The 138027-nt window shown below is 45.3% G+C and overlaps 11 protein-coding genes and 1 pseudogene across 17 annotated transcripts; 6 read left to right on the forward strand and 6 right to left on the reverse strand.

The window, feature by feature from the left end:
* The first annotated feature begins 18661 nt into the window (after positions 1 to 18661).
* Positions 18662 to 33219, forward strand: LOC122740505 (phospholipid transfer protein). 5 transcript variants are annotated; one of them, XM_043982777.1, is made up of 16 exons: positions 18662 to 18844; positions 20953 to 21064; positions 21290 to 21389; positions 23928 to 24056; positions 24466 to 24621; positions 25537 to 25600; positions 25777 to 25840; positions 29383 to 29474; positions 29586 to 29762; positions 30053 to 30112; positions 31563 to 31727; positions 31820 to 31887; positions 31970 to 32012; positions 32133 to 32196; positions 32758 to 32834; positions 32918 to 33219. In XM_043982777.1, exons 2-16 carry the CDS (start codon positions 20965 to 20967, stop codon positions 33044 to 33046), a joined length of 1488 nt encoding a protein of 495 aa, XP_043838712.1. In that variant the 5' UTR covers positions 18662 to 18844; positions 20953 to 20964; the 3' UTR covers positions 33047 to 33219. The 5 variants fall into 5 exon arrangements, with proteins under 5 accessions (XP_043838712.1, XP_043838710.1, XP_043838709.1 ...); XM_043982775.1 differs by lacking the exon at positions 18662 to 18844 and adding an exon at positions 19116 to 19279; XM_043982774.1 differs by lacking the exon at positions 18662 to 18844 and adding an exon at positions 19395 to 19485.
* Position 33220: 1 nt separating this feature from the next.
* Positions 33221 to 39210, reverse strand: CTSA (cathepsin A). 2 transcript variants are annotated; one of them, XM_043982781.1, is made up of 15 exons: positions 39065 to 39210; positions 38736 to 38908; positions 38450 to 38561; positions 38175 to 38225; positions 37955 to 38041; positions 37702 to 37857; positions 37328 to 37419; positions 36302 to 36386; positions 35917 to 36008; positions 35739 to 35817; positions 35131 to 35270; positions 34754 to 34829; positions 34385 to 34474; positions 34110 to 34211; positions 33221 to 33764 (listed from the first exon to the last, which is right to left on the reverse strand). In XM_043982781.1, the coding sequence occupies exons 2-15, from the start codon at positions 38906 to 38908 to the stop codon at positions 33681 to 33683; spliced, it is 1419 nt and encodes a 472-aa protein (XP_043838716.1). In that variant the 5' UTR covers positions 39065 to 39210; the 3' UTR covers positions 33221 to 33680. The 2 variants fall into 2 exon arrangements, with proteins under 2 accessions (XP_043838716.1, XP_043838714.1); XM_043982779.1 differs by having other exon boundaries at positions 35131 to 35273.
* A 195-nt stretch (positions 39211 to 39405) lies between these two features.
* On the forward strand, positions 39406 to 44459 carry NEURL2 (neuralized E3 ubiquitin protein ligase 2). The gene is made up of 3 exons (XM_043982783.1): positions 39406 to 40230; positions 42040 to 42145; positions 44274 to 44459. The coding sequence occupies exons 1-3, from the start codon at positions 39501 to 39503 to the stop codon at positions 44371 to 44373; spliced, it is 936 nt and encodes a 311-aa protein (XP_043838718.1). The 5' UTR covers positions 39406 to 39500; the 3' UTR covers positions 44374 to 44459.
* A 581-nt stretch (positions 44460 to 45040) lies between these two features.
* ZSWIM1 (zinc finger SWIM-type containing 1) lies at positions 45041 to 47750 on the reverse strand. The gene is made up of 2 exons (XM_043982782.1): positions 47647 to 47750; positions 45041 to 47294 (listed from the first exon to the last, which is right to left on the reverse strand). Exon 2 carries the CDS (start codon positions 47211 to 47213, stop codon positions 45831 to 45833), a length of 1383 nt encoding a protein of 460 aa, XP_043838717.1. The 5' UTR covers positions 47214 to 47294; positions 47647 to 47750; the 3' UTR covers positions 45041 to 45830.
* Positions 47751 to 55938: 8188 nt separating this feature from the next.
* Positions 55939 to 56896, forward strand: LOC122738966 (annotated as a pseudogene).
* Positions 56897 to 63181: 6285 nt separating this feature from the next.
* On the reverse strand, positions 63182 to 73424 carry ZSWIM3 (zinc finger SWIM-type containing 3). Its single transcript, XM_043985751.1, has 2 exons — positions 73004 to 73424; positions 63182 to 65665 (listed from the first exon to the last, which is right to left on the reverse strand). The coding sequence occupies exons 1-2, from the start codon at positions 73156 to 73158 to the stop codon at positions 63664 to 63666; spliced, it is 2157 nt and encodes a 718-aa protein (XP_043841686.1). The 5' UTR covers positions 73159 to 73424; the 3' UTR covers positions 63182 to 63663.
* Positions 73425 to 73655: 231 nt separating this feature from the next.
* On the forward strand, positions 73656 to 80016 carry ACOT8 (acyl-CoA thioesterase 8). The gene is made up of 6 exons (XM_043987730.1): positions 73656 to 73886; positions 75083 to 75219; positions 76654 to 76879; positions 78041 to 78189; positions 78563 to 78757; positions 79780 to 80016. Exons 1-6 carry the CDS (start codon positions 73777 to 73779, stop codon positions 79896 to 79898), a joined length of 936 nt encoding a protein of 311 aa, XP_043843665.1. The 5' UTR covers positions 73656 to 73776; the 3' UTR covers positions 79899 to 80016.
* SNX21 (sorting nexin family member 21) lies at positions 79985 to 86206 on the reverse strand. Of its 2 annotated transcripts, none has more exons than XM_043987729.1 (4): positions 85822 to 86206; positions 84586 to 84883; positions 84001 to 84158; positions 79985 to 81176 (listed from the first exon to the last, which is right to left on the reverse strand). In XM_043987729.1, the coding sequence occupies exons 2-4, from the start codon at positions 84875 to 84877 to the stop codon at positions 80502 to 80504; spliced, it is 1125 nt and encodes a 374-aa protein (XP_043843664.1). In that variant the 5' UTR covers positions 84878 to 84883; positions 85822 to 86206; the 3' UTR covers positions 79985 to 80501. The 2 variants fall into 2 exon arrangements, with proteins under 2 accessions (XP_043843664.1, XP_043843663.1); XM_043987728.1 differs by having other exon boundaries at positions 85654 to 85918.
* Positions 86207 to 106569: 20363 nt separating this feature from the next.
* TNNC2 (troponin C2, fast skeletal type) lies at positions 106570 to 111848 on the forward strand. The gene is made up of 6 exons (XM_043985605.1): positions 106570 to 106677; positions 109959 to 110010; positions 110139 to 110282; positions 110367 to 110481; positions 110743 to 110879; positions 111580 to 111848. The coding sequence occupies exons 1-6, from the start codon at positions 106675 to 106677 to the stop codon at positions 111609 to 111611; spliced, it is 483 nt and encodes a 160-aa protein (XP_043841540.1). The 5' UTR covers positions 106570 to 106674; the 3' UTR covers positions 111612 to 111848.
* An 816-nt stretch (positions 111849 to 112664) lies between these two features.
* Positions 112665 to 114452, forward strand: LOC122737997 (regulator of G-protein signaling 9-binding protein-like). The gene is made up of 2 exons (XM_043980037.1): positions 112665 to 112951; positions 113325 to 114452. Exons 1-2 carry the CDS (start codon positions 112753 to 112755, stop codon positions 113810 to 113812), a joined length of 687 nt encoding a protein of 228 aa, XP_043835972.1. The 5' UTR covers positions 112665 to 112752; the 3' UTR covers positions 113813 to 114452.
* A 34-nt stretch (positions 114453 to 114486) lies between these two features.
* On the reverse strand, positions 114487 to 117292 carry UBE2C (ubiquitin conjugating enzyme E2 C). The gene is made up of 6 exons (XM_043980039.1): positions 117130 to 117292; positions 116882 to 116909; positions 116223 to 116309; positions 115678 to 115882; positions 115356 to 115415; positions 114487 to 114618 (listed from the first exon to the last, which is right to left on the reverse strand). Exons 1-6 carry the CDS (start codon positions 117231 to 117233, stop codon positions 114560 to 114562), a joined length of 543 nt encoding a protein of 180 aa, XP_043835974.1. The 5' UTR covers positions 117234 to 117292; the 3' UTR covers positions 114487 to 114559.
* A 3050-nt stretch (positions 117293 to 120342) lies between these two features.
* DNTTIP1 (deoxynucleotidyltransferase terminal interacting protein 1) lies at positions 120343 to 137125 on the reverse strand. Its single transcript, XM_043988815.1, has 13 exons — positions 136905 to 137125; positions 136665 to 136735; positions 135290 to 135386; positions 131670 to 131768; positions 129598 to 129666; positions 129243 to 129299; positions 128303 to 128361; positions 127224 to 127269; positions 125563 to 125621; positions 125358 to 125418; positions 123787 to 123858; positions 120890 to 120945; positions 120343 to 120761 (listed from the first exon to the last, which is right to left on the reverse strand). Exons 1-13 carry the CDS (start codon positions 137007 to 137009, stop codon positions 120623 to 120625), a joined length of 990 nt encoding a protein of 329 aa, XP_043844750.1. The 5' UTR covers positions 137010 to 137125; the 3' UTR covers positions 120343 to 120622.
* Between the last annotated feature and the right edge of the window lie 902 nt (positions 137126 to 138027).

Here is a 138027-nt window from a genome sequence, read left to right on the forward strand (position 1 = left end):
AACTAGGTGGCACAGTGGATAAAGCACTGGTGCTGGATTCAGGAGGATCTGAGTTCAAATCCGACCTCAGACACTTGATACTTAGTAGCTGGGTGACCCTGGACAAGTCATTGCCCTGCAAAAAAAAAATGCGATAAGGAACTTACAGATCATGAAATACAATAAAATTACTGATACATAGTTCAAAGAGTACAACTTTCACAGTTAAAAATATATATATAAAACTGCACCTCACACTGCCTCCCCTCCACAGCCACTTTGGTAGCCTGCCACACTAGGTCAGGGAAAGCATTCCCTCTGTCAATGGAAGCTCAGATAAAACTTCAATTTACCAGGCTGCACTTACTATACTTTAGCCACCTAGGAAGCCAAAGACCTGGTAAGTCCCTCTAAGGGACCTGCTGAGTCTACATGTTGGAATCACTGCCCAGGATGTAGGGCAGTGGGAGAGGTAGCAAAAGAGGAAGGAAAAAGGAGAACAAGTGGGCTGGGGCAAAAGGGAAAGGAGGAGAAGAAGACAGCTTTGGCCTTGATGTGGATTCAATCTTATTAACTAGTGCTGGGGCACTGCTCTTTTTCAGTGATTGCCCCCAAACCATACAATCATTAGCAGAGCAAAATAAACAAAGCTCCTACCATACCCTGTATCTGGGATAGACTCCCTCCTCATTTCTTCCTCTTAGAATCCCTACTTTTGCCTCAAAACAGAGCCCACATATGAGGCCTTTACTCTAGCCTGCTCCTCCACACCAGAAGTTAGTGGCCTCTCCTTTTAGAAACTACTTTGTGTTACTTTGTATATATTTTGTTTGCTCCATCAGATATGTTTATCCCTCCAACCTCTAAGTCCTTAAACTAGGAATTGTATAACTCTTGTCTTTGTTATCCCTACTACCCAGCACAGTGTCTTCTTGCATATTTTTGTTGTTCATTCTTTTCAATCATGTCTAACTCTTCATGACTCCATTTGGGGTTTTCTTGGCAAAGATACTGGAGTGGTTTGCCATTTCCTTCTCCAGCTCATTTTTACAGATGAGGAAATGGAGGCAAACAAGGTCAGGTGACTTGCCCAGGGTCACACAGCTAGTAAGTATCTATGGCCAGATTTTAAGTCTTTTTTTGGGGGGGGGAGGGGGGAGGTAATTGGGGTTGAGTGATTTGCCCAGCTAGTAAGTGTCACACAGTAAGTGTCAAGTGTCTGAGGCCAGATTTTAACTCAGGTCCTCCTGAATCCAGAGCCAATGCTCTATCCACTGTGCCACCTAGCTGCCCCCAGATTTTAAGGCTTGAAAATAAGTCTTGCTGACTGCAGGTCCAGCACCCTATCCACTAAGGCACCTAGTTGCTCATATATGTCTTATACATAGTACGTACTTAATAGATGTTGAATTAAATTTGCTACAGCTCCTTGGAAGACTATTGACATTAAAAATATGGGACAGATGGAAAAGACCAAAATATTTATAGCTATTCTTTCTGTGATAGCAAAGAAATGCAAACAAAATAGGTACCTAAATTTGAGAATAGCCAATCACATTGTGGTATACTCATATAATTAAATACTATTGTTCCAAAAGAAATGACAAGCATGACAGATTTAGAGAAATTTAGGAAGAAAAATCTGAATGGATGCAGAGTAAAGTGAACAGCACCAGAAAGACAATTTGCACAATCCACAATTACATGAAAGAAAACAACTTTGAAAGTTTGAGGAACTCTGATCAAAACAGTGACCAGTCTCAGTCATAATATCCAAAGACTGATGATGAAACATGCCTCCCATTACTTGGCAGGTAGGTAATGGACTAGAGCTATAGAATAAGAATTTTCATGCATGGCTAATGCATCCATTTGTTTCATTAGGTGGTAATGATACAAGGGACATGTATTTGAATAAGGTTTGGAGATGAGTTCATGGGTAGTAATAGACATGAAAAGAAATGCACAGAAAAGTTGTGCATAGACTTGTGAAAAAATTCAGAGAAGAGAACAAAAAGTTCAGAAGAGAAAAAAATAGGGTGATTTGGTTACTACCTCAACAATATTCACATTTAGGGGCAGCTAGGTGGCGCAGTGCATAGAGCACCGGCACTGGATTCAGGAGGACCTGAGTTCAAATCCGGCCTCAGACGCTTAACACTTACTAGCTGTGTGACCCTGGGCAAGTCACTTGACCCCAATTACCTCACCAAAAAAAAAAAAAAACCAAAAAAAAAATTCACTTTTAACATATACGTTTTCCAGAAACAAACTACACAAAAGAAGTTCTGAGTTTCACATAAAATCTTTTCTGTCGTTTGTATATTGCAATGTTTGTGTTTAAGTTTGAATGACCTTCAATTTCAATTCTTCAGGGACTCTAGTATCCCATGACTCACAGGAATACAACTTCACTAGAAGAATTTTGTTATTGAAAAGATGGGAATGTTATTTCAAGGAGAAGCTTGGGGTCTTGAACAAATTGCATAATGTCACAAAGGCAATCTAGCCTCCTCTTTCCCCACCTTCCTCTAGTTCTGCACCCTGATCATTATCAATTAGCTTTGTCAAAGATATCTGTAATAAAGGAGAAACTTTCTGGGTTATCTATCCAATTGCGCATGATATTCTGGATAGAGTATGAGCAGGCTTGTAACATACAGTATTACAAATGAAGAACTTTACAGGAAAAGCAATATAAAGAATCATCGTCAATGTATGACCAAACCCTTTGTCTAAATCAGATATTTTGGCAAGCTATTCTATGAACTTATATCACCTTCCATGGTCTCTTAATGTTTTTATCAGATGATACTCAACACAAATCTTCCACCATGCTTCTCTGTAAGATTTTAGAAATAATAATAGCTATCATTTATACAGCATTATAAGATTTACCAGTGCTTTGCATATGTTAATTCATTTGATCTTCATAAACCTAATGAAGTAGATATCACCATTTTCTAGATGAGGAAACTGAGGGGAAAAGAGGTGATTTGCCCAGGTTCACATATGGGGTAACTATCTGAGGCAGGATTGGACTCCAACTCCAATACTCTATCTATTGAACCTCCTAGCTACCTCAAATGGTTTTATATTCTAAGCCAGTAATGTCCCTGATTGGAGTATCAAGAACTTCAAAAGATTCCTAATCAAGGTAGTTTCTGGGCTCCTTTAGTCTTTCATCATGGCAGATTATTTACATCCATTCAACTTTCTTAGGAAATTTTATAATCTCTATTGTGTTTAGTGCCTGTTCCTTTTTCTGTTTACCTCTTTTTTTTTCTTTTTGATCAATAGCTTGTTTTAAGCAGGGCAGGTTGATCTCAGATGTGTGCCATCTCATTTTATTCTTATTCCAAATAGAATATAAACTCCTTGAAAACAGTACTTGTTTCTTTTGTCTGTGTGTATTGGTATCTCTTTAAATTTTTTTTATTTTATAAGTCACTGTAGAGTTTATTTTTTAATGTCATAAACATTTTTATGTATAGTTTTGGGTTCCAACTTTTTATCCCTCCTTCCCTCCCTCCCCTCTCCCTCCCCAAGGCATCAAGCAATCATATAGGGGTAATGCATGTAAGATTATGTAAAACATTATGTATTGGTATCTCTTGAGCCTAGAATGGTTCCTGGCACATAGTAAGCACTTAATAAATACTTGTTAAGTCTGTGCTCTTTCTGTACACAGCTGTTTCAGAATGACTCAGTCAGCAGGCCTTTGTTTTCTGTTGAAATATCAATTGGGGGGTTTGTGGCGTTATTTGGTACTTATTGAGTCTGGAGTTTCCCAGCTCTTTTTTCCAAAAAAAATATTCATGATATGTGGGCATAAGGCTTCAGTATGGTCTATGAACCATATTTTTTCCCATCTCTATGCCCACTTTTACAATGAAGCCAGCAAATATCAAAGAATATGTTTGTCACATGGGTTGCTCAGCATATGAGCAGATAAAATCCTTGCCTGCATGGTTCAGCATTTGGGTCCTATGGGGACAACAAACCCTGCCTGTTTCTAGTTTTTGTGGTAGGTAGCTCAATCCTGAAAGGACTTGGTTCTGAGACTGGGTTGCTATCTTCCTTTGAACCACCAGATGGCATCATGTAACTCAGTTACTTCCACTGGGAGGTGGAGAAATTCTGATCCTTTACCAACCCCCAGCATCCTGGCAAACAAGGGGACTCAACTATGCAAGTTTGCTACTAGGCCTTTGACTATCTTTTCTTCTTTGTTTCCTTTGCTGAGTAAGCGACCAAACATCAGCCTTGAGATAGGCATATACAGATTTAAAGTTGACCTTGAAAGCCCTATTGGTCCCAAAAACTTTTTAGAGGGACAAGTAGCACTTGGCTACCCAGGACTGAGCAATAAGATGCCTTCTACAAGATGTCCAGGGCTCTACAAACTACCCTATCTCAGTATGTTCCTTCCCTAGGAGGCAAGTATGGGTAGCCCACTGGACCTCCAGATTTTCCTTTCATCAGCTCTCTCTTTGCCATCATCCCTCAGCAACTTCTCCTTTGAAACTCATTCAAATAAAATTTGCCAACCAGTCTAGATCCTAGTGGCTATCGTACAGTGGCCCCCAGGTGACTTCCACCTTTTGCCAAGGAGTTCTAGATCTGGCTTGCCTGTCTTCCTTTCCCACTGAGTCTTGGCCCTTACACTAAAGGCTACTGTAGATAATATTCCCTTGTCAAGTCTTGAAATAAATCAAAGCCATGAGTTGAGAAATAAAGCAACTTTAATTGAGGTAACAGGATATCAAACCTGCCACCCTGGGGATGTCCAGTGGATTCCCCCAATCCAAGACTCATTCAAAAGCTTCTTATACCTTTAGGAGGAGAGGGGGAGAAGGTAGAATGAAGTAGCAAGGCCTAGTCATGAGACCCCAGTGGCCCTTGGCAATCTGGCCAAGGAAAACTACTTCATTCTGTATGTTTTGCCCTTCAAGACATGAATCTCAGTGGAAGGGGACAGGGACACTAGAAGCTCAGATCAAGCCTGCAGTTTACAAGGTTGAATGGGGGGCGGGGGGGGGGGGGGCGGAGCAGACGACTTAGGGTGTGTTGCAGCACAACCTAATCAAGAATAAACATATTTTTTTAAATCATAAAATTATTTTGTTTTCCAGTTACATTTAAAGATAGTTTTCAACATTTGTTTTTCACAACATTTTGAGTTCCAAATTTTTCTCCCTGCTTCCCTTCCTTCCTCCCTCTCCAAGACAGAAAGCAATCTGATACAGATAATAGATGTATAATCACATTAAACATATTTCTGCATTAGTTATGTTGTGAAAGAAGAATCAGAACAAAAGGGAAAAACCCCCCAAAAAGAAGGGAAAAAAAGAAAAAAGTAGAAACAGTATGGTTCAATCTGCATTCAGATCCTTCAGTTCTTTTTTTCTGAATGTGGAAAGCATTTTCCATCAAGAGTCCTTTGGAATTGTCTTAGATCATTGTATTGCTGAGAAGAGCTAAGTTTATCACAGTTGATCATCACCCAATGTTAAGAGTAAATATCTTAGGGACAGCTAGATGGCGCAGTGGATAGAGCACGGCCCTGGAGTCAGGAGTACCAGAGTTCAAATCTGGCCTCAGACACTTAACACTTACTAGCTGTGTGGCTCTGGGCAAGTCACTTAACCCCAATTGCCTCACTAAAAAAAAAAAAAAAAAGAGTAAATATCTTAGAGGGGCAGCTAGGTGTCACAGTGGATAAAGCACCAGCCCTGGATTCGGGAGGACCTGAGTTCAAATCCAGCCTTAGACACTTGACATTTACTAGCTGTGTGACCTTGGTCAAGTCACTTAACCCTCATTGCCCTACAAAAACAAAACAAAACAAAGAGTAAATATCTTAAGAACAGGAAAGTAGAGACATTACTGAAATTCTGACATTGCTAGGATAATTAAGGGAGTGGGAGTACATATTACATTTGGTATTAACAATTTTCTGTCATTCTATTAACAATTATATTAACATTTTGGCCACCCCCAATCACCTTAATCTCCCAATTTTTCAGTCTCCTTAACTCCCATAATTTACTCTTTCACTTCACCTCAACCACACATAAGGATAGTCACACACCCTGGTTCTCATAATTTCCCACAAGTATTCTACTTCCTAAATCAAAAACTATCCCACAAGTATTCTACTTCCTAAATCAAAAACTATCTGACCATAACCTCTTATCTCTTCCTGTACCTCACTCTATCCTTCACCTACTCTTCACCCTTCTTTTTATCCTAATCTCCAACCCTTCCACTCCTCAGTTCTTTCTCATACCATTTATCTTTGATCTTCACATTCCTTTCTTTCTTTTTTTTTTTTTTTTGGTGGGGCAATGGGGGTTAAGTGACTTGCCCAGGGTCACATAGCTAGTAAGTGTCAAGCGTCTGAGGCCGGATTTGAATTTAGGTACTTCTGAATCCAGGGCCAGTGCTTTAACCACTGGGCCACCTAGCTGCCCCCCACATTCCTTTCTTTCTTTCTTTTTTTTTTTTTTTGCAGGGCAATGGGGGTTAAGTGACTTGCCCAGGGTCACACAGCTAGTAAGTGTCAAGTGTCTGAGGCCGGATTTGAACTCAGGAACTCCTGAATCCAGGGCCGGTGCTTTATCCACTGCACCACCTAGCCGCCCCACCCCACATTCCTTTCTAATCTCTATTTTACAATTAGCCAATTTAACTCTATTCTTGGATCCTTTACCCCTTGTCTTATTGCCACTCATCCCTTGGCAAACCTCAGCCCTGGATTGCTTCCAGCATCCACCTCCCCTTCCTCTTCAGAGTTAAGCGATGCTGAAAGGAGCTGCAGGAAGCCACACAACCACTCCGACTAAATACATTATAGATTCACATTATCTAACGTCAACTGGGTCCTCACTGCAGCAAGGCCATTCTTTCATTCCACCCTAATTGATTTCCTATCTCACTCCCCACAGAAACTATTCCAAAGCCTCTCTTTTCTCTTCAGACCTCCTATACTTCACCCTCCCTCTCCCCTCTCTCAGCTGAAAAAAAAAAATGAGGCCATTCAACATGAATTCACCCTTTTCCCTTTCTCTTCATCTGAAAACCCTTTGACATCATCTCCCACTCTCTCTTCCTTTCCCTCAGCCTCCCTAACAAAGAGGGCCCTTCTCTTTGCCAACCCCTCTAAATATGCCCTTGATACTGACAAATACAGTTGATTATGAATTGATCAAAGATAACCTTGTCTCCATTCTCAGGAACATGAATTGCCTGGGGCTGACCAGACATTTTTCACTCCCACCCTCTGATTATTTTCTAAATCTCCCACCTGCAGCTTCACCATTCCTTATGCCTTACTACCCTATACAAACCCTGTTCCCAGCCCCCACCTTGGATACCCTAGCACTTGCTGTGTGGCACCCCAGCTGCAACTCACTTGCCCCGATTAAAGACCTCAATTTTGCTATATTAGCTGTTTTCTCTTGAATTCAGGTTGACAATACTATTCCTTCTTATCCTCTCTACCAAATTGCTAACTCAATCATCCCCGCTCAATGTAATCTATCAGCTGGTTCCTTCCTGCCTTCAAATATGCTCATCTCCATTCTTAAAAACCTTCTCTTGACCTTACCATCCCTTCAAACTATTGTCTTATATTGCTTCTCCACTTCTCAGAAGAACAACAAGAACAAGAAGAACAAGAACAACAACAACAAAAAGAACAAGAAGGACAAGAAGAGTAACAAGGAGAACCAGAACAGGAACAAGATAATGGTCTGTGTTTGTTGCTTTCTCTTCCTCTCTTCTCATTCATTTCTCAACCCCTTGCAGTCTGGCTTCTGGCCTCATTACTCAACTGAAACTTCTCCCCAGAGTTATCAATGACCTCTTAATTGCCAAATCCAATAGTCATGGATCAGTGTACTTCCTTGCCAACCTGTCTGCTGCATATGAAACTGATAACCACCTTAACCTTCAGAGTACTCTTTCTCCTGCCCCTCGTCCCCCCCCCCATATTATTGTCTCTTGGTTCTCCTCTTACCTGGCTAACCACTCCTCATCATCCATATCCTGCCCCCTAACTGTGAGTATTCTCCATGTCTCTGTCTTGATTCCTCTTTTCACTCTATATTCTCTCTCTTAATGAAATCATCAGATCCCATGGGTTTAATTATGTCTTTCAGTCTGACTCACATAGATAGATATGTTATGGGGGAAATTGGTGGGAATGTTGGGGTCCTCTTTAAAGAATTACACCCTCTAGGCCACAAATCCAATTAGAATAAAATAATATTTTATTTAGGTGCTAGAGAAAGGAAACTAAGAGAAAAGTCCACAAACTTTTCTTATGGGGAGATAGCATGGCACAGAGATGTGGTTCTCTGAGATACCTATCTCCTTGATCAGGAGAAAAGCAAATACTTTTTTAAAAATTATAAAAGTATTTTATTATTTTCCAGTTACATGTAGAGATAGTTTTCAACATTTGTTTTTATAAGATTTCTAGTTTCAAATTTTTCTCCCTCCCTCCCTTCCCAATCCCCCTCCCCAAAACAGCACGTAATCTGATATAGGTTATATATGTACAATAACATTAAACATATTTCTGCATTAGTCATGTTATAAGAGAAGAATCAGAGCAAAAAGGAAAAACCTCCAAAAAGAAAAACAACAGCACCCAAAACAAAAGAAATAGTATGTTTCAATCTGTAGCCATATTCCACAGTTCTTTTGTTTTTCCTGGATTTGGAGAGCATTTTCCATCATGAGTCCTTTGGAACTATCTTGTATTGCTGAGAAGAATCAAGTCTATCACAGTTGATCAACACATAATGATGATGATACTGTGTACAATGTTCTCCTGGTTCTGCTCATCTCATTCATCAGTTCATGCAAGTCCTTCCAGGTTTCCCTGAAATCCACCTGCTCATCGTTTCTTACAGCACAATAGAATTCCATTACGTTCATATACCACAATTTGTTCAGACCATCCCCCACTGGTAGTGGCTGAGGGAAGTTGGGTGAGAGGAGGCTCCTATCTCAGTTCCGCTGGCACCACAAAGGCAGCAGTCACGCCTAATGGGCTTATCTCTCTTGCTTCAAGGTGTGTATTCTCAAGGAGAAGACCCACATCAGCTGGCCAGTTTACCTAACCCCATAACAGAAGAGAGATGATAGAGATACATACATACACACACACACACACACACACACACACACACACACACACACACATATATATATATATATACACATATATATGTGTATGTATCCAGTCTCAGTGTTTCCTTTGAGCTTGTCTCGCATCACCATTTGCCTATTAGATGTTTCTTTGTATATTTTTTAATTACATGTAAAAATTTTCAACATTTTAAAAATTTTGAGTTCTAAATTCCCTCCTTTATGCCTTCCTTCCCTCCGCCTTCCTGATACAGCAAGCAATTTAATATGTTATACATGTGTAGTCATGTTAGTCATGTTGTAAAAGAAAGTACAGGGGGAAAAAAGAAAGTAAATTTTTTTAAGCGTGCTTCAATTTACATTCAGACTCCATCAGTTCTTTCTCTGGAGGTGGATAACATTTTCTATCTTGAGTCCTTCAGTATTGCCTTAGATCACAGAATAGCTAAGAAAAACTGAGAATAGCTACTCATTCACAGTCGATCATTGTACAATATCACTGTTACTATGTACAATGTTTTCCTGGTTCTGTTCTCTTCACTTTGCATCGGTTTGTATCTTTCCAGGTTTTTCTGAAAGCATCCTACTCATCATTTCTTATAGCACAATAGTATTCTATAACAATCATATACCACAACTTACTCAACCTTTCCCCAATTGATGAGCTGCCCTTCAATTCTAATTCTTTGCCACCACAAAAAATATGTTTATACACATAAATATGTTTATACATATGGTCCTTTTAGGTCCTCTCCCCCACCCCCAACTTTTTAAAATCTCTTTGGGATGCAGACCTGTAGTGCTATTGTTGGGTCAAAGGGTATATACAGTTTTATAGTCTTTTGGTCATAGTTCCAAATTGCCCTGCAGAATGGTTGGATCAGGTGCCAACTCTACCACCTCCTCCATACTCCTGCCAAATTGGTTTTCCTTAAGCTCATAGCTGATGATGTCGTTCCTCTACTCAACTAACCTCAGTAGCTCACTATAGGGGGCAGCTAGATGATGCAGTGGATAGAGCACCGGCCCTGGAGTCAGAAGTACCTGAGTTCAAATCCGGCCTCAGACACTTAACACTTACTAGCTGTGTGACCCTGGGCAAGTCACTTAACCCCAATTGCCTCACTAAAAAAAAAAAAAAAAAGAAAAGAAAAAAAAAAGTAGCTCACTATCAACTATAGGATAAAATATTTCTCCTCTGTTTACCTTTTAAAACCTCTCACAAAGCAATGCCAATCAATCTTTTCAGCTTCACTGTATTTTACCCTCACTCTTCAATTCAGCCAAACTGTCCTTCTCTCTGTTTCTCATACATAATACTCCATCTACCACCTCCATGCCTTTGCACTGCCTATCCCCCAAGACTGTTACTCCCTCTTCACTTCTGCCTCATAAAATACCTCTCTTCCTTGAAGACACAATTTAAGTATCACCTTCCACATGAAATCTTTCTAGCTCCCCCTAAGTGTTAGTGGCCTCCCATCCTAATCACTCTGTATTTAATTTTGTAAATGCTTTGTATTTATTTTTATTTATTTTCTTTATATTTATTCTGTATACATTTATATATATATTATATGTAATGCTGCTAAGTGGCAAAGTGGAGACAGCACTGGGCCTGGAGTTAGAGAGATTTGATTTCAAATCCAGCCTCAGACACTTACTAGCTGTGTGACCTGGGCAAGTCCCTTAATTTCTGTCTGCCTCTGTTTCTTCATCTGTAATATGAGGACAATTATGGCACCTAGCTCCCAGGGTTGTTATGAGGATCAGATGAGATAGTATTTGTAAAGCACTTTACAAACATTAAAGTGGCATATAATTTCTAGATATTGTTATCTATTGATCTGAAGAGCTTACTATTTCTATATTCCTCTAAGGGTTCCTGGATCCATGCTTGTGGATGGGATAGAATCCTGGAGGGTGGGGGGACTGGCCCCTGAAGGCAAGACTCACTCTATTCTCTTTCTTTCTTTCTTTCTTTCTTTCTTTCTTTCTTTCTTTCTTTCTTTCTTTCTTTCTTTCTTTCTTTCTTTCTTTCTTTCTTTCTTTCTTTCTCTCTTTCTTTCTCTCTTTCTTCCTCTCTTTCTTTCTCTCTTTCTTTCTCTCTTTCTCTCTCTCTTCCTCTCTCTCTTCCTCTCTCTCTTTCTCTCTCTCTTTCTCTCTTTCTTTCTCTCTTTCTTTCTCTCTTTCTTCCTTCCTTCCTTCCTTCCTTCCTTCCTTCCTTCCTTCCTTCCTTCCTTCCTTCCTTCCTTCCTTCCTTCCTTCCTTCCTTCCTTCCTTCCTTCCTCTCTCCCTCTCTCCCTCCCTTTCTCTATCATCTATCTATCTTTGCAGGGCAATGAGGGTTAAGTGACTTGCCCAGGGTCACACAGATAGTAAGTGTCAAGTGTCTGAGGCCGGATTTGAGCTCTGGTACTCCTGAATCCAGGGCCAGTGCTTTATCCACTGTGCCACATAGCTGCCCCCTATTCACTTACTCTTTACACTCCACCCAAAGCACTCCAGGGAAAAGCACTTAAAGCTTAGATTTAGTTCATGTCTAAGGTTTCACCAAAAGAAGACACTCAATGTATAATCTATAATCTATAATCTATAATAACGCATTGTAACGATTGGAATGATGCCACCTGCTGGAGAACTACTGTAGGAAAGCTCCACCATAAGGAGAAGGCGCCTGAAGGCAAGCCATGTGACTTTTCTTTGGCATCCAGAAGTGACGGTTGCTTGTGAGAGGAAGAAGGGGCAAGGCTGGCTCTCTTGCTCTCTTTCGTCAGAACTCTGGTGGAGAGTGGAGCTAGAAAGGCGCTCTCCCTTTAATAGATAGATGAATCTAGGCCTTTCTCTCTCCACCAAATTCTTATTCTCCTTAATAAATGCTTAAAAGTCCAAACGCCTGCTAAAGCTTATAATTTATTGGCAACCACTCATTAGATATTTTAGACAGACTAGCTATTTTAGAATTTTAGGCCTTACAGCATGATACATAATGTATAGAACTGCTATTTATTCTCTAGACAGAAGAAATACAGGATGAAAAAGACTCACAAGTGTGCAATTAGTATTTTTTAAAAAAACACAAAACAAACAAACCTTAAACAACTGCAGTGACATAATTACTGTTATCCTCTTCCAGGAAGCTGATACTTAAAATATCAAAACATGAAGCATTTTTAAGGACTTTTGAATTCTCATTTCACCTTAACTTGAGGCTCTCCATTGTTCACACAGTTCCTTCCAGGTCTATGTCTTCTATTTTATTTATTTTTTATTTTAAACAATTGAATTAAATTTAAATTTAAAAATTTTTTCCACTTAAATGTAAAGATATTTTTTTGAGTTCCAAAATCTTCTCCCACCCTTCCTTCTCTCCTCCCCTCCCAAAGCCTGCAAGCAATCTGATACAGGTTATACATTATAATCATGTTATACATATTTCCACATTAGTCATGTTGTAAGAAAAATCAGAACAAAAGGGGAAAAAAATACAAGAGAGAATAAACAGCAATGCTGGCCCATGTCTTCCAGCAAACTGTCCAGGGCTTAGACTCATTCCCCTGCCAGGAATCATCTTCTAGAAGTGCTAGAGTAACTTTGCCAGGGACTGCTCCCCATGTACATATTGGATCAACATAGGACCCAAGAGTACCCACCCTCTCAGATCCACAAATTTGCCAAGGCTGGAAATATCCATCCCACAATTAAAGTTTAGTCACTAAAGCTCATGACAGAAACAAAACAGAAGAAACAGGAAAGGCTTTGAGACATAGTCTCAAGCTCACATAAGCCAGTACATGTGCTGGCTCTTGCATGCAAGTGATTTGCTCTTTCTGCTGGAATGGGGGAAAGGGTGCCTGTCCCTCCCTAACCCCTTAAAGGGAAACCAGGGAGAAGGCTGCTTGCTACAAATATTCTGGAGACAAAAAGGAGGTGAGAGGAGTCAGAAGCTGTCTTCCTTTTTAAAGTCTGCTGAGTAGGTAGCTCATCCTGGTTCAAAGGCCAATCACCTTGACATAGATACACCTTGTTGCCATCACAAGGGCAAAGGATCAATGAAGGGATTCCTTCATGATCCCAATGCACCTATGGTTCCCTCAATGTTGAGGTAAATGTGCCAGAAACAACCAGAGCAATTCAGTACTCCCTCCATGGAATGTCTTCTGCAGGTCATGCACATATACGGGTGTGCTCTGGAAAAATGTATGTGTGTATATGTATGTATATATGTGCATGTGTATTCATGTGCATTATGTATGTGTATACACGCCTATAACATCATTATGTTTAACCTACATTATTAACATTTTCTCAATCATTTTCTTAAGGCTAGACAGTCAGAAAAACAATAAATTAAGCCTTAATGTGTAGCATTTACTGATTTCTGAGATATAAATGCTCATACTGAAAATTTTGGCTCATGAGCCAGTTTGAGCTGGATCCAACATACCGCTCACATTATATACATATATACTAATACATAATATATGATATATCCTATATCATGTGATATTTCATATTGATATTTCATATATGATATTCTATTATGTGTAATATTATATATGCTATATAACAAATATGACACAACAATATATTATGGTGTATTTTTATATAATATGTTCTAATGTATGTTTTTTTAATATGATATGCAATATATGTAATTGCTTTCTTCATTTTGGCCTTATTTATATAGTTGAATATTTGTGTTTGTTAATAGGTTTTAAGAGAATAAAAATAACATTTTTTAGATTTATTTATTTAGAATTTTCCCCAAGTTACATGTAAAAACCAAATTTTTTTCACATTGATTTTTTAAAACTTTTGTTCCAAATTTTCTTCCTCTCTCCCTCCCCACCCCACCCTAAGAAATCAAGCAATTCAATATAAGTTATACATGTGCAGTCATGCAAAACATCTCCACATTAGGCAGGTTGTGAAAGACCCTATATGCCTTCCAAGGTCCCTTCTAGTTCTGCATCCTATATTCCTTGGGGGGGGGGGGGCAGGCAGTTGGGGTTAAGTAACTTGCCCAGCTAGTTACACAGCTAGTAAGGGTCTGAGGCCAGATTTGAACTCAGGTTCTCTTGATTCCAGGGCTGCTATGCATCCTATATTTTAAGATCCTTCCAGCTCCTCCTAATTTTATGAACAGGAGACCTGGGGGTGGGGCTTTTCTCTGCTATCTAACTACTACTATTTTTTCTCTGCTCTATGACCTTGAGCAAGTTCCCTTTCTGAGATTCAGCTTCCTCCTCTCTAAAATTAGATGATCTCAGGTACCTTCTACCTCTAAACCCTATGATCCTAATGGGCAGCTAACTGGAGGGCCCTCCCAGTGGCTCCCATCCACACCTCCCCTCAGATCTCTCTCCCAGATAAAGCACACTGCTGAAGAAATTAGAGATGTTCCCGTTTCCTGGAATTCTCTACATATAATAAGGGGTTAGGGGTGGATGAATCAGACAAAGGAGCCTGAAGCTTTGAAATCCCCTAGTTGCCTTCTCGGAATGAAAAGCTCCGAAGTCCCAGGGGTCTTGGCTAGGAGATGAGATTAAGATAAAAAAATGATGACTAGTCTAAGTGTCTCTGAGGCACCCTGCCCAGGACAAGACAGCTGTGAGTTGGATATCTGGTATCTTAAGATTCAGGTCTCAATCACAGGCTGCTCTGAAAGCCCAAAACACACACCCCATTGATAATATGTGACCTTTTTTCTCCTGATATAGAATAGCCAGTATATGATTTATTCCCTAACCCCTTTATTCCTGCTTCTTTTTGCCCACTGTCCCAATTACCTCCCTCATAATCTGTCTTCAGAGTCCCCTAGCTCTGAAGAACACTGTCAAGCTGGTAGCCATCAGGCTTTTTGTGAAGAATGAGATAGTGGGAAGAAGGAAGCATGTACCACCCAACAGAGAGCCTCCCAGCTGGAGGACACTCAGTCCAATAAGCTTCCTCTAGCTCCTCCCCCCCCAAGTTGTTGTTGAAAACTGCCTATGATTTCCCTGAGGAGCAATTAGGAATAATACCAATTTTGGGGAATTACATCTGGAAGTTGATAAAGACAGTGACTTGGTTGTAGAAAATGGAGAAGTGTCATGCATTTTTGTTATTTAGTCCTAGTCTGGGATAGAGATTCTTCTTGTGAAAGAGGCATAAAGGATCTAAAGCAGGCATCTTGCTCATGAGATGGAAGGGCCCAGAGCCAAGGTACCTGTTGGTCCTGATTTGGGGGCACCAGTTCTTTCCAAAAGTACACAGGTAGGATGTGAATTGAACCCAAAGGAGAGGCAGTGGGGACCATGACATCTGATGTTCTTCCAAATCTGATATTCCATGACACTGAAAATGTCCAAGAAATCTTGTTGTTCGGTTGTTTCAGTCACATTTAACTCTTTTGACCCAATTTGGGGTTTTCTTGGCAGAACCATTGGAGTGGTTTGTTATTTCCTTCTACAGATCATTTTACAGATGAGGAAACTGGGACAAACATGGCAAGTAACTTGTTTGGGGTCACACAGCTAGTAAGTATCTGAGGCCAGATTTGAACTAACATCTTCTTGACTGACCCTTGAGCCACTGAGCCATCTAGCTATCCTCAAGAAGTCTATTTCTTCACAAACAGCCTGATACCTACCAGCTTGACAGTGTTCTTCAGAGCTAGAGTACTCTGAAGACAGATTATGAGGGAGGTAATTGATCTTTCTACTCTGGTAAGGATAAATTATACCTGAGATCTTTTTGATTTCTTCATCTGTAAAAGGTAGTAATTAAACTAGGTAACCTCTAAGGTTCCTTCTGTCTCGAAATATATGACCTTGAGATCAAAGTAAATTAATCTATACAGAAGGGAACAGAAAAGGTCAGCTTTCAGTGGGGCAGCTGAGACAGGATGGGAAGAGAAGTATTCCAGACTCCCAGCTACCAGGTCTTTAAAGTCTGACCCTTAAATCCAAGGTTTTGATAGATTCATGACAATAAAAATGTCTAATTGAACCATTCTGTCCCCATTGAGGCAGCTAGGTTGCTCAGTGGATACAGTGTTGGCCCTGGAGTCAGGAAGACGCGAGTTTAAATCAGGCCTCAGATGCTTACTAGCTGTGCAAGCCTGGGCAAGTCATTTAATCCTGTTTGCCTCAGTTTCCTCATCTGTAAAATGAGCTGGAGAAGGAAATGGTAAATCACTCTGGTATCTTTGCCAAGAAAACCCCAAACAGGGTCACAAAGAGTCAGACATGACTGAAAAACAAACTGTCCCCAAGCAGAGCCTGTATGGGGATGTGGACAGGATTCCTGGTTTGAGTAGGGGTTGAACTAAATGACCTTTGAGGTCATTCCCAACTCTAAGATGCTATGATTCATTAGCTTTTCCTAAGCCAAAAAAAACCCTTACAAATCTGGAAGGGATGGGGGGGAGGGGAACAGGGACAGAGAAGTTTACAGGAATAGGAGAGAGACAAAAGCTGCAATGGAAATTAGGACTTATTAAACAGCAAGGAGGAATTAGGTTATTGTAAAGCAATGAAGACCCTGCAGTAAAGACAGAGGCTATAGAAGGGTTCAAATAGTAAAAGAGGTCAGAGGGCTGAAAGAGCTTACTTTCTTTGTTTATGAGGAATTACTCAATCCTAAAAGATTAGGAATAGAAAGAATGCATGGCTGATAGCCAGTTCCAGATCTCCTGGAGAAATATGGACAGGGACAGAGCAAAACAAACCGGGAGCTCCTCCGTGTTTTGAGGAGTCCCGGGCCTCCAGGTTACTAGGGCCCTCACTTTGTAGGAGCCATCCATGGAAGCCGTTGTCTAGGACCAGCGTCCTTTTCCAATCATGAGATGTGTGCACATATCCTCACATATACACTTAGGAACAGACTGACCCAATGAATCCTCTGTCCCAATGAGAATAATATTTACTAGCTCCGTACTTGGCACTATGAGAGACAAAGATAAGACATGATTCTGCTGCTCAAAGAGCCTTCATGTGTCCCTGGGAAGAATAACACACTTGGAATCTTAGAATGTTAGTCCCAGAAAGTCACAATTACAATAATCTGGTCCAACCTCCTTTTATGAATCAGTTCAATAATAATATCAAGCAGTCCATGCTAAAGATGGAATGAGCAATCTGGAGAGATCAACGAGGCTCGAGTAGAAGGCAAAGTGCTGGAGCTAGGGGGCACTCCGGAGATTTTTCTAGTCCAATTCCGTCATTTTAAAGATGAGGAAATAGATGTCAGGGGCAGTTTCATGGATTTTCAAAGGGAGTAAAAAGGGAAAACAAAAACCCACAAAATTTAAAAATAAACAAGTTATTTTTACCAGACCAAAGCATAAGGACAGATCAAAATGCAATTTAATTCAGATCTTTGCACACGACCCAGACCATGAAACAATTGTCCTTTCTCCTTTCCTAACTCTACAAACTTTACCCTGGAGAGGCAGCAGCCCCACTATTTTCCCACTGTGGTTCTCTGAATTCTTGGAGCAGGCTGATGGAAATACTTGGCCTGTTTGTAGGCAGATTGAATCAAGGTCTATACTCCTGGGAGTTTCTCCCCCCTTTACTCAGGTCTCCCCCTGCTCATCCTCACACACCCAAACCCTAACAAAGTCACATGCAACAGCTCACATGCTTCAGCAAGCTGAGATCAGTGACCAGGGTTTCAGTTTCAAGGAAGGGAAGCTGGATAAGTGTGTGCATGAATGCAAATGTAAAGAAGGGAGAGTCATTGGGAAAGATACTGATGATGCAGCTTCCCCAAGCAAAGCTTGAGTCCTTCAATAGTAGACAGATGGGGAATACCCAAGGGAGTGGGGGAAGGGGACCAGCTCCAAGAATCTAGGAGCCAGCCAACACCCCCTGTGGAGATAGAAGAGGGGTGGGGGGAGATGGGGTAAAAAGGTGCCCGAATGGCCCTTGAGCTGAGGATGGCAGCTGAATTAGCAGCCCTCTATATAAGATCAAATCATCAAAAGGAAACAATGATTCTGAGCCTATCTGTTATTCCATGGGGCAAATTGATGGGAATTGTGGGAGATGGGAGGCAGGTGGGCAGGTTGCTGCCTGAGCCTGGACATTTTCCAGCATCTGATAAAGGAGGGAATGTTTCTAGGAGAACAAGCTTTCCTGAGGATGGGAAAATAGAGACTTGTGGTATTTGGGTTGGAGGTAGAGGGGAACCTGAGCTAACAGATACCTAACGGATTCAGGTTAGTGAAAGGCCAGAGGAAAGTGGTGGAAAGAGTAGTGGATTTGAATTCAAAGGACCTGGATTTGAACCCCAGCTTTGATGCTTACTGCTTGTGTGATTGTTAGGCATATCATGTCACCTCTCTGACCCTCAGTTTCCTCTTCTGTTAAATGTGTGTGTGTGTGTGTGTGTGTGTGTGTTGGATGCTTTCTAAAGTCTCCCTTCCTATGTCAAATCCTACAATAATTCTGTTATGATCATAACTAGGATGGGTCCCCAAGGCAAAGTTCTACATGGGCTGGAAGTCTCCTTGCAAAGCTTAAAAGGAACAACTGAGTGGGAGTGTCACGCTGCACCTGAGGTAGGTAGATGAGAAGAGAATGATGAGAGAGGAAGCGTCGGAAGCTAAAGGAACTGGGTAAAGCCTAAAGTAGTGGAAAATAGTACTGGACTGGAACTCAGACGACCTCCCTTGGAGTCCCAGGTCTGCCATCTACTAGCTCTGTCATAGAGGGTAAGTCACTTGGCTTCTCTGGGTCAATTTCTTCATCTGTAAAATGGGGACAATGACTCCCTGAGAGATAGATACCTCACAGGATAGGATATCCGAAGGAGGAAATGAATATGTATCTCCTTGGACGAGCTTGCCCCATCCCTTGGTCTCTAACGGCATCCAGCCTGCCTGGGCCTGATCAGTCACAGACTGCCTAGCCCTCCCCCCACCATTCCTCCACATTAGCCCGCCCCAATCCCTCCCTACTCGGGAGGGGAGGAGAGGGGCGGGCGTGAGTGTGTGTGTGGTTGGGTGTGTGTGGGGGGAGAACGGGTTGCGGCTAGCGCACTATAAAGGCAGCAGTACTCGAAGTAGCCCTTACAGACCTCTCCCCAGATCAAGGCATTGCAGGCAGGACGTGACTGCAGCTGACCCCAGCCCCCTTGGCTCTGCCGCGTGAGTTTCAGCGAATATCCCCCCCCCATCATCGCTCCCTGCCTCCTGCGCCCCACCCCCACCCCGACCTCCAGCATCGCTACCCCAGGCCAGAAAGCTAGACCTCACAGAGAACTTGGACTGGGGGAGGAATTGAAGAGACTCTGGGGATGCGCAGAAAGAGGCTGAAGACGCTGTGGGGAGGGCGTTGGGCAGAGGATCAGAAGGTCTGTGCTGGGGCTAGGACTGGGGCTGGGGGAGCCCAGGCTGTCAGACAAGCTCAGATACTATCTCAAGCTGTCCTTCCAGCAACTTCTGGGCACCCCCTCCTCTCCTCCCCAACTCCCCGCGGGTCTGGGCTGAGGGGCAAGGCATTGTTGGTCAAGCAAGGGAAGGCCCTTCGCCCTTTAACTCCCAGACTGAATGGGGCAAGAAAAGAACTTGGTGAAAAGAATCCTGGACTGTCGGAGCTGGGAAACCTGGGTTCTGGCACAGGTTCTTTCTTGAATTTGCAGTTAGACATTGGGCAAGTCCTTTTCACTGTCTGAAAAATAAAATAAAGGGGATTGGACTAGATGAACTCAAAGGGTCCTTTCATTTTTTTTTTTTAAGTGAGTCAGTTGGGGTTAAGTGACTTGCCCAGGGTCACACAGCTAGTAAAAGTGAAGCCGGATTTGAACTCAGGTACTCCTGAATCCAGGGCCGGTGCTCTATCCACTGTGCCACCTAGCTGCCCCTGGATCCTTTCATTTTTAACATCCTATATTCTAAAGTTCCTACCAGAACTGGCATTCTATTTTTTGTGTTCTAAGGTTCTTTCCAGTTCTAACATGAAACGTTCTAAGGTCCCTTCTAACTCCGTCATATTATATTCTAAAGTTCTTTTTAATTCGGACATTCCATGATCCTTCCAGCTCTAACATTCTATTTATATATAATAAGGTTCCTCCCATTTCTAACTTTTATTTTTTGTGTTCTAAGGTTCTGTTCGTCTGTGACATTCTCTTTTCTAAAGGTCCCTACCTCTTCTAACATTCCACTTTCTTCCACAACTGTCATTCTAAGATTCTCTAGGCTTAAGGGATGGGAGAAGGCACAGAGGGGATTCCATCTGGCCAAGGAGCTCAGCTCTTTAAGTCTCACTCTTTACTGGGCTGCCCCCTTCCCTGAGTAGTGCCCTGGATACCACAGACTGTCCCCAGGAATGTGTTTGCTCCTGTTACCATGGAGTGAGGCTGAGTTGCAGGCCTTCTGTTGCCAGGAGGCTAGAGGGGTGGGGGATGGGGTCAGTCACCCCACTAGTCTTAGCCTGTCATGTGGCTGCTGCACAAGAAGCTTTGACCCCCATTATTCTCCTCCCCCAAATCCTATGGGTAGTGGAATGTGAAGCTGGAAGAGGAGGTCCCATAACAGGTCTCTGTACTGTAAGACTAACATCCCCAGGAAAGGCCTGACTCTCAAGGATGGGGAGGAAGTTGGAGGCCCCTTCCACTTGTTTCCCTGTCCAGATTCTCTCAGGTATCTGGCTACTGCTGGAGCTGCACCTTAGTCCTGAGGCCTAAGTTGCCTTCTCCAGCAGGGGCAGATCCTGTCCCCCACTCCAGATGGGTACAGGGAGCCCCGAAGCCCAGGGGAGGAATTGCACCTAAGGCCTGCATGTGAGAAAATGACTCTTGTGCCCATCTCTCCCTCAGGTCAGCCCAGCCATGACTCCCCTCTGGGCCCTTTTCCTAGCACTTATAGCAGTTGCTCATGCTGAGACTCCGGGATGCAAGATTCGGGTCACATCCAAAGCCCTGGAGCTGGGTAAGGTTCTGAGACAAGGAGCCAGCCTTTCTTTGGCCCCTGGGGCTTGGGGAAATTGGGAAATGAGAGACCTCCTATTCAGGAGGGAACCCTGGGGCCACTTTTCCTTATCTTCCAACAAAAAAAGCCTGTGCTTTGTGATGGTGGGAGGTTGAACTTGGGGGAGGAGAGGAGGGAGAATGCTGGTGGGAACAGTTACCACTTCTAAGGGTCTCACTGCCTCAGTAAAGCAAGAAGGACTGAAGTTCTTGGAGCAGGAGCTAGAAACCATTACCATCCCAGACCTTCGGGGCAGCGAGGGCCCATTCTCTTACAACATCTCTGAGTGAGTGGGGCCTGGGACGAGGGGGTGGGGTTGAAGTAAAAAAGCTTGGTGGGGGAGAGAATGGGACTGTGCTATGTCTGAGTTATGTCTGAAGTTATTCAAGTCAGAATTTCTTTACTTGAACACAGCACATCAGCACACAGGTATAGAGCTGAAAAGGAACCCAAAGGCTCATTAGTCCAAATCTCTCATATAATAGACAAGGGACTTGAGCCCCAGGGAGGTTACTGTGTCACAGTGTTTCCCAACTTTGGCAGCCCATCTGTGCCAGAAGCCTAGTGAACCAGTGTTTGCAGATTTATAAGCTTGTGAGATTTAGAGCAGGAAGGGACTTTGGAGATCACATCAATCCACAAGCATTTCAGTGCCTCCTGTGTGACAGGCATCGTGCTAGGCAGCATGGTAGTCCTGGGAAGACCCCTCACTCTAGTGGGAAGGGCGAACTGTGGACTCACATGAGTAGATGCAAAAAAAAAATATGCAAAGTAAATACAAGGTAATTTGGTCAGGAGGCATTAGCAGTTGGGGGTGAGAGATCCTACACCCAAGTCGCTCCATCTCCCATTTCATTGCCTCTGTACTGACTGTCCATCTCCCTGGAATGCTCTCAGTCCTAATCTCCCCCTCTTAGAATCTCTGGGTCCCTTTGAGACCCAGCCCAAGTGGCACCAACTGCAGTAAGCGTTTTATAGCTTACTAATGCCATCCCCTCAAAGATTTCCTTTCTGCAACTCTGTACGTGCCAATTTACATACTGCTCACTTACCCATTTACAAACATTATTTTGAGAAGAGATCCAGAGGTTTCACTAGACTGCCAAAGAGGTCTGTGACCTAAAAAAGGTAAAAACCCCTGATCAAGTCCAGTCAATCAATAAGCATTATTAAGTACCAACTGTGTGGCAGGCACTGTGCTAAGGGCTTGGGATACAAAAAGAAGCAAAAACCGGTCCCTGCCATCAAGATACATAACTAAATGGAAGAGACCACATGCAAAATAATTAACACTGGAATCTAGAGGGGTTGGGAAAGTTTTAGTTGGGACTTAAAGGAAGCCAGGGAAGGCAATAGGCTGAGTTAAGAAGGGAGCTCATTTCAGGCATGGGAAACAGCCAGGAAAAAATGAACAGAGCAGAGAGATGGAATCCAGCCCCCAGAGAGAGAATGTGACTTATCCAAGGTCATACAGCTAATTAGTAGCAGAACTGGGAGTCTATTCCAAGCCTTCTGACTCCTAGTCCGGTAAAGTTTTCACCTCACAGCACTGCCTATAACAGAATCCTACGTATTAGGGATCCTGGGCATACTTCCTCATCTCAGATGCTGGTTTCATCTTTGAGTCTACCTCCTACTTCCTCCAGGGGCTAGGTCAGGAAGAGGTTCTGAGGTCAAGTCCTGGAGGGCATAGAAAGGGTTTGGGCTTATAAGTTTGAGTCTCATTTCTGTCACTAACTCCATGGACAAACTTGGACACATCAGCATGCAAGATGATTGGTTAAAGGAGCTGAGGATGCTTTTTTTTTTTTTTTTTGTAAAAGATGAGAAGACTTAGGGAGAGTAGTGATTTCTGTCTTCAGATCTTTGAGGTCTGCTCTTATAGGAAAGAATGACTAGACTTTTTCTGCTTGATTCCAGAAGGCAGAGCAAGAAATGAATAGGGGGAAGGTGCAGAGAGACTAGTTTCTTCTAGATGAAACACTTTCCATCTGTCTAAATGAGGAATGGGTTGCTTTAGAAGATAGTGTTTCCCCATAAATGGAGTTTATCAAATGAGATAGTATATGTGAAATGCTTTGTATAAGTTAAAGTACAATATAAATGTTAGCTGTTATTATTACTATTATTAATTAATACTATTACTTGTTCAAGCGGAGACTAGATAATCACTTATCAGGAAAGTTGTAGAAGAGATTCCTTTAAAGGAGTTGGTTGGACTAGATGATTTCTAAGTTCCTTTCTAGTTCAGAGATTCTATGCCTCAGTTTCTTTCCCTGTAACACAAAGTGGTTAAGGTCCATTCCAACTCTGACATCATATGTGTGGCACTGGGGACCTTCCCTGGGAGGTCTAGACCATTTATTGTCTTTTTTCTTAGATTGGGTTTAATGGGTGGTGAGGTGGCCCTGCTTTCATAATGCTTATAGGAACAGGGAAAAGAGAGGAATCTAAAGTTGTTTTGTCAATTGGTCATGTCCTACTCTTCAAGCCACCACTTTGGGGTTTTCATAGTAAAGATATTGGAGTGTTCTGCCATTTCCTTCTCCAGCTCATTTTACAGCTGAGGAAACTGAGACAAATGGGGTTAAGTGACTTGTGCATGGTCACACAGCTAGTAAATGTCTGAGGCCAAATTTGAATTCAGGTTCTCCTGACTTCAGGGCTGGCACTCTATCCACTGAGCCACCTGGCTTCCTCCATCCAAAGTTCCTAGGGGCTATTCCAGCTATCCTGTTTTTTTCCTGAGGAAAATTAGCTCTGAATGGGGATCTAAGGCTAGAGCATCCCAGATCTGAGCCTCCCATGCTCTCTGTCCCTCTAGGGTGAAGGTGACCAAACTGCAGTTGGTACAATCAGAACTGTACTTCCAGCCAGCCCATGATCTCATCTTGTACATCAGCAATGCCTCCATCAGCCTTCGTTTCCGGAGACAGCTGCTCTATTGGTTCCTGTGAGTGCAGGGGCGAGGGCAAGGACAAGGATGGGGTGGGGTGGTGAGGGGGAAAGGATTGGATGGGGAAAGGACAGGGGAGGTAGAGGGGTTGGGTTTATTTGTCTGAGTCCATTCTTTGTATCCCAACTCTTAGAGGCAGCCAGATGGTACAGTAGATAAAGCTCTGTCTGGAGTCAGGGAGAACTGAGTTCAAATGCTGCTTTAGACACTTGCTAGCTGTGTGTCCCTGGGCAAGTCACTTCACCTCTGTTTGCCCTAGTTTCCTCAACTGTATAATGAAAATGATAAAAGCACCTGCCTCCCAGGGTTGTTATGAGGACTAAATGAGAAACTATTTGTAAAGGACCAGGTGCATAGTAGGTCTTCCATATTTGCTTATTTCCTTCTGATTTTCATCTGTTGGCAGTTACGATGGGGGCTTTGTTGATGCTTCGGCTGAAGGTGTGTCCATCCACACAGCTCTGCAGTTAGCCAGAGACCCTGGTGGGCGCATTAAAGTTTCCAATGTCTCCTGTGGAGCTTCTGTCTCCAAGATGCAAGCTGCCTTTGGGGGGACCTTCAAGTGAGGCTTCTGCTCGACTCCAGAGCCCCATTCCTTCTCTCACTGTCCACACGGACTTTCATTCCCCATCCTGAGTGGGAGGTGGGGACTCCTGGATTGGGGAGAGCCATCCCTCACCCCACAGGATAGTTAGTTGTCCCAGGTGCTGGATTTGAAGGATCTTTATTCAGCTTACAGCCAATTGTGGTTCAGGGACAGAGTGGATGGAGAAAAGGGTGGTTGGTGCTAGACTATAATAAACAGTCGCTGAGTGTTTACTATGTTCCTGGCCCCATCTTAGATAATGAAAGAGAATGGATGAGACATGTTCTCTGTTCCCATGGAGTTTACTGTCTAATGGGGTTGGGGCAGGGACGAGACACGTACACAGTTATTCCAGGTAGAATACGTTGAGGATGTGAGGTATCACAGGGGTACAGAAAAGGGAGAGATTATGTCTACCTGGTGGGTAGGGACCAAGGAAGGCTTCATGGACCAGTTGACATTGGAATTGGACCTTGAAGGTAGGACTGACAGGTGGAAGAGATGGGAGATAGGGAACAGTGTAGCAGAGGGGTAGGGTTGGGCCTGTTTGGGGAGAGACAAGGATGGGGAGGTAGAGATCTGGGCCAGGTTGGGGAGGGCCTTGAGTGCCAGGCTGCCCTTCTTTTCTCTCTTCACATTTATTTTTCACTGTTCCCAGATTCCACTGGTATACAGATGTTGAGGGTGAGAGGGAAAGGGTGAAATGTGTCTTGAACCCTACCTTCTCCCTGATGCCCATCAGGTTTGGCCCTGCCTGAGGATCTGGTTTGGTACCAAACTCTATCCCTTCCCATACTCCCCTAGCCAATTCCCTCCATGCCTGAAAGGGATAAGGGCATGGTGGGATGTGATTTACAGAGCTGTTCCCCTATACTCTCCCTCTTCCTGCAGGAAGGTCTATGAATTCCTCTCTACTTTCATCATCTCAGGCATGCGTTTCCTTCTCAACCAACAGGTGATGCTGGGGTCAAGGGCAGAGTCTGGGAGGGACCAGTGGGCAGGGAATAACAAGGGCTTGGGAACATGAAGGATCACTGGCATAGGCGGGAATATGGAGACGGGTGAAGATTGGGGAGTGGGGATGATGCCCAGAGAGGAATCTAATGCTAATGCTCATATTTTGATCCTCAGATCTGTCCTGTGCTGCACCATGCAGGGCTGGTCCTGCTCAATTCCCTTCTGGACACAGTCCCTGGTGAGTCTTGGAAATGGGAAAAAGTTGGGATATATCTGATTTTGTCTTCTCCTGTCCCCTCTCCAACCCACTCTGAGCAGGTGTGTTAGGGATGAGAAGCGCAAAGGGTTGGGAGTTTCTGTCCTGAAGTTTAGCAAGCACATAATTATCTCTAAGACTCCCCAAGATGAGGAAGTATGGCAGAGTGGGATGAGCATTTGAGGCAAGTAGGGAATTATGGGTGCAGAATATTATATATAGTGGTGCTCTGTCTCTGCTTAACAGGCTTTCTGTAACAAGTGGGTCTGAATATATGTGTGTTTGTGTGTACATTTATATATAAGGAAATGACTTCTGTAAAAGTCAAAGATCTGTTTGTGAGAGACAGACAGAGAAGGAAAGGAAGGAATGGGGAGAGATAGAGAGTGAACACACTAGACTTGGAATCAAGAGACTTGGCTTGACTATTTGCTTATTTGTTGACCCTGGGCAAATCATTTCTTATGGAGCAGCTAGGTGGTGCAGTGGATAGAACACTGGGCTCAGAATCAGGAAGACTCAACCTAGCTGCGTGACCCTGGGCAAATCACTTAACCTTGTTTGCCTCTGTTTCTTCATCTGTCAAATGAGCTGGAGAGAGAAATGGCAAACCACTCCAGTATCTTTGCCAAGAAAATCCCAAATAGGATCAGAAGAATAGGACTCAACTGAACAATAAACCTGGTGGTATACCAGGCAATAAGAATACAAAAACAAAATTGCAGTCGTCTCTGCCCTCAAGAAAATTATGTTTTATTGGTAGAGACAACAGGTCACCACATAAGTACATATAAAATATGTTGTTGTTTGTCCTTTGTTCTTGAAGAGGACCATGACATCAGAATGATGTCATGACTTGCAGTGATTTGGATTTAAGCGAGGCAGGGCTGTGCAAGGTCACCAACCTCGTTCTCTCCTCTAGAGCCATCTGGATCCAGTGGCAAGATACACATCATATCATATCATATCATATCATATCATATCATATCATATCATATCATATCATATCATATCATATCTCATATATACTACCTATCTATTTATTTATATATCTAGAAAATGTATACCAAATAAGCATTAGATAATTTGCAAGGTTCAAGTCCTGACTACAGCCAGTACTTACTAGATTTATTACCTTGAGCAAGTCATTTTTCCTTATTTAAGCCTCATTTTTCCTTATATATAAAGTGGAAGTAGTGATACTTACCGTTATCAACAAGATAGTTGTGCTGAGAATGCTGTTGTAAACTCTAGAAATGTATAACAATTATTTTTTGTTTGTTGTTATTCAGTCATTTTCAGTCATGTCTGACTCTTCCTGACTCTGTTTGGGGTTTTCTTGGAAGAGATACTAGAGTGTTTTGCCATTTCCTTCTCCAGTTAATTTTACAGATGAGGAAACTGAGGCAAACGGTGAAGTGACTTGCTCAGGGTCACACAGCTAAGTGTATGAAGCTGGATTTGAACTCAGGAAAATGCATCTTCCTGACTCCAGGCCCAGCGCTCTGTGCACTATGGAGCCATCTAGCTGCCCTAGTTACAATTATTATTAGCACCTTATCTCAGTGAGCTGGTGAGGGGGCAGGGCTTCTTTGCTTTCGGTTTCTGTGAAGTGCTCTGCCCTCCATAAACACACATTTTATTGGCATTTTTGGGGAAAAGGGCACAAAATTTCAAGGCACAGGGCCTCACTTCCAGTTTGTCTCTGCCTTGGGTATAGCCATGCCGCCCAAGGGGCAGCAGTGAGATCTCACCCAGCTTATGCTGGGTCCCACCGGGCAAAGGCCCTGGGAATGAGGTCCTGGTGCCCTTCCCTCCCTCTCCTCCCCCCCCTCATCCCCAGCTCCCCTCCAGCAGGCCTCCAGTACACCTGTTTTTTTGTCTCCCTGGGGGGATGTGACAAATGACTTTCAGGTGACCCTTTAGAGGTTACAAAGCACTGTACATAATGTCACAGCAACCTTGAGGATAGGTAGTATTATAGCAAGTCACAGTCAGAGCTGACACATAGCCCTCCAGGATCTCAGAATGCTATACATTTTTTCATAGACTTCCATCTGGAAGGGAAACTTGGAGGTTATTTAGTCCGGTCTCCCCACTTGACAGAGGAGGAACCGGGGCCAGAGAGGTTAAGTTGCTTGGCTCAGGTTCCAAATTTACTCAGATAGTAAATGTGAACCAGGATTGAAGCAAGGCCCCCAGATTCTAAGCCCAGCACTGTGCACATCCCACCACACTGCCTCTACTCCTTACCTCACTTGAACCTCACAACAACCCTGTGAGGTAGGTCCTATTATTATATAGTCCCCATTTTATAAATAGAGTAACTGAGGCTCAGAGAATTTCGATGACTTTCCCACACTCACTGAGAAGAGATTTGAACCTAGCTCTTCCTGACCTGCATCCCTGGTTACCCCCAGTGTGTGGTACTGTCCCTTTTTTTGTTGTTGTTGGGTTTTTTTTGGGGGGGGGTTGTGGTTTTTTTGGCCAGGCAGTGAGGGTTAAGTGACTTGTCCAGGGTCACACAGCTAGTGTCAAGTGTCTGAGGTCAAATTTGAACTTATGTCTTCCTGAGTCCAGGGCTGGTGCTTTATCCACTGCACCACCTAGCTGCCCCCTGTGCTGTCCCTTGTTATGTGGGAAGAAGAAGACATGGTACCTATCAACAGAGAGCTTGAGTCAGGATGGTGAGAAGAAATAAGCTGGGATGACAGTCAGAAGACCCAGGTTGAAGGCCTGCTTCTGCTCCTCCCTGATCTGGACAATGTTGGAGGGGTCCTTCAATGCCTCTGTTGCTCAATTTCCTTCCTCTAAAATAAGTAGCACCCTTAAACTTGCAGTGTTTGTGCTGGAATGTTTGTAAATTGTAAAGTGTTATGGAAATAGGAGTTGGTAAATAAGGGAATTGTGGGTCTTCTTTATAGAATAGCAGCTCATGCTGAACAGAACACGTTCCACAGTTACAGTACACTTTACAAAGGATCTTGGCATTTAGAGCTGGAGGGGACTCCCACCTTTTTATCCCAGTACCACCATTTTACAGATTAGGAAATAAGCCCATGGGTAGCTAGGTGATGATAGAACTTGGGAGTCAGAAAGACCTGAGTTCAAATCCAGCTTCACACATTTACTAGCTGTGTGACCCTGGGCAAGTCACTTAACCCTGTTTGCCTCAGTTTCTTCTTCTATAACATGAGCAGAAGAAAATGGCAAACTACTCCAGCGTCTTCCAAGAAAATTCTAAATGGGGTCACAAAGGGTCAGATGTTACTGAAAACAACTGAACAACGAGAAGTTAGTGCAGGTGTCATCCCCTAGTTTTACAAAAATGACTACCCAGGGTCACATAGCCAGTTAGTGGCATCGATGAGATTAGAACTCAGGTCTTAGGTAAATGAGGTCACAGTTCTGGCTACTGCATAGCCCTGCCTCCCAGGAAGCATAATTCTATGTAGGCTGCCTCATTACAAGTCATTGAGTTGGTTGGTGGTTGAAGTAAGTGATAGACAAACCTTTCCCTATAGTGCGCAGTGCAGTGGACCAGCACGTCGGCATTGACTACTCCCTCCTGAGTGATCCAGTGACCTCAGCCAGCAATCTGGACATGGACTTCCGGGTGAGCACCCAGCTTGGGGCCTGGGAGTGGGGCTGCCCCTTGTCCCCGTCCAGATGTTCCCATACCCAGATGTTCCTGAGATGCTCAGCCCTTCCCGTTGCTACCCCTCAGGGAGCCTTCTTCCCTCTGATGGAGGCCAACACCAGCTTCCCCAACCGGGCTGTGGAGCCTCAGCTGCAGGAGGAGGAGAGAATGGTCTACATGGCCTTCTCCGAGTTCTTCTTTGACTCTGCTATGGACAGTTATTTTCGGGCTGGCGTGCTTCGGTTGGAGCTTGTTGGGGACAAGGTGAGATGATGTGGCAGGGGTGGGGTTGGGGAAGGTGGTGCTACTTGACCCACTGATAGGTTGGGGCCAGCTTGGTGGTGGGAGGACACAGTGTGAAGGAATGACTCCAGGTGAAAGAATCTTTCTTCCTTGTGAAGTGGTGAGCTCCCTGTCACTGGAAGTGTCCAAAAGTAAGGATGATGCCTGAGAAAATTCAGAAGCAGAGGACTGTCCTGACTAACTTCTCAAGACTAACCGACAAGTTCTTCCTTCCCCGCTCCCCATCTCTTTTTTTCTTTTTCTTGACTCAGGTGCCTAAAGACCTGGACATGGTACTGAGGGCCACTTTCTTTGGGAGCATCATCCTGTTGGTGAGAGGGATGGGAAGATGGGATTGGTTATGGATGAGGAGGGAGGATTCACTCAGAAAAGGGAGGGGACATACCATGCTTCTGGGTAAGAGTCTAAGTATACACTCCAACCCTGTGGAGTATGTGCTCCAGCTGAGGAGCTTAAGAGTGGTCCCTGAGCCCCATCTTGGGATGGAATTAAGAGCCCAGAATTTGGAGTGAGAAGAGCAGAGTCTGATTTAATGTGTGTCTTTAGACAAGTCATTTCACTTCTCTGGCCCCAGTTTCTTTATCTACAAAATAAGAGGGCAGGATTAGATGATCTGTGAGCTCCCTTTCTACTCCAGAGCATAAGTATGCTTGTTCTTACCCACAGAACAGTGGGCTTTTCATGTGGGTACTTCCTCTGCCAGGGCAGATTGCAACCCCTCTTTAACTTGGCAAATGCTCTTCAAGAATTGCTGGGGCTGGGGCAGCTCGGTGGCGCAGTGGATAAAGCACCGGCCCTGGATTCAGGAGTACCTGGGTTCAAATCCAGCCTCAGACACTTGATACTTACTAGCTGTGTGACCATGGGCAAGTCACTTAACCCTCATTGCCCAGCGCAAAAAAAAAAAAAAAATGCTGGGGCCAAAAAACACTGGCACCCTGGTGATAAACCTCTCTGAAGTTAGCTAGTTTGGTCTTTGGAAAATACACACAATCTATCACTGGGCCATACGAGAAGCTTCTTTCTCTTGAGAGGACCTGACCCATAGAACCAAAGGTTACATCTACACTAGGTGCCTCCACAACCTTCCCTTTTCACTCTCTTAACTCTTCGATCTGGCTTTAGACCTCGTCATTCTGCTGAAACTGCTTGATCCATAGTGACTGATGTCCTCTTAATCACTGAATCTCTTTTTGTTACTCTTGATCTTCCTGAAACTTTGAACGCTATTGATCACCCTCTTCTCCTGGGTACACTGTCCTTTCTAGGTTTCTGCGACACTGCTCTCTCCTCTTTCTCCCATCCCAGCCCTTAGCAAGGTGTCTGGCCCTTAGTGTGCATGATAAACGCTTGTTGACCACCAGGCCTTGACAGTGATGATGCATCTCAGCTGGATAGCAAACAGCAGACACTGAATTCGGCCTTGATGATTGGTTTTCCTCCCAATGCTGTCCCCACCTTTTCCATGGCCTTCCCCAGGGGCTGCCATCCAAACAATTCTTTTTTACCATTTCAGAGACTACAACAAATCCACAGACTCTAGAGCTGTAAGGGACCTTAGTAATCATTTAGCTCCGTCATTTTACAAATGGGAAAATGCAGACAAGAAACTTGGTGTCTTGTCTGAGGTCTCAAAGGTAGTGGCGATGGCCAGAATTTGAACCCAGGGTGTCTGACTCCAGATGACTATGCTTCTTTCCGTTGTGCTGTGATGTCCTGCCTACTGCACCTAGGCTTAACTTGTCTCTCCTTTCTTTGAAGAGTCCAGCAGTGATAGATGCACCCCTAAAGCTGGAGCTGCAGGTCCTTGCACCCCCTCGATGCACCATTAAGCCTTCAGGCACCACCATCTCTGTGACGGCTGGCCTCATCATTGCCCTGGCGCCACCCGACCAGCCGCAAGTGCAGCTGTCCAGCATGACTATGGTTCGATGCCGAGAGGGCCAGGGGAGGGTTGCTGAGGTGAGAGATGGGAGGTGTTCTGGTCACAAACATCACTGCCCCCTCCTTTCCTTTAGGATGCTCGGCTCAGTGCAAAAATGTCTCTGCGTGGAAAGGCGCTTCAGGCACAGATGGATTTACGCAGGTAATGGAAGAGAGATTGGGTGGCTGAGAGGAAGTGTGGGTGCCCAGCACAAGCCCCAGCATTTTCTTCTGTTTTGCCACAGGTTTCGTATCTATTCAAATCAGTCTGCCCTGGAGTCTCTGGCAGTGAGTAATGGGAAGTGGGATGGGACAGAGAAAGTATTTGGGAAAAGAGAAGCCACTGAGGGAGGGGAGACCAGCAAGCCTACCAGAAACCTGCCCCTCATTTCTCCCTCCCCCCCCCAGTTGATTCCACTGCAGGCACCACTGAAGACACTGTTGCAGATTGCAGTGATGCCCCTTATCAACGGTAAGGGGCCATCCCTCTCATGGCAGAGGACAGGATGAGGGAGTGGAGCAGAGTTGGGGAGGAGTCACAGGCTAAGCAAGTCACAGAATCAGAACCTGAACAGTTAGGAGGAAATGTAGAAGTGATGTAGGCCAACCCATACCCAAATAGCAATGTCCTTTACAACATCAACAAGTGATCATCTGAACTGTGACTGAAGGCTAGTGAGGGAGGAACTCACTAAATGAGGAACTTCCTCATTTTACAGAAGTCCCAGAGAAGGAAGGTAAGCACTTCAAGATCATAGAAGCCAAGAAATGGCTGACTCCCTCCTTCCTAGACCCGCTTTCACTGTCTCCATATCATCCTTATACTCTTAGGAGCTGAAAGCAGGCATTCCTCCTCAGTTTCCCTGACCATTGGACATCTAACCTTTACCTCCTGGGGCTGCAGTCCATCCCATCAGAGAACAGCCCAGGCATGGGCCTGAACCTGCATCTCTGCCTCCCTCTAAGGACCACCGGTTGGTCCTTGTTGTGCTTTTAAGACAAGAGTCTGTTCTCTCACTTTCCTTTCCTGCAGATCGAACCAAGCATGGGGTACAGATACCACTCCCAGAGGGAATCGACTTTGTCAAAGAGGTGGTGACCAACCAGGCAGTGAGTGAGGGGAATACAGAGTGCCGGGGAAGAAGGGAGCTTTGTGGGCATCTTCTCAAGTTCTCTCTTCCCATGAACTCTAGGGATTCCTGACCATTGGGGCTGATCTCCACTTCACCAAGGGGCTTCGAGAGGTGATTGAAAAGAACCGGCCAGCTGGTGACTATGGGCCCACTTCCTCTCCAACTCAGTCTGTTGTCCCTACCTCCTGAACAGGTTTCTGGAAGGCTGTCATTCATTCATTCATTCATTCATTCAAGCAAGTCCAGTCTTTCATACATGGAAGTTCAACCTCCCTTTTTTCTCTCTCTCAAACTGTACCAGATCCAATCTCCACCCTTTCAATAAAGCCCTCCGTATCCCCAAACAGGACCCAAAGACACTAGTTGGGCTGTGGACCATTTATTACCATAATCACAGTCAAGCCCTGTACTTCTTTCCCCTCTCCACCCACTCCAGTTCCCATAGAGGTGACATGTGCATAGTCCTGAGCTCAACATTGCATAGGGAACAGTGCATGGTGAGTGGGGGCATGCAGGGGGTACCCTAGTACCCCACCCCCAGAAAGGTCTACTCTAAGGAATAAACCAGTGTCAACTCACTCCCTCAAATAACTTGCATTAATCCCCCTACTCAAATCCCTGATTAATTCCACATGGGAAATTTGGGTACAATTTGAATCCCCACCCCTGCAGGCCTTGGCCTGATACTGGCCATCCAAGGGATTCTCTTTGGCCAGCCGGAGAGACTTCAGCCAAGCAGGTCCAGGCCTCATCCCCAGGCAGGAAGCAGGGGCTGCTGGCTCATTGGCTCTCCTCTGTCCCTCACTGCAGGGCATGATGGGACTTAGTAGGGCTCCTTGTTCAAGAACCTCGTGAACATGGTTAAAGCTGCCAGGGGCTTGTCGGTGGGTACCATGTGGCCAGCTCCCTAGAAGACAAAGGGCTAAGATGTAGGAAACGTTTGCTCTCCAAACCTTAAAGTGCTTTTCTCACACTGATCTTAGGAGATACAAGTATCCCATCTTAGAGAGAACTGGGGTGACCTGTTCAGTGTCCCCAGCCAGCTATGGTCAGACTGATCCCTGCTGCCTCCACTCCAAACCCTCTAACCTACCATCACTCAAGCTCTCAGTTCTCACAAATGAACTTTGGGGTGCCTCCATCTACAACCAGATGTTAATTTCTCCCCTGCATATCATTACCCAGGAGATCTCTGACCCCACACTCTCCCCCTCCCTCTCCTTTCTCATCCCACTCCCACCTCTCAAGGTACCTTGATAGTGAGGAAGGCCATGTTGGCGAACTCCTTCACAAAGCCAGCAATTTGCTCCCCGTTCCCGTCAGACACAAGCCATGGCCGCCGCTGTACCTCGACCTGCCTCCAGCCCCACCCCAGAAAGGATGTGGTCAGTAAACGCCAAGGCCCACCCTGGAAGTCTTCTGCCCAAGAACCAAAGCAGCCAACCAAACTGAAGGCAACTGCCGTCCAGCTTTCTGCCTGGCTGCCTGCAGCTCACCCCAACCTCCCTATTTGCCCAACCTCCCTACCTTCTGGTTCAAGGAATCCACAAACCACTCATCTCCCATGAAGTTACAAGCCATGTCCACATCCCCGTTGTACACCAGGATGCGATATTTCTGTAGGAGAATGGAGGGGAATGCCAAGTTAGAACTCAAGTCAGATCCTGAGCTTCACAAGCCAAACACTCCCCTTGAAGGACCCCTAAACAGAAGGTGCAAAGGAGGAGGAAACTGAGGGGGCCTGAGACCCTAGCTGAGGTCTTTGAAGTGCCACTAGCATGTGAGGTGGCCTTGAAAGAGGAATTTCCCCTTCCTGAGCCTCAATTTGCTCTGGTGCTAACAGACAGGACATAGGATGTCAGGATACTGGCGCAGCTAACGTCTGCCCCCACTCACCTGGGCACTGAGCAGTTTCAGGTATTGCTCAATCATGGTCTGATAGAGGCGCTGATAGTTACTGTTCACCACAAAGCTGGCAGAGAGGAAAGGGACCCGGACAAGAAAAGAAACATGGTCAGTAAAGCAGAGCTCCAGACCCGTGTTCTTCTAGTCCCAGCTCTACTCCTAATACTGTGGGATGCTGGGGAGGCCGGCTGTCCTGCGGCTCAGCTTTCAGAGAATGGATGAGGAGAGAGCTGGAGCAGATGGCATCACTGTACTTCCTCCTGCTCTCAGTCCGCTCTTCTAAGGTGCCTTGGCTTGCACACTCAATGACCTCCCCACCCACTCCCCCCAGATCTCAGTGACGTTAGCCCCCAGCCCTGGCCTCTCACTTGCACATGTCCCAGCGTGGCACAGACTCGGGGATGTGTAGGGCCTTGCGAACATAGTGGCTGTTTAGATAAGTGGAGGGCGCTGTGGTATTGGTACAGGGTGGATCCAGCCGCACGCCTGCTGCAGTTCTCAACAGTGCCTGCTAAGAGAAGAAAGCTCCTGCCTCCTGCCCTGCTGCAGCCTTCCTGCTGGGGGGGGGGGGGGAGAACCCACATGGGTAGCTAATGGGATCGACAGCACAGGGCGCAACAGAGGAGAGATGGGATACAGACACCCTTGGCTTTAGTACCAAGAAACGAGCATCTGCAGTCAAAAAACTCCACTTCCAGTCTGGCTGTGCTGCCTCTATGATTCTGAGCAAATCACTTTCCCCCTATGGGAAATCTTCTGTGAAATAGGTGGGCTGGGCTAGATAGTCTGGAAGGTCATTCAGTTATAAATCTTACCATGTTCTCTGGGCTCAAGAAAGGGATAAGATCATTCTCTTGGTCCCCGGGAGAAGGGTAGAGACCAAGCCATTTGACCCGCTATGAGATCTCTAGCGTTAAGAAGCAGAGACAATACTTTCGTGGCTGAGCTCTAGTTGAAGACTCTTCCTCAAACTCACCTGGTGCCACATCCGCTTCATTGGCAGCCGGGTGAAGAGGTTCCCCATATCCTGTATCACCAACATATTCTTCTCATGCCTGTGGGCAAGACAGTGACTGTGAGTCCTGGGGTGGGGGTGGCACAGGGCCAAATCTCTGAAGAGAGAGATCCCAGGCCTTCCCCAAGTAGGCATGTACCTGGTGTGGCCAGGAACTCCACCAGCACAGGGAGCATAGAGGTTGTAGATGTTGAGCCCCGAATTGCTTACGATACGAGACACCTCCAACAGCTACAAGAAAGCATATGTGTGTACACTGGCCGGGTTGGGTGGGTGGAGACCTGAGAAGGGCAGAGGGACTGGGGGAAGGAAATGGGTGTCTTGACACTGAAGGGAGAGTTGGTAAACATGCATGTGGATACCTCTGGTCTCAAGAGCCTCAAGAGGGGCAACAGAAACTATAAGGAGGTCTGGCAGACAAACCAATGTGGAGACCCCTATGGAAGCCCAGGAGGCTTAGCCTGAGAACACTGGGGACTGGGAAGATGAGGATGGAGAGGACAAGGAAAGAGAGGGAAGCTCACATTTGAGGTACAGATTGGGTCCTGGTTGTCATGGAAATTGCACCTCCCCTGGGAGCAGCAGTGAGTCTGAAGGGCGGACCATAGCCTGAACAAGATTACAGTGGGTGACCCAAAAGGCAGATATGAGAAGAACTCCTTCCCTCACTTAGGACCTGGACTGAAGCACACTGGCTAGCTGTCATTCCCCCTCAACATTCACATCCCAGGGAAGTCCTGCTCTGATGAACACCAGAGGCAGTTTTGAAGAGAAAAACTTGTCATGAAGGAAGCCTATCATCTACATTTTTTTGGTCTTTTCCAGTGCCTGGCATGATGCTGAGTATTCAGTACTCAATTAAGAAATATTTTAGGGGCATCTAGGTGGCGCAGTGGATAGAGCACTGGCCCTGGATTCAGGAGGACCTGAGTTCAAATCCGGACTCAGACACTTATCACTTACTAGCTGTGTGACCCTGGGCAAGTCACAACCCCAATTGCCTCACCAAAAAAAAAAAAAAAGAAAGAAAGAAAGAAAAAGAAATATTTTAACCTGGCAGTGTTGGCCACTGCCCACCCTTTCCCTTAATCAGTTTTTAAAATCCAGCAGGCAACAGCTCAATTCAATTCAGCAGACATTACTGCCATAGGGTTTACTACTTCATATGTGTGATTTTGTAAAAACCACTTTACTTAGTTTCCTTTTCTGTAAAGTGAAGGTGCTGGATATGAGGATCTCTAAGTTCCTTCTCAGTTCTAAATCCTAACATCTAATGGGCAAGGTCCTGTGCTCAGAGCCAGGGATGCAAGAAGGAAACAAATCCCAGTTCCTGACCTCGAGGAATTTACACTCTAGTGGGGTGGTGACCCCCATCCCTTCTTCAGTCCCAGATTGAGCTCAGAGCCAAAGGCCAGACCCATATCAATTAACTATACCTTCAGCATCTTGGCCAACTAAGATCCTTCCCCACCCAGTCCTATGATTTATTTATTACTCCACAGCCCTCATTCCTTTATAAGATTCTCAGCTGCCCTACCCTTCCCTCTCACCTGTTGCCCAACAGCCCATGGTAATAGGCAAAGTAGACCAAAGAGTTATCATTCTGTTCATAGCAAGAGAGTCCGTTGCCCACAGCCAGGCCCTGTGACACACATACACATAGAGAGAATTCAGTTTTCATTCGGCTTTTCCAGAGCTTGAGGGTAAGAAGGGTGTTCCCCACCTCCTCCTAAGACTTCTCCCACCAAAGCCAAGGCAAACCCAAGAATGTGGAAACAACACAAAGCTTTGGCTCCCTGAGTTTCAGAGAACAGAGGGATGACAAAGGACTATGGCCTAACTAAGAGCAGAGCCAAATGCTCTGTCACTTCTCCTTCCCTACTCCCAAACTCCCCAATTTCCAGGCTTTTCTCCTTTTCCACACCTGTAGATTCATGCTGGGATCCTGCATGACCAACACAGCCAATGTAGGGATGTAGATGCCAGCATAGCTCTCCCCAGTAAGAAACAGCTGATTGCTACGGAATTCAGGGAAGAGGCGGAAGAATTCTTGGAGCGCTTCATAGTTGTTTTGGGCAACCTGGGCAAGAAGAGTAAAGCAGCGGATAGGCAGAACTGTGCTAAATGTGCATGGGGGTTGAGTTTGTGGAGAAAGGCCAAGAAGGCTGGGGACTCACCTCAGTGTCGTTGGTCACATAGTTTTTATCATCAGAATAGGAGAAGCCCACCCCAGCGGGGGATTCAAGGTACAGCACGTTGGCATTCTGGGGATTGCACAGGGAAGACAGCTGTAGCAGGTTCTTTGCTTTAAATGTGCCCACTTTATATTTTGTTCTCTCTGGACCATTCCCCCCCCCCCCACCCCCAGCAATTAAGGACTGTTTCCCCCAGTCCTACCAAGTTCCAGGAATAGGGGTTATATTTCAAGGTACTTCCATCCGGCTGGATCTAAGGAAGGAAGGAAGGACAGCCCTAGTTAGGTGTCTCCCTGGCTAAAAGAATGGTAGGGAAGGAGTGGGAAAGGTCTTGGAAAAAGGCCTTTCTCTGAGCCTCTCCTTTCCTTTCAAATTCAGTTCTTCTCTCTGGTTATCCCCTGATGCCTTCGAGGAAGAGGAAGTGAAAAGACAGAAAGATGAAAGAGAAGGGATCTGGAAATGTCGGAGTGTACTGACCAAGAAGGGGCCATGCTCAGTGAGGAGTCCATCTAAGGAGCTGCATCCTGGGCCCCCATTGAGCCACAGAACCACAGGATTATGCTGAGGATCGTTCTGGGATTCCACAAACCTTCACAAGAGAGGACGGTCTGAGTGGGGAAGTCCAGCCCTCTCAGGTCCTAGGTCAGTCTGTACCCCTACTCCCCCCCCCCTTTCCCCGAGCCCACTGCCCTGGGGAGCGTGCCTCCCCAGCCTAGAACAGCCTCTCCCGGGGCCACCTCCTCAGCCCAGCCCCGAGTCAGACCAGTAATGCAAGTGCTTGCCGCCTGCGACGTTCAAGTAGCCGGAGTACTGCTGAAAGGCTGGCTGCTTCGCCAGTCCCGGAAGGTAGAGAATCTCATCTTTTTTGGGCGCCGCCTCGGCCGGGGGTGGCACCAATAGAGGCAGCAGCAGCAGCAGGAGAGTGGCCGGGCCCATCTGTGGAGAGACTAAATGTTTACGGCTGGCACTTCCTCTTGGGAGGTGCCGACAGCGCCGGAGGAAACGAGGCCGACCCCTTGCACACACGCACCCCAGGTCCCCCCGCACCCGGACAGCGAAGACAGAGGCACCAGCCCCGCAGCCTCTGCTCACCTTGCTCTCAGCGTCCGTCTGATCTGCCCAGCCGGCTCTCTTGGGGATCCAGATGAAGATCGGCTGTCACAGGAGCTGTGGTCACGTGATCTGCCCAGGTCACCTGATCGCTAATCCAGCAGGCAGAGTCACGAGGGATAGGAGTTCCCCACTTGCCCAGTTCGCCTTTGGGTCGCCCCCAGGACCCCGCGCCCCTCCCGCGCTTGCAGGCACCGGCGAACAAGACCGGTAGTCTCTGGGTGCCGGGGCTGCCGGGCCTTGTTGGCGCCCACCCGCGTCCTGGGTTGTCAACCCAGCGGGCGGCGCTAGGACCCCAGGCCAGCCCCGCCTCCTTCGGGAGACCCTCGGGAGTTTACATGGCCCTCCCCAAGTCCACGCCTGGCCCTGGGTCCCAAAATAGCCCCTGGCGCCCGCCTCCCCCACCAGAGGCAGGCTTATGGCGGCGGCCCCAGGGCCCGTTCCGGACCCTGCCGGAGGCGCTCCGTACAGGGAGCCGCCCCCGACCCGTTTCCACGAGGTCCACGGGGTCAACATCCGCGTGGACCCGTCGGGGACTCGGGCCACCCGCGTGGAGAGCTTCGCGAACGGCCTGTGCTTCAGCCGTGAGCCGCTGGCCCCGGGCCAGGTGTTCCTGGTGGAGATTGAGGAGAAAGAGCTGGGCTGGTGCGGCCACTTGCGCCTGGGCCTGACCGCCCTGGACCCCGGCAGCCTGGCCCCCGTGCCCGAGTACTCGCTGCCAGATCTGGTCAGTCTGGGCCGGAGTTGGGTCTTCGCCATCACTCGCCACCACAACCGCGTGGTCGCCGAAGGCCAAGAGGGGGAGCCGCCGGGCCGGCCGCCTGGCCTACTGGACGAACCCTATTTGCACATCGAACAGCTACGGATCCCCCGCGACCGCCTGGTGGGCCGCAGTCGGCCGGGCCGCTACAGCCACCTGCTGGACCAGCTGTATGAGCTCAACGTGCTACCGCCCACCGCGCGGCGCAGCCGCCTCGGGGTGCTCTTCTGCCCGCGGCCGGACGGCACGGCCGACATGCACATCCTCATTAACGGGGAGGACATGGGCCCCAGCGCCCGAGGGCTGCCCACCACCCAGCCCCTCTATGCTGTGGTGGATGTCTTCGCGTCCACCAAGAGTGTGCGTCTGGTGCAGCTGGAATATGGATGTAGGTATAGGCTTGCTCAGCATCGTATGTAGAAGGTTTCAGTCAGAATCACCAATAACCAGACCAGCCTATCATCCCAGCAAATCTCTTTGAGTCTCCCTTTCCTCATTTGCAAAATGGGTATTAGGATGTGGACCTGAAAGGTGAACCCCGGAGATCACTAGTCCAATCTCCTTTTTTAAAGAAACCGAGCCCCTGAGGTTTTCTGATGTAGCCAGTCACATAGCTAAATCACAAGGCAGAACCAGCAGCTCAGGTCGAGTGCTTTCCCCACTATACCACACTATTCAGACAGCATGTGGTAGTGTTCTTGGAGGAAGAAGACTAGGACCAACAATTTCACCATGAATATGTCACTAACCTAAGCCCATTTCCTTATTTGTAAAATGGATATAACACTGTGAGACAAGGTTGTGGGGGCACTTTCTAAAAACTAAAGGACTAGAAAAATGAACACAGTTAAGAAAAACCAAAAACCTTTTATTCTTTATAGGATGGATGGCCATTAGGAAAACCCTTAAATGCTAGGGAATCCTGAGCTATTAGAATTATTATTACTAGACATAGTAGCCACCAAGTCCTTTGCTGCTTAGGAGCTGATGATCTGCTTGGTATAGGCTTCCAAGAGCCCTGTATCACCTTCATGCAATGACCAGACGTCAGAGATTGACTTTATGGGGGTTTTTTTGTTGTTGTTTTGGGGGTTTTCTCTTTCTTTCTTTCTTTCTTTCTTTTTGTGAGGCAATTGGAGGTTAAGTGACTTTCCCAGTGTCACACAGCTAGTAAGTGTTAAGTGTCTGAGTCTGGATTTGAACTCAGGTCTTCCTGAATCCAGGGCCAGTGCTCTATCCACTGGGCCACCTAGCTGCCTCCTTCCACCCCCCCCCCCTTTTTTTTTTGACAGAGCAATGAGGGTTATGTGACTTGCCCAAAGCTACACAGCTAGTAAGTGTCAAGTGTCTGAGGCTAGATTTAAACTTAGGTCCTCCTGAATCTAGGGCTGGTGCTTTATCCACTGCGCCACCTAGCTGCCCCCAAAGGATTAAATTTTTTTTTTTTAAGAGATTGACTTTAGTAAATAGGTACAGGGTATGATGAAAAATTAAAAGTGATGAGTTCCTTGGGCTTTCAGGGAGCATATAGTAGTAGGGGAAGAGGGAAAGATGATGATACATACACAGAAAATTATAATATAATGTAGAATAGAAAAAATGTACACAAAAGGCCTAAAATGCTATAAGAGATCCCAGGAAGCAGAGGTGACTTCCAGATAAGAGATCAAGTAAGAGTTTGTGTAGATGACACCTGAGCTGGATGGGGAAAATTCCAAAGGAGAAACTGCTCCAGGTATGAGGTGTGCTGGAAACAAAGGCCCAGAGACTGAAGAGAGGGTGAGTCAAGAAGCAATGCTAAATGCATTTCAAGCTGCAGTACAACTTGTGAAGGGCACTTGCAGGAGATGAGATTGGAAAGTAGACAGATACCTGATTATGGAAGGCCTTGAATGACTAGGGAGTACCTCACTTTTCAAAGTACTTTCACATTCTTCTCATAGCTAGTGAGGTAGGTGGGAAGATATTCCAGTTTTAAAGCTGGAGAAATAGGAGGCCAAAACATTGAAATTATTTATCCAGGGAAGCACTGAGTTAGTGGCAGAGCAAAAACGTGAACCCAGGTCCCCTGATTCCTAGTTTGCATCCATTTTCCCCAGGCTACACCTCATAATCTCAAATTCAAATGAAGGCCTGCCTCAGTTAACCTAAAACCACTCTTTCCTATTTCCAATCTATCTTTCTGTTTTCTCTACAGTGCCCTCCCTTCAGACCCTATGCCGAATTGTCATTCAGAGAAGTGTGATACATCGGCTTGCCATTGATGGGCTCCACCTGCCCACAGGGCTCAAGGATTTCTGCAAGTACGAGTGAGGCCCTCACTACCTCTAACAGGCAACTCTAGGTGCAGATAACAGTAAAACTCCCTTGTGCCTGATTTCACAGCCTCAGGAAAACACCTACCCCCAGTGCCCTTACATAAGGCTAGTTCTTTGAAGGAGCTAGCTCTACGGGGGGGAATGAGCCCCTGTGGGCCACCCTGCTAGAATTCATAATAAAAGGAATCATGATTTCACAGTTGATGGTTCTTAGTACAGGGCTTGCTGCCCTCCAGTCTTCTAAGTTGTACCCAGCATGTCATATTCTCCAAATTTTCATGTATCTTATTTGATTCTCAAAATATTTATGAAGAAGGAAAGACTCATGCTCATTTTATAGATGGGGAAATCGAGAGCAGGGAGTCGGAATGATTGGGCAAGGACACCTATTTATTTTATAAAGTCAGAACAAGAACCCAGATCTCCCAGTTTTTTGGTCCAGTGTTCTACTAGACATCCTAGGACTGGAAACTGGAAATATAATCTAATATGTCCCTCTTGTTCTGGAGCAGGGGTCACTGGCAAACGACTTGACTGGGCACCTTTTTTTGGTACACCCCCATCGAAAAATGGTTTTTACATTTTCCTATTTTCTAAAATGTAAAAACCATTCAAAGCTCACATGGACTGTACGGAAACAGCCAACTGCCTGATTTGGCCCTCTGGCAGTAGTTTCCCAGCACTTGTTTTAGATGAGACAGACCTAGTGCTCAAGGTCACATAGCAGATCAGTGGTAGGACCAGGTCTAGAACCCAGTTCATTAGGTTCCTAATTAGAGGATCATAAGACTTAGAGCTGGGAAGGGTGATAGAGCTCTAGACAACTTTTTTTTGGGGGGGGGGCAGGGAGAGTTAAGTGACTTGCCCAGAGTAAGTGTCAAGTGTCTGAGGCCAAATTTGAACTCAGGTCCTCCTGAATCCAGGGGCGGTGCCTTATCCACTGTGCCACCTAGCTGCTCTCAGGTGTCTTTATTTTTAAAAGAAAAATGTTGAAGCAGCTAGGTGGTGCAGTGGATAAAGCACCAGCCCTGGATTCAGGAGGACCTGAGTTCAAATCGGACCTCAGACATTTGACACTAGCTGTGTGACCCTGGGCAAGTCACTTAACCCTCACTGCCCTGCCCTCTCTCAAAAAAACAACCAAAATAAATAAAATAAAGACACTTGAGCTTCAATTAAATGACTTGTCTAGAGTCACACAGGTAAGGAGCATAGGACACGACTTGAACTCATGTCACTTGATGTCATTTGAACCCACATGCTCCCAAAATAGCAATCCTTCTACCACACAGTGCCATCAATGTTCCACAGGCTCCTTTGCCTTGGTTTCACCTGGTTCTAGAATGGACATGGTAGTGCTATGAGGTGGATTCCAGCTAACACAGGTTCGTGTTGTGAGGTAGGTTCTAGAAGGGTGAGTGTGGTAAGACATGAAGGAATTGTCCTACCTACTGTTCCCTCACAAGCTGGGGCCCCTGTAGTAGCCATGTCCTACTTCATGACCCAGAGAGCTCATTCGGGTCTCCTTACTCCTGGCCAAGGTGAGACACTGGTTTCTTAAGTTGGATTAGAGGAATGACTACCCCAGCATGCTGTGATTTGTACACTGTCCCAGAAGGTTGGCATCCTTCCTGGAAAACTGTAGGCTTAAAGCTGTTACCCCAAAGATAATACTGGCTTCAGATCCCAGCTCAGTTATTTATATAGGGTGGGCCAAAAGTCACAAAAGGGGCTGATGTTTTAATAACTTTTTGAAAATGAATTTCTCTCTATATCAGTTCCTCTTGTATATATATACTGTATATGCTTTGTTATTATAAATTAAAAACAAAAAATAAAGGAGTCATTAAATATCAAACCTTTGTGACTTCTGGCCCACCCTGTATATGTACCCCAATACAATTTATTTAGCGTCTCTGCACTCCCTTATCTAAAAAATGAGGGCGTTGGCCTAGATATCTCTAAAGGCCCTTCTAATTTTAGATCTATGTTTAAAATGTTCCCTGACCTGAATGTACCCACTGCATGATCCTAGGTGGTTCTTAGTTATACGTAACCCATGGGACCTCCTAGGGGTTGTAAATCACTTTCTATCTCATTCCTGTCTCTGCAGGTGGGGCAGGCCCTCCAAACTCCTCTCTCAGCCTCTATGGTCCCATGGAGCCAGTGGTGGTGACCCCTGGAGGGCCAAGCCCTCTGAGCCAGAAAGCTGAGCGTCAGGCAGCTTCCCAGTCCTGGAGTCACTCTCTACCTCCATCAGAACCTGGGATCTGCCCAGGGGGGGCTGGCTGGGAGCCGCTTCGGCGGAAGGAGTATCATGGCAGATACTGCAGAAAGTTTCCTCACATGAGGCAGGATCTGGGCTGGGAAGATGGACCACGGGGCAGGGTGCCTCAAGTGGCTGGAGGGCAGATGGGTGGCCTTGGGGGGCATAGGCCACTGCTGCTCTGTGGGCTATCTCCAGGGGCCCTGCTGGTCCCCAAAGAGGCAGGTGGCAAGGAGCCTGGTTCCCAGCCTGACATCTGCATCCTCACATTGGCTATGATGATCGCTGGCATCCCCACTGTGCCTGTCCCGGGCCTGAGGGAAGAGGACATGATCCGGGCAGCCCAGGCCTTCATGATGGCCCATCCAGAGCCTGAGGGGGCTACTGAGGGGAGGTGGGGTCAAGCCCAGTCTCATATGGTGCTTGGCCAGGCCCCACTGGTGGGGCCCAGGAGGAGTCAGGGCCCTGGTTCCTGCTTGTAGCCAGATGAAATTGCACTAGACTTACTGGGTGGCTTCTTTGTATGGTTATTGGGTAGCTAGGTGGGGGACCCACTTCTGCAGGGGATGGGGCTGTCTGGGGAGTATACTGATATTTACACAGCAGCACTTCAATACTGCCAAGTGCTGGGAAGTTTATTCACTTTAACAGGGAAATAGGTTTGACCAGAGAACAGTGAAGTAACCCAAAGATCACAATTGATTGGAGAGAAGGGGCAGTAGTGCTCTCTTCCTATTTCTAAAGTAGCAGCAGTCAGTCAACTTACTATCTTTGCTATAAACCTTTATCCAATCCACATTTCCTTTGCTGGCACTGGGCAGGGGAGAGGATAATAGGAATGGCAAATAGTACTCTTTTTCAGGGAAAGTGGTGGGCTAAGGTTCTAAATGAGCAATATTGCCATAAGCAGCATTCGGGTTTAATCACAAGTACCAAGAACGGCAAGGGGACATAGAGCATAGGGTCTAGAGAGAGTTCTTCACCTAGGCTGCAAAAATGCTTTAAGACCTGATTAGTTACAGGGGAATGGAGTCAGCTGACTGGGCAGCTGGGCTGACCTGTCATTTGGTCTTTCTCCTCATTTATTAAGTCAGCTGACCTTAAGAGAGTACACTGTTTGCAAAGCAAGTTGGAATGTGGTGGGAGGCACATTACTCCTTTTTTACCCCGTAAAAAAACCCCTCATTTCTGTAGCACTTTATAGTTTAGAAAACGTTTTCCTCACAACAATCCTGTGAGGTAGGTAGTAGGGCAGTTATCCCGATTTAATAGCTTAGAAAACCGAGACTTAGAGGTTTTGTCATTATCCTAGGCAATACTCATCAGCCCCTTTAGCTGGATTAAGGAAGGATAGCTAGGTGGGTCATGGTACAGAGCACACCCAGCAGGAAAAAGGACAAGCACCTAGACTTGCACTTGGAAATAAGGTCCAATCCAGCTATCTGCCAGTTCCCGGAGGGTGTTGTAACGTCGCTCAAACTCTTCCCGGCTGCACTGAAGCAAAAGTCGCCTCACCTCCCCCGTGAGGAATGCTACCAGCAGCTCCTTGTCCAGGCCCACATTCCACCTGCTGCCCAGGATATTGGCAAGGCTGGCTACACTTCCTGGGGGTGTCCTTCTACCAGGTTTCCATTGTTCAGGTAGCATTTCAGGCTGCAGCACTTGATGTCGGGAGCTTAGGACAGTGAGGATATGTCGGCAGGGCAAGCCAAATGTTTTGCTGAAGTGGCAGGTACAGCTGCCTGGGCCTTGCAGGCGTACTTCATGTACATCCTCTAGGATCTGGACATTCACCTTGTCTGTGCTTGAGCCAATCAGCTGTACAGACCTCTGGACCACAGCAAATTCTCCCAAGCAGAGCTGCGCAGCAGGTTCAGCACAAATAGTTTGCAAGGAATGTTGGATGCAGGCTTCCACCTCTTGGAACTTGTTAATTTCTGCAGAAGGCTCCAGTGGGGTACAGTTGGCTGGGATAGTTAGGTCTAGGTTGGAGGCCCCTTCCTTCTCCATGTTCTGCTTCAAATACCTTAGCAAGGAAAGGATACTCCTTTCCAAAGACAATTCAATACCAAAGAATTGGCTTAAGAGTCGGGTTGTGATCTCTAGGTCCTGAAAGTAGCAGATGCTTTCAGCCTTGCTCCTCCACCTGTGTGCCAGCCAGATGCGGTCATCTAGTAACCAGCCCAGGTGAAGGTCAGGCTGCAGGTCCTGGGGGACAGAGTCACTAAGGAGAGTGTGCATTTTCTTCAGGTTACTGGCTGTAGCTGAACACACAGTATTCTTCAGGGTCGTGAGCAGCAGCTGCTTCACTGAGGGCTCTAGGGCAAGTCGGTAGAACTTTCCCTGAAGAAACTTACATACATGAAAGGCAGACAGAAGTATTTCTGCGGATGGAAACTCCATAGCTAGAACAGGCAAGAGGGAGAAATAAGGATCCACCAGGATGGTGCAAATTCTCTCCCAATCAGGGTTAAATTTTTTGAAAGTCTGGAGTAGCTGAACCAAGCCCTCCGTGTTCTCCTTGACTGGGACAGAGAAATACACTATCCTGGTCAGGCTGCTCTCGGGCAGCACCCCGGGGCCGTCCACCAGGAAGGTGTACAGTATTTTGCCTCGGGGGTTTGGGGTCCGATGTATGAACAACACCTCTGGGAACCTCATGAACACTTGCCGCATGATGGGGGACTGGTAGCGCAGGGAATCCAACTGGGAGTTCTTGCCCATCTCAAAAACTAGCAAGGTGTCAGGGTCCCCAGCCTGGAGCTCCTTCAAAGAGGTTAGGGCCATGTGGAAACAGTGGGTCTGGAAGGCCTGAAAGGACAAGGGCGGCTGCGATCTCAGGAGCTCAGTCCGTTTTCACCGAAGCGCCTGTGGGGGGAGGGACAGAGGTTATGGGGAAGCACTAGGGGGCTCGGCTGTAGGAGGGTTACGGGCAGGATTATCGCTGCCCAGGGCTAGTTCCACCCCCTCCCCCCAAAGCCAGACCGTAGCCCAGGAGGGGGCGTGGCTGATAGCTGACCAAGGAGGCAGGGAGGGGATGAGAAACATGCCCTCCTCAAACCACCTCGCCCGGCTCCTCACCCTGAGACATCCAGGCCACTCTTCTTACGGTCTCAGGGGTCTGACTTCTGAAGGCCTCCCAGAAAGGGCAAAGAGCTCCATCCCTGATCCCAAGGGGTGTGGGAACGGCAGAGCCTGCGAGGCCTCACGCTTTCCTTACCGATTGTTGCGTTTGGCCACCATCTTTCCGTACTCCCCAGCAGAACACCGCCTTAGCTCAGACGGACTTTCACGCCCACCAATCAGCACGAGGGCCGCCCGCCGCAACGCCGCAGCGAGAGAACTGCGGCTGCTCACTACGCCGACGGAGCGTGGGCCGGCGCGCGGGAGGGCGGGCCTTGCAGCCAGTGTCTTCGGCGGTTCGACCTGGAGGCGGGGACAAAACCCGCAGGGGGCGGGGAGAGGCGATGGTCAAAGGTTGAAGGGCGGGGCGTCAAGTAGCTGGCGGACCGAAAGGAAGAGCGTGTTACTATGGAAACAGCCTGACCGCAGACACGCGGAGGCAATTTGTAGAAGGTAAAAGTGCTGTCACCGAGATCTATCTCTCTGAGTCCCTGACAAAGATGGGGCGGGGGCGGGGGCTGGGACCTGGGAAGGGGCTGCTGGATATTTGAGAGGCTGTTAAGCTGCTGCGTGCAATGCAAAGCTCTCAGGAAGCGGGTTCAAGCCGTGGTGGTCTCTGGGCACGTTGTTTGTCCTCCCTGGGCCTCTAGCCTCTACTGCGCAGGGCGGGCATGAAGCCGGAGATAGACGGAGGTGCTTCCAGTCCCACTGGCGATGTCGGTCCCAGGAATGGGACAGTTAAGAAAGCAGCCTCAAGTCAAACATTAAGGCCCTGCTGTGCGCATGCAAAGAATAAAATAAAGCTCCATAAGCTTCTTGTGTCAGCAGGGACTACAACAGCTACACGAAGTAGGTCTATGCAAAATAAAGACATAAATAACACACAATAAAAGATAAATGCATAAAGAATAACATTTTATTTAAAAATTAAAGTACATAAATAAGCTAATTATATAAATAATACAAGATACATTAAAAATACATAACAGGGGCAGCTAGGTGGCGCAGTGGGTAAAGCACCGGCCCTGGATTCAGGAGTACCTGAGTTCAAATCCGGCCTCAGACACTTGACACTTACTAGCTGTGTGACCCTGGGCAAGTCACTTAACCCCCATTGCCCCGCAAAAAAATAAAAAAATAAAATCAATTTCAAAAGGGAGCACAATAACACGAGGAGAGTGGAAAATGTCTCCTGCAAGAGTTAGCACCAGAACTCTGCTTTGAAAAATAATTCTTCTAGGTGTAAACCAGTAGGAAGTGAAGTCCAGAACAGGGTGTCTGGTGGTACAATGGTCAGGAGGCAGGACCCATATGAGTACAAAGGGGAAGGATTAATATGAATTAAGACTGGAAAGGTAGGCTAGAGCCAGATTGTGGAAGGCTTTAGAGAAAGTTAAGTCCAATGGATAGCGTGCTGGACTTGGCATTAGGAAGACCTGGCTTCAAAACTTATCTCGGAGACCTGTGTGATCTTAATCAAGTTACTTAACCACTCTAAGCCTCAGTTCTTTATCTGCAGGAGGAGGAAATCAGACTGGATGGCTAGCTAGATCTTAGATTCCAGGCTGAGGAGTTAGTATTTTATCCTTCAGGTAATTAGGAACCATTCATTTTTGAGTAAGGAAGTGACAGTGTTTTAGTCATATCCATTTGCAAGTTACTCATGGAACAGATTGGAGAGAGACTGCAGTCAGTCAACAAGAATTTATTGTTTGTTGACTGACAGAAGGCAGGGAAGCCAATTAGAAAGCTACCACAATAGTCCAAATGAGAGATGAAAAGGGCCTGAACTAGGGCAGAGGCTGTGTGAGAGAAGGGGAAAGAAAGCAAAACACAAAAAGGAGAAAGTTTGCAGCAGGAGATGGGTTTGGAGGGAAAACCTGAGCTCCCTTTGGGGATATGTTTATTTTGAGATTCTTACAGGACCACCAAGTGAAAATGCCCAAAAAGGCTACAAGCCAAAAGGCTACAAGATAAATTGGGAGAGATGAAGGGTGGCTGAATAGGTAGGGATTCACTTGTATAAAAGCTGCTGCATCTTTGAGAACCGATGAGATTATCAAGCAAGAAAGCATATATAGATGTATATAGATATACACATATTATTATTATTATATATGTATAGTTGTTCAGTCATTTCAGTCATGTCTGACTCTTCGTGACCTCTTTTGGAGGTTTCTTGGCAGAGATACCAGAAGGGTTTGCCATTTCCTTTTCTAGCTCAAATGAGGAACTTGAGACAAACAGGTTAAAGTGACTTGCCCAGGATCACAGAACTAGCTTCTGAGTCTGGATTTGAACTCAGGAAGATGAGTTTTCCTGACTTTAGGACTGGCACTCCATGCACTGTGCTACCTAGCTGAAATATGTGTATATATATATGTATGTATGTGTATATGTATATAACACACACATACATACATGCACATACACAGGTAGGTCAAGGCAAATAAACATTTAAGTGTCTACTATGTGCCAGGCACTGTGCTAAATACTGGAAATCCAAAGAAAGAGCAAAAATAAAAACACAGAAACCATTCTCCGCTCACAAGGAGCTCACAATCTAATGGGGAAGACAAATGCTAACTATGGACAAATAAGATATATATAAGATAAATTAGAGATAATCTTGGAAGAAAGGCACTCAGGTTAGAAAAGGCTTCTTGCAGAAGGTAGGACTTTAGCTGGGGTTTGAAGGAAGCCAGGAAAACCAGAATGAAGAGATGAAGAGTTTTCCCAAGTTTTCCAGTGGAAATGGTCAGAATCAGGTGTGAGGAATAGCAAGGCCAGGGTCACTGGATCATAGAGTATGTGGAATGGAGTAAAGTATAAGAAAACTGGAAAAGTAGGAAGGAGCCAGGTTATAAAGTGCTTTAAAAAACCCAAAAGGTTAAAAAAACAAACAAACAAAAAACCCCAAAGGGCAGCTAGGTGGCGCAATGGATAAGCACTGGCTCTGGAGTCAGGAGTACCTGAGTTCAAATCCAGCCTCAGACACTTAACACTTACTAACTGTGTGACCCTGGGCAAGTCACTTAATTGCCTCACTAAAAAACAAAACAAAACAAACAAAAAACCCAAAAGGTTTTTTGTTTTTTAATCTCAAAGGTAATAAGAATCCACTGGAGTGGGGAGAGACTTAAGGCAGGGAGATCCACCAGCAGACTGTTACAATAGTCCAGACCTGAGATGATGAGGACCTATATCAGGGTGGTAGCAGTATCAGAGGGGCGAAGGGGACAGATACAAGGTAAAAATGACAAGACTTGATAACTGTTTTGATATGGGGCTGAGAGAGGGTAAAGAGTTAAGAAGGGGGGCAGCTAGGTGGCGCAGTGGATAGAGCACTGGCCCTGGAGTCAGGAGTACCTGGGTTCAAATCCGACCTCAGACACTTAACACTTACTAGCTGTGTGACCTTGGGCAAGTCACTTAACCCCAATTGCCTCACTAAAAAAAAAAAAAAAAGAGTTAACAAGGGCCACCAGGTTGAGAGCCTGGGTGACTGGGAGGATGTGAGAGACGTGCTGGAGCCAACTCAAAACTGCTGAAGAGAGCTGATTGTTAAATTTTCAGTGTGAGCATTTACACTCAAAAGTAATAGTTAGGAAAAAAAAGTAATAGGAAAAGGGGAGGGTTTAGGGAGTAAAGATAATAAATTCAGTCCTTGGCATGTTGAGTTTAAGATATCTACTAGATATCCAGTTTTAGATGTTTAATAGGCAGTTGGTAATGGAAGACTAGAGATGAGAAGAGAGGTTAGTCATTTGAATACAGATCATAATTAAATCCATGAGAGCTGATTAAATCAGCAAGCTTTGAAATAGTATAGAGGTAGAAGGGAAAAAAGGCCCAGGCCAGAGCCTTAGAGAACACTTAGAGAACATGTTAGTGGCCATGATCTAGAAAAGATGAAGATACAGCAAAGGAGACTGAGAAGGAGCAGTCAGGTGGGAAGAGAACATGCCATGCCATGAAAACAGAATTATCTAGGAGAAGAGGGCAAACAATAGGGTCAAAGACTGCAGAAAAGACAAGATGAGGATTGAGAAAGGGTCTTAGATTTGGCAATGAAAAGGTCACTGGTAACTGGAGAAATTTCAGTTAAATGATGAGGTTGAGAGCCTGATTGTAGAATTAAGAAGAAAGGGAGAGAAATAGAGGTACCTAGGTTGGCTTTCTTAAGGAATTTAGCCCACAAAAAGGAGATATACAACATATCTCTGCTATAATTGTAGAATGGAGAGATTAAGTGAAGGTTTTTGAGGATATGGGAAATATATTTATAGTTGTAGGCAGTAGGGAAATAGCCAGTAAACAGGGAGAGATTGAAAATGCATGTGAGTAAAAAAAAGAAAAAGAAAAAGAAAAAAGAAAATGCATGTGAGTGAAGGTGCTTAAAGGGACAAAAGGGATCATGGATGCATGTAGAGGGGTTGGCTTTGGCAAGGAGAGCCACCTATTTGTGTGAGACTGGTGAAGGAAGAGACAGTGGCAGAAGGTAGAGCCAAGAGATGAGAGAGAAAAGAGGAAGCTCTAGGCAATTGACCTCAGGTTTGTTTTTCTTTTTTTCTTCAGTGAAATATGAGGCAAGGTTCTCAGCTAAGAGGAAGGTCTGAAGAGGGAAGGAGAGCTTTAGAAAAATCATTGCAGCAAATAGTGAATAGATTAGGGAGGTATAAAAGGATTGCTTTGTTGCAATGAGGGCAGAGTTGAAATCATGTAATATAAGTTTGTAGTAGATTCAGTCAGCACAGTTTCATGATTTTCTCCTGCTTTATTTAGCAGTACCTAAGTACAAGTGAAGGCAGGGGATGGTGAGAATAATCTGAGAGAAATGATTATTAATAACCAATTAGTAATGGAGGAGAGAGTGGCAGCTAGGTGGCACAGTGGATAGAGCACCAGCCCTGGATTCAGGAGGACCTGGGTTCAAATCCGGCCCCAGACACTTGACACTTACTAGCTGTGTGACCCTGTGCAAGTCACTTAACCCCCATTGCCCCGCAAAAAAAAAAAAAGAGAGATCCAGGAGTTTTTCCCCCTTTCTATTTCCTCATTCAAAGTCTCTCCTTGTGAAGGACAGGGCTTCACATTCCCCAAGACATTCTCCACAATCTTGAGTGGGATCCCACCCAATTGGGAAAGTTTAGTTCTGATTAAAGGGTAAAGAGAATCTAATCAACTATATTAAATGGTTTGGGTGGAGGTAGATCCCTTTGTCTAGATTGCCAGATGTAATGAGTCTCTTTGACTAAGAGTGATTTGATCACTCATTGGAATAAGCCTACCTCTCATTATAATAGTCATTTTCTCATTAATTGTTAACCAATCAGAGTTGATTTCTGCCTTCCAAGGGTATTTAAGCATTGTATTTCTCCAGGGGTGTCTTTGATTTCCAAGAGAGCCATTGACCTCAATTTATTGATTATTTGCTAACCATAATTAATAAAATGATTATTAATTACCCAGAACTTTTCATCAAGCTTTTCATCTGTAACAAATCCAAGGCTGTGGCTAGACAGAACAAGACTAGCAATAAAAGGGAGTAAGAGACTCAAAAGAAGAGGAAAGTTTGGGGTTGAAATAGTTCATCAAGGGGTAAAGATGGGGAAGGGAGATGAGTGGAGCCAGTGGAGGGTGATAGTCTCACAAAAAACTGAGGCATAGAAGGATTGGGATTTCAGGTTCCAGGTAGGGCAAAGAATGGGGCTCTGGGTTACAAGAAATGACAATGGACTGTAATCAGATAAGGGAATTTCAGAGTTCATGAACATGGAAGCAGAATACATGTGGATGATGGCAAGATCAAGAGTATAAGAGGGGGGCGCAGCTAGATGGCGCAGTGGATAGAGCACTGGCCCTGGAGTCAGGAGTACCTGAGTTCAAATCCAGTCTCAGACACTTAACACTTACTAGCTGTGTGACCCTGGGCAAGTCACTTAACCCCAATTGCCCAGAAAAAAAGAAAAAAAAGTATAATGGGAGTAGAGGAAGGGAACAAGCATTTATTAAGTAGCTACATGGAAAGGCAGGCCTAGAGTCAGGGAGATCTGAGTTCAAATTTGACCTCAGACACTTACTAGCTGTGTGATCCTGGGCAAGTCATTTAAATTTTTTTTTGGTTGGGCAATGAGGGTTAAGTGACTTGCCCAGGGTCACACAGCTACTAAGTGTCAAGTATCTGAGGCTGGATTTGAACTCAGGTCCTCCTGACGCCAGGGCCGGTGCTCTATCCACTGCACCACCTAGCTGCCCCTGGGCAAGTCATTTAACCCTATCTGCCTCAATTCCCTCCTCTGTAAAATGAACTGGAAAAGGAAATGCCAGACTACTTCAGTATCTTTGCCAAGAAAATCCCAAATGGAATCACGAAGGGTTGGACATGACTGAAACAAGCGGACAACAACTATGTGCCAGGCACTGAGCTAAATGTTCTACTAAATAAACTCATTTGTCCCTTACGACTCTGGGAAGTAGATGCTTTATCCTCACTTTACTTTTGAGGAAACTAAGGCACCTAGAAGTTAAGTGAGTTGCTCAAGATCACAGAGCTAGTATCTAAGACTGAATCTGAATACAGGTCTTACTGACTCCAGGACTAGTACTCTATCCACTGTACTACCTAGCTACTTCACCTCTGCGTATAGCTGAAATTGGGTAGAACAGGTGATGGGAAATGAATAAGTTTAGAAATTGGGAGATTAGGGTTTTTAAGGGAATATTAATTTATATGTTAAAGTCCCCTAATGGGAAGGCAGGAGTTGCTGAGTCAGGCACTGAACTAAGTGAAGAAGATTGTCCTGACCAGTCGACAACCACCACTAGAATATTGACAGGGTGATGAATATGGACTGAATGAATCTCCAAGAAAGAGAGGTTAGTGAGTGATGAGAGCAGAGGGAGAGCCTGGAAGTGGCAATGGGTAGCAAATATTCAACTCCTACACCTTGACAAGTGAGTTGAGGGTATGAATGAACGTGCAACCATGGTCGTGAAAACTAGCCAGAGAAGCTGTCATCATAAAGGAACCACGTCTCAATAAGTGCAAAAAGACTGAGGGATCAAGAAGGGGAAATGTTTAAGGTGACAGCTAGTTTGTAGGCTACAGAGCAGGCATTCCAGAGCACAGTAGAGGGGGTGCAGTTTCAGAGGGATTTCAAGAGGTGTTGGGAGCGGAGGAGAGGGTTGGTTTGAAGGGCATAGGGATAAGAAGTAAGAAGAAGATGAAGAAAGGAGTTTAAACATTGGCAGCTGGGAGTTATGAATCACTAGAAGGCTAAGGATATGATGGGGAGAGAAGTCTGTGTGTTAATCATTCAGGAATGAGTTCAAGTTATTCTAGGGATTTTGCCTTGGGGTGGAATTGTCCCAGGTTAATAGCTATGTGTATCTAGAAAGGCTGGAGAGTGTCAAGTGGAGGCAGAACAATTGTAGAGTTGTAGGAGGCCAAAGAGGGAGTCTAGAGAGCAAAAGAATGGCTGCTTAGGGAAAGCAGGAACTCCCTCAAGCTGCCACAGGCACAGCAACTGACAAGGAGAGTATGATAATCCAGCAAAAGAAACTGAGGCACAGTCAGGTAGAACCAAGAGAGAGCAGGGCCACAGAAACCAAGGGAGAAGTCGGGGTCTAACATGCAAAAGCTGCAAGGAGGGTAAGAAAAATAAGGAATGAGATAAAGCTAGTAGAAGTATTAAGAGAGGGGCAGCTAGGTGGCGCAGTGGATAAAGCACTGGCCCTGGATTCAGGAGGACCCGAGTTCAAATTTGACCTCAGACACTTGACACTTACTAGCTATGCAACCCTGGGCAAGTCACTTAACCCTCATTGCCCCACCAAAAAAAAAAAAAAAGTATTAAGAGAAAATAAGGCCTTGGCTTCCCCACCTGTAAAATGAGGGGTCTTGATAAGACTATCTCTAAGGGTTCCTTCATGCTTTGATACTCCATTTCCTTTGTCATGAGGTTCCTTTGAGTTCTTAGCATTTCATGATTAAAGTTCTTTCCATCTCTTTAATAATGTATGCTAAGGTTCTTTCTGTGTTTAATGTTCTATTGTAAGCTTCCTTCTTGCTCTCGTATTCTATTTCTTAATTGGGACAATAATGTACTGTTGGTGAGTTGTGAACTGATCCAACCATTCTGGAGAGCAATTTGGAACCATGCCCAGAGGGCTATAAAACTGTGCTTTCTCACCAGCCCCTTTCTTCACCCAAATCTTCCAAGGATTGGTCCCTGGGACCACCTTTCTAGGCTGCATAAATGACATTCATACTTACCATCTTTTCTATGAACAGAACCCCCTAAAGGGATCCTGGATCATGATGATGGTGCTTGGAGGGTCCTTAAAGCCACCAGCATAGGGATAATCAAAATAGAAATAATCATTATTAAGGTCAATGCAGATTGCCCTGGTGGTATCCCTTTACTGGTTCACTTTCATGTCCATGGTCTTCCTGAATAAATACCTGATGAACAGTCTCCAATTTCACCTGGACTATTTGATCTTTGTCACTTTCCACCATTGCCCGGTGACTGTCCTCCTCTGCAAGATTCTCACCCATGGCCGGCACTTCAGACTTCCCGTCTGTGCAGATGCACATGAAGTTTTCCTGGAGGATCTTGCCCATGTCCGTGGTCTTCATTGTCATGATCACCTTCAGCAAACTTTGTCTCAAGTATCTCGGGGTAGCTTTCTGCAATGTAGGCCATTAGCTTACCCACTGCCTTCAATGTCTTGCTTTTCTACCTGCCACTCAAGCATACCACCTCCTTGTATACCCCGATTGCCTGTGGTATCATCATTGACTTCTGGCTCAATGTGGGCAAGGAGGAAGAAGATACCACAACACCTGTTATGGCTCAGCATACTATTATAGGTACTACTAGTCAACTTTTGCATCTCCCTAACTGCCCATATACCAAGATTGCACTGCTGACAGTGGACAGAAGCATCTGATGCTTGATGTTCTATGATAATGTCAACACCCGTATCCTCTTTTTGCCCCTGATGCTGCTGGGGATCTGCAGACCATAGTGACCTTCAACAAGCTGGGTGGTGTCCACTTCTGGATCATGGTGCCCCAGGTGGCCTCTTTGGCTTTGCCATTGACTACATGATGGATCAGGACCTCTAACACACAACATGTCAGGCATGAGCAAAGCCTGTGCCCAGATAGTCCTGGATATTCTCTACTTTGAGGAGATGAAAAGCTTCCTCTGGTGGGTGATCAACATGATGGTGCTGGGTGGCTCCTTTGCCTACATGTGGGTAGAGATCTAGAGGTGAAGAGGGCCCATGAGGAGCTGAGCCCCCAAGAAAGTGAGAAAGACAACATGGAATTATGAATCTTCTCTACCTGGTCTGAAACCTTGGATGATAAGGGAGTTGGAGGGCAAGAAAGAACCCTTCAGAGGCAAGAGAGGGCATCATGGTGAAAGCATGTGGTCTTTGGGGGTGGAATCCTCAGGTCAGGAATTGGAGTGTCTGGTATGGCATCTAGGGAGGCTGGGTTTGCAATAAATTAATATTAAAGCTAAACAACAGGTTCATGAAGTCAATTATTCCTCTAATCATAGCACCCAATTATGGTTTACAAACCATATGTATGGTTTACAAAACCAATCACAACTGCCCCATGAGGAAGCTTGTGCAAGTATTGTCCCCATTTTAAAGATGAGTAAACAGAATCAGAGAGACAATATATTATTTAGCCAGTGTCAGAAATAGGACTGAAACTCAGGTCTTCCCATAATTTTTCTTCATTATTCTTGGCACTCCATGTTGCCTGAAAAGAGGCATTCATCCTTTTGTAAATACTAGGCAAAGACTGCCGGGAGGAAGAGGAGAGAGGGGCCTCCCTCCTGATATTCTCTCTCATGGGAGGTATGTTTTATGCTATCAACTGTTGTAAATGCCCCCAGTGATCCCTGGAAACCACCAAAATCAAGAATAGGAATTGAGAGTGGCCTGTGAGCTTCCATCCTTTCCTACATCCTATCCCCATCCACCAAATCACTTTGAAAGCAGGTGCTAAATTTGTTACCCCCACATCTCAGAAGGAAAACATGGCCTTGACCTCTGGGGTAGAAAAAATGGAATACACCAACCTCACTCAGTGTGTAAGAAGCTAAGAACCCTGGCTGGGAGAGGAAAGGGGCGGCCCAGTGTACTCTGGAAGGAAGACTGACAAGCTCAGTTTGAGTGTAACAGCAGCTCTGATCTTAGCCTCTGCCCTCAGAGGTGCCCGGTCCTTGACTTACGGAGAAGCAAAAGTCTTTGTAGTGTTCCGTCAAGGAAACATTTTGTTTCTTGAGGAACAACAGGGGGGACTGTAACGATTGGAATAACGCCACCTGCTGGATACTTACTGTAGAAGAGTTCTGCCCATGAAGGGAAGGTCTTTGAGGGCAAGACCAGGAGTCAGGAAGTGACACGAGCTAGTGGGAGGAGGAAGGAAGAGACTGGCGCTGAGTCTCCCTCTTTTTCCTGGGGACGCTGGCGGAGAAGGGAGCTAAAAATGTGCTCTCCCTTTAATAGATAGAAATCTAGGCCTTTCTCTCTTTACCAAATTCTTATTCTCCTTAATAAATGCTTAAAAGTCTAACTCTTGCTAAAGCTTATAATTTATTGGCGACCACTCATTAGATATTTTAGACAGTTTAGCTAGAATTTTAGCCCTTAACAGAAGTCTCGATCCTCAGTCCCTGGTTCTCTTTTGGCCTGGAAGGCATCTATCCTGTGAAGGAACAGCTTTTGGCTCAGAATCCAGCATGGATGAAAGCCCTCCAACTGCCCATGTCTGTTCCCATCCATGGCTTCTAATGATCTCTCAGGTGATGGGGCTGGCTGGAATTGTGTCATTACAACTTGTGGGAAACCTATTTATCCCTTGAGAAACCTTTGGCCTTGATCTACTGCTCAACTACTTTCCAGGATGTTATCTGCTGCAGGCTCCCCACAGACAGAAGTAAGACTTCCAAGTTCTGTGTGACTTTTGACATCTTGTCCCACCTCTCTCCCCTCCCACTGCTCCCCACTCCCAAACTGATATGTTCAAATGATGCCTTGAATGTTTTGACTAGTCCAAGAAAATGTAACTACTTTCTTAAGGCTGTTTATGCCTTATCCCAAAACAGGCGCCATAGAACATTCCATTCCAAAGTCTTCTGTGTGGAATATTGTTTTGGTTCATTATAGAATCATTTTGTTCACCCGTCCTTTTCCCTCCACATGATCAATACTGAGTTCATTTGTTTTATGATTTAACTAAAGGCTGATTGCAAGAGGCAAAAGAAAGAGATCACTAACTATGGAGCAAGCGGTTTCAGATGCAGGGGCCAGAAGCCAGATTGTGAGGACCTGACCAGCATCCACATGGTAAAGACAGGAATTTGACAATTTCTATTGGGGGCGGGGAACTGGGTAACATTCTATATAACCTTCACTTCAAATGGTATGAATTCGAATGCATGTGACCACTTATGAGGATTCTTTATTTGCAATAATTGGGACCTCCATATTTAAAGTAGTTCAAAGGATTAAGAAAGAAGGATTAAGTAGAGGTTTAAGGATGGGGGGAGGTGGAGAACCTTGCCATGGTTGTAGGGGGGTGAAAAAACCAAGTGGATAAGGAGAGACTAAAGACAAGAAAAAGAGAGAATAATCAAAAAAGGAAAGCTTTTGGGACGGCAATGAGGTAGAATCAAGATCACAAGTAGTAGGGAAAACCCACCTCTTTAGACCCAGGATGAACATTAAGTACTTATGTGCTTAACTGTGGTTAAGTGCTGAGAAAATGAATATAAAATTGGGATAGTGCCTGGCCTCCTTTAACTTACATTCTGACGGGGAAGACAATACATAGGGGAGTTTGGGTCAGAGGAATCAAGGATATTGACTTAATCCATTAGACAATTGACACACTCTTTCCAGAAGAGATCATAGTATTGATTTGATTTCAAATCCTAAAGCAAGCCTTGATTGTGGTGGAGGGGTTGAGTATACACAAAACTGATGACAAATGGACCTTGTTTGAAGCTTCTAGTGAAGCTCACTATGTGATTTTGTACTCACTGACTCACCAATAACAGTCCCCAGTGTGGGAATTCTGGAGCAAAGTGGATTAAGTCCCCCTCAGGGCATACATGGCCACTGGAGGAGACTAGAACAAAGATGGAATTATAGAATGAACAGGGTTTTTTGAGGCCTGGAGTTGGGGAGAGGAGAGAGCAATAACCTATTTTCCCAGTAAAGGAGGCAAGGTCCTTGGCTGAGGGAAGGATAAGAAGTTGGAGAAGGCAAGGATTTCTCATCTGAACTGGTCAGAGGGAAGAATATGTATGCACACATAGTTGGGCATAGAAAACATTTCATTCAATAGGGAAACAGGCAGGAAAGGAGAGAAGGAAGAATTAGGAGGGATTATTTCTAAGCAAAACAAACTCAAGATGTAAAAAAATAGCACTTTTTGAGGTAACAAACAGAAATCTGAGGGGGGTGCCCATAAATAGGGAAAACAAGTTATAGTATATAGATATCATAGAATGCTATGGTGCTATAAGAAATTATTATGGGAGTAGTTTCTGAGCAATCTGGGAAAACTTTGTATGAACTGATTTAGAATGAAGTGAACAGAACCACAGCAATTTATGGCAACAATATGGCAAAGACAAACAATTCTGAAAGAATTAAGAACTCTGATCAGTGCAATAACCAGTCATAATTCCAGAAGAGTGACACTTGCTACCCACCTCCACATAGAGGTAAAGAACTCAGAAGGTAGAGACATATATTTTTTTTGGACATGGCCAATGCAGAAATTTGTTTTGCTTGATCATATATAACTAAGCTTTTGTTTTTCTTTCCTCTTATTTCTCAATTAGGAGAAATACACACACACACACACACACACACACACACACACACATATATATATATATACATATATGCATAAACACCCACAGAGAATGTGAGCCCAGTAATTAGATAACTTTTAGTGACTATAGTTGGCAGTTGCATGAATTTCTCCAGCTAAGGTAGTGCTTATATAGGAAGTGAGAAAGAAAATGGTGGAGATGACACAGGTTTTGGGTTTGGCTGAGTATGACTGGTATTTTCTGGTCTCTTACTTTCTCAATGTCTTCTACTATTGCCCCATTCCCCCACTCCCTCTTAAAAATGCTTTGTATGATTTTGTATATGTTTACTTGTATACCTGTATTCCCAGTCAAGTGGGAAAAAGACTAATAGGCAACGGATAGCATATGATCAACTCTAAAATCAAGGTTTTTAAGGAAGTGACTAACACGAGGTTGTGATGAGGATGAAGACTAGGTTTAGGAAAGGTGAGGCACAAGGAGAGATGGAAGGATAGATAGATTACAGTCATGCAGAGGAAGTTTAAAATTCTGGACAATGAAGGTGGGACAATTAGGGTTGATGGTGAGATCAGAAGGAGGGTTAATAACTTGGTATGAAAGAGGGCATTCATGTACATTTAAAATTTTTAAAATATGAGAGCAGAGGTTGCAGTAAAAAGAAAGACTATAAAAGGCAGCTACTGAACTTGAGAAAGCAGGGCGCATGACCTGTAGGTTAGCAGATGGCTGCAACAAGGAGCTGGGTGATAACCACAGATTGAATTAATCTCCAAGAAAAGACTGCTGAGTGATGATGGCAAAGGAATGATCTGTAAGCAGCATTGAGGAATGAACATGCCTCCTCCTCCTCCAGCTCCAGTGCTTCCAGCTGCTGCAGAGGGCAACCCATGACGAGATCCAGAATTCTGAAAGCCCAAAGTGAAGGGTACTAGAATTAAGGAAAGTTTGTTAATAAATACAAGATTTCCAGGAGAAAGAAAAGGGCAGAAGATGCTATGGAGCGGTGGGGCAAAGATAAAGTCATGAAAATACAAGGTAAGACGAGGGAAAGAGTACATTTGCTTAAACAGGTGTTAACTCTATAGTATGGGTCTAAGAGGAAAGAGAACAGAGTTTTTGCTGGAACCAGCTAGGTTGGTGTTGGTAGGCTCCCACCTTTAGGGCCATTTATGACAAAGTATGAAGTAGGTTCTAGACCTCACTGATTCCCAGGATGTCAGGATCTCATAATTCTGAGATCCCTATGGTTGAAGAATAAAGTGATCAGGACCATAAGGGTTAAACTGAACTCACAGTCAAAAGCTGTTCTAGATCCTCTTCCAAAGATGGCTGAGAATCAGACACTTCAAAGAGATCACTACACACAGTACATCCTATCTCATAAATCAATGCCTCCCTAATTAATTAAGACCTTAAAAAAATTGTCTGAATCCATCGCCTCTGTGTGCCTTGTGATAGGAATGAATACCTATGAGCCACTTTCCCTCTCTAGACTTCAAGTCATGTGAATAATTCATACTTTAGCACTTGAAGGTTTTCAAGAACTACCTGTCAATGAGCCTATGAGGTTTGTCATAGAGCTGTGGTTTTTTGGTGTAAGAACTCACTCCCCCCATCAGCATATTATAGAGAGTTACTTGGGTTCTCAGTTACCTGAGAAGTGAGGTGAATTGCACATGCTCAAGAATTGTCAGAGGCTGGATTTGACCCCAGGTCTTCCTGGATCCAAGTCCAAGATTATTCAACTCCACTGTCTCTCCCTAAGTATTATTATTCCATGATAATAGCTAAGGAGCCTGAGGCTCAGAAAGGTTAAATAATTTTCCCATAGTCACTCCACTATTAAGTGTCAGTTAAGATAAGAACCCAGGTCTTTTCTACTACAACAAATGATTCTTCAAATTGGCCTCCATCTCTAAAATTCTTTCTGCTCTAAGATCCAATGATATCCTAATTCATAAAAAAAAGGAGCTACACTGGGGAAGCTAGGTGGTACAGTGGTTAGAGCACTGGCCCTGGATTCAGGAGGACCTCAGTTCAAATCCTGCCTCAGACACTTAACATTTACTAGCTGTGTAACCCTGGGCAAGACACTTAACCCCAACTGCCTCACCAAAAAATAATAAGGGAGCAACATGCCTTTTGCCTGTAACGATTGGAATGACGCCACCTGCTGGAGACTTACTGTAGAAGAGTTCCCCCCATGAAGTGAAGGTCTTTGAGGGCAAGACCAGGAGTCTTTTCTTTGGCGTCATTTCTGACGTGGGCTAATGGGAGGAAGAAGGAAGAGAGTAGCACTCTGTCTGACGCTCTTTCCTGGGGACTCTGGCGGAGAAGGGAGCTAGAAACGTGCTCTCCCTTTAATAGATAGATGAATGTAGGCCTTTCTCTCTCTTTACCAAATTCTTATTCTCCTTAATAAATGCTTAAAAGCCTAACTCTTACTAAAGCTTATAATTTATTAGCGACCACTCATTAGATATTTTAGACAGACTAGCTAGAATTTTAGCCCTTAACATGCCTCAACATGTCAAGTGCTATAGTATGAGTGACTTGCTATTTATATTTCAGGCCTGATTAGTTCTAATGAGTAACAGTTGGCGACTAGGAGGTAGATTCTTTTAAATTTAATACTAAAGTTTCTCCTTGTTTTTATCCAAGAGAGAGACACAGAGCTATCCATAAAGCAAAATGAACAGGTTATTTAAACAAACAAACAAACAAACAACTTTTATTAACATTGCAGAGAAAACGGGTATAGTGACAGAATCTCTGTGTATAGCAGCAACATCCAGAAACTACCTTTTCTCCCTTCTTTCCTGAGTAGCTCCCTTGCTAGGTCCTGACTAGTCTATTCTGGAGAAGGGAAGTCCCAGCCTCAGAGTGGGTAGAAATTGACCTATGTAAGAGATCCCTCAACATGAACACAACTTTTTTTAATACACTGAACCTTTGGGACAAGAAGGATGCCAAGAAAAGGAATAGGGCATTTAGGCCCTTTCCTAATCCCAAGGGCCAGCCCAACTTCTAGTCACAGGTCTAAGGGCACAGACATACCAGTGGTACTGACCGACTGAAGACAAAAGCGTGATCTCATCCCTCAATTCATCATTAGCCCTGCCTGGTATGAGACGAGATGGACAAAACAAAATAAGAAAGGAGAGGCTTTGGTGTGTACTAGTCCCACTCCTGTTCTGCTTTCTAAAGAGGTCTTTGGCTTTTTATTGGGCGCCTCAGTCTAGGAGTATTGTGGTTGCCAAAGGGGGAAGCCTCTCAGCTTCCTCCTGCTTCACCCAGAGGAAAGGGAGATGCCCTACATCGCTGTAGCCTCCCTGTTGCGGATCAATCTCTGTCAGCTCACAAGGCTCAGCCCATATGTCCACAATCTTTCCCAAAGTAGAACAGCGTTCCTCCAGCTCCGCCCCTTCACTCTGCATCAGCAGGTTGGCCAGCTCCCTGCTGAGGCTTTGGATCACGTCCCCTCTACCCTCCTCCCATGCCTGGTTGATGTTCAAGTCTTTGACAGGGTCCCGAAGCTCCCCGTGGGGCCCAAGGAGGTGCTGGTAGCGCCTCTGCCACCGCCTACACACCATGGCCTCCCCGATGGGCTCCTTGTTGGTGTGGAGCATGGCAAGGACATGGCGGCATGGTAAGTGATATTGCTGCTGGAAGGAACAGCTGCAAGTGCACCCATCCTTGCTAACCTGATGGGAGTCTTCCAGCAACTGCACCTCTGCTGCACAGCCAGCCGCTTCCACCAGCTGAGTGGAGTTCTGCACCACCTCCCACTCACGATGGCAGAGCTGGTAGGCAAGCTCAGAGCCATTCTTGTGCAAGGCCTCTAGCATGTCACCCCAAACGGCCTGCTGCATCTGTGGCTCTGACTGTGGCTGCTGCTGAGGACACTGGGGGGTGGTTTCATTAGGAAGCTTGGGTGTCTTGGACAGGATCGGTACATAACTATCTGTGGCTCCTTTGGGTCTCAAAGGAATATAACCCTTCGGCTTAGCCTTCCCCGCACTAGGGAGAGGCTGGGGCGGGTTCTTCGGTCGTTTGGTGTTGAAAAAGTCAACATAATCCACAAAGCGCAAAATGCAGCCCACCAGGGACTGCTGCTCTCTGAAGAGACTAGAAACTTGGCTTGTAACCAGGTCAAGGCTGTCCATGTAGGTACTACAGGCATGAAGACCCTTGCGAGCATGCATATACCAAAGCAGTTCACAAGAGAACCAGTGGGTCTGCAGGTAGTCATAGAGGTCCTTGTCCAGGAGGGTCTCTGCCATCCTGGAGAGTTTCTGTAGGCCAGGGCCTGAGGCGACAAACACTGCTTCCCGCAAGGCCTCCTTCATCAGGTGCTTGAAGGACTGACTGGCCCGGCTCCTCTGCAGCTTCTTCTCCAGGAGGCGGGTTGTGTGGTAGATGGAGAGAAGCACACGCGCTAAGGGGAACAGCTCCTGCACCACATCTCGGTGCTGGAAGGATGGCTCTACAAAGATGACCCTGACCTTGGACCAGTCAGAATTGAACTCAGTGAAGACACTCAGCATCTTGGCGACAGAGGAGGCTGTCTCTTCCCTGAGCACCGCAAAGTGCACCACCCGTCCCTCCCGCTCCTTGCTTTCCACCAGGAAGGCATAAAGCACATGACCATGGCTGTTCTCAACTCGGTGTAGCAAAAGGTTCTCTGGGAAGCGAACAAAAAGGTCCTGCATCTTGCTGCTCTGGAAGCTGAATCGGTCAAGGTTTTGGTTGCTGCCCACACTCAGAGAGGCCATGGAGCCCATGTCTGCCTTTAGGAAATTCTTCATCACTTCTGCCACATGTGCCAGGTCCAAAGGGGTGATGCCCTTTTGCCTCAGTTCGGGAAGAACAGGGTTCTCGGTGGGGAAAGAGGAGGGCTCAGCTAAGGATTTCTTTGCTGTCTCAGTGTCCTTAGAGGTGGTCTTCCCATGCTTGGGTTCCATCTGCCACAGTTTTGACTGAAATTTGTCAGAGGTATCGACCTGGGAGTTCCTACACAGTTCTGAGGCTCTCTGTCCAGGAGAAGAGCCAGCTGGTGGGACAGCAGCAGTTTTGGTTTCAACATGGATGTGTTGGGTGTTCAGCTCACTGATAAATAGTCTGTCCAATTCCTCATCATACTTCAGGACTAAGTATGCTGGACACATGTTGGGTTCCAGCTTCTGCTTTCTGTATGATTGGGCCCGGGTACAAACAAATTTTACCTGCATATACCTGAGGAAGAGAGAGGAGACAACAACAATTAAGAAGCTGCGATTCGGGGTTAGATTTCCTTATCTCTAAGAACCCAGTGTGCAGCACCCTAGGGAACCCAGGAAGATAATCAAAAAATCAAAAACCAAAGAAGCACCAAGAAGCAACATGAAAGCAAAGAGAGAGGGTCAAGCAGCTCAAGTGCAGGATCGGTGCCACTGCAGCAAAGTGTGAACAAATGGTCCTAATGTACAGTTTAGGGTACAGCAGTGACCTAAGAGATAAGCCAGTCTAAGCTCCCCCGCTTCACTGCCCTGAACAGAGAAGTAAAGCCCAGTGCTCTTATCACGAGCACAACACAGTGTACTATCACAGAAACAATGGTAGAAACTTAGGGCAGGAAAGACTTCAGAAGTCCTCTAGGTCACCTCCTGCCCTCTTTTGCATCATCACCACCAAAAAGATATAGAGCTCATAGACCGCTAGTAACAAGGAACTTCCTTCCTTCTGAGGCAGATGATTCTACTTTCAGACAGCTTTAATTGAGAGGAAAGTTTTCTTTTCTATGAAGCAAAAATCTCCCTCCTTGTAGCTCCCACCCATTGGTTCCAGTTCTGTCTTCTAAAACCAGGCTGAGTACGTTCAATTTCTGATTCATCTCCTTTTCAGTCTTTCCAAAGAGGCCAAACCAGTTTTGAGGCACAACTCTGATGCTGATTAGCTCTGTGACTGTGGATAAGTCATTTCACCATTTAGACCTTAAGCTTCTTCATCTGTAAATTTAAGTGGATCTTAATTACTCCTTTTGATAGTACAGATCCCAGCCCATCCATGCCTTTTCATGCTATATATGCCTCCTTTTCCATATCCTCCCATAAATTTTCCACAGAGTCTACCCAGCCCAGTGAGGACCCACCTCTAGTTCTCTTGACATTGTGTAGAATGTAACCATTATAAGCTTCCTACTTTCTATGGGATCCTTTTATTCATTGCCAATATGTAGCTACTGAAGATTTGATTTCAGGTCCCAAAGCAAGGGAACATGGAATCAAGGAACATGCATCAGGTAGGGTACCATGATCAATGCTACTCATTACTTGCCTATTTCTCTCACTCTTTTCCCTCTGGAGTCACCACCTTCTCTTTCCAAATATGGAAAAGGATTTTTTTTTTTTGCAGGGCAATGAGGGTTAAGTGACTTGCCCAGGGTCACACAGCTAGTAAATGTCAAGTGTCTGAGGTCAAATTTGAACTCAGGTCCTCCTGAATCCAGGGCCAGTGCTTTATCCACTGCGCCACCTAGCTGCCCCCTGGAAAAGGATTTTATAAGAAGGAATAGCTACCTGGAGTCCCAGTCTTCATTCTAGAAACCCTCTCCCCCACTTTCTAGAGCTTACCTATCTAGTTATTTAAAGTACCACATGCCCTGTAAACAAAGGTCCTTCCCAAACAGTCTCTTCCTTTTGTAAATTAAGGGCACTTGTTATAACTTAATCATACGCTGCCTTGTAATAGCTTGCATTACTGTTTTATTCTTTAACTTTTCATGTGTTTTTCTTCCTAAAGAGGACTAAGTTTAAACTCCTTAACTTGGTATTCAAGGCCTTCTACTATATAATAACCTTAACATTTTCAGCCTTCCCTTACTATATCTATATCTCTTCACTTATGCTAGACTCAAACTAACCTGAAATATAGTCAATCCACAACTTTCGAAGAAAACGGTACAAAAGTCAAAACTTAAATGTTGATAACGCTGAACCTCTGGGAAATGGGGGTTGGGTTCTACCAAAAATTGTAATCTTTCTTTTTTTATTTAAAAAATTTATAATCTTTCACTAGAGATTGCTGAACGTATACTTTTCTGCATACAAATCTTTATAACAAAACATCAATTTTAATAATAAGCACTTTTCCTAACACAGTAACCCATAAAATGCAATACAAAATAAAATTGGTAACATGCAGAAAATTTTTTCTCGCTAGTAGTTCCCTAGAATTCTGTGGGGGCAGCTAGGTGGCACAGTAGATAGAGCACTGGCCCTGAAGTTTGGAGGACCTGAGTTCAAATCTCACCTCAGACACTTATTAGCTGTGTGACCCTGGGCAAGTCACTTAACCCCGACTGCCTCAAACATCTGGGGCCATCTCCTCCAGTCATCCTGCTGTATATCGTGCCATTGGACCCAGATGGCTCTGGAAGAGAGAGTGAGGTTGATGACTTTACACAGCCCTCCCTCACTTAAATCCAATTCACTGCAAGTCATGACATCACCCTGATGATGTGGTCCTCTTTGAGAATGAAGAGCAAACAACAGAATTCTATGACTCTTTATGCTAACATCTTGATAAAAACAAACAAAATCTTATAACACATGAAATCTACAGTCCCATAAATATTTTTTTTGCAAGGCAATAAGACTCGCCAGGGTCACACAGTAAGTGTCAAGTGTCTGAGGCCAAATTTGAACTCAGGTGCTCCTGAATATAGAGTTGGTGCTTTTTCCACTGCGCAACCTAGCTGCCCCCCCCCAATAAATATTTTCCTCCTTTTTGTGGATTTAACAAATCATTGATTCATTAACACCAAACTTAAGGGCTGACTGACAGTGAGTGGAGACATTCTGGCAAGAAGTTTAACACCTTTATTTCCTCAGTGACATCAATGACTTTGCACACTTGGGCTTAGAGCTGCCCAAAGGACTTGTACTACTCTTTGGGGGCATAACTGAAACACAATCCATGATGGATATAGCACCTAACTTAGAGTCAGAAAGATCTGGGTTCAAATCCTATCTCATGCTGACTGAGAGGAGCAGAACCAGGAGAACATTGTGTGATAATCAACAGTGACAGACTTGGCTCTTCTCAGTAGTTCAATGATCCAAAACAATTTCAAAGAATTCATGCTAGAAAATGTTCTCAACATCCAGAAAAAAGAATTGTGGATTCTGAATGTAGATTGAACCATACTGTTTCTATTTTTGGGCTGTTTTTATTCCCTTCTTTTTTGAGGTTTTCCCCTTGTGCTCTGATTCTTCTTTCACAATATGACTAAATGCAGAAATATGTTTAACGTGATTGTCCACATATAACTTATATCAGGTTGCTTTCCATCATGGGGAGAAAAATTTGGAACTAAAAATCCTATGAAAACAAATGTTGAAAATTATCCTTACATGTAACTGGAAAACAAAATCCTATCTCAGACATTTACAAGGTGTGTGGCCTGGGTAAGGCATTTAACATCTTAGTCCCTCAATTTATTCATCTGTAAAATGAAGGGGTTGGGCTTGAAGAAAGGCCTCTAACATCCTTGACAGCTCTAAATCTATGATCCTATATCTTGGATAGATACCATAAATGGATCTTGAGTTGGGCTCAGATTCAAAAACAGAAGAGTAAGCTAGATTACTTTTGGGAAACTGGAAAGTTCTTCTAGTGACCCCTAAAACAAAGGCCTATCTTTTTAACTCCAATATTCTTCTAATATTGCTGTATGGTTTCCAGTCATTGAACTCTACCATCTCTGAAGAATGGAAAATGAGGATCACCCAGAAGGCAACAGAAAGGCTCCTGGTAAGGATAGGTAAGATGCAGCACATCATAGATATGGGATTAAAAGGAAAAGCAGAGTCAAGAGTGTTGTAAAAGCAACATAAAATTAAAAAAGAAGATAGACTACTCATATAGCAATGGCAAAGATTAAACAATGGACCATATTAGATGGACCCCTGCGGTGAAGTCCTGAGAGAACAAAAACAAGAGTTACATATAATAAATAGGCATGGATGAGTTGCAATCAACATTATGGGAGGGAATATCTACATCAATGAGGTCACAGATCTGTTTGAGTTTATTGTAAGAAAAACCTTCCTAACCACCTGAGCTATCAAATGATAGGATGGGGTATCTTAGCAAGTAGTCAATCCCTTCCTCATTTGAAGCCTTCAGTTCCAATGATCACTTATCAGGGATGGGGTAGAGAGGATTCCTGTTTAGGCACAGGTTAAACAAGAAGAACTGAGATACCCTGTAACTCTATGAATCAAAGACTAATTGGTAGGTGGAACTAGCCACACCCCTCCTCCTAGGGAGTATTATTATGGCACAAACTCTCAGTTGCTTCCAATGAGGGCCTTCCCATTTGCAGACACTCAGCAAGGCAGGGTGAGCCTAGCTGATCATGCTACTCTGTAAACAAAATTAAGAAAAACAGGATGTATGTAGGTTGCCAACACTAGGGTGGAGGGAGCAAGAATTGAAAGATGCCTACATCTCCTACAGGTACAGTGTATGGACAGCTACATAGTTGATGAGGTTATAAAAAAGCCTACATTGTTTTGGTAAAGCTGGGAAGCAATGCTCAAAATTACTGATCAAGCTTGCAGCAAGAAGGCTCTTTCCAAGGTCCCTTTTTGTCAATGACACACCATTCTCCCCAACTTAGACTAAAAACCTTGGAACTGCTTGCTATTAAACCACGTGACCTTGTTAGACAAGACAGATACTGCCTAGTAAATTTTTTTTTAATGTATAAGAAGTCTTAAGTCTCTTCCCCTCTTTGGACCTCAGTTCTCTTCCCAAAATGATGGTGTTGGGATAGATTAAAGTCCCTTCGAGCTCTAGCATTCTATATATGATGGTTCCATCCAAGTCTAATATTCAACAACATTCAATTCCTTTTCCTCCTTTCACCTCCTATGGTGAACCTATCATCACATTCTAAAGATTCTTCTATAACTTCCTCCCCCCTCACCAGATTTACCTCTTTTCCATTCCCACTGAATAGTGTGATATAATGGAGAAAACAATATGGTCAGGCACTGGTCTTGAATCCCAATTCTGTTACTTACTAGCTTGGGAAAATGGAGGAGGTGGGGGGCAGGGTTCCTATAATCCTAAATACCACAGTCCTAACCTAGAACCTTTCTAATTCATGGTTAACTTAAAATAGAGGCCTCATGACTAGCTTATCTCTTTTACCACTCATCAGATCCTTAGGTGACAAGATTAATTTGTTATTTCTTCTCAGTATCCTTATATGAATATTGTCTCAACTGGATTGAGGTTACTCATCTATAAAACTGAGGAGAGGTGCTTGACTGAATAGAAGTAACTGGCTGCAAATAACTAGTAACTAGAGTAACTGGCTGCAAGGAACCCAAATATATCCAAGCACTGTTACTTAGATATGGATTTAGTCCCAACAAAATGTGCAGGGCAAACAGTGAGTTTTGCCTTCACAGATTTATGTCACTGATTATTTATGGCCAAAAAGAAAAAATAATTCTTTGTTTTGTTTGTTTGTTTTTGTTTTTGTTTTGTGAGGCAATTGGGGTTAAGTGATTTGCCCAGGATCACACGGCTAGTAAGTGTTATGTGTCTTAGGCCGGATTTGAACTCAGGTACTCCTGACTCCAGGGCCGGTGCTCTATCCACTGTGCCACCTAGCTGCCCCAAAAATAATTATTTAAAATTAACTTTTGCACAAAAGTACCCAAGCAATTTCTGGCTATGTTTTTTCCAACTAGCCAGACTGATCAAGCTGTGAAGTATCTGATGTTTTTGAAATCAACGTAAGTTTGTATAAGAGGATTTTCTGCATTTGTTGCACTGGTGTCTAAATAATGAAACAAGCTGAATGAGAAACTAGATCTGAATTTGAAATTTTCATCACTCCAATCAAGTTGCCAGTCTCAAAAAGTTGCAAAACAGCAGCAGTAGTTTCAATAGAAAACTACATTAAATGAATGTAGCCAAACATCACTTTCAGGAATAGGATTGTTTTGCATATGGATTTTTAGCTTTCAAATGTGAAGAATAAAATCCAAATTATTATTTTTTGCGGGGCAATGAGGGTTAAGTGACTAGCCCAGGATCACACAGCTAGTGTCAAATCCCAGAGGTCAAATTTGAACTCAGGTCCTCCTGAATCCACGGCCAGTGCTTTATCCACTGCACCACCTAGCTGCCCCCCAAATTATTTTTAAAGTGCTAAGGAGTTTACTTTTCTTTATATCAATGGGTAATAATGGTAGGAGTCTGCCTGCTTGAAAAGGCTAAGTAGGAATCCTTAGACCAGAGGTTCTCCCATTAGACTCTGTATTTGCCATACTTATTACCTTGCATTAACCAGCGGTTTTTCTCCTTGCTAATTTACCTTGTATATTGCTTCCTATTTTTCCTAACATATGACTAATTTAAAGAATACCGAACTAGAACACAGAAGGCGTGGATTTTCTTTCTTGTCTCACCACTCATTTTGGCACGTCAATGGGCTTTTCTCAGCCTTAGTTTCTTGCCTAGGAAAAAATGGGGACAATAATCTCTGCCCTATATATCATAACATTGTAGGGATTGAATGAAATCATGTATGCAGAAATGAGTCATAAATAGTTCCATGCTCCTGAAGATGTAAGGAAAATGAGTCATATTTCTATGCTACTTTACAAGGTAATTTCCTCACAATAGCCTGATGACATAGGTAGTAGAAATGTTATTATCTCTATCTTATGGATGAAAACCCTGGGAAGTAGGTGCTATTGTAATCTCCACTTTGCAGTTGAGGGAACTGAAGTCCGGGTTAAATGACTTTCCAGAGGTGACACTGCTAGAAGTCTGATAACACATTTGAACTCAGGGTTTCCTGACTCCACAGCACCACCTACATGATCAGTAACCAGTCAGTGGCCCAATTCAGCTATAAAAATAATTCATACATATATATGTATATGTGTATATATGTATACACACACACACACATATATGTATATATATTGTTTCTGAACCCTTTTAAATACACTATATTTCATTTGATCTTCTCAACAACCCTAGATAGGTGACAGACATCCTCTATTTACAGATAGGGAAACTGAGGTTGGGAGAAGTTAACTGCCCTGTCCTAGGCACCTAATCAGTATCTTCCAGCATTCTATACACCATATCACGCTGCTTCTTTCTAGTCTAGGATACCTGGGAGTAGAATGAACTAAGATAGTACACAGTACGTTGGAGTGCCTGTGGATTTCATTTCGTAGGCCATGGGGAGCCACAGCAGGTTATGGAGCATCAGAGAGCAGTTTGGTATAAGGGAGATAACACTGCATCTACAATCAAAAAGCTTAAGGGGGCTATCCCACCTCTACGTCTCAACAGGCCGTATGACCTTCATCTCTGGCCTCTTCTGTAAAATGAAGGTGGCCTAGAGGAAGTGCAAGGTGCCCGATTGGTGGGGGCATATGGCAGGCGTCGGGCTGGCGCCATGGCCAGTGGGGGAGGGAGCTTTGGCGGCTCCCTTTCCCTGACATTCCCACCCTCTGCACCGGGGCCCAGGGGAGGCAGGGCGGGCCCTCTTACGTGATGTCCTCGCGGATGGAGGTGCCATGGTTGAGGTTGTGGAAGCGGACGGAGATGCAGTTCCTCAGCCCGAAGGTGCATTTGTTCTCCCTCTTGTAGGCATTGAAGCACTCCCTGAAGTCCTCAAAGGTCTGGAAGTGGTTGCCCACCTCCATTGCTACCCTCCACTCCAATGAGCAAATGGAGCCCTAGGGAGGGGGCCCTACCAGAGGGGTCAGAGGTCACTGGAGGGGTCAGAGGTCACATAGATGCTATGAGTGGGGTAGAGGGACTCATATATGGCACGCTGAGGGTACTTGTGGCCCAGAACTTGGCATTAGGGTGGTGCCCCTCCAACCTAGGGCTCAAATGAGTATTAGAGACCTATGGAAACCTGGCTGTTGGAGAGGAATAGGGGAGGGAGAAGACGACCCTCGGTACTTATTATCCAGGTCCTAAGCACCGCCCTCTCGTGAGGAGACCGAATCATAAGTTAGATTCTCAGACGGACTTCTCCCTGAGCCAGTTGCAAAAAGAAGAATGAACATCATGACTGGAAATGGACAGGAGAAACCGCCAATGAAAATCTGAGTCCCGCCTCCAAGCGGTCCTGCCAGGAAACTTCCGGATTCAAAGGCTCCGCCTCCTTCTCTACCGGAAACAAGGGGTGATGGGCAGCTCTGTGGGCGGGTGAAGGCTCTTCTCCGAAGCCCCGCCCAGGAGCCGATTTTGGAGCTGCTGCCGCTGGGGCCAGGAGCGGCTTGTCTCCCTCTTGCGGTGTCGGAGCGAGCGCGATGTCGCCCCCGCTGGATTCGGGGAGCGCCGAGGAACCCTCAGGGGACCTCCGCAGCGTCTTGGTCACCAGTGTGCTCAACCTGGAGCCGCTGGATGAGGATCTGTACAGGTAGTGGCGCCCTCGGCGGACCCCCAGCATCGCTACTTGCCCCCCTCTATATCACGACAGAAGCCCCTCCCACTTGCTAGGGCCGAGGGGCATGCGACGGAGCGGGTTAGCCCTGTCTTTGGCCTCCCCACGCCCTGCTCTCCTCCCCCACAACCGGTCGTCCTCCCTCTTCCTTTCTCTTCGCTTTTCTTCCTTCATTTTCTTCCCACCCTTTCGAGATAGGGAGGGAGGCACGATTGTATGCTGATGTAGAAAGCCCCCGTTTGCTGGTGGCGGTGGGGAGCGGCCACCTCCAAAGAATTAACCCCAGTGGCGGACCCCGTCCTTCCCTGTGCACCTTTGGAGCCAGAATAAGGCAGTGACCTTTTCCTAGAGTACTGCTGTGATGCAGTTGACCTGCATCCCTGTCAGTCAGTACTACTAAGCACCCACTATGTGCAAGGCCGTGCTAAGTGCGTGCTGGGACTTAGAAGACGCAATGAAATAGACCCTGTCCCCAAAGAGCTCATTTTATACCTTAAACCGGGAGCCCCTCCTCTGCCTAGTTCGTGAGAGCCCGCTGAGCAGGAGCCAGAACTGAGTCCAGAACCCGGTTCTAACTCTCCAGGGCTTTCCACCGTGCCATGCCACCCTTCTTTAAGAGAGCCAGTCCTGTGTGTACCAGAGCAGGACGGTTTTTGTTTTTTAAAAACCCAGAGGCCTTGGGCCTTAAATGCTGGCTGTAGAGTGGATTCACTCTGAGAGGCTAGAAGACCAAGGGACTGACTGAGGACTTGGCTGGACTTCAAAGTACGTTTCCTTGAAGGCGGAAGGAAGGTCCTGTTCCAACCTTTCCCACAGTGCTAGGCATCTAAGTTATCACTCATCCCATAGTTATTGAATTCTTTTCTTTACCTGCCTCCTTCCCCCATCCCTCCCAGGGACTGTTTGCCAAACCTGGATGCTCTTTTCCCTCAAAGGACAAGGTTCATTAATTACAAACAATATGAAACTTAGTAACTTTTCTTGAACTTTAGTCAGGGTAGTGAAAAGAGAGCCAGAATCTGGGTTCTAGCTTAAACTTCTGACTGTGAGTAGGACTCATTGCTTCCTCTCTCTGAGCTTTAGTTTCCACTCTTGTAAAATGAGATGAAGCTAGATGATCCTTAAGGCGATTGTATTTATAGGCTCTTCCCTCTATTTCTCTCCATTCACAGGGGGAGGCATTACTGGGTACCGGTAACCAAGAGGCTCTTTGGAGGTCAGATTGTGGGCCAGGCCCTGGTGGCGGCAGCGAAATCTGTTAGTGAAGATGTCCATGTTCATTCTTTGCACTGCTACTTCGTGAGGGCAGGTAACCTTCCCTTTTTACCCCCTACTTCCTCCTACCATCCCACCATCCTCCCAAGCCATTACAGCATGCATACCTGCATCCTTGCTTTCATATTCTAGGGAGCCTGCTAGAGGCTGGGGCCCAAATTGGCTATTTATGAAGGAGCTTTGATTTCTCCTTCCTTTGTGTTAACCACAGAACTAATGATCAGTAACACTCACTGATACTGAATCACTTTCTGCTGAACTTTTGTTACTTAAGATTTCTGTGTGTGTGTGTGTGTGTGTGTGTGTGTGTGTGTGAGAGAGAGAGAGAGAGAGAGAGAGAGAGAGAGAGAGAGAGAGATTTCATTAATGCATGTATGACCCAGAGGCTGGTAGGCCTTCTGCTACCTATTTTTGTGAGGGAGGCAACTAGGTTGTGCAGTGGATGGAGCACTGGCCTTGGAATCAAGAAGACCCTAAGTTCAAATCTCACCTCAGATACTTAATAGCTGTGTGACCCTGGACAAGTCACTTAACCGCAACTGCTGGCCTGGATCAGGAGACTTGGGTTTTAGTCTGCACACTTCTACTGCCTGTGTGATATTGGACAAGTTACTTCTTCTTTCTAGGCTTCTGTTCTCTCATCTGCAAAATGGGGAGTAGGGGAGGAGCAATGTTAATGATAACTGTGTTAACCTAGAAATTAAGGAAACAATCAATATAGGAGAAATAAGGTCTTTAATCGGGGCAGAGGAACTACAGTTCGTGTTATCACAAAGCTCGGAAGCTAGGAATACCCAAAGATGGGAACAGAGGACAGGGTTTTAATGGGGTAACAGAACAAAAAGATTGCTCCAGAGTGACATATAGCAAATTAATGTAAATGAACCTTTGACAAAAGAAATAATTGAACAGCCCCTAATTTAAGTATAGGCGTTACTGACTTTGAATAGAAACTGCTTAATACAGGTGGACCCTTTTTACATAATAACATAAAGTCTGGGGGAGTAAGGTGGGGAACATTGGGAGGGAATAAGTTGCTTGGGAGAAGGTCCTTAAGTCCTTCGAGTCTGGAAAAGACTAAGACAGTCAGCCCCAGGCAATTCACCAGCCTGGGAAAGAGGGGACTGGGTGGGGAATCAGTTCTCAGTAAATTTTGTAGTTCTCAACTGTATAGATGTGTACACCTCCTTATGGTTTACAGAGCCCTTCTCGTACTCTCACTACAACCGTATCAGATGAGTAATGTAAGCTTCGTTTTCCCTGTTTTATAGATGAGGAATCTAAGGGGGGAAATCATTTGGCCAAGGTCACATAGCTAGAACCCAGGTCTCTTGATTCCAAATGGAGTGCTCTTTTCATTATACTGAGAGGTGATTTCCCAGGTTCCTGGCAGTCCTGAAGTCCCTGGCAGCATGGACATTCAATGCTGGAAAAGCTGCTCACCTAGCTGACCGCTTGTGCCCTGCAGGGGACCCAAAGGTACCAGTGCTGTACCAGGTGGAGCGGACACGCACGGGAGCCAGTTTCTCTGTTCGCTCAGTGAAAGCCGTGCAGCATGGCAAAGCCATCTTCATCTGCCAGGCTTCGTTCCAGCAGACCCAGCCCAGCCCTGTAGAGCACCAGTTCTCAATGCCGCCCATCCCCCCACCAGAGGAGCTTCCTAGTCATGAGGAGCTCATTGACAAATGCATACGGTGAGGGGGCATAGTGGTCTGGAGGAGGGAGGCCTGGCCTAGGAGGCAGGAGATTAACCTCAGGGCTCATCTCTGGGACCTTAGACAATGTCCTCAATTTCTCATAAAATGGAAATAACCTCTGCCCTACCTACCTTACAAGATTATAGATGTGGACATTTTTTTTTGAGGGGGGAGGTATAAAAATGCTATACATGTACTCTTGTTAGTGAGTGAAACTTTGGGAAATGGGGCTTCCTGAAGTCTGAGGCTCAGGGAGAAAGCACTCCCTAGTTTGGGGTAAGACCCACCCGAGAATCCCAGAGTTAGAAGGGACTCAGAGCTCATCTAATCCTATCCTTGCCAGAACAGCCATTCCCTCTGTTGTCCCATCCAGTATGCTTGAAGCCTTCTAGTGGCAGGGGGACCTCATGCCCTTTTCTCCCACCAGCCTTGGGAGAACAGAAATGAGACTATGTGAAGGAGGAAAGGCTGTCATATCAGAGGGTTTCTCCGTTACCTAGAGGATTTCAAATGCAGTACAAAATGCCAGAGGTATGTCTGGCTGCTTTAATTCAAATAGCACAGAGGTAATTCACTGGGTGGGGGCAAGGGAGGCACATAACTGGCAGTAGTAACTATGAGGTTGTCTCCATTTTATACACAAGGCCAGGTAGGGAAGAAATTATGAAATTAACCCCAGAATTTCAGAGTAGAAAGGGCTGTTGGAGGTCCTCTCTTTGAGTGTGTATCTGAAAAGGAAGTTCTTCTATTAACTTTCTCACCTTACCTCTTGGGATGAGTAACTAACTCAGTACTTCCTTTGTGTTCCAATCTACTGTTGGACAACTCTGGTTAGAATTTTTCCCCCTTATGTTTAGTCAAAATGTTTTGACGCTTTTACCCATGTTTCCTAGTTATGATCTTTGTGACCAAGCAGAAGAAATCTCATCTCTTCTGCATGCCTTTTGATTGTGGATAGCTATGAAAGGGTAGAGGACACTTCAGGAGCCCTTTTGAGCCTGGGACAGGAAGGGATGAGGCACCAACTCTGCCACTTACCAGCTATGTGACTTGGGGCAAATCACGTCTCTCTGGGGCTCATCTGTAAAACTAAGGTTCCTTCCAACTCTACAGACAATAAATGGCATAAAGTGACTCCTCATTGGTTACTCTTTCCAGGGATCCTGAGCTACGGAAGAAGTATCAAATAGGATTGAACCGAATTGCTGCCCAAGAGGTGCCCATTGAGATCAAGCTGATAGATCTACCCAGACTTGGCCAGCAGAAGGCCAAGCAGATGTTCTGGGTTCGGGCTCGGGGCTACATTGGTAAGAATTGCTGCTGTTTCTTGCCCGCATTTATGCCCCCCCTCCTGACAAGTGATGGGCAGGAGGAGCAGAAGTCAGAAATCCCATTGTAGACATTCATGGGACAATTAAAGATCATAGAATTGAGAGCTGGGAGGAATCCTCATCCTACAGATACAGATGAAAATGAGGCCCCGAAAGGGCAGGAACCTTGCTGAAGGTCAAATAGGTCACAAGTAGAAGAGTCTATTTCAGGCCTAGATCTTCCGACTCTCTCCACTGCACCCTGCAATGGCTCAGCACCTGCTTTCCCTCTCCTTCTACATCCCTCTATGAACCTGAGGTTCAGAGGCCCGGGCTCCCTCAGGCTCACCAGCTAAGGGCACCATTTCAGGGGAAGGAGACATGAAGATGCATTGCTGTGTGGCCGCCTACATATCTGACTACGCCTTTCTGGGCACTGCCATGCTTCCCCACCAGCACCGGCACCAGATCCAATTCATGGTCTCCCTTGACCACTCCATGTGGTTCCATGCCCCCTTCCGAGCTGACCACTGGATGCTGTATGAGTGTGAAAGCCCCTGGGCTGGTAAGTTCAAAGGAAGGGGGTGGGAGCAGGGGAGTTCAAACAGCTGCCACAGACCATTGAGACAAGGGCTCTTCTACTTGGAAAGCTGAATGCTGTGTTAGGGTTATAGGAATGGCTGTGATCAAGGTGGGGAAAAGTGCTTTTAGAATTCTGGCAGCGTCACCTCTTAAAGGATATAGTCGTAATAGCTCACTTTTATCTAGCACTATTGTGTCTCATTTGATGTTATTGCATTTGATCCCCACAACCCCCTGGGAATTCATAGGATCCAGAGCAGCCCACAGTCTTTGAGATTCATTCGGTTTTCAACCCTGTTCATTTTAAACTAGAGGAAACCAAGGAACACAGAGAAGTGACTTGTCCAAGATCATACCAGGAGTCAGTAACAAGTAGCAGAACTACTCACCTGAGCCTCTGACTCTCTCAAGTCCGGGGCTTTTTCCACTGCATCAAATTTGGGTCTCACAAAACTGCTTACATAAGAGAGGTGGGACAGGCTGGAAATGGTTTTAGCTCCCAAGACATTGAGAGACGTTGCTGGATTTGAGGTGGGTAGTATATTGGAAAAGCTGGTAATATCATGTGGTGGAAAGAGCTGGAAGAACAGGGCTCTGCCCCCATTTCTGCTATTGAGAGACCTTGAGCAAACATGAGCTGTTGAAGCACTGTAGTGTAGAGAGGAAAGAACCACTGGATTTGGAGCCAGGAGAAACCAGAGGCCAAAACCTGCCTCTGACACTCAAAAAGCTGTATGACCTAGGACTCGGCACTCAGTTTCCTCATCTGAAAACATGGACAACAGCTGTACACAGACAGGCCTTTATATCATACAGGACTGTTGGGAGGATCAAAAAAGGTTTTATAAGAGTACTATATAGATGCCACAGGATAATTAATGTACTCTTCTTCCCCCAGTCTTTCCCTGGCTGGTCTCTTGGCATTTTTTGATAAGGAGAATAGTAAGGTTTAGGAGGGATTTGAGTACAGGCCAGGTACCCACTGCTCTCCTTGCTAACCCACAGGTGGCTCTCGAGGGCTGGTTCATGGGCGTCTGTGGCGACGAGATGGGGTCCTAGCTGTAACATGTGCCCAGGAAGGTGTGATCCGGGTGAAGCAGCGGGAGCTGGAGAGTAAGCTATAGGAAGAAGCTGCCCCTAGACCCCCTGCATCCATCCCTGTATTCTGCTCTACCAAGAACTGTGGCTGAGGGCTATACCCCTCACGCACTTTGCACATAATAAAAACGGGTACCACTTGGAGGATCCAGCCTTTTTATTCCCTTGGGCTACAGCTGTGGTTCCACTACTCTTGGCCTTGTGAGGGGATTGTCCCTCGAAGTCAGATGGGAAAGGGAGAATGGATGGTATGGACTGAGCCTGGGGAGGAGTGTATTGCTACTGCTTATTTGAGAAACATCTACCAGACTTCCCCTATTCCCATCACTGCCACCTGCAGGTAAGGCTGACCACAGATACAGTGGGCTGCTCAAGGGCACAGCAAGATGGTGAAGGGGTTGAAAGGCAAAGAACCCAGGTTCACATTTGAGACCTGCTACTTACTACCCTGTGTAACCTTGGGCAAGTTATGACCGTTTTATAGAGAAGGAAACAGACCCAGAGAGCTTAGATGAGGGAATCTCTAAGGTCTCTTCTGAATCCTATGATCTTTCTGATTCCTACCACCCTCTATTATTGCTGAATACCGGTCAGTCCCTGTCCCCACAGCTTCTTACCAAACATCCCTTTTAGTCCAGAGTTTCCCTGATAAGCAGTTCCTTGAGGCTGGGGGGTGGAGTGGAGGTAAGGCCAGCCTCCTGCAGGGCCTGGAGCTGGGCCTCTGACTGGCGCTTGTCAATGCCCAGCCTCCAGGAGAGGCGAACATGAGCCTCCAGAAAAGGTCCCAGCAGGGGATGGGAATCACTAGCCCCCAGCAGCTGCAGCGCCTGCTCACAACTCAACCGAGCCTCGCTGGGTTGCTCCAGCTCTTGATGGCACACAGCCAGTCCTACCAGTGTCAACAGCGTCCGATGGGCACCTACTGGAGTGCCCAGTTGGGTCTGCAGGCGCCAGGCATTAGTCCATAGCCCTAGGGCCTCCCGGTAGAGGCCAGTGCAGGTAAGCCTTTGTGCCCGTCGAAGCTCAGGTAGGATGAAGAAGTCCTGGAGGTCGGGGGCCTGCTGAAGCTCTGGCACAGACTGCAGGTGCCCCAGGAATTGTTCAAAGGCCCGGCTGCGACGGGCAATAGTCTCAGCAGTAAAATTCCTCCGTAAGCGTTTTCGGGGAAAAGAAACTGCAGCCATGGGGCCCCGGAACTGCTGCCGAAGTTGCCGGTGCAGTCGTTCAAAGTCGGAGTAGCGCCGGGAAATCTGGGCTGGTGCCTGTTCCTGCGGCCCGGGGCCAATCAGGGCGATGGTGTAGAGCTGTGGAGGTGAAGCGGCATTTGGTTTGGGAACTGTCTCCTCTACCCAACTGGATTCCCTTTGTCCACCTCCCTCACTTTTCAGCTTCATCACCTCATCCCCTCTCCCACCCCACTGATTAATGGGACTTGGAAGGTGGGGAGGGAACCTTAGGCCCAGCACCAAGGAGACCTGGAGACCCACCTTACCTGAGGCTCCTCTAAATTGCCCAGGGTTCACAGTGCAGCACAGAGAGAAAGAGACAGAGATGAGATTGAGAGCTAGCAGCTCATGCCACTCACTCCCTATCAAAGCCGATTTCTTAGCACTATAGAACACTAGGTCTTTGGAGCTAGAAGGAACCCTAAATACCATCTAAGAGTTCTTCACCCTAGAGGCCAGATCCCCAAGGAGGCGGTGAATTTCTGTTTTGTATTATTAAAAAAGACTTTGATAATTGTATTTCATGGATTTTAAAACATTCTAAGAAGGGGTCCACAGACCTCCCCAGACTGCCAAAGGATTGAGGGTTCTGTGGCACCAAAGCATTAAGATCCCCTGATCCAGGCCAGGTTTGTCACTTTATAGATGGGGAAGCTGGAACCCAGGGAGAGGAGGTAACTTGCCCAAGGTCACACTGCTAATAAGTGTCAGAACTGGGGCTCCAACTCCATTCTTTTGACTCTCAAGCCACCACACTCCCATCTTGCCTTTTCATTTGAAATAGTTGACATAAAAAGGTAAAGCACAAACTCAAGTTCTCCTATGGCATATGATTTGTCTTCCACCAATGTAAGTTGCCCAGGAAACTAACTAGGCAGCTGGTAGCACAATAGATAGAGCTTTTGGCCTGGAGTCAGGAAAATCCAAGTTCAAATTCAGCCTTAGACACTTAGCAGCTGGGTGACCCTGGGCAAGTCATTTAACGTCCAGCCTTGGTTTCCTAAACTTTGAAATGGGGATGATAATAGCACCTGTCTCCCAGAGACATTGAGAGGATCAGATGAGATAATATTTGTAAAAGCCTAGCATAGGGGCAGCTAGGTGGTGCAATGGATAAAGCACCAGCTCTGGATTCAGGAGGACCTAAGTTCAAATTCTGCCTCAGACATTTGACACTTACTAGCTGTGTGACCCTGGGCAGCCAATAGTAGACATGGAACATGATTCTGGTCAGTCAAATGGCCCCCAGATATGACTTCCATTTTCATGCTTTATACCTTATAAATCACTTTCACATAGAACATATAATGGTGCAAATCTAGGGTCTGATATTTACTAGCTGGGTTGCCATAGGCAAGGCACTTATGACATAAAGCAAGATTCCCAGAGCTGTCCAAAAATGGGAATAGGCTGCTTCAGGAAGTATTAAATTGCTTATCTCTTGGAGGTCATTAAAGCATGGGACATCAGAGATCAAGTGAATGACCACTTTGGGGGGATATTTGAGAGCTTTCTTGCTCAGGTAGTTTGGATTTAGGTGGCTTCTGAGGGCTCCTCCAGCTCTGAGTCTTTCTTCTAGTGAGGCAACTAGGTGGCATAGTAGATAGGGCAGGGGGCTTGAATCACAAAGACTTGAATTCAAATTGTGCCTAAAACATTTATTAGCAGTATGACTTGTAGCAAGTCACTTAACCTCACTTATGGGGATACTACCTATCACACAGGTTTGCTGAGTCAAGCCAATATAAAGCCAATACATAAATACTGTTATTCCCATGATAGATGAAGCAACTATAATAAAAGTATGAATAGGGCTTTAAGGCTTATAAAGTGTTTACTTCACAATAGCCCCTTGAAGTATGTAGTTCAAGTGTCAAATATTAAGTCCATTTTATGGATTGGGGGAACCTAGCAGTTAAGACTTGGCCAAGATCACAAGACTAGTCCTAGCATTCAAACCTAGGTTTTCTGATCCTCAGGTCCAGCTGTGGCCCTGACGCTGCTTCCCTCCCCTGTTGCTAAGGCAACTCCATGGCCATCTTTTTTTTTTTTTCCAGTTCCTCAGCTCTCCCTTGACTAAGCTACATCTCCACTTACACACTGGCCTTAGCCTAGAGGCCAGACTCCTTCTCCCAATCTACATCGGACTTGCTTATTCTTAGTGATCTGAACTGGAAAGAGCCTGGTGCTGTTGGAAGGTCTCCAGGTGGGAGTTCTCTAGTTTACCAACAGCAGAAGGGAAGGGAGGGAAGCTAGAGATGTGGGAGGCAGTCCCTATGGCCTCATTCCTGCCAGAGGGGTGGGGTGTGCGTGTGTGTATTACAGACAGGCTTGATGGGAGTGGGACTTTGTGGGACAGGCAAGTTCTGGGACTAGTTAGAAGCAAGTTCTAGGACGAGCTTCCTTCATAAGCCAATTTCCCAGTTCTGTGTTAAGTTTCACTGTCATTTCACATCTCCATTTCAGTCCCTCCTCCCTACAGAGCAGCTTCCAGTGGCTCCTCGGGCGCTAGTCCTTCCACCGGCTACTACTGCTCTCACTTTAATTTCTTAGTCACTTCAATTAAAAAGGATTCCTTAAACTGTTTATGGTATGTCCTTTATACATACTGGTTCTCTTCACCTTCAGTCTGAATCAATCCCTTCCCTTCTTCTACAGTGTTACTCCCATCCAGCCCACTTTTCCCAAGCAGGAGCAACAAGGTTCCTTGGCATGGGTGTGGGGAGGTTCTGGCCTTCCAGTCTCCTGAATATCATATCGCAATTGAAGGGGGTGAGAATGGGGGAAGGAAGACTAGTCTGGGCCTTCCAGACTTCTTTGGGCACAGCCTCACTCTCCAGAGCTTTGAGGACCCAGGCTGGAGGGCGAAGGACCCAGCCAATGGAGGGTGGGCCTCACTCACCACGTACTTGGAGGGTGGCTCATTGATGACGTTGGCACTGGTCACTTCAAAGAGCAGCCGCTGGGGTACCAGGTTACTTTTTGACTTTTTCCAGAAGTCCTGTAGTTGCCGTGTCAAGAGGTTACTGCCTCGGGGACCATCTGATGGGGGACTCCGATCTGTTTAGGGACAGGGTCCAGTCATAGCTTTCATCAGGCTAGCTGTGTGTCCTTAGTCAAATCACTTGCCCCTTCTGAGCCTGTTTCCTTCTCAGTAAATTGAGGTAGTTAGCCTGAATGATCTCTAAGGGCCCTTCCAGCTCTGCATCCTGTAACTGATTAGGTTGGGTCCCCAAGGCAGAGTTCTGAAAACGGAATGAGAGATTACCCAATCTTTAAGATCTCTTCCTAAAACTATGTGTTGAGGGTGGGTCCAGGATGGGAGTAAACCAAATGCAGAACTGGTCCTTTAAGACTGCTGTAAAAATTATTATTTGAAACCCTTGGTAATTTAACTAAATGATTTCAAGTGCCCACCGAGTCTGGGGATACAAATCAGGTTTAAGGGGTTGAAGACTGCCCTCCCACCCCATTTCCCAGGGCTTGCCTTCATCCTCCCCAGCGCCATCCTCTCCAGGACTCTTAAGTCTTCGGGCCAGGGCAGCCCCTGATCCCAGAGGATCTCCGTTTTCCTCCTCTTCCTCCTCTTCCTCATCATCTTCGGTGCTGGTGAAGCTCAAGGTGCCACTGAGGCGTGTGGATAAGCCCTCGGTATCATCCTCCTCGAGCTCCGAGCTCTCCGGGAATTCCTCGGCCTCTGCGCCTGGGGCCGGCTCTCCAGAGCCCTCTCCAGTTAAGGCCAGGGCGTGCCGCAGGCGGTGCAGAAGACGGGAGGCCATGGTGCCCTGCAGAAAGCAATCGGGGGCGCTCGGCTGGGGCCCGGGAAAGGGGTGGGGGGACAGGCCGCCCGGGAAGGTGGCCTTATCCCGAAGGAAGCGAATTGGGGAGGTCGAGGGCTTCTCTGGGGGAAAGAAGTGAAGGGCAATCGGTTGAGAATGTGGGGAGGAAGCTCTAGCAGAAGGAAGGGAGTCGGGGTCTGTCCGAACTGGGGAGGGGGAGTCTTTTAAAGCGGAGGCGGAGAGAATGATTCTGGCTGTGGGCGGGGGTGGGATGGGGAGGAGTGTTCCGAAGGCCCAGCCTGGCTCAGTAGGAAAAATAGGGAGAGACCTCAGCCTGGACTGAGGGAATCTCTACTTTGGATGGGTGGGTGGGTGAAGGTGGCAGAGGAGGCACCCATCCTGGAGGCGAGGGGTGTGAGGGGGTAGGCGGGGCGGGTGCGGCCAGCGGGAAGGGAGGGGGGGGTCTGTTCTATTTGGAAGCTGGAGATACCCCAGATCAGGGAGAAGGGGATGGGGAGAAGGTACGGGGTCCAGAGGCCTGGCCCAGCTCATTTGGGTTGGGGTGGGTGGCGGAACGCAGCCTAGTTAGAAGAGAGGGTAAGGGGCTCCCCATTACTGGAAGGAGATGCTTGCAGAGTGGGAGAGAGGAGAGCAGGCGCCCCAGCCATAGTGGGACCGGGGGAAGTATAGAGGCAGCAGAGGCGGCCACCCGCCCCTCCCCAGGAGCCCGATAGGTCTGATAGGTCCCAGACGCCCGCCCCAGAGGCGCCCCTCACCCCGAGAATCTGGGAACCCGGGGCTGCGGGCTGCAGTGCTCTCAACCCGACAGTCTGTCCGGCCCTCGGGGGTGTTTGGAGGTCAGGGGTCCGAAGGCAGGAGGCCTCCTTCCTGGCCCTCCGAGCCGGGCGGCCCGGTCAGGTTCAGCCCGGCCCACAGCAGCTCACCGAAGCCCGAGCGATGGGATGGCCTCCCCACTCGGTTCTGCGACTCCCTCCGGTCTCTTCCTGCCACGGCCCCGCCCACGACTCCGCCTGCTCCGGGTTCGCTGGCCTTGGGAGTCCTGGAGCGAAAACCGCTGGCCGCGTCAGTCGCCAGACTCCCCTGGCTGGGACCGATTCAGTGGAAACGATGGCAAAATGGTTATAATGGAAAAACTTGTAAATCTTGCCTCTTGCAAACCCTGGAATCCCGACTCCATCGTGGGACAACCCAAGTCCAGAATCTCGAACCCTTGGAAGTGGGATCCATCTATTCGGACCGACTATCCGACGGGATGGAAGCTCACCCTCGAGTCCTCTCCAGAAACAACGCCCAAGTGCCGCGCACCTACCCCCCCCCCCCCATCGATCTGTCAGTAAACATTTATTAAGCACTGACTTTTTGTTGGCAATGGTGATCCAAAGACAAAATTAATGGGGGTGGGGGGGAGGGACTTGAACACTTGTATTAGAACAAAATAAATACACTGTGTGGACAGAGGTAACTGGGGAGGAGGATCAAGAAAAGCCTTCCATTTCTAAGTGGGTTTTGAAGGAAACTTAGGAATTCTGTGGAGATGAGAAAAGCATCCCAGTCGTGGGGTATAACCTGTGTATAAAAGCACTGAGCGGAGATGGGATGTCTTATGTGAAGAACAAGAAGGCTGGTTTCACCAGAAGCAGTTTGAAGAGGCCCCCAGAGCTCTCTGAAGTAGTTTTTTTGTTTGTTTGTTTGTTTGTTTTTAACAAAGTAAAAATCCAATAATCCCTCACATGGATGTTAATAGTTTGGGTTTGTGTTGTTTTTTAAAAAAACTTTTTCAAAGCACTTTCTTGGCTATTATCTCAATACTCCTCATGAGCAAACCTAATCGGCACAAGGGTGGAAACTTCTCAGGATGGGTGTGTTTCTGCAAGACTTAAAGGCAGAAGTCTTGGGTTCCAGTCCTGCTCTGCCTCTAAGCTATTTTACTTTGGTCAAGTCATTGTCTAAATGTCTGATCCTTATTTTCTTTCCTATAAAATTAAGGTATTGTATGGGGTGGCTTCTCAGGTCCTTTTCTTCCAGCTGTGACTGTTTTCTAAACCCCAGCTCTGACGTTCTATGAGCCCCAGAGAAAAGAATGAAAAGGCATTTTAAAGTATTTGATATATGCCAGGCACTTTGCTAAGCACAAACACAAAAGACAAAAGCAAAGACAATCCTACTCCTCAACGAGCCTTCATTCTAATGGGGAGATAGCAAATTATGAGGGAGGGTCTGTTGGAGCCATGAGTGGGGCCATTGGAGAATGAAATGATCCACTCCTTCCAGAAACAGTTGATTTGATTTCGGTGCAGAATTGGGGAGAGAGAGGAGGAATGCCCCCTCAAGACTATTAAGTTGACTATAAGAAGGGGCAGCTAGGTGGCACAGTGGCTAAAGCACTGGCCCTAGATTCAGGAGGACATGAGTTCAAATCTGGCCTCAGACATTTGACACTTACTAGCTGTGTGACCCTGGGCAAGTCACTTAACCCTCATTGCCCCACAAAAAAATAAAAGAAAGAAAGTCGACTCTAAGTGGAGAGTGGAACTTGATTGAGGCCCACCTACAATATTGGGCCAGATGAAGCTTCACCAGTGAGGAGAGCAGGGGACTCTGGGCAGAACTTCTAGGGATGAAAGGGTTAAAAAAAACCCCAACCTTTAGGGCATGGTTCCTGGTCCCTATGGGAGTAGAGAGTAATTTGTGAAATGATTTGCAAGTCCTTGACTGCTAGAACACAAGCTTCCCTCTAAGCTTCTGACCTTGTCTCTGACAGCCTCAGTATAGGGAGGGTCCTATATGGTCAGGGGAAGGATGTGAGTTGGTGCCTCTGTCAGAAAAGGGCTCCCCCTCTAGCTCCATGCCCATCATCTACCAGTTTTATGGAACATCCACAGATAGGAGAGCATGGGAGAAATCTGGGACTTCAGGAGCCCTCCTCTTCTCTGGCCATATTTAATCTAGAATCTAGACAACTCTGGGACTGGAAGTGCCCCACCCCCTCTGGACACTGAGCCTTTCAGCAGGCTTTCAAGAGCTAAGACTAAAAGAAGCAGTGAAATGCATATAAGTTAGATAAGAATACCCCGGAAGCCAGTTATGCCAAGTCAGTGAATTGTGGTCTAGTGGAAAAAACAACGGGCTGAGGGCCAGGAGTTCTTTGCTTAAGCCTCAGCTCAGTCCCTAATTCATTCTGTGACCTTGGGTATATAGAGTTATCTCTGGATCTATTTCTCTGCCTTGTCAGTATGGGACAAAAACACAAAGTTATGATCTTAGAATCACAGCTGGAAGAGAAAGGAGAAATCAGATCATTTCAGCCCATTCATTTTCCACAGGCCAGAACTGAAGAGATATGACAGAAAAGGGACATGCCTTGTTAAAGTCACAGCAAGTTGGGGGCAGCTAGGTGGCACAGTGGATAAAGCACTGGCCTTGGATTCAGGAGGACCTGAGTTCAAATCCAGCCTCAGACACTTGACACTTACTAGCTGTGTGACCTTGGGCAAGTCACTTAACCCTCATTGCCCCACAAAAAAAAAACAAAAAAAAAAATTTAAAAAAAAGTCACAGCAAGTTAGTGGCAAAGCTCAAACTAGAACCCAGCAGACCTAATTTCTAAGCCAGAGTTTTCCCCCCAGAACCACACTGTAGAGGATGGGTCAGAATGAGCCGGGTTTTGATAATCAATTGACCAACATTTCTTAAGTGTCTTCTATGTTCCAGGCACTAATGAAGCTCAGATCTAGTTTTGGACACTTCCCAATTGTGTGACCTTAGGGAAGTAACTTAACCTCTTTGCCTCAGTTTCCTCAACTGTAAAATGGGGATAATAATAGCACCTCTCTCCTAAGGTTGTTGTGAAGATCAAATTAGATAGTATTTGCAAAGTTCTTAGCAGTGCCTGGCACATAGTAGGTGCTATGTAAATGCTGATTAGCTATTATTAATTACCTCACCATCCCATTCACTATAGTGTCCCTTCCAAATCTTTTCTTTCCTTCTCAAGCTTTCCTTGGTTCTACCTCCTAACACCCTTCCTGCTGAGAATCTCACATATTTTTTCAGAAAAAATTTGAGTCCATTAACAGAGAGCTTTCTCTTCTTCCCTTCTTATTTCACATCACTCAGATGTCCTCTGTTGCTCCTTCTTTACCCCATCTCACATGATGAGGCAACCCTTCTCTTTGCCAAGGTTAACCCCTCTGTGTATACAAGTGATACCTCAGAACATTTGTTCTCTCCTCTAACAGACTGTCCCCTCTGACATTCTCACCCTCTCAGTTATCTTCAGTCTCTCTCCATGCACTGGCTGTTTCCCTACTGCCTACAATCATGTCCATTTTCTCCCCTTCCTCAAAAACCCTTCACTTGATCCTCCCATCTCCACTAACTATTGTCCCATATTTCTCTTGCTTTTTATGGCTAAACTCCTTGAGAAAGTCATATGCAATAGATGCTTCCACTTCCTTTTCCTTTCATTCTCTTCAGTCTGGCTTCCAACCTCATCCTTCAACCAAAACTACTTTCTCCAAAGTTACCAACAATCTTTTAATTGCTAAATCCAAGAACCTTTCCCTACTCCTTATCCTTGACTCTGCAGCTCTTGACGTTCTTCCCTTTGATCGCCTCTTCTTTTTTTCTAGGTTTGCCAAACAGTTCTATTGCCTGTTGGACCTCTCCTTGTGAGTCATCTTTGCTAGATCTTCATTCAGGGCTTGGCCTGATAACTATGAGTGCCCCACACTGCTCTCTACGGGGTCCCCTTTTCTTTTCTCTCTATACTATTTAACTTAATGACCTTAAAGCTCCTATAAATCCAATGTCATCTCAAGTCTGTGTAGATAGCCATAACCTCTCCACTGACTTCCATTTTCTCATCTACAAATACCTAGCAGACATTTCAACCTGGATGTCCTCTAGGTAATCTTAAATTAAACATGTCCAAAATAGAACTTGTTTCCTCACCTACCCCCTCCCTTCTCTCCCCAACTCTCTCCCCCCGAACTGTCTTACTTTCATGTGATCAGCATGAACACAATATTGGATATTTATCCCTTAGGTTGATGCTTCAATATCTGGGTTACTATAGTGAGATGCAGGTATAAGATTAAAAAAAATGTCATTCTAGTCCTTTTTATATTCTAAACAACTAGAGTGTATAAGCAACTGGCATTGTTATCTGGCTGTTATTAGTTATGCATTTTAAAAGTGAATCAGGGGGCAGCTAGGTGGTGCAGTGGATAGAGCACCAGCCCTGGAGTCAGGAATACCTGAGTTCAAATCCGGCCTCAGACACGTAACACTTACTAGCTGTGTGACCCTGGGCAAGTCACTTAACCCCAATTGCCTCACTAAAAAAAAAAAAAAAAAAAAAGTGAATTGGGGGCAGCTAGGTGGCGCAGTAGATAGAGCACTGGGCCTGAATTCAGGAGGACCTGAGTTCAAACTCGGCCTCAGACCCTTGACACTAACTAGTTTTGTGACCCTGGGTAAGTCACTTAACCCCATTTGCCTCACCAAAAAAAAAAAAAAGAATCAGAAATATCTTTGTTTGTTTTGAAGGAAAGAATTTTAATGCAACCACTTTTCTTAGAGGGGGGTAACTTATAGAATATTTTGTTACACCTAAGGAAAAGTCAGTTCTATTTGAGTTTATTATGTGTCTGTAAAGCATGTCTCATAATACAAATATTGTTTATTATGGGCAACTTATTTGATATGCACTGTTAAAAATTTTTTTATAATAAACATTTTTATTTATAGTTTTGGGTTCCAATTTTTATCCCTCTTTCCCTCCCTCCCCTCACCCTTCCCTGAAGCATCAAGCAATCAGATATCAGATACATGTATGATTATGGAAAACATTACCATATTTGTCATTTTGTACAAGAAAACTTGATTAAAAGAAAAAAATGGAAGAAAGTGAAAAATAGCATGCTGCAGTCTGTTCCATCAATATCAGTTCTTTCTTTGGAGGTGGATGGTATGTTTCATCAATAGTCCTTTGGAATTGTCTTGGATCATTGTATTGTTGAGAATAGTCAAGTCATTCACAGTTCTTCATCAAACAACATTACTGTCTCTGCACAACAGTTCTCTTGGTTCTGTGATAAAATAATGGAATTTGGCAGATGCCCAGGGGCCCCACCTGATTGATTTAGTATTGTTTGAATTGAGTGAGAATAAGAAACTAAGTACCTACTTGGGGATGATTAGATTGTAGCCACACCTGACCAGCACTGAGTGGCGTGTTGGTGTTCTACTGACATTAGCAGGGGAGCACTCTCAGCCAACCAACTTGAAGGACTTCCCCTTTGGGGGAGGGAGAGAGACAGAGATAACCCCAAAAAGATCAGGACCGTCATTTCAAAAAAAAATCCTCCTTGACTTTCAGGAATATGACAAACATCCAATCTTTCCCCACCCAATCCCCAAAAAAGAACTTTCTATTTTCAGGTGGTCATGCCACCCACCTTCTATAAAAGCATTGTCCTTCTTTTGGTTGGGGGAGGTAAAAGTTCTAGACTTTTTTCCCTACCACATCCCCTTGTGCCAAATAAAAACCTTGCTTTTATCTTTAAACAGGACGTGTTTGAGTTTTAATTCTTTTTTTTTTTTTTTGGTGAGGCAATTGGGGTTAAGTGACTTGCCCAGGGTCACATAGCTAGTAAGTGTCTGAGGCCGGATTTGAACTCAGGTACTCCTGAATCCAGGGCCGGTGCTCTATCCACTGTGCCACCTAGCTGCCCCCAGTTTTAATTCTTTAATAGAAGAAATCCAAAATCCAGTATTTTTTTCCACCTCTTTACCTGCCACATTTCTATTGTAGAAAGTGCCAGTGTCCTCCCAGTCCCCTAAGGCAAAGCTTCTTAAACTGTGGGTTGTGACCCCACATAACTGAATGTGGGGGTCACAAAAAATTTGGGAACAGTAAAAGGTTTGGTATACCTATTTTATATACATATATACCCGGGGTCAAGCAAAAATTTCTCCTGGGGCAGCTAGGTGGCGCAGTGGATAGAGCACCGGCCCTGGAGTCAGTAGTACCTGAGTTCAAATTCGGCCTCAGACACATAACACTTACTAGCTGTGTGACCCTGGGCAAGTCACTTAACCCCAATTGCCTCACTAAAAAAAAAAAAAAAAAAAAAAAAATTTCTCCTGTGAAAAGGGGTCACAAGTGGAAAAAGTTTAAGAAGCCCTGCCCTAGGGCAACCATGTGCCACAGAGGTTAGAGGGTTGAGCTAGCACTTAGCACAGTGCCTGGCACATAGTAGATGCTTAATAAATGTTTGCTGCCTGACTACTCAGTACATTAGCCATAAGAAATTTAATAAATCTGAGATTTTAATTAGCCTCAAGGAAGTTCTTGCATGACTCTAGCCTTTTTCTTTTTCCAGAAATGCTTAGTAGACTCCCTGTTGCTTTAGACACTCTTTTTTCCCCTAGCAATTTTATTATTTGTTTTGTTTTTGTTTTTGCAGGCAATGGGGGTTAAGTGACTTGCCCAGGGTCACACAGCTAGTAAGTGTCAAGTGTCTGAGGCCGGATTTGAACTCAGGTACTCCTGAATCCAGGGCCGGTGCTTTAACCACTGCGCCATCTAGCTGCCCCGCAATTTTATTATAATAATAAACATTATTATTTATAACTTGGGGTTCTAATTTTTATCCTTCTCTCCCTCCCTCCCCTCTAACCACTCTGAGGTGGCAAACAATCAGATATGGGTTATACATGTACGATTATGTAAAACATTACCATATTTGTCATTTTGTACAAGAAAATTTGATTTAAAAAATGGAAGAAAGTGAAAAATAGCATGCTGTAGTCTGTTCCATCAATATCAGTTCTTTCTTTGGAGGTGGATAGTATGTTTCATTAGTAGTTCTTTGGGATTGTATTGTTGAGAATAGTCAAGTCTTTCACAGTTCTTCATTAAACAGTATTGCTGTCTCTGCACAATATTCTCTTGGTTCTGCTCACTTCACTATACATCAGTTCATACGAGTCTTTCTAGACCTTTCTGAAATCATCCTGCTTGTAATTTCTTATAGCACAATAATATTCCATCACTATCATATAGCACAGTTTGTTTAGCCATTCCCCAATTGATGGGCATTCCTTTGATTTCCAATTCTTAGCTACCACAAAAAGAGCTGCTTTAAATATTTTTGTACAAATAGGTTTCTTTCCCCCCTTTTGGTGGATGGCTTTAGACACTCTTGGTAAACAGATGTTAAATTGTCTACTGTGTAGTGAAGAGCACTAAATCAGGAGTTAGAAAACAGGTTTGGTTTCCAGTTTGTGTGACTTTGCCTCTCTGAACCTCTTATTTCCTTCAGTTGGGCAATTGTAATTCACTTTATTCCGTTTATTCATTTGTTCAATAAGGCTAGATTATCAGGGAGTATAAAATTTAAATAAACCAATTCCCAACCTCTTGGAGTTTACTGTGTATAAGGTAGGGGGGAAATAATAGTAACACTGTACTCTGCATATTCTGCCAGAAACAATTTAATTTAATTTTTTTCATTTGTTTTTTTTTGGTGAGGCAATTGGGCTTAAGTGACTTGCCCAGAGTCACACAGCTAGTAAGTGTCAATCATCTGAGGCTAGATTTGAACTCAGGTACTCCTAACTCCAGGGCCAATGCTCTATCCACTGCGCCACCTAGCTGCCCCTATTTAATTTATCATTAATATCCAAACATTTCTAGCTTGGAGAAGGAAAAAAATGGCTAAACTGACATAGTACTCCCATGCCTTGGAACATGCTCTCATTGCCAAGATGATTTCAGGCAACAAGAAAACAAGGAAAAGATATGTAAAAAATAGTTTGGATTCCTATTCTAGAGGAGACCACTTCCCTCCCTAGGACCTCCTAACTGCTATCAATCTAAATCCTTTTTCTATGGAGAAAGGTAGGTCACTTCTAGGATGGGAAGGTAAGAGTCTGAGAAGATCTAAGTTACTCTTCCTTTTTTTTTTTAGTGAGGCAATTGGGGTTAAGTGACTTGTCCAGGGTCACACAGCTAGTAAGTGTTAAGTGTCTGAGGCCGGATTTGAACTCAGGTACTCCTGATTCCAGGGCTGGTGCTCTATGCTAAGTTACTCTTCCTTAAAAGGTTTAAATTAAACTTTTTCCTTAAGAAAAGTCTTTTTATCACCTTTCCTAGGGACTTTTCCAAGTATTTTGTAAAGAGTTTTTTAGAGCAGAGAAATGTTATTTCTCCATATTTATAGAGAAACTAAAGGGTTTTTAAAAAAATCATTCCACATTAGTAAGGGGATAGGAACAACACAGATAATTAAGATATATAATATCGTGTGTAAAGTACATTTTCAGTAAAGAGATTGAAAACAGTGTTATGAGAGGTTCAGAGGAGAAGGTCTTTTACTAGTTAGGGGGATAAGAGAAGGCTTCATGAAAGAGGTGGCATTTGAGTTGGACTTTTAAAAGGAGAGTAGCAATTCAATGTCAAAGAGAATGGTATTTGCCAGTTATGGTGACTATCTTGAGTCACAGGCTGAAGGGGAAAATGTGTGCTTTTGGAGGAAAGGGATGGGGGTGGGGATGCTGGAAGGGGAAAGTTCAGTGGAAGCTGAAATGTAGTTTATGTGAAAGGGAGTAATAATATGAGATAAGATTGGAAAATCAGGCTTTTGTTGACATATTGTTGAGGGTCATTCGATAGGAGGCAAAGCAATGAGCTGATTTTACAGATGAGGAAACTGAGGTTTAGAGAGATCAAATTTATCCAAAGTCAAAAGTTAGTGACCCAAACCTACACAGTTCTTCCAGATTTCCCTATTGCTCTTTTTTTGTTTTTGTTTTTTTCAGGGCAATGAGGGTTAAGTGACTTGCCCAGGATCACACAGCTAGTAAGTGTCAAGTGTCTAAGGCTGGATTTGAACTGAGGCCCTCATGAATCCAGGGCCGATGCTTTATCCACGGCGCCACCTAGCTGCCCCTTCCCTATTGCTCTTGAAGACACCACCACATAAGTTCATAGATTTAGAGCAGGTAGGGTCCTTAGAGGCCACAGAGTCCAACCTTCTCATTTTACACATGAGGAAACTAGGGCTTAGATAAATTTGTCCTGGGATTTTACAGTTAGTAAGTATCTGAGGCAGGATTTTGTCACGGGGGAAATAAATGGTGGGGTTCCTTCGGTATTCTTCTTTAAAGAATTACACCTTCTTTCACACAAATCAATTAGAATAAAAGTCTTTTATTTAGGTGCTTAGAGAAAGTGACCAAGAGAGAAGTCTTAAGACTTCCTTCGAGGGGAGGAGATATCTTAGAAACATCTTACTCATCCAAGAGAGGAAAAGCAAAAGCTTTTCTAGAGGATGGATGGGGTGACCCCCTTAATGTAGGAGGCAAAAAAAGGGCTTAATAGAAAAACCTAAGGTCCTAGCTCTAATTCAGATATTAACTCTAAAAGGGATTCAGACTCCAGTTAATGGATAACTTACAAATCAGGATGCTACCCTGAACATAAAGGGTCAGGTCATATAACAATATGACACAAGGCAGGGTATAGAAATTCTAATTAAAAATGAAGATGTTTTGAAACTAAGCATGGGAATCAGAAAGAGACATGCACAGAAAAGGCCAAATTTGTCTCCAGATTCACCTTATGACACCTAAACCCCAAAAACACACCTCCCCAGAAAAAAGTACCTACTTCAGGGGTTGGCTTAGGACCCCAGGAACTCCAAATTGGGATAAGCCCTCCCCTGTACCTCCCTAAGGTGGAGAATATTATAATGAGTAGGACAGGCCCTCCCCAAGGTGGAGATTATTATAAATGAGACTGATAATCAATTTATCCATACTATAAATATAACTGTTTTTCCTTTCCTTATTCTAAAGATACCTTTCCATTATTCTGGTTCTTTCCCTATGTTCACTCACAGTATTGCAATAAAACTTGGGAAACTGAGTCACTGAGTCTTGTAATTCTTTTGGGACCACTCATGATCAATTTGACCCTAAATTCCATCCCCCATCACCCTGACTATGGAAAGTTACCTTTGGGGGGTGGGGAAAGTTTGAATAGGGTGGTGGTCCTGACTTCTGGAGTTATTTTTGTCCCCTGGTGCCTAATGGGCTTATCTCCCTTACTTAATAGTCCCAACCCCCATGTGTCTTCCAGACTCTTAGTGCAGTACTCTACTCTGAGTTTTTGTAACATTTCTCTCTCTTTGATTCATTTCCTATATGTCTCCTTTTCTGGGTCATCACTAACATCACATCTCTGTTGAAAGGAGATTTTGGGAAGAACCGAGCTGACTCCATTTGATCTTTCATTTGCTGTTGGGGCAGCCAGGTGGCACAACAGATAGAGCACTGGCCCCGAAGTTGGGAGGACCTGAGTTTAAATCTCACCTCAGACACTTATTAGCTGTGTGACCCTGGGCAAGTCACTTAACCCCAATTGCCTTAAAAATATCTGGGGCCAGTCGTCCTGATATATATATACTGCTACTGGACCCAGTTGGCTCTGGAGGAGAGTGAGGCTGGTGACTTTGCACAACCCTCCCTCACTTAAATCCAATTTGATGTGGGATGGAATTAGGGTCAAACTGATCATGAGTTATCCCAAAAGAATCACAAGACTCAGTGACTCAGTTTCCCAAGTTTTATTGCAATACTGTGAGTGAACACAAGGAGAGAACCAGAAAAGTCAAAAGATATCTCTCCAATAGGGAAAGGAAAAAGAGTTATATTTATAGAATGGATAAATTGATTATCAGTCTAATTATAATAATCTCCACCTTAGGGAGGTACAGGGGAGGGCCTATCCTAATTTGGAGTTCCTGGGGTCCTAAGCCAACCCCCGAGGTGGGTACCTTTTTCTGGGGAGGTGTGTTTTGGGGGTTTACGTGTCATAAGGTGAATCTGGGGACAAATTTGGCCTTTTCTGTGCATGTCGCTTTCTGATTCCCATGCTTGGTTCCCAAATATCTTCATTTATCATTTATTTCCAGTTTGAGTTTCTATAGCCTGTCAGTGTATCATTGTTATTGTTACAGTTTTTTTGACCTGGCCCTTTATGTTCTTGTTATGATCTTGTTATGGATGATTAATGTGGGTAAGAGAACTTAGGCCTTGACTTGTTTCCCAAATCTTAAGTTATCCATTAACTGGGGTCTGAATTCCTTTTAGAGCTCAGATCTGAATTAGAGCTTGGGTCTTAGGTTTTTCTATTTACCCCTTTTTGCCTCCTACATCAAATTCACTGCAAGTCATGACATTATCCTGATGTCATGGTCCTTCCTCTTCAAGAACAAAGGACAAACAACAACAACATTTGCTGTTATTATATTTCTTTCCCTTCTGCAAAATTCCTCTTTTTACAGATACTGAAAGACTCCTTCTTTACCTCTCTCATTCACTTTATGATTACAAAAGAAAATTCATAGGATTTTGAATAGTTCCAGAAACTCACCCCCTTAATCCTATTTAATACTGTGTAGTAGGAGCTTAACAGCCCTTCTTCACTTAAATCCTATCCACTGCAAGTCATGACATCACTCCAATGAAGAAGGTCAAAGAACAACAACCAACAAGGAGTTTACCAAATGCTAATTATTGTTGTTCAGTGGTACCAGACTCTACATCACCCCATGGACAAAGTCCATAGGTTTTCTTGGCAAAGATAGTGGACTGATTTGCCATTTCCTTATCCAATGTGTCCCCATTTTACAGATGAGGAAATGGGGCAAATAAGGATTAAGGGACTTCTCCAGGGTCACAAAGCTAGCATGTGTCAAAGGCTGGATTTGAACACAGAACTTCCCAAGTCCAAGCCCAATGCCGTATCTTTTTCTTTCTTTCTTTTTTTTTTTTTTTTTGCGGGTTAACGGGGGTTAAGTGATTTGCCCAGGGTCACACAGCTACTAAGTGTTAAGTGTCTGAAGTCAGATTTGAACTCAGGTACTCCTGGATCCAGGGCAGGTGCTTTAGCCACTGCACCACCTAGCTGCCCCCCAGTGCTGTATCCCACTGAACCATCCAAAGGTTTCTTTGGTCTAGTGTAAACAACTATGCTATAGGAATACATCTTTCCTTTATAATAATTGGAGCATTCTAATAAGTATCTTTTCCTGCCTGTGAACCAATCTTACCCAAAACTGCTTTGTAAGAACATTTTTTTTCTTCAGTTACTCTGAGTAGCTCAAGAGTAAAAAAATATCCATATGTCTGTCTTCCACCGAATTGTGAGTCCATCTGCAGAGTGAGCGTCCATCACGCACTAGTTGTACATGTGATGTAGGAGGCAAAAAGGGGTTAATAGAAAAACCTAAGATCCAAGCTTTAATTCAGATATTAGCTCCAAAAGGGAGTTAGACCCCAGTTAATGGATAACTTATGTTAGGTTCTCGTACCCACAGTGATCAGCATCCATAACGGACCAAAACGGGTCAGGTCAAAATGACAATAAAGGAAATGACAAGGCTATAGAAATTCTAAAGAAAAATGATTATATTTTGAAACTAGCCATGGGAATCAGAAAGAGACATGCATAGAAAAGGCCAAATTTGTCCCCAGATTCACTCGATGATGTGTAAACCCCCAAAACATACCTCCACTGAAAACGGTGCCCACCTCGGGGGTTGACTTAGGACCCCCAGGAACTCCAAATTAGGATAAGCCCTCCCCTGTACCTCCCCAAGGTGGAGATTATTATTATGAGACTGATAATCAATTTATCCATACTATAAATATAACTGTCTTTCCTTTCCTTCATTGAGAGATACCTTTCCACTATTTTGGTTCTCTCCCTGTGATCACTCACAGTATTGTAATAAAACTTGGGAAACTGAGTCACTGAGTCTTGTAATTCTTTTGGGACGACTCACTATTAATTTGACCCCAAATTCCAGCCCACATCACATGTGCCACACTTAAATGGCTAAATAAATTGACTGTATCCGATGCTGGCTTTTTTGTGCAGTGGCTAGCAAGAAGCCTGAATATTCTCATATCATCTCCTCCCAGAGGGTGTTTCCCAAACTTCTAGCCTAGCTCCTTTTCCTCTCTTTTTCTAGATACTTGCTCTGGGTAACCATGCTATAGGCCATGGGCTGAATGATCATCTCTATGCAAATGACTTCCAAATCTATATGTCCAATCCCACTCTCTCCTCTGAGCTTCAGACCCATATCACCATTTGCTTATCGATCATTTCAAACTGGATGTCTTGTAGATATCTTAAATCCAACATGTCTAAAAGTGAACTCAGCTTTCCCCCAAACCCTTCCTTCTTCCAAACGTCCTTATTTATGTCTAAGTAGCCCACCATCTCTTAGTTACCTGGCTTCATATCTGCAATATCCTGGACTCACCCTAACCCCATATATACACTCAGTGGCCAGATCTGGTCATTTCTGCATTCAAACATCTCCCTCATCAAACCTCTACTGTATTCACAGGGCTACCATTTGACTTCAGGCCCCCTTCCCTTCATTGTTTTAGTCTCCTAATTCCTCACCCCTTCTCTAATTTGCCTCAAGAAGACCCCCTTTTCCCTCAAGAAGTAGCTCAAATGCTGGCATTTGCATGAAGTTTTTCCTGATCCCCCTAAGGGTTAGTGCCTCCCCTCCAAAATTTCCTTATTTAGCTACTCTGTATATTTGTCTTTATTCATTTTATATTTGTTGACATTCCCTCAAACAACCTTGCTTCGCAGTTCCATCAGCCTCCTCAGTTCCCATGACCTAAACCTTTCCTTCAAATCATACATTTACTGAAGGAGTGATAGGGTAAGCAGGAGTGTGCTGGAAGCTACTCTCAAGAGCTAGTTATTAAATTTTTTGTGTGAGCTTTTTCACCTCACAAATCTCTATATATCAAGGCTTGTATCATTTGTGTCATTGGCTCTATGGTCTTTAGAAATTGTGGGAGGGGGCAGCTAGGTGGCGAAGTGGATAAGGACCATCCTGGAGTCAAGAGTACCTGAGTTCAAATCTGGCCTCAGACACTTAACACTTACTAGCTGTGTGACCTTGGGCAAGTCACTTAACCCCAATTGCCTGACCCTAAAAAAAAAAAAATTGTGGGAGAAAATAATGCAGATCAAACTTAAAACATGTACCTTTTCTTTTTTTGTAGTGGGAGAGAGAGCTAGTTGTTAAATTAAACATTCACCCAGGGGGCAGCTAGGTGGCACAGTGGATAGAGCACCAGCCCTGGAGTCAGCAATAGCTGAGTTCAGATAGGACCTCAGAAACTTACTAGCTATGTGACCCTGGGCAAGTCATTTAACCCTGATTGCCTTAAATTTTTAATTTTTTTTTTACTAACATACCCTTTCCATACATCTCATTATCCATAAGTGGTTTACCACAGTGCTACCAGAATGACACTTCCTTCAAACCTTTTGCATGTTTTCACTGTGACCTGTCTCCCCCTCTCCTTCTAGTCCATACATAACCTCTCTTCTGGACTTACTTTTCCCCCTTTGTAGTTTTGACTCTAAAACCAGTTCCATGATGCTTATTCCTCAGCTCTGGAATCCTTTAATCCCTTGCCTCATCGATTCCCTTGCTTTACCAGTGCTCATCTCTGTCATCCCCACCTTTTCACCACCTTCTCAAGTGCTGAAGAATAAATACCACCAGAGGAAGGAGGAGCCAGGCTGGCCGGCTCCACTGCTGATTTGTCAGCTCATCTCAGCTGGGCTCTCACTCTTGCCAGGCAATGCTTCCGTTCTTCCTGATCAACTCTTGCACTCAGAATGACAGCTGTTCCAGTTCTCTTCTCTCTTCTAACTTCACCACCTTTGCCCTGCTCTCAGGAGAAGGTGTTGTTATCTGCTTTATGGAGACAATGGAGATCATCTGGGGTTCTTTGATCAAATGAGATCACATCTGTAAAGCACTTAGCTCTTTCCTAGCATATAGTAGGCATTATAAAAATGCTTATTCCCTTCTCCTGTTCTAGACTTCAAAACCTCTCTTTACATCTTATGTTCTCATTTGCTCTGGTCTTTGGAGAGGAGACCCCTCTTTTCGTGTCTTTGACCCCAGACTTCTTTGCCTTTGCCCAGGCTGACCCTGACGCCAGGCATGAAGTCATGAATTCATAAGTTCCTTCTTCACTTTCTCCTTTTAGTATCAGTCCTTAGCCTTTTTTTTTAATCTTAAAAGTATTTTATTAATTTCCAGCTATATGTAAAGATAGTTTTCAACATTTGTTTTTATAAAATATTGAGTTCCAAATTTTTCTCCCTCCTTTCCTTCCTTCCCCCCTAAGAAAGAAAGCAATCTGATATAGGTTATATATGTACAATCACATTAAACATATTTCTGCATTAGTCATGTTGTGAAAGAAAAATCAGAACACAAGGGGAAAACCTCAAAAAAAAAAACAACAACCCAAAAAGTAGAACCATCATGGTTTAATCTACATCTAGATTCCACAGTTCTTTTTTTCTGGATGTGGAGAGCACATTTATAGTCACTATCATGAGTCCTTTGGAATTGTCTTGGCTCATTGTATTGTTGAGAACAGTTTATCACCGCTGATCATTGCACAATGCTGCTGTTAATGAATGTATACATTGTTCCCTGGTTCTGCTCACTTCCCTCAGCCTTAGTCCATTTGCCTTTCCAGGTTTTTCTGAAATCTGCCTGCTCATCATTTCTTATAGCACATAATATTCCATTACATTCGTATACCACAACTTGTTCAGCCATTCTCCAATTGATAGACCTTTCCTCAATTTCCAATTCTTTGCCATCAGAAAGAGAGCTGCTATAAATATTTTTATACATGTGGGCTCTTTCCCCTTGTTTATGATGTCTTTGGGATACAGACCTAGTAATGGTATTACTGGATCAAAGGGTATGCACAGTCCCATAACCCTTTCGCATAGTTCCAAATTGCTCTCCAGAATGGTTGGATCAGTTCACAACTCTACCAATAATGTATTAGTGTTCCAATTTTTCCACAGCTTCTCCAACATTTATCATTTTCCTTTTTTGTCATATTAGCCAATCTGATAGGTGTGAGGTAGTACCTCAGAGTTGTTTTAATTTGCCTTTCTCTACTCAATAGTGATCTAGAGCATTTTTTCACATGGCAATAGAAAGCTTTGACTTTATCAGAAAACTGCCTGTTCATATCTTTTGACCATTTCTCAGTTGGGGAATGACTTGCATTCTTATAAATTTGATTTAGTTCCCAATATATTTTAGAAATGAGGAGGCCTTTATCAGAAACAGTGGCTGTAAAAATTGTCTCCCAGCTTTCTGCTTCCTTTCTAATTTTGGCTGCATTGCTTCTATTTGTACAAAAACCTTTTAATATAATGTAATCAAAATGATCCATTTTGCATTTCATATTATTCTCTCTCCTTTTTGTTTTTTTTTTTTTGGTGGGGCAATGAGGGTTAAGTGATTTGCCCAGGGTCACACAGCTAGTAAGTGTCAAGTGTCTGAGGTCAGATTTGAACTCAGGTCCTCCTGAATCCAGGGCCAGTGCTTTATCCACTGTACCACCTAGCTGCCCCCTCAATTCTTTTTTTTTTTTTTTTGGTGGGGCAATGAGGGTTAAGTGACTTGCTACGGGTCATAGCTAGTAAGTATGAAGTGTCTGAGGCCGGATTTGAACTCAGGTCCTCCTGAATCCAGGACCAGTGCTCTATCCACTGTGCCACCTAGCTGCCACTCAATTACTTCTTTTTGTTTGTTTTTGTTTGTTTGTTTTTGCGGGGAAGTGGGGGTTAAGTGACTTGCCCAGGGTCACACAGCTAGTAAATGTCAAGTGTCTGAGGCCGGATTTGAACTCAGGTACTCCTGAATCCAGGGCCCGTGCTTGATCCACTGTGCCACCAATTACTTCTTAATTGAGTGATTGTTCAACAAGTCATCAAATATCTATTAAGCTGCCCACCATGTACCAGGCATTGTTCTAAGCCCTAAGGATACAAAGAAAGGCAAAAGGCACAGGAATGACCTTCTATTCTAAAGGAGGAAGATGACATGCAAACAACTAGATAGGCAACAGCATGTACAGAAGAGGCATAAATCAGTGAGAGGGAAAGACATCAGCAGCCGAGGGAAAGAGAAAAGAGGGGGATGTGAGCTGGCTTTTGAAGGAAGTTGGGGAAAGCAAAGAACCAGGCATGGGGAACAGCCTGTACAAAGTAAGGGAAGCAGCAGCCTGTTCAATGAACTGCAAGAAGGCTCATCTTGATGGCAACCAGAGTAAAAGGTGGACAGTAAAGTGAGAGAAGACTGCAGAGGTAGGAAGGGGCCTGGTTGTGAAGAGTTTGCTTTCCCATTGAGAAACTCCTGGAAGCCTAGGTTGTTTAGGTAGGAGGAACAGACCCTCATTTGGGGCGCTGGCGATATCCGCTCTTCATTCTCTTGGGTTGGGTGGGGCAGAGGCTGTCCTAGGAACTAATTGTGGAAGGAGGCGGCTATCTCTGGAGTGTCACGTCACCATGGGACTGGCAGGGATCTTAATCCCGACTCCTTTTACAGGAGAGGAAGGCCTGGGTTGGGAAGGATTCTTTGCAGTCTGTTCTGTACCCTGTGCACACACGACTGCCAACATTACTTTCATGCAGCAGCTGACATAGTGGAAAGAGTTCAGGCCTGAGAGACCCGAGGCAAGAGCAGGATCTTGTGTTCTTGCTCTAACATCAACTCACTTTTTGATCAGGGACAGATTATTTCTCCTCTGGGCCTTGTCTTCTTCTTTATAAAATGGGTTTACTCAGTGAAAGCTAAGACAACAGGAAAAGAGCCACGCGTACGAAAATATATTTATAGGCTGAATGAGCAAAAACATGTATTAAATGCTTATTATGTGGTCAGATATAAAGTGCCAGAAAAACTTTCTGATATCAAAGAATGAGAAACCAGTCGGGCACCCATTAATGTGGGAGTGGCTAAACAAATATATTTTAAAATTTATTTTTATTTATTTCATTAAACATATCCCAATTACATTAGACATTAGTTGGGGAACTAATGTGACCTGAGTTCAAATGTGGCCTCAGACTAGCTATGTGACCTTGGGCATCACTTAACTTCTGTCTGCATTAGTTTCCTCATCAATAAAATGGAGATAATAATAGAGCCTACTTCCTAGGATTGTTGCGAAGATCAAATGAGTGACATAACTAGGTATTATTATTATTTCATATATTTAAAAATGTTATTCTTAGGAGGGGTCTATAGGCTTCACCATATTGTGGAAAGCAGCCATTAAAAAAAAAGGTTAAAGAGGCAGCTAGGTGGCACAGTGGATAGAACACCAACCCTGGATTCAGGAGTACCTGAGTTCAAATCCGGCCTCAGACACTTAACACTTACTAGCTGTGTGACCCTGGGCAAGTCACTTAACCCCAATTGCCTCACTAAAAAAAAAAAAAAAGGTTAAGAAACTCTTCTTTAGAGCAATACTGAACCTGGCCAATGCCACTAGGGAGGTGAGTAGTTGAGGGGAGGGGGAGTCATCTAAGTTTTTACAGGCTGAGTGCCCTCTTATGGAGTACAGAGTACAGAGACTGATAAGAAGCTTTGGTTGTTGATTCAAGGAAAGCACCACCTAGTGGACAATTCAGATATATTACACACTAGATAATATGGTAACCCCACATATATGGATATTCATGTATATATGTATATGTATATAGGCTAAAGGAGGCAGCATATTAGCTGACTTGGGCTTCTACTAATAAAACATTCCTAGTGTGACACAGGGTACATTCAAAAGGCACAGAAAGCCCACAGGTGTTACATTATTATTATTATTTTAAATTTTTCGGGGCAATGAGGGTTGTGACTTGCCCAGGGTCACACAGCTAGTAAGTGTCAAGTGTCTGAGACTGGATTTGAACTCAGGTCTTCCTGAATCCAGGGTTGGTGCTTTATCCACTATGACACCTAGCTGCCCCTACATTATTTATTTATTTTTTGCGGGGCAATTGGGGTTAAGTGACTTGCCCAGGGTCACACAGCTAGTAAGTGTTAAGTGTCTGAGGTTGGATTTGAACTCAGGTACTCCTGAATCCAGGGCCGGTGCTCTATCCACTACATTATTTTTTAACATGAGTGTTTTATGACTTTTGGCAAGGTACCACCTAGGTGGCAGAGTAGATTGAGCCTGGAGTCAGGAAGATCTGACAGCTGTATGACCCTGGGAAAGTCACTGAACCCTGTTTGCCTCAGTTTCCTCATCTGTAAAATGAGCTGGAGAAAAAAATGACAAACCACTCCAGCATCTCTGCCAAGAAAACCCCAAATAGGGTCCTGAAGAGTTGGATATGACTGAAAATGACTGAACAACAACAGGGCTTGGAGTCAGCTGATCTGGGATCTAGTCCTAACTTGCTGTGGGACCTCAGGCAAGTGGCCTCCTATCTCTGGGCTCATTTCCTCATCTATAAAATGGGGATAATATATACTCATACTACCTGCTTAACACGGCTGTTGTGAAGAAAGCACATCATAAGCCAGAGAACAGGATAAGCATGCAAAATGAGACTATCGTCTTTGTCTTTGTGCCCCAGGACCATTGCCCCTATTCTTGTGGGTATTCTAGAGATCTTTTCTGGGCCTTGGCTTCCCCAAGGTGTAAATGGTTCCAAGCGGGAACTTACCCAGGCCCCTTCCCTCTGCCCCAGCCTGACTGATGCCTTATTTAGTCTGGCTTGTCTGCTCGTGCTTTTCTTGGGAATGTCTATATATAGGGGAAGAAGCTGGTACCATTTGCTGCTGTCCATCCTGACCTCTCCTTGGCATTTGAATCCCCTGGCCCCCTCCTCCCCCCTCCCTTCATCTCCCCATATCCTCTGCTCAGCTGCTTTATGGGACTCTCGACCCTCTTCATTCTTCTCTCCATCTGTCTTGTTCCCTGCCTGGGTGGGGGCAGGGGTGGGTGGCATGTGTCCCCCAATCCTGGAGGCTTGTCATTTCCTAGGGGATAGGCGGGAAATGGTCAGGGCTGTCCTCAGGCTTTCAGACTAGAGAAGGACTGACTTCTGATACCCACTTAGCTCCATGTGTGGTCCGGGGGAAGAGGGGATCTCTTCTGGGGCTTCAATTTTTTTCCACTGTAAAATGCAGAGGGTTGGACCAAATGTTGTCTAAAGTCCCTCCCAGCTCTCACATTCTTGGTTCTGTTCTCTATGGTGCTTTCCATTCTCATGTGCTGAAGGGTCCTTTTATATCTCCTGTTCTATGATTTTAAAGTCTCGCTCCCTAACTCTCCCCTAAAAACTACCAAATGTCACTAGTACCCAGAGAAGCCAACAGTAGACTTCCACTCAGGCAATATTCTTTCATTCTCTTGTTTCTGGTGTCCTTTTCCTTCTCTGCCCACCCTAACTTTTCTCTCTAGGGCAAAGTTCTTTTTATCACTGCCTCTGTCTAGCCATAGTCAAGTCCTTCTCATTGCTTGTTATGGTCCAGCTGGGGGGGTCCAGTGTAAGGGCTCCCTGAGTGGGAAGAGGGGTGGGGCTTCCCCATAAGGGTCTTGGAACGTCAAGGCAGGCACCTGCTTGAAGGTTTAAGTTTACCCAGGGCCTCTTGGCTAAATTAGGTAATGGGATCAGACTTGGGGAGGGACAGGTGCAACCAAGCTCTGGGAGCTAATTGGATTGGGGAAGGCTGGGGTACAAGGGTGTCCAATCCCAGGGAATGGGGGGAGGGAGGAAAAGCAGGAGCCCCTACAAATATTGGGGACTGAGGTGGTGGTGAGCCTTTGGGTGTGGAGTGCAGAGGAGTTGGGACTGACTGCAGCAGGGGGAGTGATCAGTCACCATGGTAAGTGGGCCTCCCTTTCCCAATCTCCCATCCTGAGTTCTTTGTCCTGCCCCAGAAAATCTGTGGGGAGAATCTTCCCTGGACTTTGGGAAAATATGTCCCCAAAGAGACTAGGAAGTCCAGGCAACAGCCCAGATAAGAATCAGTATGGGGTAGAGGAAAACACAGATTGAGAATACTGGGTACAAGTCTTGGCTCAGCCACCAACTTACTATGTATGTGACTTGGCATCTGAATTCCCCCACCCCCACCCCCACCCTTTTCCTTCAATTGTAAAATGAGGCGACTGTCTTCCTCAGGTTCTTTCTGGCTCTAAGACTTATGGATTGAGAATAAGTGAAGTTGTTAGGAACATGGCTATCCTGGAAGAAGGAGCAATTTCCCCAAAGTATCCCCAACCCTCAACTGTCCTCCCTGACATAGAAACAGTATTGTATGGTAAGAAGTGTGCTGGACTTGGAATTGAGGGACATAGGTTCATCTTCCAGCTTTGGCATCTACAATTTGAGTGACCTTTGGTCAATTAATGGAGCCTTTCTGGGCTTCAGTTTTCTCACCTGTAAAATGGGGGCATCAGCCTATAGGACTCTCGATCTTTTTGTTCCTTCATTCAAGCCTGTGAGTCTTTCTTTGGAAGTTTTCTTAGAATGAAAGGGTAATGTTATCTTGGTCTCCTTTGACCACAGAAAAGAAAGGCTGGGGCAGCTAGATGGCACAGTAGATAGAGCACCAGCCCTGGATTCAGGAGTACCTGAGTTCAAATCTGGCCTCAGACACTTAACACTTACTAGCTGTGTGACCCTGGGCAAGTCACTTAACCCCAATTGCCTCACTAAAAAAAAAAAAGAAAGAAAAGAAAAGAAAAAAAAGAAAAGAAGGCTCCTGGGGATTTAGGACTTAGGGCATCTGCCCACTTCGGCTTTTTGGGAGCACCAGAAAGCATGGGGTCCTTGCCACAGTTGCCTCCCTTTCTGGCTATGACTAGGTAGGAATCCTAAAGACTTTGGGTCATTGAGCCTGGAGGGCAGAGAGACTGTCAAGAGAAAGGAAGAAGGAGCCAGAGACAGAGGGGCTCCCTTGGCCCTTGGGCAGGGGCTCTGGAGTATGAAAAGACATAGCTTGTGGTAGAGAGGGAAGAAGACCAGACTTAGATGAAGGGAACTGGGATCAAATTTCATTACTGCTTGTGCCTGTTGGGTTGCAGTTTCCTCCTAACCTACAAAATGGGGGGGCTAAGGTACTGGGCTCAGGTTTTGTTCAGCTTTAAATTCTACAGGCCTTTGAAGAAGGCGGCATTCTTTCATTTTGGGTGCCCCCCACTCCCAGCCCCCTCCTTCCTTGTCCTCCGATCCTTCTTTGAGGAGTAACTGGAGCCTGGGCCCAGCTGTTCTTACAGCCTCAGCCTAAGAATAGCCAAGTCCTCTGGCCTGGGATGGGACATGGCAGGGGGGAGGGAATGTGGAGAGAGGGGAAGGGGTCCTATGATCCCTCATGCTTGGGCATGTGGAGATTCTGGGTTTAGGCCTCAGGGTTAGACTTCTCAAATCCCTTTGACAGGCAATAGGAATAAATTAATAAATAATTAATAAATTCCTGGAGCTAGAAGGGACTTTGGAGATCATCTAGTCCATCCCCTTCAGGGTTTTGTTTTTTTTTTTGTGAGGCAGTTGGGGTTAAGGGACTTTCCCAGGGTCACACAGCTAGTAAGTGTCAAGTATCTGAGGTCAAATTTGAACTCAAGTCCTCCTGAATCCAGGGCTGGTGCTCTATCCACTGTAGCACCTAGCTGCCCCCATCCCCTTCAGTTTTACAGATGAAGAAACAGAGACCCAGAGAAGGGAAGTAACTTACCTACCACCACACATGACATGTGCTGGAACTCATACGCAGGTCTCCAGACTCCTAACCTGGAGTTTCCCTGCTAGATTACATTATTTCTCAGAGCCTCACACAAGGCCTGGCAGGGACATATGATTACCCCCATTTAGTAAAGGAATTGATTGAGGCCCAAAAAGGTTAAGCATTTTACCCAGTTATACTCCATTAAGACAAGATAGGAGGGGCAGCTAGGTGGCTTCGTAGATAAAGCACCATCCCTGGATTCAGGAGGAGCTCAGTTCAAATCCCACCTCAGACACTTGACACTAGCTGTGTGACCCTGGGCAAGTCACTTAACCCTCATTGACCCACAAAACAAAAAAACCAAAAGCAAGACAAGATGAGGTAGTGGATAGTGTACTGAAGTCAGAAGTCCTGGCTTCAAATTCCAGCTTTTCCATATACTTCCCTATGACTTTGGGCAAATCACTTAATCTGTAAGGTCTTCAGTTTCCTCTTCTATAAAATAAGGGGGTTGGATTAGATGATCTCTAAGGGCCCTTTCATCTCTAATATTCTGTCATTCTTTCCAACAGTTGGTGGCTGAGACTTCTGCTCTCCCCTGTCGGTTCTAATCTATAATGCCCTCTATGGAGAGTACCTCAGCCTCAGCCTGGTGAAGGAGGAAGTGGGAGGAATGAGACCATCAGTTAGTCCCCTTTGCTCCGCTATGTTAAGGAACAGGGGTGGTATCGCTTGGCTGACCCCCTTGAAAAGAATACCCTTTCCTAGATGTAAAACCTAGGAATCCTAGGTTTTGAATGTCATTAGTGTTGGGGGAGTGAATATTTATGTAGATTCCTCACAATTCTGGACTAAAGACATGGCAGAACAAGATGTCAGATCCTACCAAACTGAGAAGACTTTGGGTATAGAGAGAATATATCTGTTGTCCAAGGACTGGTCTAACTAATAAGTAAAAAGAAATTAATCATTAAAAGACTGGCCACCAGCTGGTGATTTTGGAGGGCTCCGAAACTCATAGGATCATAGAGCTTAGCTCTAGAAGGAACCTTAACGATGATCTAATCCAATCCTTTCATTTTTTTTTTAATGGGGCAATGGGGTTAAGTGACTTGTCCAGGGTCACACAGCCAGTAAGTGTCAAGTGTCTGAGGTCGGATTTGAACTCAGGAACTCCTGAATCCAGGGCCAGTGCTCTATCCACTGCGCCACCTAGCCGCCCCCCAATCCTTTCATTTTACTGATAGGGAAATGGAGACCCAGAAAAGTGAATGACCTGCCCAAGCTTATGAGTAGTAAAATAGGAGCCCAAACCCAGGTTCAACAGTGGGAAGAGCTCGACTCTTCCGGTCTTAACCCTGGGAGACCCCTTTCCCTTTATTCTTCCACTTCTCCTTCCCTGAGTTCTGGTACCTGACTTCTTCCCTTGTATCTTGCAGACGGACCAGCAGGCAGAAGCCCGGTCCTTCCTCAGCGAGGAAATGATCGCTGGTGAGTGTTTATGGGCGTGGAGGGGGCAGTGGAAGGGACTGTTCTTGGCTGGGGAGGGACTTATGAGTGTGCCAGTCCTCGAGGTTAACACATCCTCCTTGTCATTCCTCTGCCACGCTTTCTTTCAGAGTTCAAAGCTGCCTTTGACATGTTTGATGCTGATGGCGGCGGTGACATCAGCACCAAGGAACTGGGCACAGTGATGCGGATGTTGGGTCAGACACCCACCAAAGAGGAGCTGGATGCCATCATAGAGGAGGTGGATGAAGATGGTGAGCTGGGGATCCCCCGTGAGGGGTGAGGAGAGGGTGACTGCACCTGGCCAAGGCCTCTGACACTCACTCTCCCCGACGCAGGCAGCGGCACCATTGACTTTGAAGAGTTCTTGGTCATGATGGTGCGCCAGATGAAAGAGGATGCGAAAGGAAAGAGCGAGGAGGAGCTGGCCGAGTGTTTCCGCATCTTTGACAGGTCAGGCCCAGTGCCCGCTGGGAAGGTGTATAGGTGGGGGTGGGGAGAAAGGAAAGTGAGCCTGGCTGGGCTGAAGTGGGAAGAGGGGGCTGAGTAGCTCTGGGTCCCAGGCCTTGGAGGACGAGAACTAAATGATCTTTCAGCACTGGATCCTTTGGTTCCCTGCAATGTGTACGTGGGGCAGTCTCCTTGTCACAGTCTGAGGGGCTACCTGAAAAGCACCTGGTCCCTTTCCCTTCCCTCCCCCTTCTCCCCACCTAGGAATGCAGATGGCTATATTGATGCTGAGGAGCTAGTGGAGATCTTCCGGGCTTCAGGAGAGCATGTGACAGATGAAGAGATCGAGTCCTTAATGAAGGATGGAGACAAAAACAACGATGGTCGCATTGACTTTGACGGTGAGGGCTGAGGAGGCAGCTGGAAAAAACAGGAGGGGGGTGGGGTATTGAATAGGCACTTTCTGAGTGAGGGGCTTTTTGGAGGAGCAGAGACTGGTAATAGGAAGCTTCCAATCCTAGCCCTGCCTCCCAACTTGCTGTGACCTTGGATGAGTCATTTTCTTTCTTTGGGACCATTTAAAAAAAAATAAAAGAGGGGAATTTGACTTTATTTCTGAGGTCCCTTCCAGCTGTGATATCCTGTAATATGCATACATACATACATACACTGGCAAGCAGATATTCTCCCTAAGAGCTGAGTCAGGGAGGGTGGGACTTTGTCCTGGGACAGAAATACAAAGATGAAAAGAAAAACCAACAGTACAGTTCTGTCCTCTAGTCCAGAAGTGGGTTCCAAAGGGGTGTAGTGTGAAGGGTGCTTCATTTGAAGTCAGATAATGTGAGCCTAAGCTGGGCACTGCCACTTACTACCTAAGCACCCTAAGGCAAATCACTTGTCCTCTTTGGGCTTGTTTTTATAAACTGAAGGACTTCTCAGTCCTTTGTCTCTGAGTTCCTTTCCAGGTCTAAATTGTATGAATCGATAAACCTGGGCAAGCCAGGCCTGTGTGGGTAGTGCAGTTCAGGTCTTTGGCCTTCTCCCCCAACTCTGTGATCTCATCGATACCTTTTTTGATTCCTCTCCTTTTTATTCTTCCAGAATTCCTGAAGATGATGGAGGGTGTGCAGTAAGAAGCCAGTACAACTCAGTCTTGTTTTGCCCCACCCTGCCCTTCACCCCCAATGGTTCAAGCTGAGATTCAACTGGCTCCCATCTCCCTGAGACCATCCAGGACTTCATCCCTCTCCACTGTCCTGTTGTCCTGTCCCTCCCTTATGTGATATTCCCCCTCCATTCTCTCCTTCCCTTTCTTGAGCCAGGAATATGTAAATGTCACTAATAAAAGAAAAAAAAAGATTTCAAATGGAGTTTGTCTCAGGGGTCTGGGCTGTTCTTACTCCTAGGCTGGAGAATGCTGGGTTTATCAATTTTTAAATTTTACTTTTTAATTTTTTTTGGTGAGGCAATTGGGGTTAAGTGACTTGCCCAGGGTCACACAGCTAGTAAGTGTTAAGTGTCCGAGGCGGATTTGAACTGAGGTCCTCCTGAATCCAAGGCCAGTACTCTATCCACTGTGCCACCTAGCTGCCCCATGCTGGGTTTATCTAAATCAAAATTCTTGTGACACTGGGCCAGTCACTCTCTTATCTTCAGTTTGTTCATTGGCAAAATGGGGATAACTACCCAAGTCACAGGGTTGTTTGTGAGGACAATTTTAAAGTCCTTTGCAAACCCTAAAGGATTTGTTTCTAAGTAGAAATGTTAGCTATTGCCATTAAGGTTTGATGTGAGGAAAAAAACCTTATCGATTCCTGCAATCTCAAAGTGTGACCTTGGTCTTTCCAAAAAGGAATGGGCGGTCTCGGAGATCAGGGGTTCCCTCCATTCAGAAAGTCTTCATAGAAAGCCGAGATAATCACTGGGCAGTAGCTTGTTGAGGGCAGTGTGAAGCACCTGAAGGTGGAGGGCGTGGGGAGGGCCAACTACAAACCCGAGGCTCCGCCTGAGCTTTGCTTGTGGTCATACAGAGAAATGCAAGAGGCGGGGATCAAACCCAGAAGGGCCGGGGCCAAGGGCAAAGCAAGCTAGCTAGACCATGCAGCTAGGCAGCTGGTGGGCCGGCGCTTTCTGGCTGTCTCCGCCTTCTCCGGGCGCAGGAGGGGTGGGGAAGGGGCTGGCCGCTGGCAAGGGCGGAGGCTGGAAGCGAGAGAGCCTGGGCTTTGGGACTCCAGACTGAGGCCAAGGCCAAGATCGCCAAGACCAGGGGGAGGCATGCGGGGAGCGGGGCCAGGGGAGAGGGTCCGGGAAACCCGGGAGGCTGTGGCCGAGTGCAGGGCGGCGTACGAAGCGCTCAACAGGTTCACTGCGAGCTACAGGCAGTTGGTGCTGGGAGTCGGCAGCTCGGCGGACGGGAGGAGGCTTCGCCGGGCTCTGGAGGAGAGTGGCCGCCGGGGCTTCGAGCTGAGTCTGGGTGAGCGGCCAGGGCACAGGGGGCTGGTGGCAGGGGTGGGAGCGGGCTCACGTGGGCCAGGGGACTTCAAGCCTCGGAGTGGGAAGGGCAGAGCTTTTGGAACAGACACTGGGTTCCAATCCCCCTCTGCTGCTTTGTTGCCTGGCATTCCTTTCTGTAAAAGGAGGGTGGACTAAGGGGCCTCTTAGGCTACCTGGCCACACTTGCTGGCCAGATCATAGGACCTTGGCGATCATTTCAGCCGATGAAAACGAGGCCCAGAGCTTTTAAAGTTCTTACTGTAGCTACTGAAATCTAACTCCCTGCCTGCCCTCCCCCTTCCCTGACTCTGGCTGCCCCTGCTGTTTGCCTTCTCTTTCCCGTCCCCCAACAGGCCTACGGAATCAGCTTTTGGCCGAGCTCACAGAACCAGGGGGCAGGCAGGAGGAAGAGGTGAAGATGGAGCTGGAGCGGATCTGGGTGCTCTGTCTATCTGCCCTGGAAATTTTCCTGCAGGATCTGGGGCGGGCCCATGACCTCAGCCAGCTTTTCCCCTTGCCATCTCCGGCCCCAGGGACCCAGTTGGTCAATACTGGGGTCACATCCTTTGGGCCCAAGGGATGGAGCCTGAGACGGCCCAGTGGGAAGGCCTCTGAAAGAGCGGGGGAGCTGCCTGAAGAGCTGGCCCAATGGGAACAACGCCTGGAAGAAATGCTCTTGGAGATGGAGACCAAGGTCAATGTACCTGTGTGGAGTGTGGAGGCCACAGTGGATGGTCTTGGGGCAGAAGAACCTAGCCCTGAGGGTTCTGCTGGGAGAAGTCCTCCGGGATGCTGTGTCCGGGCTCCACTCAGGCTTCAATCCCATTGTATAGTGGCATGAAAAGAATATAGGCCTAGTGTGGGACATCTCTCCCCTTCCCCTTGAGGTCAGTAGAAGTCTAGTCTTTGACAGGAGGGGAACCACTTGGATGGAAGTAAGGCTGATAAGTCACTTTCTTTCCCAGTTTAAATCTCAGCAGGATGTGTGACAACCAGGGGGCATTAGAAGAGAGAAATAAAGTCTCTTAACCCCAAGAATAAGGCTGAAGTGCAGCTACAGATATAAAACAGCTGTGAGGCTGGAGAATAGTGAAGGAACATAAAACCACACAGCAAAAGGCCCAGGCTCTGGGTCCATTGAATTAGCTATGTCCAAGTCTCACTTTCTCCATCTGTGGTAGAGGAGCCGTTTGGACCAGCTGATACAGTTCTAGGATTCCTTCTGATTCACAACATTCTACAGCCTGTGTTCTAATGTCCTATCTAGCTCTGACACTGTACGCTGCTTGCTAGAGACTAGCCCAGACTCTGGGGAATTGTAGGACTAGGCTTCAGCTTATAGCTCATTAGTTCCCCATCATGCCTCCAGAGAGCCAAACAACACAGCAACAGCTTTTTTAAAAAAACAAAACCAAATTTATTTATACATTAATGTTGAGGGCTAGACTAGAGTTTGAGAAAAAAGGAAAACAGTATGATACAGTCCTGTACAGAAGAGAAAAGACAGGTTATGAGGAAGGGGAAAAGATGCACGCACACACATACACATACGAACAAGATGAAGGGAAGATAGGCTGCGCAGCTGGGGTTAGGGCTCCTGGCTAGTCACCTGCTTCATGTAGGTTTCCAGCAGGTACTTTTTAAAGGCTGGGGAGAGAACAGGATGAGTAGGTAAGCAACTGGCCTGAGGGTTTCCAGGGACATGCCAGTGTTTTGGTAAACTCCCAAAGGGTTAACATCAAGTCTAATAGTTTGGTAGGGTAGTCTGGCCCGGAACTTTCTTTAATTTCTTCCTTGATCCCAGACGGCCCCCTCTCCCTCTAATCATTCCTAGGGGAGGTGTCTGCAGTAGTAGGTGTTAGGTCTGTACTCTGCCTTTGCCAAATCTCCTGGTGAGCTAGAAGCTAGTAGAATTTATTCTCTTCCTAACCAAAGTCCAGTGTTTGTTCCCAAACTGACCAAACTGGCGCCCCCCCCCCTTCCTTCTGTTCCATTCACTTGAGTATACTTATTTTAGTTAAATACTCCTTGAATTTTTGCCAACAGCTATTCTTCTTGTTTTTTTTTTTTTTTTAGTGAGGCAATTGGGGTTAAGTGACTTGCCCAGGGTCACACAGCTAGTAAGTGTCAGGTGTCTGAGGCTGGATTTGAACTCAGGTACTCCTGAATCCAGGGTCAGGGCTTTATCCACTGCACCATCTATCTGCCCTGCCAACAGCTATTCTTAAAAGTACCACCATGGAGAGATTTATCATTCTACCTAGGCATCATTTATTTGCCTAAATGTTCTCAAAGACAAGGAGCTGAATCTATACAGGGGAGGAGTTTTTCATTTTAAATCCTTTAGGGAAAGGGCTGGAGTTCCTCTTTAGCAGAAGACTTACCTGTGGGGTTTGTCCAAAGTTCAGCAGCATGTGTGTTCAATGGGCTGTCAATGTTGGGTTCTGTAGGTGGAGACAACATATTAGGAAGGAAGGTCCAGAAACATTACCCTAAGGGAAATTGGAGTTTGGTGGGAAACAGGCTCAGAAGTGGAGTAATGAATGGTTAGACTAGATGGCTTCTGACATTCTGTGTACTATGGACCCTTCTAGACTTGATGTTCTGACTTACAAGATGGTTAAAAGGAAAATCATAAACATCAGGGGAAGGCCAGGGGTGAGGGCAGGGGAAGAGAGGAAATCCCAATGAGGCAGGAGACATCACCTCCCAGCAGGCTCTGGATAGATAGTAGAATGGTCCTGACATCATACAGAGCTGACCACTTGTCCTTGAGGATGTCCAAACAGATATTGCCTTGGGTATCCACATTAGGATGGTAACAAGGTGTGACAAATTTCACAGTGGGAGCATTATATGGGTAGCCACTGGGGAACTCCAGGGAGAGCTTGTACCTCAGGTCTTCATATACCTGGGGAGGAAGAAACACCCAAATAAATTAGTGAATGAAATAGGATGGGCTTGAGGTGACTTCTAAACCCCGAGGCACTTTGGTACAGTGGGAAAAACACTAGAAGAATCAGAAGGCCTGAGTTTTAGTCCCTATTTTGCCTAGGTTCATAGGCAAGTCTGAGCTTCAGTTCTATCTATGAAATGGTGTTATCACCATATGCCCCACCTAGAGCACGTGGGAAGTGCAAGCTTATCACTATTTTGGGGTGGGGTTTCTCATCCCCTCTTACCAGATCTCTCAGTTCATCTACATACCACGAAGCACAGTGTCCCACCCACTTCCAATCCTAGATACTCACAGTTCCAGCAGCCCCATGGATGGTCCCGACCCATTTGAAGAGATTGTCAGACTCTGGGAAGGCAGAAATTCCTTTGTCTCCAGACATCTGCAGAGGAAGAATAAACCTTTTCTAGGATGGGTTGCTGAGCATGCAGCCTTAGATGATCTCTAAGGTCCCTTCTCCAAGACCCTGGGCCTCTAAAGGGGAGGGAGAATAGTTGGGTGAAAGGGAAGCAGCCTAAAGTCGTACTGTTCTGCTTATAGCTGACTTCAATAAAATGCAACTTAGCTGATTAGGTTGCTTTTTGGGGGGGTGGGGGTGGGGAGTGAGGAGGGGGAGGAAACAAGCAGAGCTGGAGGCGGGGGGGGGGGGGGGGGGGGGGGGGGGGGGCCGCGGGGGTCAGCAACCGATCCTCCTGGGGAAGGCTAATGATTAGAGGTGGAGTTGTAAAATCCCACATTCTCTCTAGGGGCCTCTCAGCTAAAAAAACAAAAAACAAAACAAAAACAAAGTGTGTGGCGGGGGAAGATTTTGGAATCCGAGATCCCTTTTCAGCTGGGTCTTTGCCTCTGTGAGAGAGGGAAGAGGGAGGAAGAGCTGTATGTCAGACTGGGCTGGAGCCAGGGAGTTCGTCAGGGGCCTCTTGACTGCTGGGGCTGGCCCAGGCAGACACTCACCATTAGGGTCATCAATTCCTGCTGTAACCTGCGGAAAAGGGGCAGGGGAAGGATTCGGTTACTTAGAATTAGGTCCAGTCCAGTCATACCCCAAACTTCCTCCCCCTCTCCCCGCGGCCCCCCTCCTCCCCAGGCCCCAAGCCAGACCTCCGGCTGAAGGGGTGTTCACTCCCCAGCCTGCCCTCCCTCCTTCCCTCCTCCGGCTTCCAGCCCATCCGCCCCTCGGCCCCCTGACTTTGGAAACTTACCTCTTGCCCACGGATCCGCGGGCCGCGCCCGCCCCAGGCTCGGCCCCCTTACGGGACCCTGCGGCGGCGCTGGCAGCAGCCGGGTCGCGGTTCTGCGAGGCCATGGGGGACCAGAGAAAAAGCAAGAGAAACTCCCAGGCGGCAACTGCAGGGCTCCGGGACCGCTCGCCCGCGTTTGAATTGTAACCCTCCGGTGGTGTCAGCCAATCGGAAACAGGCTTGGGTTTGATCCAACCAATGGATCACTCCGACGTGCCTTGTCACCTAGAAACTTGTAAACCCACCCACCAGAATGACAGGATTGGCTAGCAGGGGCTCGTTCCCGAGACGACGATTGGTAGCTGGGACTGTCTACTAACCAACGAAATTGTGGATGATTGGTGGCCTTTGGGGAAAGTGGATCCTTAAAGGGCTACTGAAACGTACACGTGGGAAAGCAGTAAATTCAAACAATTTAAACCGGGGAGACAACGGAGGGTTTAGGTTCCTAATCTCCCATCCGAGAGGGTGAGGCACAGGGTCTTGGAAGGGACCTAAGGGGTCATCTCAAGCTGTAGGCTCAGCAACCATAACCCACTCCTCCCACTCGAGGTGTAATTCCAGAGACGGCGCAGGAACCCAGGGTGGGGGAGGAAGCCCTTAGTTCTTTCTGTCCAGGTGGCCTTTATCTCCTCTCCATTAGCTCTTATTCTTTTTGTTTTTTTGTTGTTGTTGTTTGTTTTTTGCGGGGCAGTTGGGGTTAAGTGACTTGCCCAGGGTCACACAGCTAGTGTTAAGTGTCTGAGGTCGGATTTGAATTCAGGTACTCCTGAATCCAGGGCCGGTGCTCTATCCACTGCTCCACCTAGCTGCCTCCATTAACTCTTATTCTAATGGCCCTGCTTAGCCCTCTTCATTCTAGATCCCCTTACCCAGCCGCACCAGAGCCTATAATGGGGGGCGGGGGGAAGGATCTTAGAGCACGCCCCAGCTCTCCCACCTACCTTACAGACACTCCACTTTGCCTCTGGGCATTTTCTCTAGTAATTGCTACCCCCCCCCCCCATTCCAGTCCTACTGGCCTCCTTCAAGTCCTAGCTAAAATCCCACCTCCAGCATGAAGCGTTTCCAAATCCCTCTCCACTTTGTTCTGTATATGGCTTATTTGCACATAGTTGTTTGTACATTGTCTCCTCCATTAGACTTCGAGTAGCACACTCCCAATACTCTCGTTTGTCAGAGCAGTGGCCCATAGAATTTTTTTTTTTAGTGAGGCAATTGGGGTTAAGTGACTTGCCCAGGGTCACACAGCTAGTAAGTGTTAAGTGTCTGAGGCCGGATTTGAACCCAGGTACTCCTGACTCCAGGGCCGGTGCTCTATCCACTGCGCCACCTAGCTGCCCCCGCCCATAAAATTTAAGCTGAAGAGGTCAGCATGAGAGTGGATAGTACTGGAACTGGAGTCAGAAGACCTGGTGGGTGCTTGTCCTGCCTGGGACACTTACAAACCATGTGATCCATGGAAAAAGCATTATTTAAGTATAAATTCAGATTTTAGAGACTCCCTGAAACTGTAGAAGGGGAGTTGTAAGGACATCAGAAAAGCTCTGACAAGTGGTCACTTAAACTCCTCTTGAAGACTTCCAGTGATGGGCAACTCATTTACAGATGAGAACACTAAATGAAACCCAGAGGGCAACTAATTTGCTCAAAGTTAGCCAGTTAACAGCAGGAGTAAGCTGTTTCTCATCTACCATGACCAGGCCTTCAGTTTGTATCCATATTCAGTGTTAGATAGTAAAACCACTGAATGTCATACTTAAGAGGGGACTTAGATCATCCAACCCAATCTCCTCATTATACAAACGAGAACAAGTGATTTGTCAAATGACACAAAAGAAAACTGCCAAGACTAGAACTTGTATCTCCTGCTACTCAAGTCTGGTGATTTTCTGAATACAGTGAAAAGAAACAACTTCTTTTCAGCCAGGTACCCAGAGCCTTAGCATCAGGTCCTGTGCCCTTCCTGTTCCCTTATAGAGGGAGCACCTCATTATCTTTATGGATCACTTCTAGCACAGCAGAATGACCCCAATGGGGGGCAGCCCATCACAGATACCCATGGGTCTATTCATTATTCCATGGGCCTTTGTGACCATCAAGTTTTTGCATCTGGATGTCCTGCATCTGTTCTCAGTTTGTCCAGTGTCTGTGGCATGGGCTCAAAAGGGTTGATAAGGTAAGAAGGCACATAGCTTCCCTCTCTAGCCTGCAGTCTTGTAGAGTAGAAGTGAGGAGAGACAAAGTGGGCCATGTCTTACTGCAAAGAGCATGAGGCACCTGAGCCAGGATGTGAGTCCCAGCTATCACTTTCAAGTGATGTCTTTCCAGGCCTGTTTCCTCATCTGTAAAATGGAAACTGCTACTTCTACCACCTATTGCACAAGAATATTTGCCTACCACAGCACTTGATTTTTGCTTGTCTCAAAGATTAGATGTATTCTAATTATCTGTGTATGAATTAAACAGACAGGAAGTACGTTTAAGGAAATGTGTTGGGGATACAAAGATGAAGAAAATCCCCACCTGCAAGGAATTTACACATTATATGGGGAAGGGGGGGGGTGCAAAGAGAGTGGTAAGATACACATGATGATGGAGCTCTGATTTCATTACAATGTAGATAAGTGCTGGAACCCATCTATGACTTAGTAAATTACTAAGTCCTATCCAGTGCAGAGGTAGGATTTGAACCCAGGTCTTTGATGATCCCAAGCCCAGTATTCAATCCATTATATCATGATGCCTATACAGAAAAGCATATAATTTGAGAAAGGAGAAAATACTACTAACTGGAAGGATGGGGGTAGGAAATCAAGGAAGGCTCCATAAATAAGGTGATACTTTGACTCAGTCTTGAAGTAAGATAAAGATTATAAAGGATAGACATGTTTTTTCTATCTTTTCTTAGACTGAGCTTCTTCTGGTGAGGGAAGGTGTTTTAGTTAAACTTTCTATCTGCCCCAGCACTTACACAGTGCTCTGCAAATAGGAAGTGCTTAAGAAATATTTATTTATTGAATGAAAAGTAATATAGAAATATAAGCTGCTATTATTGTTGTTACTAGTCTCACATTAGAGAGCCAGGGACTCCACCAGCCTTCCTTTCCATACCCACCTTTTTTTCGGGGCATCTGGCTGCTCTCTTCTAGACACACTAGTCTCCACAGCAGGTTCTACCATCTGTATTTATTACAAATCAATTCAACTGCTTTCCAACCCAATAAATTCACAAAAACACAAAACCAAGTATGCCACTCTGGGGGGCTGAACAGTGACCAGCCGCAAACCAGTTTGGGCCCTGTGTGAAAGATGCCCTTGGAGAACAGGCTCAGGAGCAGCAGTGTAGCTTCCCCCAGGCAGGTGCCAAAAGTCAGAGGAGGGGCACCTGGCCTCCAGTCCTGTCTGTGGGACATCTGAGGAAGGTTTCCAGGGGCAACCAAGGAGCTAGGCATCATGTCTCGGGAGGCACTTCACTAGGACGTTGTTCATTCTCAGTCCTGAGTGTTTCCATGTATTTCCTCATCTTCTCTGCCATCCAGGAAGGAGGGACAAAGGGCTTTAACTCTTCCATCTTCAGGTCCAGGCAGCCCCTGGGGAGCCAATGGTTAGGGGTAGAGAGGGGTAGGGATGGAATAACAGGGTAGTAAAGATGAGGGATCATGTTTGAAGATGGGAACAACACCAGGGGGATCTGAGGTTGGTTTTAGGGGTTTCTCACCTATAGTCATCACTGGCAGCTAGGTCTCGAATGTCCTCTTCAATGAGGAGATAGGCCTATAGACATAGAAGGAGAATGGTCAAAGCTACCAGGGGTCTTGGGCTTCCCTCACTGCTTCTACAATGGCAGAGGCTCTTAGGAGAAACTTTGGTCCAGTGAAGGGCCCAGTCTCAAAAGCAGGTATACTAGGGGATGGACATGTCATATGCAAGAGGAACTAGATTTATTCTTCATGACCCCAGAAGGCACAATAATACCCATATGTGAAAGTTAGAGATGCATTTTAGTTCAATATAAAGAAATATTTTCTAACAATTGCAGCTACCTGAAAGTGAAATGTGTTTCTCTAGAAGGCAGCAAGTTTCCTGACATAGGAGGTGTTTAAGCTATTGTTCAGGAAATGTGTCAGGAATGAATGCTTCAAATATGGGTTGGAACTCTAAGGTCTCTCTTCTAAGCCTAAGATTCTAGAATAGTTATGGAAAGCTAAGAGAATTAGGATAATCCCCCCTTTTCTTATTTTCAAGTCCTTCCCTATCTACTAAATCCTTTTCTGCTACCTATAAACACATCCAGGTCTATTAAAACCTTACTTGACTCTGCCAACCCCTCATGCTATGGTCTTATTTTTCTCCTTTCTCTCACAGTCACGGAGTTATCTACACTTGTTGCCTCCATTTCCTCTCATCTCATTCACTTCTTAGCCTTTTGTAATCTGGCTTCTGACTTCATCAACCAACTAAATGGTTCTCTCCAGATTTACAAATAATCTCTCTCTCTCTCTTTTTTTTCTTTGCGGGGCAATGAGGGTTAAGTGACTTGCCCAGGGTCACACAGTAAGCGTCAAGTGTCCGAGGCTAGATTTGAACTCAGGTCCTCCTGAATCCAGGGCTGGTGCTCCATCCACTGCACCACCTAGCTGCCCCACAAATAATCTCTTAATCAGCAATCTAATGGCCTTTCCTCAATCCTCATCCTTCTTCATCTCTGCAACATGACACCGACCACTCTCCATCCCTTTCTAGATACTCTCTTTTTGGAGTTTTCTTGACACTGACTGTCTCCTCCTGGTTCTTCAACCACCAGTCCAGCCACTCCTCCTCACTCTCTTTTATTTGATTATTGTTTATATCTCACCCCTTAACAGTGTGTGTACCTCAAAGCTCAGTCCTAGACCATGTTTGCTTAATCTCTCTATACCCCCTGCTTTCTCTGTGATCTCATCGGCTTCTGTGGTTTCAGTTATGATTGCCATAAAAATGACTCCCAGATTTCTATATCCAGCTCTGGTATCTTTCTTGAGTTCTAGGCCTAGACACTTGCCACTGGCTATACCATGAGCATTAAAAATTCAAGATACAAAAGAAAACTCAGTCTTTCCCCCCTCCCCAGCCTCTTCCTTCTCACTTCCCTATTTCCTGAATCATCCTTAACTCTTTACTCTTCCTCAGACTCCATTTCTAATTAGTAGTCTTGTCAATTCTACTCCCATGTCTTTCACAGAACCACCGCCCTTTTTTAGAGTTTCATTGCCTCTCGCTTTCTCACTGGCCTCCTTTCTGCCAGTCTCTCCTCTCAAAAAGCCATTACAGAGCTGCCACAGTGATACTGCCAAAGCTCAGATCTTTGATGAAGAAGGACCGGTGCTTCCCCTTTATGTTTAGGATCAAACACAAACCCTTTTATCCAGCACTCGGTGCCCTTTATGCTCTGGTTCTAGTCTAACTTGCTGGGTTTATTCCACATTATACACACTTGATAACGCAGCCAAACCGGCCTGCTTGCTGCTGTTCTTCATACACAACATTCTATCTCTGGCCTCTATGTCTTTGCACAGGTAGTCAGTCATCAGTACCTGAAATGTTCCCCCTCCAATGAATTCCTTAGAATCCCTAGTGCATCATGTGCTACTCCTACATGAGCTTTCTTCTGATCCCTCTGAAATTACTTACTATCTATTGTGTATGTAATCTGCATTTTCTGTAGTAGGGGCAGCTAGGTGGTACAGGGGTAGAGCCCTGGGCCCAGTGTCAGGAAAACCTGAGTTTAAATCTAGCTTCGGATATTCACTAGCTGGGAGACCCTGAGCAGGTCACTAAATTTCTGTCTGCCTTGGTTTCTTCAACTATAAAATGGGGATAATAATAGAACCTGTTTCCCAGGGTGGTTGTGAGGATCAAATGAAATTATATTAGTAAAGGACTTGGCACGGTAAGTGCCTGGCACATTGTAAGTACTATATAAATGTTAGCTATTATTATTATTATTATCATTATTATTATTATTATTGCTATTCTTTTAGATAAGTACATTTTGTTTCCTCAAGAGAATTTAAATTCCTCAGTGGCAAAGGTGTTTTTATTTTCTATCTTTGTGTCCTGAGCACAAATGTATTGGGAACATAGCAGGTATTTAGTAAGCACTTGGTAAGTGACTGAAGCTCTCATTTCTTTAGCACTTTAAGGTTTCCAAAGGGCTTTCTTCCTAACAACCTTATGAGGTTGGTAGTACAAGTATCATTCACATTTAGGAAACTGAGACTCTGAGAAGCTAATCAACTTGTCCAAAGTTACCAGCTACAAAGAGCCACGATTCATGAGTGGCATTATACCATTTGTATGACAGTGGAAAGAGCACTAACTCTAGAGACAGAGCACCTGGCCTCAAAGCCCACTTCTGATGATTACTATTTTGGGGCTTTAGTAATCTGTAAAAAGAGGGGATGATAAGATCACTCTAGACTGATCTCCAGTCTGTAAGCTGAAGACATATGTCTTCCTCAGGGTCAGTAGCCCTCCCCTCCCCACCTCCCCCAAAGAAGACCTGACAAGCGAGTTTTGATTTTGACCCTGGTCCCAAGAGGCCCTTTCTCAGCAGCCCCTGGAGAGGGCACTCACCATTTTGCCACCAGTGGCCCTCATGTGGTGCTGTTCAGCCAGCCAGTGCTTGTCCTGGGGGTCAGCTGCATACTGTAGGGAAGGGAACCACAGGGCAGGGGAGATCAGTCTGTTCTGGCTCTTTCCTCATCTGTGTCCCCAAGCCCTTTTCCCTCTGGCAGATCTCATGGAGAAACACAGGCTTATCCTGGTCTTAGGTAGCAACAGGCAGTCCTTGAGCCTTTCACATAAGCAGTTCCCAATAACTACTCTAAAGCAGACAGGTCAGATCCACAGCAGGGTAGGCCACATCTGCCCCATAGCCTTTCTCTACCTTTTCAAAGCACAGGTGGTTTCAAAAACCAGGCTGCTCTCTGGGGTGAAGTCATGAAGGCTTTTGAGTTGTGTCTTGCTAAGGGTGTGGTAAGTATGTCAGGGCTAGGTAGGTTGAGTGCCATGCTTAAGCATTGCCCAGCCCAAACACATCCTTACTATTAGCCTTGTAAAATGCTTTTCTAATATCATCTGGCCACACAAGAAACTTTTACAGAAAAATAGTTAAGGGTGGGGGAGGGTTAAAAGGGGAATATGCTGAACTTCCTTTCAATAATAATAAAAATTCTTATTTTTATAGTATGAAAGTTTGCAAAATGCTTACAACTCTGTGAGGTGGCAGAGTAGGTATAAGTGATCCTATCCTAGTGATAAAGAAAACTGATGTTCAAAAATAAAGGAACTTGCCTATGACCACATAGCTCATGTGGAAGCTGGGTTCTGAATTCATCTCCTAATTACAAATCTCTTTTTTCACACCACCAGACTGCCTTTTTATCCACTGTTGTTAGGTTTGTATGGAAACAGACTTACCAGGTATTGGTGAGTGTGTCTCCTATGAGGTGATACTAGTGTCAACCCTGTAGCTCTCAATTTTTTTCATTTTTTTCCCTAGGATCCCTTCAGCCCTTTATAATTCCACCCATAACAAAATAAAATCCAATTAGATTAAAGCAAAATAACAGAAAATTTCTAACAATCATGTTTTTCCTCTGTCCCACATTGCTGATGGGCTCAGATTCTCACTTGAATTCTAGTTTTCCAGCCTGTAGATAGGGTTGGGGTAAGGGTGGGGTGGGGGGAGATAACAGGTGATAACAATAAGAGACTGGCAGAGAATAAGCTTTAATGAAGGGAGAGTGGGCAGGAACAAAGTAGAGAAATGCATGCACTGTGTGTGTTCAATGGTGGCATGTGCTGACAAATTGTTGTACTGAAGTTAGCCCTAGCTCTTCCCATTTTCATAGAAATCCTAGCCTATCGGAGCTGGGACCCTGGAGGTCTAATGCTGAATTTCAGAGATAAGGAAACTGAGGCCTACAGTGTGGAAACAGTTTGCCCAAGGTCCCATGCTGAATTGGTGGCAGAGCTAAGCCTAGAAGTGGGTGCCTCTTTATTTCCAGTTTATTCTTTCCATTGCAACATGCACAGCCAGGACAGGATAGTCACTCCATTGGAGGCTCCCTTATGCCACCTTTCTTGACAACTGTTTCCTCCTACTCCAGAAGGGAATGTTCTGGGGCAGTCATGACACTTACCTTAAAGAGGTGTGGGTGCTTGATATAGATCCTCCCTCTGGTGCCTCCCATGCCAAGGGCCCTGAAACAATCATTAATGGGGGAATGGAGTCAAGGTTTTTCCAGCAAGGTGAAGACAGAAGGACAGTGTCCTCTTCCAAGACCTTGCCAGTTGTAGGACCCTTGTCCTTCCCCCTCCCAGGAATGTCAAAGTCTAACTTCTTACTTATTGGCCCTGGATCCCAGCACAAATGTAGTGGATTCGTTGAGCCGGGCCGGATCCCACTGTGTAAAGAGCAGAGAAGTGGAAGGTGAGTATGTTAGGCAGGACAGATGCCACCTCGACCTTTAATTAATCAGTTATGACAGCTCTGCAGTTTACAAAATGCTTTAATCACAGACTTGCACAGCAGGAAGGTATAAATATTATCACTGCTTACATTTTACCAATCAGGAAACTGAAGCAGGAAGTGATCTGGTCAGTCACACAACTAGGAAGTGGCAAAGTTGAAACTTGAATCCATGTCTAATGCTCTTTTCACTAAGCCTATGGTGCTTCTTGTACCAAAGACCGGTTGAATATTTGATGTTTCTAGCTATTTGTTCTTTGTTTTGGAAGAGGACCATGACATTGGGGTGATGTCATGACTTGCAGTGAATTGGATTTAAGTGAGGGAGTGCTATGCAAAGTCACCAACCTCACTCTCTCTGCCAGAGACATCTGGGTCCAGTGGCAAGATATACACCAGGATGACTGGAGGAGATGGCCCCAGATGTTTGAGGCAATCAAGGTTAAGTGACTTGCCCAGGGTCACACAGCTAATAAGTGTCTGAGGTAAGATTTGAACTCAGGTCCTCCCAACTTCTGGGCCAGTGCCCTGAAGCTGCCACCAGCTGCCCCTGTTTCTAGCTGAAGGTTGTTTTCAAGAGATTAGAGGAAAATTCCTTCTACGATGATGGGAAATAAGGTAGATCAACATGTCCCTCTAATTCATCTTCCTCAGCTTACACACAAGAACCTGAGGCTCAGAAGTTAGGTGACATGTCCAACTAAGTGCCAGGATTTGAACACAAGGTCACCTCACTTGAAGCCTAGTAGTATTTCCACTGAAAAGATTATTATTTTTCCAGCCTTTATTCAAGTACTTTTTTGAGCATTTACTATGTGCCCTCCAGCTCCGTGAATGAAGATTCGTAAATATATTGGTTTCTTGGCCTCAAGGGATTTACAGTTTCATTGGAGAAGTGAGAGGAACACAGAACATCACAAAATAGCAGGCAGGTGCAGAATCCTAGTTTATAGATAAAAAGTATAGATAACATTCCTCTTTGGAAGCAAAGGATATTAACAAAGACTGAAATAAATCACAGAAAAGCTTCAGAGAAGACAGGACTTGAGTTGGATGGGTAATTCAGATAGGCAGCTAGAGGAAAAGAAGATATTTTATAGAATGCCTGGAATTCATGGAGCCCTGTCCATTACCAAGCCAGTGAGCTTAAGGTCTATGGAGCAGAGAGAGAAAGTTTTCTCAACAGGGAAGCAAGCCTTGTTCTTCACTCCCACTCAGGGTGGTGTACTGGAACAAGCATTAAATTTGGAATCAACAATACCTGAGTTCAAGTCCTGGTTCTGACAATTACTAAGTAACCTAAGTCAAGTCACTTCTCTTGCTAACTAACCTACAAAACAATTATACCAATGCCCCCACTACCTATACCTCAGATTTCTTATGAGAGAAACAATTTTTAAAGTGCTATAGACATGTAAGCTGTTGATCCACCTCATCCATCCACATATCCCACAGGGGGGTAACTCCAGAGTCCTTGGGGGCCAGAAACCAGGGCTTAATCTGGGCCACTCATCACTGTCGCAGTCAGATACTATACCTTAGGGCCCTCCCTCCGAATTGGTTCACAGGATTTTGGTTTCCACCTGGTAAGGAAAAAGAAGAATCAGCTCAGAAAGGCTGCAGGGTCAGTTGTCAGGACTTTAGAACTTCACTTTAGTTCAGAGCATCAGACCGGAAGCCATTTGGAGTCACATTTTTGTCACTAGCTGAGTGACGTGGGCTAAATCACTTAAGTGCTGTGCACTTGTCAGTTTCTCCATCTGTAAAATGAGATATAATCCCTGTACAAAATTCAGACTGAACATAATGGATAATATTGGTACTAACTTCTTCAAGTTGAGCATTCATCTTTTCTTTCTTTTAACAAATAGAAAACTACTCAAGTGTATGGTAGTATGTACTAGCATTAATCTCTTTTTTATGATGTTTTTCTTGACTGTTTTGGGGGGTGATAGGGGTTAATTTTGTGTTTAGTGGTATTTGTATAATGCCTCAAAATTTTTTTATTCCTTAAAATGAGAAAACTATAATAATCCTTGTACTACTTTCCTCTAGGGTTGCTGTGAACAGCAAATAGGATAATCTACACAAACATGCCATAAAAAATGTAATGTATTATACACACAAGCCAAGGATGAATATTGACCTTTTTTTATCTCTCCTACCCAGTTAATTAAAACATTTGGGATTCTCACCAGTGCTGCCCCTTGAATCTGATTCAACTGTGTAGAAAGCCCCCTCCTCCTCTCCCCCTCATTTGATTCAGATTTTGATTACTATTGACAGCTGATAATTATATGGCACCTTATAGTATGTAAAGTGCCTTACATCCAGTCTGAATTGAACACCAAAGCTACCCTGTGAGGCAGGTAAAGCAGGCTTCATTAATTTCCTATTTTATAGATGAGGAAGTGGAACTTCAGATAAAGTAATTTGCCCAAGGTCACACAGCTACTATAAGAAAGAGGTGGGAGTTGAAGTCAGTCCTTCTGACTCCAAATCCACTGTTCTTTCAACTATACATTCATGAAGTAACTCCCCCACTTTTTCCCCTGACCTCTTTTCTCCACATACTAGACACCAGCTGGAAAGTCCCAGACCCCAATCCCTACTTACACCATGCCTGAGGTTGACCTGTCATTTGAAAGAATGTGTCCTGGAGGCCGTCCCTTCCTCTGCAATAGAAAATGACCTGTCACAAGGGGATTTTGTCTCCAGAGTCTGAGCCAGGTTGGATTTCCTCTGCCCAGTAACTTACCCTGGGCCATCTCTACCACTAGAGTTGTTTTGTTGCTTTTAATTAATTAATTAATTAATTAATTTATTTATTTATTTTGGGTGAGGCAATTGGGGTTAAGTGACTTGCCCAGGGTCACACAGCTAGTAAGTGTTAAGTGTCTGAGGCCAGATTTGAACTCAGGTCCTCCTGAATCCAGGGCCGGTGCTCTATCCACTGCACCACCTAGTTGCCCCTATTTTGTTGTTTTTAAAAGAAATCAGAACTTCAGAAGCTAGATGGTGTTTATGAGGGGTTAGGTAAAGGCCATACCTTTGAAGGTTCTGCTATTAGGGCTGGGGGGAGTGTGGGACAAAGGAATGATGTCCAGGTTCTCTTGGAAGCCCAATACCTCCCATTTAGGCCCAAGTGATTTATGTGTGTGTTGTATATTTGTTTTCTGGATAATTGAATCATTTTATTAATAAGGCTAGCAGGTTATTAATAAAAGGATGGCCACTGGCCCTCTCTCTCTCAGACCAAAGACAACCCTGGTGGTGGGGCTCACAGCTTATATACCCTTGAAACATTAGGTGGTTCGCCAAACAGCAATCAAATCTAATTGGTTAATGGAATTTGGAGGCAAGATATATTAAAATGAAGGGCTATACCAGAGTGCTTTGGGCTATCAATTCAAAGAATGCATACCCTTTTCCATGGGTGGGCTGACCCCTCCCTGGACTGAGAGGCCTTCCTGTCTAGACTGATAGCTAGATCTGTCTCCATCCAGGCTTAAGTAGAACACAAAGAGCTTCCCCTTTGTATGTATTTTCTTTTTACCTTTTTTGGAATAGGGCTTCCTCTATGGGCACATTCCTCATCTGCTTGCCGGCCTCGCTGGGAAAGGAGAGAGGAAAGTCAGTGGGGCAGTGAAGTCTCAGAGGAGACCACAGGACTTCCTGATGAAGCTACACAGGTAAGACTTATAGGCATAAGTCACTGACCAGGACCTCCCCTTGTAGGAGTAGGATGGCATCTTCCCTAGGTCCCAGCCAGAGACTGTATCTTATGCTACTCAGCTCCAGTGCTTCTAAAGGACAGTCAGACTGAATTCCCAGCTAGTGTCGGAAGCTTAACCCTCCCTGAAATTGGGCCACTCTAACCCATTTATGCTCTAGGACAAAACAGCTCTGACCTTCATCCCAGGAAGTTCATGAGTCAGTCTGGGTATCACTTTCTCCCCATCTGAAAACAGCAGCTTAGCCTAAGAAGAGAAGACAATTAAAAAAAAAAATCTAACAGGTGAGTGGTGGGGGGGGGGGGAGGGGAGAAGCTCACTCTTTGCTTGATTTATACCAGTGTTATAGCACTTGTGTCCTAGCACTCATCTCTTTGGAACTTTCTACCTTTGACTGCTGATGTCTTAATATAGAGAGATTCTAGGTGATGCTTTGATTACCATTAAAAACAACATTGAAGAAGAAAATTTAGAACACAAAGTTTTAAAAAATCAATGTGAAAAGTACTGATGAACAGGAGGAGTTCAGAGAAACCTGGAAGGACTTACATGAACTGATGCTGACTGAGAGGAGCAGAACCAGGAGAACATTGTATACAGTAACAGCAACACTGTGTGATGAACAGTGGTGATAGACTTGGCTCTTTTTAGCAATGCAGTGGTCCAAGACAATTTCATTTTATTTTTTTTAATCTAATTTTTTTATTTTTTATTTTTAGTGAGGCAATTGGGGTTAAGTGATTTGCCCAGGGTCACACAGCTAGTAAGTGTTAAGGGTCTGAGGCCGGATTTGAACTCAGGTACTCCTGAATCCAGGGCTGGTGCTCTATCCACTGCACCATCTAGCTGCCCCCAAGACAATTTCAAAGAACTTTTTCTTCTTTTTTCTTTTGGGCAGGGCAATGAGGGTTAAGTGACTTGCCCAGGGTCACACAGCTAGTTAAGTGTCAAGTGTCTGAGGCTGAATTTGAACTCAGGTCCTTTTGAATCCAAGGCCAGTGCTTTATCCACTGCACCACCTAGCTGCCCTCAAAGAACTTTATAATAGAAAATGTTCTCAACATCCAGAAAAAAGAACTGTGGTTTATGAATGCAGATTGAACCATACCGTTTCTACTTTTGGACTGTTTTTCCCCCTTCCTTTTTGAGGTTTTTCCCTTGTGCTCTGACTCTTCTTTCACAATATGTGAACGCAGAAATATGTTTAGTGTGACTGCACATATATAACCTATATTGGATTGCTTTCTGTCTTGGGGAGGAGGGAGGGAAGGGAGGGTGGGAGGAAAATTTGGAACTGAAAATCCTATGAAAATAAATGTTGAAAACTATCTTTATATGTAACTGGAAAATAACATTGGGCTGAAGTAGGCACATTCTCTTAAAAGAGCCTGCAGGGATTTACAGTCTCTAAAGAGACTGGAAAAGGGAGGGGATTATAGTCCCCATGAAATGCAGCATAAAAGGTTCCTGGAATGGAGTAAGTTCTGGTTTCAATTCTGTTATTAATAATAACAGTACGCATTCATACAGCACCTTACTATTTACAAAATATTTCCCTCCCTATATCCCTGTGAAGTAGGTAGCCGAAGTATTATCACTCCCATTTTATAGATGAGAGAACTCATCAGAAAGGTTAAATGACTTGCCCAGTGTCACACAGTGACAGCATGGGTTTTACTAGAAAATCTCATGACACTATTTTCTTTTTTAACATTAAATTTAAATTTACACATCAGAAGCACTTAATCCATATGGCAATTTTTCAGTATGAAGATTGGCTTAATTTCTTCTATTCTGCATCAAGATTCATCTCACCCTTCTTTTATCTCAGGAGTATTCCATACCTCCTGAATGCCCAAATTGGTCTTTCAACATTTTAAATTCCAAAGTGTTTGGTGCCCATATTAGTTTGAAAATTCTGGTTTATGTGATCTCCATGGTCTCATTAAGACCTAACATTTTATGATAGCATGGCAGAAATTGACACATGGAGAAGGAAGGTGACCATCTTAATATCATCTACCAAGCAGTGGTGGCAAAGATGATATAGACCTCAGCTATTCTGAGTTGAAGTTTAGTACCTTGATGGCTGCTTCAGAATATATAACTACTAGTCTCAGAGTTTAGTTGGATTATAGTTTTGACAGGTGTTATCAGAAAGCTCTCAGATGATGGACTTTCAACATTCAGCAAGGCCCTAGACAGCTTTGGTTTCAGCCTATATAGCCCCCACCTCCTTGAGCTCCTACCTGTTCCAGACAACTTCGGCAAGCTTCCTGGATCAGTTGCTCTGCATCAACATCTTCTCCGACATTGTCTCTGACATTAAATGCTGCTTTCTGAAAGAACTAGAGAGAATACCAAGGAAAAGGTCAAAGGCCTTGCCATCACCCCTACCTTGTTGTCCATCATCAGTCAGGGTAACGAGTAAATGATGGAGTAGTTCTGCTCATCTCTTTGAAGAATATAACTAACAAGGCCAGGAAGGGTGATGAGTCATTAGAAGAGGCTTGTTCTTTTACAATGACAAACTGAAATTGAGATTCTTCAGATTTCATCAGACATTTTTTAAGTGACTACTATAATCAAGGTACTGTATAGGCATTATGATTACAGAGATAAAGAACAATTGTCTTTGCCTTCAAGGAGGTTACCTTTTATTGGGAAGCTGGGTGGAGGGATGTGTGTGTGTGTGTGTGTGTGTGTGTGTGTGTGTGTGTGTGAGTGAGAGAGAGAGAGAGAGAGAGATTGATTGATTTAATTCTGGGTAGGGTATAATGGAGATAAAGGAAAGATTCAAAGTATTCAAAGAAAATCTCAGGAGGGACTTTTAGCTGCCGGAATCATGGAAGGCTTCATGGAAGAGGTGGTACTTGACCTGATCCTTCAGGAGAAGGATTCTAAAAGGAAGTTGTGCATTGCAGGCATAAGGGGTGATCAATTTCCCAACTGGGATATGAAGAACCCCTGTTGCAAGCAAGAGCAGCCCTTCCTTCGACTTCAGGCCTCCCATTTCCTGCCTCACCTGTCCTTTGAGGGAGAGGAGGGGCACCCTCCACTCAGTCATGAACATTCTCACCCCTGGTCATATCCTTAACATTCCAGTGACTCAATTCCTGTAGATCACCATTTAAACCATATTACATACCCTTAGCCCTTGATTCTTCATTCTCATCCCTCTCAACCCTCGCACCCCAAAATTTCATCCTAACTCCATCCAGGCCTTCCCCTATGCCCTCAGGAATGGCTACTCCTTAAGCAATAATCTTTTCTTCATCTTAAATCTTTTTCTCTCCCATTTTTCCATCTACTAGTTCAAAGGCCACAAAGAAGTCAAGGAGAAGGATTGAGAAAAGGCCATTGGATCTGGCAACTAAAAGATCATCAGTAACTTTGGAGAGAGCAATTTCAGTGGAATGATAAATTTGGAAGTCAGTTTGAAAGGGATTAAGAAGAGAGTGAGAAGACAAAAAGTGGAGGCACCCTGAGGTCTTTAGCTACAAAGGGCAAAAGAGATTAATGCCAATAGCAGAGATGGAAGAATCATGTAGGGTTTTTTTGAAGACAGGGCAGACATGAGAATGTAGGCAATAAGAAACGAGTCAGTAGAAAAAAAGATTGAAAATAAGTGAAAGAGCTGGAATGACAGGGGCAGTCTGTTGGAGTAGATGGGTTGCCTTTGGTTAAGGAGTAAGGCCACTTCATCATGTGAAACAGGTAAAGGAAGAGAAAATTGTTTATGGCAGTCTTATGCTTAAAATGCAGAGTATTACTATTTTTTCTCTTCTGCATCTCTAGAGGTCTTCAAGCAGAGGCTGTATGGTTATCCATCAGAGATATCACAGAAAGGACTCATGCACTGGGCAAGGGGTAACACTAGATGGAAAGACAGAGGGCACAGAACAAGGAAAAAGAGAGTGTTGATATATATACTGTGCCTGGGTCAGACCCTATTTGGAGTACTATATGCACTTCTGAGTACTGTATTTCAGGAAGGACCTTAACTAATTAGTAAGAAAATACCCAAAGGAGGGCAACCAGGACAGTGAAAAGTCTCAAGTTCATGCCACAAGAAGACCTCCCAAAGGAATGGGGACATTTAGTTTGAAGAAGCAAAGATTTAGATTGACTGTGATAGTTGTCTTCCAAGTACTCGAAAGACTATCATTCTTTGTTTGTTTGTTTGTCTTTTAGTGAGGCAATTGGGGTTAAGTGACTTGCCCAGGGTCACACAGCTAGTAAGTGTTAAGTGTCTGAGGTCAGATTTGAACTCAGGTCCTCCTGACTCCAGGGCCTGTGCTCTATCCACTGCGCCAACTAGCTGCCCCCGAAAGACTATCATTCTGTTTAGTTTGGCCCCAGAAGGCAGAACTAAAAGAAATAGATAGAAGTGGCAAAGATACAGACTTAGAACTGAGGTAAGGCAAAATTTCCCAATAGCTATCAAAAAATAAAGATGGCTGACTTGGAGGGAGTGAGTTCCTCTTCAATGGAGATCTTAAACAAAAGCTATGTAGTAAATAAATTCTTCCTCAGGGATAGACTGAACCAAACCAAGGCTTCTTAAACATTTTGCACCCGAGACTTGTTTTCACCCAAGACATTTTTATGCAACCAGGGTATATAGGTATATAAAATAGGTATACAGAACCTTTTAATGTTGCCAAATTTTTCATAACCACCCACATTCAGTTACATGACCCCAAATGGGGCCAGGACCCACAGTTTAAGCTTTGGACTAGACAGCCTGAGTCCCCTTCAATTCTGAGATTCAGTAACCTCTAAAATCTGAGATTTTTAAATGCGAAATCCTACTTCATACAATTGGTAATACAGTTACAGAATTCATTACCATAAGAAGCCTTACAGGCAAAAAATAGAAAGGGCTTATACTAGTGAATCAATGACAAAGCCATAAATAGCTGTGTGATTCATCAAAGAATCTGAGCTGAAAGGGACCTCTGATTGCCTCTAATGTAACCTGTTCCTGAAGAGAAATCCTTACTAAAATAGCCCCAAATGGTCATTCAGCCTCCTCTTGAAGATTTCCAGTGATGTGAATCTCACTACCTACCTTCTAAGGGAGTTTGTTCCATTGGATAGCTCTAATTGTTAGGAACATTTTCCTTATACTGAGCCCAAATTTGCCTTTGCAATTTCTACCTGATGCTTCTAGTTCTGTCATCTGAGGTTAATTAGAATACATCTAATTCCTCTTCTACATGACAGCTCTTCAAATAACCAAAGACACCTGTCTGTCTGTCTGTCTATCTATCATGTAACCTCAGAAGATTTCTATTCTTCAAGCTAAAAATCTACAGGCTCTTCAGACTAATCTTTTATGGCATAGTCCCCAGTTCCTTTGGAGAAGAAAATGGCAAAACACTGCAGTATTTTTGCCAAGAAAACCCCAGATGGGGTCATGAAGAGTTGGACGTGACTGAAACGAATGAACAACAACCACCCCAGTCCCTTTATCATACTGATTGCCCTCATCTGGATGTGCTCCAATTAGTAGATATCTTGCCTCAAATATGATCCACCTAAAACTGAATGAAGAGCTCCACATGTCATCTGACTAGGGCATGGGGTTTCACCTTTATTACTGATATATCCTTTAAGGTTGATGTCAGAGAAGACAACCAAACCTTCCCATGGCACATTTCCTTATGGTTATTAGCAACAGAATACTAGGATAGATGGATTGTGAGTTTCTGACGTGTATGAGTTGGATTAGGTGGACTGGGGCATCCTGGGAAGACTCAGATTCTGTGATTCTGATGTAAATTAGATCCGAGCAAACAGGGTGTGTAGGTGGGGATGGGTCTATTAGGCTTTCCCTGCCTATTTTCCCTCCAACCTCATTTACCTTCATGTACTTGTTGAAGACTGTCTGAATCTCCTCATTGATGCTAGGTTGTAGGACAGCTCGAAGCAGATCCATAGAAATGGCAGGGTCTGTGAAGCTGCATTTCAAAAAGGGGAAATTATCACACCAGTTTCAAATGCTTGATTCATCTTTGTCCTGTCAGGGTCAATGATTCTTGTCATGGCTTCCCTCCATTAAATGCTCCTTATTTATTTATTTATTTTTCCAGGGCAATGAGGGTTAAGTGACTTGCCCAGGGTCACACAGCTATTAAGTGTCAAGTGTCTGAGGCCAGCTTTGAACTCAGGTCCTCCTGAATCCAGGGCCAGTGCTTTATCCACTGTGCCACCTAGCTGCTCTCATTAAATGCTCTTTAAATAAGTACCTAATCTTAAAGGAAGCAGATTTATCAAATTCACAGTCATTAAATAAACAGTATCTACCACATTTAAGGCATTCTAAATTTAAGATACAGTCCTTGCTCTGAAAGAGATTATAATCTGGTCTGGGAGACTAATCTAAATCCAACCATCAACTCCTCATTGGGATCTGTCTTGGAAGGATGCTGGTACTGGGACATAAATAAACTAGGCCTTACAGCCTACAGACTTTTGGTTCTATTTTCTTCCAAATCCAAAGAAACCCAAATACACATGTGAAGTTCTGAAGATTAGTCATTCATTACCATAAATGCTTGACAGAGTCCAGGAGATTTATGTCAAGGTGAAAAAGGATTTTGGCATGGGGAAGTCTATGAAGGACTTGGCTAACTTACTAGCTGGTCATCAACTAACCCCTCCTTATTTTATAATCTTGCATTTTTTGGAACATGGGGGGGGGGCAGCATGTTAGAATGGAAAATACCCTTATAACCCATCTAAGCCATCTAATGCCCCTAGAAGTCATCCTGAATTTACCTAGGAAGAAACAGAGATCTAGTTAAGGGAACTGACTTGCCTAATGTCAGAGGCTCTAGAACTGGAAACTACTCCAAATCCTTCATTTTATGGAGAGAAAAAAAAAAAACTGAGGTCCAGAGAAGACAAGTGACTTGTCTAAGGGCACATACAAGATTATTTAAATTGGAAGGAATTTTGGAGGTCACCTAGGGGTAAAACAACTCATTGTACATTTTTAGAAACGGAGGCAGCTTGTTTTCTGGATCTTCTCTTACCAAACCAGTGTTCTTTCTTTTACATCATACATGGAGTTTGGTCTGCCCTCCTGACTTCTTCAAAGGTCATTTCCCAGCCTCTAGCGGGGAAAACGTCCCCCCCTCTCCTGAGCACCCCCACCCCACAGCAGCGGGAGAGGGAGGGGGCCGAGGCGGCTGGTGCCGGTGCCACCGCAGCGTTCCCGGGCCCAACAGGCTCACCTCGTAGTCATCTGGGAGCGGCGGCCCCTGCGCTGCACCTGCCGATGTTTGATCATGATGTTCCAGGGGTTCTGCGGGAATCAAGGAGCTGGTGAGCCCCCTGCGCCTCCGATCCCAGATGGGCAAGGGTCCCTTCTCTGTACTAGCCTCCCACTCCAGCTTAGCTCCCTGACCCGGCAGGCCTCGACCTGGCCCAGCCCGAGCGGCCCGTGCCCCCCTTCCCCGGCGCCCCTCTCTCACCGTGACCACCAGCTGTCCCGCCGAGCCTTCGTCACCAGGCTCGGGACCGCCCCGCTCCGCTCCACTGGGACCCCGCGGCTGCTCCGGATCCCGAGTGGCCCCCATGGTCCCTCCCTCCCGCGCTCGGCCAGGCCGCCGTCGGCACCCCAGCAGCTGTCCCCGCTAAAGCCGGTGGTCCAGCCCAGCCCCTCAGCCACCGGCCGGAAACGAGTCCGTTAACGTCATTGCGCCGCGCCGCTCCACCCCCCGGAAGAGCGACGCGGCAGACCGCGGGCGGCGGGGTTGCCATGGGAACCGAGCGAGGCGTGCGTCCGTCGGGCGACTGGGGGTGGGAGCGGCACGCTGCCGGGCGAGAGAAAAGTGAAGAGAAAGTGCGGCCACCTTGTGGGACAGAAGCAGTTTAGGGTGGGCGTCGGGCCGTAGCTTCTGCGGTTGGTGCGGCTGATAGGACCCGCGCCCCGCCCGCCCCCCCCCAATCCCATCCTCAACCCCAGGCTGAGGGTTTGACTGTGGGGCAGGCTCTCAGTAGTTTGAAAATTGTGATCCTAAGTGCCCCCTGCGCCTGCAGCCACCGAGAGAAATGCAATGCTGTATGACCTTGGGCAGGTCTTTTCCCTCTCCGGGCCTCATCGTCCTCTTCTAATAAAAAAAATCTTGTTAGTCAAGGTAGTCTTTAAGATCCATTTTGCCTCTGATGTTAAGTTCCTGGGGTCTGCGTTTGGAATGGAGGGTGACAGTGAAAGCCCAGGACTTGGGAGCCAACTGACGGGGGTTCAAGGCTTGCCCCTGCTTTGGGCAAGCCTCTTCCCTTGTCTGCCCGGCTTGGTTACTTTCTCCGTAAAATGAGGCGGGGTCTCGGAAATGCCTTCTAACACTGATGGTCTAATGTAAGCCTGCTATGGGGCTGAATACAAGGCCTCTTATCCAAGTAATTTTTCATCAGTGGCTTTGTTCATTCCCACATCGTCCTAGAGTTGAAGCCTAACAGGTAGAAAAGTTATGGATAGGCTTTTGGGCATAAAAGAAAATCTCTCTGCCAGAGAGGCCAGTGATTTGGGGAATGGCTGGGAATGTTGAGAGGACCAGCCATTAAACGCATGTTTTAGAATCCAAGTGAAGCATT

Source organism: Dromiciops gliroides, chromosome 2 (assembly GCF_019393635.1).
Source record: "Dromiciops gliroides isolate mDroGli1 chromosome 2, mDroGli1.pri, whole genome shotgun sequence".
NCBI classification, from domain to species: Eukaryota; Metazoa; Chordata; class Mammalia; order Microbiotheria; family Microbiotheriidae; genus Dromiciops; species Dromiciops gliroides.

Excerpts from the sequence above, each read along its gene's own strand:
- LOC122740505 (XM_043982774.1), top strand. The coding sequence starts at position 19,429 with ATGCGCAGAAAGAGGCTGAAGACGCTGTGGGGAGGGCGTTGGGCAGAG. Across the intron at positions 24,057-24,465 it reads CAGCTGCTCTATTGGTTCCT|TTACGATGGGGGCTTTGTTG; the intron begins GTGAGTGCAGGG and ends ATCTGTTGGCAG. Across the intron at positions 32,197-32,757 it reads AGTGATGCCCCTTATCAACG|ATCGAACCAAGCATGGGGTA; the intron begins GTAAGGGGCCAT and ends CCTTTCCTGCAG.
- CTSA (XM_043982779.1), bottom strand. The coding sequence starts at position 38,908 with ATGGGCCCGGCCACTCTCCTGCTGCTGCTGCTGCCTCTATTGGTGCCA. Across the intron at positions 35,274-35,738 it reads TGAAGCGGATGTGGCACCAG|CAGGCACTGTTGAGAACTGC; the intron begins GTGAGTTTGAGG and ends TTCTTCTCTTAG. Across the intron at positions 34,212-34,384 it reads TGGATTCCTTGAACCAGAAG|GTCGAGGTACAGCGGCGGCC; the intron begins GTAGGGAGGTTG and ends GGCTGGAGGCAG.
- NEURL2 (XM_043982783.1), top strand. The coding sequence starts at position 39,501 with ATGGCGGCGGCCCCAGGGCCCGTTCCGGACCCTGCCGGAGGCGCTCCG. Across the intron at positions 40,231-42,039 it reads GGTGCAGCTGGAATATGGAT|TGCCCTCCCTTCAGACCCTA; the intron begins GTAGGTATAGGC and ends TTTTCTCTACAG. Across the intron at positions 42,146-44,273 it reads GGGCTCAAGGATTTCTGCAA|GTGGGGCAGGCCCTCCAAAC; the intron begins GTACGAGTGAGG and ends CTGTCTCTGCAG.
- ZSWIM1 (XM_043982782.1), bottom strand. The coding sequence starts at position 47,213 with ATGGCCCTAACCTCTTTGAAGGAGCTCCAGGCTGGGGACCCTGACACC.
- ZSWIM3 (XM_043985751.1), bottom strand. The coding sequence starts at position 73,158 with ATGGAGGTGGGCAACCACTTCCAGACCTTTGAGGACTTCAGGGAGTGC. Across the intron at positions 65,666-73,003 it reads TCCATCCGCGAGGACATCAC|GTATATGCAGGTAAAATTTG; the intron begins GTAAGAGGGCCC and ends TCTCTTCCTCAG.
- ACOT8 (XM_043987730.1), top strand. The coding sequence starts at position 73,777 with ATGTCGCCCCCGCTGGATTCGGGGAGCGCCGAGGAACCCTCAGGGGAC. Across the intron at positions 75,220-76,653 it reads CTGCTACTTCGTGAGGGCAG|GGGACCCAAAGGTACCAGTG; the intron begins GTAACCTTCCCT and ends TGTGCCCTGCAG. Across the intron at positions 78,758-79,779 it reads GTGTGAAAGCCCCTGGGCTG|GTGGCTCTCGAGGGCTGGTT; the intron begins GTAAGTTCAAAG and ends GCTAACCCACAG.
- SNX21 (XM_043987729.1), bottom strand. The coding sequence starts at position 84,877 with ATGGCCTCCCGTCTTCTGCACCGCCTGCGGCACGCCCTGGCCTTAACT. Across the intron at positions 84,159-84,585 it reads TGGCGCTGGGGAGGATGAAG|ATCGGAGTCCCCCATCAGAT; the intron begins GCAAGCCCTGGG and ends GTCCCTAAACAG. Across the intron at positions 81,177-84,000 it reads AGCCACCCTCCAAGTACGTG|CTCTACACCATCGCCCTGAT; the intron begins GTGAGTGAGGCC and ends TCACCTCCACAG.
- TNNC2 (XM_043985605.1), top strand. Across the intron at positions 110,283-110,366 it reads AGAGGAGGTGGATGAAGATG|GCAGCGGCACCATTGACTTT; the intron begins GTGAGCTGGGGA and ends TCCCCGACGCAG. Across the intron at positions 110,880-111,579 it reads TGGTCGCATTGACTTTGACG|AATTCCTGAAGATGATGGAG; the intron begins GTGAGGGCTGAG and ends TTATTCTTCCAG.
- LOC122737997 (XM_043980037.1), top strand. The coding sequence starts at position 112,753 with ATGCGGGGAGCGGGGCCAGGGGAGAGGGTCCGGGAAACCCGGGAGGCT. Across the intron at positions 112,952-113,324 it reads GGGCTTCGAGCTGAGTCTGG|GCCTACGGAATCAGCTTTTG; the intron begins GTGAGCGGCCAG and ends GTCCCCCAACAG.
- UBE2C (XM_043980039.1), bottom strand. The coding sequence starts at position 117,233 with ATGGCCTCGCAGAACCGCGACCCGGCTGCTGCCAGCGCCGCCGCAGGG. Across the intron at positions 115,883-116,222 it reads TCCATGGGGCTGCTGGAACT|GTATATGAAGACCTGAGGTA; the intron begins GTGAGTATCTAG and ends CTTCCTCCCCAG. Across the intron at positions 115,416-115,677 it reads TATCCAGAGCCTGCTGGGAG|AACCCAACATTGACAGCCCA; the intron begins GTGATGTCTCCT and ends CTCCACCTACAG.
- DNTTIP1 (XM_043988815.1), bottom strand. The coding sequence starts at position 137,009 with ATGGGGGCCACTCGGGATCCGGAGCAGCCGCGGGGTCCCAGTGGAGCG. Across the intron at positions 129,667-131,669 it reads GCCGAAGTTGTCTGGAACAG|GCTAAGCTGCTGTTTTCAGA; the intron begins GTAGGAGCTCAA and ends TTCTCTTCTTAG. Across the intron at positions 128,362-129,242 it reads GAAGCCCTATTCCAAAAAAG|AGGAAGGGACGGCCTCCAGG; the intron begins GTAAAAAGAAAA and ends TTTCTATTGCAG.